We start from the raw sequence: 144,179 nt of genomic DNA, 5'->3' as shown, positions 1-144,179 counted from the left end.
ATGGAGGAGTGTTCCTTTTTCTCCACATCTGCTAGTATCTGCTGTCACCTAAGTTTTTGATCTTAGCTATTCTGACTGGTGTGACGTGGAATTTCAGGATTGTTTTGATTTGCATTTCCATGATGACTAGGGATTTTGAACATCTCTTTAGGTACTTCTTGGCCATTCAAGATTCCTCAGTTGAGAATTCTTTGTTTAGCTCAGTACCCCATTTTTAATAGGGTTATTTGGTTCTCTGGAGTCTAACTTCTTGAGTTCTTTCTATCAGATGCAGGATTGGTAAAAATCTTTGCCCAATCTGTTGGTTGCCGTTTTGTCCTAACCACAGTGTCCTTTGCCTTACAAAAGCTTTTCAATTTTATGACATCCCATTTGTGGATTCTTGATCTTACAGCATAAGCCATTGGTGTTTTGTCCAGGAAATTTTCCCCAGTGCCCATGTGTTTGGGGCTCTTCTCCACTTTGTCTTCTATTAGTTTAAGTGTATCTGGTTCTATGTGAAGATACACTTGGACTTGAGCTTTGTACAGTGTGATAAAAAATGGATTGATTTGCATTCTTCTACGTGATAACCTCCACTTGAACCTGCACCATTTGTTGAAAATGGTAAATGTTAGCTTTTTACCATTGGATGGGTTTATCTCCTTTGTCAAAGATCAAGTGACCATAGGTGTGTGGATTAATTTTTGGGTCTTCAATTCTATTTCACTGATCTATCTGCCTATCTCTGTACCAATACCATAAAGTTTTTTTTCACTATTGCTCTGTAATACAGCTTGAAGTCAGGGATGGTGATTTCCCCAGAAGTTCTTTTATTGCTGAAAACAGTTTTCACTATCCTGCATTTTTTTGTTATTCCAAATGAATTTACAAATTGCTCTTTCTAACTCTATGAAGAATTGAGTTGGAATTTTGATAGGGATTGCATTGAATATATAGTTTGCTTTCAGCATGATGGCAATTTTTGCTATGTTATTCCTGCCAATCCATCAGCGTGGGAGGTCTTTCCAAATTCTGAGATCTTCAATTTCTTTCTTCAGAGACTCGAACTTCTTGTTATACAGATCTTTCACCTGCTTTGTTAGAGTCACACCAAGCTATTTTATATTCTTTATGACTGTTGTGAAGGGTATCATTTCCTTAATTTCTTTTTCAGTCTGTTTATCCTTTGAGTAGAGGAAGGCTAGAGATTTGTTTGAGTTATTTTTATATCCAGCCACTTTGCTGAAGTTGTTTATCAGGCTTAGTAGTTCTCTGGGGGAACTTTAGGGGTCACTTAAGTATACTATCATATCATCTGTAAATGATATTTTGACTTCTTCCTTTCCAATTTGTATCCCTTTGACCTCCTTTTGTTGTCTGATTGCTCTGCCTAGGATTTCGAGTACTATATTGAATAAGTAGGGAGAGAGTGGGCAGCCTTATCTACTTCCTGATTTTAGTGGGATTGATTGAAGTTTCTGTCCATTTACTTAGATGTTGGCTACTGCTTTGCTTATACTATATTTAGGTATGGGCCTTGAATTTCTGATTTTTCCAAGACTCTAAGTATAAAGAGGTGTTGAATTTTGTTAAATGCTTTCTCAGCACCTAATGAAATGATCATGTCTGTTTTTTTTCTTTGAATTTATTTATATAGTAAATTATGTTGATGGAATTCCATATATTGAACCAGCCCTGAATAACTGGGATGAAGCCTACTGGATCATGGTGAATGATCATTTTGATTTCTTCTTGGATTTGGTTTGTGAGAATTTTTTTTTGAGTATTTCTGCATTCATAGGGGAAATTAGTCTGAAGTTCTTTTTGTTTTTTTCTGGGGGGGTGTGTTAGGTATCCGTATAACTGTGACTTCATGGAACAAATTAGGTACTGTTTCTTCTGTTTCTATTTTGTGCAATAGTTTGAAGACTATTGGTATTAGGTCTTCTATGGAAATCTGATAGACTTCTGCACTAAACTCATCTGGGATTTGGGGATTTTTTTTTCTTGGTTGGGAGAATTTTTTCTTTTAAGACTTCCTTTATTTTATTTACATGAGTACACTGAAGCCGTCTTCAGATACATCAGAAATTGGCATCAGATCCCATTACAGACGTTTGTGAACCACCACATGGTTGCTGGGAATTGAAATCAGGAACTGTGGAAGAGCAGTCAGTGCTCTTCACCACTGAGCCTTCTCTCCAGCCCTGGTTGGGAGACTTTTTTTTTTTTATTAACTTGAGTATTTCTTATTTACATTTCGAGTGTTAATCCCTTTCCCGGTTTACAGGCCAACATCCCGCTAGCCCCTCCCCCTCCCCTTTTTATGGGTGTTCCCCTCCCCATTGCCACCCTCCCCACAACAATCACGTTCACTGGGGGTTCAGTCTTAGCAGGACCCAGGGCTTCCCCTTACACTGGTGATCTTACAAGGATATTCAGTGCTACCTATGAGGTCAGAGTCCAGGGTCAGTCCATGTATAGTCTTTAGGTAGTGGCTTAGCCCCTGGAAGCTCTGGTTGCTAGGCATTGTTGTTCATATGGGGTCTCGAGCCCCTTCAAGCTTTCCACTTCTTTCTCTGATTCCTTCAACGGGGGTCCTGTTCTCAATTCAGTGCTTTGCTGCTGGCATTCGCCTCTGTATTTTCTGTATTCTGGCTGTGTCTCTCAGGAGAGATCTACATCCGGCTCCTGTCTGCCTGCACTTCTTTGCTTCATCCATCTTGTCTAATTGGGTGGCTCTATATGTATGGGCCACATGTGGGGCAGGCTCTAAATGGGTGTTCCTTCTGTGTCTGTTTTAATCTTTGCCTCTCTATTCCCTGCCAAGGGTATTCTTGTTCCCCTTTTAAAGAAGGAGTGAAACATTCACATTTTGATCATCCGTCTTGAGTTTCATTTGTTCTAGGCATCTAGGGTAATTCAAGCATTTGGGCTAATAGCCACTTATCAATCAGTGCATACCATGTGTGTTTTTCTGTGATTGGGTTACCTCACTCAGGATGATATTTTCCAGTTCCAAACATTTGCCTATGAATTTCATAAAGTCATTGTTTTTGATAGCTGAGTAATATTCCATTCTGTAGATGTACCACATTTTCTGTATCCACTCCTCTGTTGAAGGGCATCTGAGTTCTTTCTAGCTTCTGGCTATTATAAATAAGGCTGCGATGAACATAGTGGAGCATGTGTCTTTTTTATATGTTGGGGCATCTTTTGGGTATATGCCCAAGAGAGGTATAGCTGGATCCTCAGGCAGTTCAATGTCCAATTTTCTGAGGAACCTCCAGACTGATTTCCAGAATGGTTGTACCAGTCTGCAATCCCACCAGCAATGGACAAATGTTCCTCTTTCTCCACATCCTCGCCAGCATTTGCTGTCACCTGAGTTTTTGATCTTAGCTATTCTCACTGGTGTGAGGTGAAATCTCAGGGTTGTTTTGATTTGCATTTCCCTTATGACTAAAGATGTTGAACATTTCTTTAGGTGTTTCTCAGCCATTCGGCATTCCTCAGCTGTGAATTCTTTGTTTAGCTCTGAACCCCATTTTTAATAGGGTTATTTGTCTCCCTGCAGTCTAACTTCTTGAGTTCTTTGTATATTTTGGATATAAGGTCTCTATCTGCTGTAGGATTGGTAAAGATCTTTTCCCAATCTGTTGGTTGCCGTTTTGTCCTAACCACAGTGTCATTTGCCTTAAAGAAGCTTTACAGTTTTATGAGATCCCATTTGTCGATTCTTGATCTTAGAGCATTAGCCATTGTTGTTTTGTTCAGGAAATTTTTTCCAGTGCCCATGTGTTCCAGATGCTTCCCTAGTTTTTCTTCTATTAGTTTGAGTGTATCTGGTTTGATGTGGAAGTCCTTGATCCACTTGGACTTAAGCTTTGTACAGGGTGATAAGCATGGATCGATCTGCATTCTTCTACATGTTGACCTCCAGTTAAACCAGCACCATTTGCCGAAAATGCTATCTTTTTTCCATTTGATGGTTTTGGCTCCTTTGTCAAAAATCAAGTGACCATAGGTGTGTGGGTTCATTTCTGGGTCTTCAATTCTGTTCCATTGGTCTATCTGTCTGTCTCTGTACCAATACCATGCAGTTTTTATCACTATTGCTCTGTAATACTGCTTGAGTTCAGGGATAGTGATTCCCCCTGAAGTCCTTTTAGGGTGGAGGATAGTTTTAGCTATCCTGGGTTTTTTGTTATTCCAGATGAATTTGCAAATTGTTCTGTCTAACTCGCTGAAGAAATGGATTGGTATTTTGATGGGGATTGCATTGAATCTGTAGATCGCTTTTGGTAAAATGGCCATTTTTACTATATTAATCCTGCCAATCCATGAGCATGGGAGATCTTTCCATCTTCTGAGGTCTTCTTCAATTTCTTTCTTCAGAGTCTTGAAGTTCTTATTATACAGATCTTTTACTTGCTTGGTTAAAGTCACACCGAGGTACTTTATATTATTTGGGTCTATTATGAAGGGTGTCGTTTCCCTAATTTCTTTCTCGGCTTGTTTCTCTTTTGTATAGAGGAAGGCTACTGATTTATTTGAGTTAATTTTATACCCAGCCACTTTGCTGAAGTTGTTTATCAGCTTTAGTAGTTCTCTGGTGGAACTTTTGGGATCACTTAAATATACTATCATATCATCTGCAAATAGTGATATTTTGACTTCTTCTTTTCCGATCTGTATCCCCTTGACCTCCTTTTGTTGTCTGATTGCTCTGGCTAGAACTTCAAGAACTATATTGAATAAGTAGGGAGAGAGTGGGCAGCCTTGTCTAGTCCCTGATTTTAGTGGGATTGCTTCAAGTTTCTCTCCATTTAGTTTAATGTTAGCAACTGGTTTGCTGTATATGGCCTTTACTATGTTTAGGTATGGGCCTTGAATTCCTATTCTTTCCAGGACTTTTATCATGAAGGGGTGATGAATTTTGTCAAATGCTTTCTCAGCATCTAATGAAATGATCATGTGGTTTTGTTCTTTCAGTTTGTTTATATAATGCATGACATTGATGGTTTTCTGTATATTAAACCATCCCTGCATGCCTTGGATGAAGCCTACTTGATCATGATGGAAGATTGTTTTGATGTGCTCTTGGATTCGGTTTGCCAGATTTTTATTGAGTATTTTTGTGTCAATATTCATAAGGGAAATTGGTCTGAAGTTCTCTTTCTTTGTTGGGTCTTTGTGTGGTTTAGGTATAAGAGTAATTGTGGCTTCATAGAAGGAATTCGGTAGTGCTCCATCTGTTTCAATTTTGTGGAATAGTTTGGATAATATTGGTATGAGGTCTTCTATGAAGGTCTGATAGAATTCTGCACTACACCCGTCTAGACCTGGGCTCTTTTTGGTTGGGAGTCCTTTAATGACTGCTTCTATTTCCTTAGGAGTTATGGGGTTGTTTAACTGGTTTATCTGTTCCTGATTTAACTTCAGTACCTGGTATCTGTCTATGAAATTGGCCATTTCCTGTAGATTTTTCAAGTTTTGTTGAATATAGGCTTTTATAGTAAGATCTGATGATTTTTTGAATTTCCTCTGAATCTGTAGTTATGTCTCCCTTTTCATTTCTGATTTTGTTAATTTGGACACACTCTCTGTGTCCTCTCGTCAGTCTGGCTAAGGGTTTTCTTGTTGATTTTCTCAAAGAACCAACTTTTGATTCTGTTGATTCTTTCTATGGTCCTTTTTGTTTCTACTTGGTTGATTTCAGCTCTGAGTTTAATTATTTCCTGCCTTCTACTCCTCCTGGGAGTGTTTGCTTCTTTTTGTTCTAGAGCTTTTAGGTATGCTGTCAAGCTGGTGACATATGCTTTCTCCTGTTTCTTTCTGCAGGCACTCAGAGCTATGAATTTTCCTCTTAGCACAGTTTTCATTGTGTCCCATAAGTTTGGGTATGTTGTACTTTCATTTCATTAAATTCTAAAAAGTCTTAATTTCTTTATTTCTTCCTTGACCAGGTTATCATTGAGTAGAGCATTGTTCAATTTCCACGTGTATGTGGCCATTCTTCCCTTATTGTTATTGAAGACCAGCTTTAGGCCGTGGTGGTCTGATAGCACTCATGGGATTATTTCTATCTTTCTGTACCTATTGAGGCCCATTTTTTGACCAATTATATGATCAATTTTGGAGAAAGTGCCATGAGGAGCTGACAAGAAGGAATATCCTTTTGCTTTAGGATAGAATGTTCTATAAATATCTGTTAAGTCCATTTGGTTCAACTTCTCTTAGTCTGTCTACGTCTCTGTTTAATTTCTGTTTCCATGATCTGTCCATTGATGAGAGTGGGGTGTTAATATCTCCTACTATTATTGTGTGAGGTGCAATGTGTGTTTTGAGCTTTAGTAAGGTTTCTTTTACGTATGTTGGTGCCCTTGTATTTGGGGCATAGATATTTAGGATTGAGAGTTCATCTTGGTGGATTTTTCCTTTGATGAATATGAAGTGTCCTTCCTTATCTTTTTTGATGACTTTTAGTTGGAAATTGATTTTATTTGATATTAGAATGGCTACTCCAGCTTGGTTCTTCCGACCATTTGCTTGGAAAGTTGTTTTCCAGCCTTTCACTCTGAGGTAGTGTCTGTCTTTGTCTCTGAGGTGTGTTTCCTGTAGGCAGCAGAATGCAGGGTCCTCGTTGAGTATCCAGTTTGTTAATCTATGTCTTTTTATTGGGGAGTTGAGGCCATTGATATTGAGAGATATTAAGGAATAGTGATTATTGCTTCCTGTTATGTTCATATTTGGATATGAGGTTATGTTTGTGTGCTTTTCTTCTTTGTTTTGTTGCCAAGACGATGAGTTTCTTACTTTTTCTAGGGTGTAGCTTGCCTCCTTATGTTGGGCTTTACCATTTATTATCCTTTGTAGTGCTGGATTTGTAGAAATATATTGTGTAAATTTGGTTTTGTCATGGAATATCTTGGTTTCTCCATCAATGTTAATTGAGAGTTTTGCAGGATACAGTAACCTGGGCTGGCATTTGTGTTCTCTTATGATCTGTATGACATCAGTCCAGGATATTCTGGCTTTCATAGTCTCTGGCAAAAAGTCTGGTGTGATTCTGATAGGTCTGCCTTTATATGTTACTTGACCTTTTTCCCTTACTGCTTTTAATATTATTTCTTTATTTTGTGCATTTGGTGTTTTGACTATTATGTGATGGGAGGAGTTTCTTTTCTGGTCCAATCTATTTGGAGTTCTGTAGGCTTCTTGTATGCTTATGGGTATCTCTTTCTTTAGGTTAGGGAAGTTTTCTTCTATGATTTTGTTGAAGATATTTACTGGTCCTTTGAGCTGGGAGTCTTCACTCTCTTCTATACCTATTATCCTTAGGTTTGATCTTCTCATTGAGTCCTGGAATTCCTGTATGTTTTGGGCCAGTAGCTTTTTCCGCTTTACATTATCTTTGACAGTTGAGTTGATGATTTCTATGGAATCTTCTGCTCCTGACATTCTCTCTTCTATCTCTTGTATTCTGTTGGTAAAGCTTGTATCTACGGCTCCTTGTCTCTTCCTTTGGTTTTCTATATCCAGGGTTGTTTCCAAGTGTTCTTTCTTGATTGCTTCTATTTCCATTTTTAATTCCTTCAACTGTTTGATTGTGTTTTCCTGGAATTCTTTCAGGGATTTTTGTGATTCCTCTCTGTAGGCTTCTACTTGTTTATTTATGTTTTCCTGTGTTTCTCTAAGGGAGTTCTTCACGTCTTTCTTGAAGTCCTCCAGCATCATGATCAAATGTGATTTTGAAACTAGATCTTGCTTTTCTGGTGTGTTTGGATATTCCGTGTTTGCTTTGGTGGGAGAATTGGGCTCCGATGATGCCATGTAGTCTTGGTTTCTGTTGCTTGGGTTTCTGTGCTTGCCTCTCGCCATCAGATTATCTCTAGTGTTACTTTGTTCTTCTATTTCTGACAGTGGCTAGACTGTCCTATAAGCCTGTGTGTCAGGGGTGCTGTAGACCTGTTTTCCTGTTTTCTTTCAGCCAGTTATGGGAACAGAGTATTCTGCTTTCGTGTGTGTAGTTTTTCCTATCTACAGGTCTTCAGCTGTTCCTGTGGGCCTGTGTCCTGAGTTCACTAGGCAGGTCGCTTGGAGTAGGAAGATTTGTCTTACCTGTGGTCCCGAGGCTCAAGTTTGCTTGTGGGATGTTGCTTACGAGCTCTCCGTGGGGGCAGCAACCAGGAAGATCTGTGCTGCCCTTTCCGGGAGCTTCCGTGCACCAGGGTTCCAGATAGCATTTGGTATTTTCCTCTGGAATCAGAGATGTGGGCAGAGTGCAGTCTCTTCTGGTTTCCCAGGCGTGTCTGCCTCTCTGAAGGTTTAGTTCTCCCTCCCATGGGATTTGGGTGCTGAGAACTGTTTATCTGGTCGGTCCCTTCAGGTTCCGGCGGTGTCTCAGATGCAGGGGATCTGCTGCTGCTGTGCCCTTATCCAAGGGAACCCAGAGGCCGTATACAGTTTCCTCTTGGGCCAGGGATGTGGTCAGGGGTGGGCAGTGTTGGTGGTCTCTTCCGCTCTGCGGTCTCATGAGTGCCCACCTGTCCAGGCGGTGAGGTCTCTCTCCCACGGGGTTTGGGAGCAGTGAGCTGCTGTGGGCAGGGATCCGCGGGCAGGAGACTTTTAATAACTGCTACTATTTCTTCAGGGTTTATGGGGCTGCTTAAGAGGTTTATCTGATCCTGATCTAACTTTGGTATGGAGTATCTGCCTAGAAAATTGTCCATTTCATCCAGTTTTCCAGTTTTGTTGAGTATAGGTTTTTATAGTAGGATCTGATGATTTTTCTTTAATTTATTGGGTTTCTGTTGTTATCTCTCTCTTTTGCTTCCTGTTTTTGTCAATTTGGATACTTTCTCTGTGCCCTTTGGTTGATCTAAGGATTTATCTATTCTGTTGATATTTTCAAAGAACCAGCTCCTGGTTTTGTTGATTCTTTGTATACTTTTTTTTTCTACTTGGTTGATTTTAGTCCTAAATTTGATTATTTCCTGCTGTCTACTCCTTTTGAGTGTATTTGCCTCTTTTTCTTCTAGAGCTTTCAGGTGTGCTGTCAAGCTCCTCATGTATGCTTTCTCCTGTTTCTTTCTGGAGGCACTCAGAGCTATGAGTCTCCCTCTTAGCACTGCTTTCATTGTGTTCCATAGGTTTGGGTATGTTGTGCCTTCATTTTCATTAAATTCTAAAAAGTCTTTAATTTCTTTATTTCTTCCCTGACTAAGTTATCACTGAGTTGTTCATCTTCCATGTATATCATCCTTCCATTGACTTTCTGTTGTTTTTGAATACTAGCCTTTTGTTTTCTTTTTACTTAATTGGGTATTCATTTACATTTCAAATGTTATTCTCTTTTTTCAGTTTCCTGTCCATAAGCCCCGTAACTCCTCCCCCTCCCCTTCTATAAGGGTATTCTCCTCCCTATCCACCCCCTTCACTGCCCCCTCCCGACAATTTCCTAAACTGGGTGTCCAACCTTGGCAGGACCAAGAGCTTCTCCTTCCATTGGAGCCTGGGAAGGCCGTTCTTTGCTATATATGCAGTTGGAGCCATGGGCCAGTCCTTCTTAAAGTCCTCTAATATCTTCATGAGTTGTGAATTTTAAACCAATTCTTGCCTTTCTGGTATATTGGGGTGTCCAGGCTTGCTCTGATGGGAGAACTGGGTTGTAAAGATGCCACATGGGTTTGGTTTCTGTTGCTTAGGTTCTTGCCCTTACCTCTCACCATCTGCTTATCTCTGGTGTTACCTGGTCTTGCTGTCTCTGACAGTGGCTTAACCCTCCTGTAAGCCAGTGTGTCAGCACTTCTGGGAGACCAGCTCTCTCCACACAACATTGGGGTACAGAGTACTGTGGCACAGGGTCAGCTCAGGGCACAGTTGGAAACCTGAAGGATCCTGTCCCAGACTGTTCCTCAGGTCCTGTGTCCTGAAGGCTCCAGACAGGTCCCTTGGAGCAAAAGTGCTTGTCTTACCCATGCTCTCATGTGTGTCAGCATTCCTGGGAGACCAACTTTCTCCCAGCAGGATCTGGGTATAGAGAGCTGTGGCACAGGGTCAGCTCCGGGCACCTGCATTAAAATCTTAAGTACCATAAGGCAAATATTTGATTTTTTATTGGATATCATTTTATTTACATTTTGAATGTTATTATTCCCTTTCCCAGTTTCCTGTCCATAGGCCACCATCCCCTCCCACTCCCCTTCTTCTATAAGGGTGTTCCCCTCCCATCCACCACCCCTTCCTGGCCCCCCAGCATAACATTCTCTTAACTGAAGGTCCAACCTTGGCAGGACCAAGGGCTTGTCCTTCATGTGGTCCCAACAAGGCCTACCTATGCTACATATGCAGACAGAGCACTGAGTCAGTCCATGTACAGTCTTTGGGTAGTGGTTTAGTCCCTGGGAGCTCTGGTTGTTTGGCCTTGTTGTTCTTATGGGGTTGCAATTCCCTTCAGCTCTTTCAATCCTTTCTCTAATTCCTCCAACAGGAGTCCCATTCTTAGTTCAACAGTTTGATGCTAGCATTCGCCTCTGTATTTGACATACTCTGGCTGTGTCTCTCAGGAGAGATCTATATCCAGTTCCTGTCAGTTTGCACTTATTAACTTCATCAATCTTAACTAGTTTTGGTGGCTGTATACACACATATATGGGAAATATATGGAGCAGTCCCTGAATGGCTGCTCCTTCAGTCTCTGCTCAAAACTTTGCATCCATATCCACCCTATGAATATTTTTGTTTCCCCTTTTAAGAAGGAGTGAAGCATCTGCACTTTGGTCATCCTTCTTCTTGAACTTAATGTAGTCTGTGGATTGTATCTTGGGTAATCCAAGCTCTTGGACTAATATCCACTTATCAGTGAGTGCATACCATGTGTGTTTTTCTGTGATTGGTTACCTCACTCAGGATATTTTCTAGTTCAATCCATTTGCCTATGAATTTCATGAAGTCATTGTTTTTAATAGCTGAGTAGTTCTCCATTGTGTAGATGTACTAACTTTCTATATCCCTTCCTTTGTTCAAGGGCACATGGGTTCTTTCCAGCTTCTGGCTATTATAAATAAGGTTGCTAGGAACATAGTTGAACATGTGTCTTTACTGTATGTTGGAACATCTTTTAAGTATATTCCCAGGAGTGGTATAGATGGGTCCTCAGGTACTAGTATGTCTAATTTTCTGAGGAACCTCCGGACTAATTTCCAGAATGGTTGTACCAGTCTGCAATCCCACCAATAATGGAGGAGTGTTCCACTTTCTCCACATCCTCGCCAGTATCTGATGTCACCTGAGATTTTCACTTAGCCATTCTGACTGGTGTGAGGTAGAATCTCAGAGTTGTTATGATTTGCATTTCCCTGATGATTAAGGATGTTGAGCGTTTCTTTAGGTACTTCTCAGTCATTCAATATGACTCAGCTGAGAATTCTTTGTTTAGCACCTTACCCCACTTTTTAATAGGGTTATTAGGCTCTCTGAAGTCTAACTTCTAGAGTTCTTGGTATATTTTGGATATTACCCCTCTATCAAATGTAGGATTGGTAAACATCTTTTCCCAACCTGTTGATTGGCATTTTGTTCTAATGACAGTGTCCTTTGCCTTGCAGAAGATTTGAAGTTTTATGAGTTTCCATTTGTATATTCTTTTTTGTTTTTCTCCATCTTTATTAACTTGGGTATTTCTTCTTTACATTTCATTTGTTATTCCCTTTCCCGGTTTCCAGGCCCACATCCCCCTAACCCCTCCATCTCCCCTTCTACAGGGCTGTTCCCCTCCCCATTCTCCCCCCATTACTGCCCTCCCCCCCCCAATCACCTTCACTGAGGGTTCAGTCTTGGCAGGACCAAGGGCTTCCCCTTCCACTGGTGTTCTTACCAGTATATTCATTCCTACCTATGCACTGAAGCCCACGATCAGGCCAAGAACAGTATTTGGGTAGTGGATTAGTCCCTGGAAGTTCTGGTTGGTTGGCATTTTTGTTTTATGGGGTTTCAAGCCTCTCCAAGCTCTTGCAGTCCTTTCTCTGATTCCTTCAACGAGGGTATCGTTCTCAGTTTACTGGTTTAATGATGGCATTCCCCTATGTATTTGCTGTATTCTGGCTGTGTCTCTCAGGAGAGATCTACATCCGGTTCCTGTCGGCCTGCACTTCTTGGCTTCATCCATCTTATCCAGTTTGGTGGCTGTACATGGATGGGCCACATGTGGGGGAGGTTCTGAATGGGTGTTCCTTCTGCCTCTGTTCTAATCTTTGCCTCCCTATTCCCTCCAAAGAGTATTCCTGTTTCCCTTTTAAAGAAGGAGAGAAGCATTCGCATTTTAGTCGTCCTTCTTGAGTTTAATGTGTTCTGTGCATCTAGGGTAATTCGAGCATTTGGGCTAATAGCCACTCCTCAATGAGTACATACCATGTGTGTTTTGCTGTGATTGGGTAACCTCACTCAGGATGATATTTTCCTGTTCCATCCATTTGCCTATGAATTTCATAAAGGCATTGTTTTTGACAGCTGAGTAATATTCCATTGTGTAGATGTACCACATTTTCTGTATCCATTCCTCTGTTGAAGGGCATCTGGGTTCTTTCCAGCTTCTGGCTATTATAAATAAGACTGCTATGAACATAGTGAAGCATGTGTCTTTGTTATATGTTGGGGCATCTTTTGGGTATATGCCCAAGAGAGGTATAGCTGGGTCCTCAGGTAGTTCAATGTCTGATTTTCAGAGGAACCTCCAGACTGATTTCCAGAATGGTTGTACCAGTCTCCAATCCCACCAACGATGGAGGAGTGTTCCTCTTTCTCCACATCCTCGCCAGCATCTGCTCTCACCTGTGTTTTTGTTCTTAGCCATTCTCACTGGTGTGAGGTGGAATCTCAGGGTTGTTTTGATTTGCATTTCCCTTATGACTAAAGATGTTGAACATTTCTTTAGGTGTTTCTCAGCCATTCCACATTCTTCAGCTGTGAATACTTTATCTCTGAACCCCATTTTGAATAGGGTTATTTGTCTCCCTGCAGTCTAACTTTTGTGTTCTTTGTATATTTTGGATATAAGCCCTCTATCAGTTGTAGGATTGGTAAAGATCTTTTCCCAATTTGTTGGTTGCCGTTTTGTCCTAACCACAGTGTCCTTTGTCTTACAGAAGCTTTACAGTTTTATGAGATCCCATTTGTCGATTCTTGATCTTAGAGCATAAGTCATTGCTGTTTTGTTCAGGAAATTTTCTCCAGTGTCCATGTGTTCCAGATGCATCCCCACTTTGTCTTCTATTAGTTTGGGTGTGTCTGGTTTAATATGGAGGTCCTTGATCCACTTGGACTTAAGTTTTGTACAGGGTGGAAAGCATGGATCGTTCTGCATTCTTCTACTTGCTGACCTCCAGTTGAACCAGCACCATTTGCTGAAAATGCTATCTTTTTTCCATTTGATGGTTTTGACTCCTTTGTCAAAAATCAAGTGCCCATAGGTATGTGGGTTCATTTCTGGGTCTTAAATTCTGTTCCACTGGTCTATCTGTCTGTCTCTGTACCAATACCATGCAGTTTTTATCACTATTGCTCTGTAATCCTCCTTGAGTTCAGGGATAGTGATTCTTCCTGAAGAACTTTTATTGTTGAGGATAGTTTTAACTATCCTGGGTTTTTTGTTATTCCAGATGAATTTGCAAATTGTTCTGTCTAACTCTTTGAAGAATTGGATTGGGATTTTGATGGGGATTGCATTGAATCTGTAGATTGCTTTTGGTAAAATGGCCATTTTTACTATATTAATCCTGCCAATCCATGAGCATGGGAGATCTTTCCATTTTCTGAGATCGTCTTCAATTTCTTTCTTCACAGGCTTGAAGTTCTTATCGTGCAGATCTTTCACTTGCTTGGTTACAGTCACAACGAGGTGTTTTGTATTATTTGGGTCTATTATGAAGGGTGTTGTTTCCATAATTTCTTTCTAGGCTTGTTTCTCTTTTGTGTAGAGGAAGGCTACTGATTTATTTGAGTTAATTTTATACTCAGCCACTTTGCTGAAGTTATCAGCTTTGGTAGTTCTCTGTTGGAACTTTTGGGATCGCTTAAATATACTATCATATCATCTGCAAATAGTGATATTTTGACTTCTTCTTTCCGATCTGTATCCCCTTGATCTCCTTTTGTTGTCTGATTGGCTGGCAAGAACTTCAAGAACTATATTGAATAAGTAGGGAGAGAGTGGGCAGCCTTGTCTAGTCCCTGATTTTAGTGGGATTGCTTCAAGTTTCTCTCCATTTAGTTTAATGTTAGCTACTGTTTGCTGTATATGGCTTTTACTATGTTTAGGTATGGGCCTTGAATTCCTATTCTTTCCAGGACTTTTATCATGAAGGGGTGTTGAATTTTGTCAAATGCTTTCTCAGCAAATGATCATGTGGTTTTGTTCTTTCAGTTTGTTTCTATAATGGATGACATTGATGGTTTTTCCGTATATTAAACCATCCCTGCATGCCTTGGATGATGCCTACTTGATCATGGTGGATGATTGTTTTGATGTGCTCTTGGATTGGATTTGCCAGAATTCTATTGAGTATTTTTGTGTCGATATTCATAAGGGAAATTGGTCTGAAGTTCTCTTTCTTTGTTGTGTCTTTGTGTGGTTTAGGTATAAGAGTAATTGTGGCTTCATAGAAGGAATTCAGTAGTGCTCCATCTGTTTCAATTTTGTGGAATAGTTTGGGTAGTATTGGTATGAGGTCTTCTATGAAGGTCTGATAGAATTCTGCACTAAACCCGTCTGGACCTGGGCTCTTTTTGGTTGGGAGTCCTTTAATGACTGCTTCTATTTCCTTAAGAGCTATGGGGTTGTTTAAATGGTTTATCTGTTCCTGATTTTACTTCAGTACCTGGTATCTGTCTAGGAAATTGTCCATTTCCTCCAGATTTTCAAGTTTTCTTGAATATAGGCTTTTGTACTAGGATCTGATGATGTTTTGAATTTCCTCTGAAACTGAAGTTATGTCTCCTTTCCATTTCTGATTTTGTTAATTTGGACACATTCTCTGTATGTGTCCTCTCGTTAGTCTGGCTAAGGGTTTATCTATCTTGTTGACTTTCTCAAAGAACCGACTTTTGGTTCTGTTGATTCTTCGTATAGTCTTTTTGTTTCTACTTGGTTGATTTCAGCTCTGAGTTTGATTATTTCCTGCCTTCTACTCTTCATGGGAGTATTTGCTTCTTTTTGTTCTACAGCTTTTAGGTGTGCTGTCAATCTGCTGATGTATGCTATCTCTTGTTTCTTTCTGCAGGCACTCAGAGCTATTAATTTTTCTCTTAACATGGCTTTCATTGTGTCCCATAAGTTTGGGTATGTTGTACCTTCATTTTCATTGGATTCTACGATGTCTTTAATTTCTTTCTTTCTTTCTTCTTTGTCCAGGTTATCATTGAGTAGAGCATTGTTCAATTTCCATGTACATGTGGGCGTTCTTCCCTTATTGTTATTGAAGACCAGCTTTAGCCCGTGGTGCTCTGACAGGACACATGGGGTTATTTCTATCTTTCTGCATCTATTGAGGCCTGTTTTATGACCAATTATATGATCAATTTTGGAAAAAGTACCATGAGGGTGTGAGAAGAAGGAATATCCTTTTGTTTTATGATAGAATGTTCTTTAAATATCTGTTAAGTCCATTTGGTTCATGACTTCTCTTAGTCTGTCTATGTCTCTGTTTAATTTCTGTTTCCATGATCTGTGCATTGATGAGAGTGGGGTGTTGAAATCTCCTACTAGTATTGTGTGAAGTGCAATGTGTGCTTTGAGCTTTAGTAAGATTTCTTTTACATATGTAGGGGCCCTTGTATTTGGAGCACAGGTATTTAGGACTGAGAGTTCATCTTGGTGGATTTTTCCTTTGATGAATATGAAGTGTCCTTCCTTATCTTTTTTGATGACTTTTGGTTGAAAATTGATTTTATTCAATATTAGAATGGCTACTCCAGCTGGCTTCTTCAGACCATTTGCTTGGAAAATTATTTTCCAGACGTTCACTCTGAGGTATGTTTCCTGTAGACAGCAGAATGCAGGGTCCTCATTGCATATCCAGTTTGTTAATCTATGTCTTTTTATTGGGGAGATGAGTCCATTGCTGTTGAGAGATATTAAGGAGTAGTGATTGTTGCTTCCTGTTATATATTTATTTGGATGTGAGATTGTTTGTGTGCTTTTCTTCTCTTTGTTTTGTAGCCAAGATGATTAGTTTCTTGCTTTTTCTAGGGTGTAGCTTGTCTCCTTATGTTGGGCTTTACCATTTATCATCCTTTGTAGGACTGGATTTGTAGAAAGATATTGTGTAAATTTGGTTTTGTCATGGAATATCTTGGTTTCTCCATCTATGTTAATTGAGAGTTTTGCAGGATACAGTAACCTGAGCTGGCATTTGTGTTCTCTTATGGTCTGTATGACATCTGTCCAGGATCTTCTGGCTTTCATAGTCTCTGGTGAGAAGTCCGGTGTGATTCTGATAGGTCTGCCTTTATATGTTACTTGACCTTTTTCCCTTGCTGCTTTTAATATTCTTTCTTTGTTTTGTGCATTTGTGGTTTTGACTATTATGTGACAGGAGGACTTTCTTTTCTGTTCCAATCTATTTGGAGTTCTGAATGCTGCTTGTATGTTTATGGGCATCTCTTTGTTTAGCTTAGGGAAGTTTCTTCTATGATTTTGTTGAAGATATTTACTGGCACTTTCAGCTGGGAGTCTTCACTCTCTTCTATACCTATTATCCTTAGGTTTGATCTTCTCAATGGGTCCTGGATTTCCTGTATGTTTTGGACCAGTAGCTTTTTCCATTTCACATTATCTTTGACAGTTGTGTCGATGATATCTATGGAAACTTCTGCTCCTGAGAGTCTCTCTTCTATCTCTTGTATTCTGTTGGTGAAGCTTGTATCTACGGCTCCTTCTCTCTTCCTTTGGTTTTCTATATCCAGGGTTGTCTCCCTTTGTACTTTCTTTATTGCTTCTATTTCCATTTTTAATTCCTTCACCTGTTTGATTGTGTTTTCCTGGAATTCTTTCAGGGATTTTTGTGATTCTTCTCTATAGGCTTCTACTTGTTTATTTACGTTTTCCTGCTTTTTCTAAGGGAGTTCCTCGTGTCTTTCTTGAAGTCTTCCATCATCATGATCAAATGTGATTTTAAATCTAGATCTTGCTTTTCTGGTGTGTATGGATATTCAGTGTTTGCTTTGGTGGGAGATTTGGGCTCCGGTGATGCCATGCAGGCTTGGTTTCTGTTGCTTGGGTTCCTGCGCTTGTCTCTCGCCATCAAGTTGTCTCTGGTGTTACCTTGTTCTGCTATTTCTGACAGTGGCTAGATCGTCCTATAGGCCTGTATGTCAGGAGTGCTGTAGACTTGTTTTCCTATTTTCTTTCAGCCAGTTATGGGAACAGAGTGTTCTGCTTTCAGGCGTGTAGTCTTTCCTGTCTACTGGTCTTCTGTTGTTCCTGTGGGCCTGTGTCCTGAGTCCACCTGGCAGGTGGCTTGGATCAGAAAAGTTGGTCTTACCTGTGGTCCAATGGCTGAAGTGGCTCCTGGGCGACTGCTTTTGAGCTCTCCGTGAGGGCGGTAACCAGGAGGGACTGCACCGCTTTTTCCCGGGGCCCCCATGCACCGGGGTCCCAGATGGTGTTACGTGTTTTCCTCTGGAGTCAGAAATGTGGACAGAGTGTAGTCTCTTCTGGCTTCCCAGGCATGTCTGCCCCTCTGAAGGTTTATCTCTCCCTCCCCCCATTTGTCGAGTCTTGATCTTAGAGCATAAGCCATTAGTGTTTTGTTCAGGGAATTTTCTCCAGTGCCCATGTGTTCAAGATTCTTCCCCACTTTGTCTTCTATTAGTTTGAATGTATCTGGCTTGATGTGGAGGTCCTTGATCCACTTGGACTTAAGCTTTGGACAGGGTAATAAGAATGGATCGATTTGCATTCTTCTACATGCTGACCTCCAGTTGAACCAGCACCATTTGCTGAAAGTGCTATCTTTTTTCCATTGGATGGTTTTGGCTCCTTTGTCAAAAATCAAGTGACCATACATGTGTGGGTTCATTTCAGGGTCAATTGTATTCTGTCTACTGGTCTATCTGTCTGTCTCTGTAACAATACCATGCAGTATTTATCACTATTGCTCTGTAATACTGCTTGAGTTCAGGCATAGTGACTCCCCCCCGGGAATTCTTTTTATTGTTAAGGATAATTTTAGTTATCCTGGGTTTTTTGTTATTCCAGATGAATTTGCAAGTTGTTCTGTCTAACTCTCTGAAGAAATGGATTGGTATTTTGATGGGGATTGCATTGTATCTGTAGATCGCTTTTGGTAAAATGGCCATTTTTACTATATTAATCCTGCCAATCCATGAGCATGGGAGATCTTTCCATCTTCTGAGATCTTCAATTTCTTTCTTCAGAGGCTTGAAGTTCTTATCATACAGATCTTTCACTTGCTTGGTTAGAGTCACACCGAGGTATTTTATATTGTTTCGGTCTATTATGAAGGGTGACGTTTCCCTAATTTCTTGCTAGGCTTGTTCTCTTTTGTGTAGAGGAAGGCTACTGATCTATGTCAGTTAATTTCATATCCAGGCACTTTGCTGAAGGTGTTTATCAGGCTTAGTTCTCTGGTGGAACTTTTGGGATCACTTAAATATACTATCATATCATCTGCAAATAGTGATATTTTGACTTCCTCCTTTCCAATCTTGTATGTTTATGGGCATCTCTTTCTTTAGCTTAGGGAAGTTTTCTTCTATGATTTTGTTGAAGATATTTACTGGCCCTTTGAGCTGGGAGTCTTCACTCTCTTATATACCTATTATCCTTAGGTTTGATCTTCTCATTGAGTCCTGGATTTCCTGTGTTTTGGACCAGTAGCTTTTTCTGTTTTACATTATCTTTGACAGTTGTGTCGATGATATCTATGGGATCTTCTGCTCCTGAGATTCTCTCTTCTCTCTTGTATTCTGTTGGTGATGCTTGCATCTATAGCTCCTTGTCTCTTCCTTTGTTTTTCTATATCCAGGGTTGTCTCCCTTTGTGCTTTCTTTATTGCTTCTATTTCCATTTTTAATTCCTTCACCTGTTTGTGTTTTCCTGGAATTCTTTCATGATTTTTGTGATTCCTCTCTATAGGCTTCACTTATTTATATTTTTCTGCTTTTCTCTAAGGGAGTTCTCTATGTCTTTCTTGAAGTCCTCCATCATCATGATCAAATGTGATTTAAAATCTAGATCTTGCTTTTCTGGTCTGTTTAAATATTCAGTGTTTGCTTTGGTGGGAGAATTGGGCTCTGATGATGCCATGTAGTCTTGGTTTCTGTTGCTTGGGTTCCTGTGTTTGCCTCTCACCATCAGGTTTTCTCTGGTGTTACCTTGTTCTGCTATTTCTGACAATGGCTAGATGGTCCTATACGCCTGTATGTCAGGAGTGCTGTAGACCTGTTTTCCTGTTTTCTTTCAGTCAGTTATGGGAACAGAGTGCTCTGCTTTCAGGCATGTAGTCTTTCCTGTCTACTGGTCTTCAGCTGTTCATGTGGACGTGTGTCCTGGGTCCACCTGGCAGGTCACTTGTATTAGAAACGTTTGTCTTACCTCTGTTCTAAGGCCTGAAGTCGCTCCTCGGGGTCTGAGTTTCAGCTCTCTGTGAGGGCAGCAACCAGAAGCCTTCCCCGTCTTTTCTGGGGTCTCTGTGCACAGGGGGTCCATATGGCGCTAGGTGTTTTCCTCTAGAGTCAGAAATGTGGGCAGAGTGTAGTCTCTTCTGGTTTCTTAGGCATGTCTGCCCCTCTGAAGTTTTCACTCTCCCTCCCACAGGATTTGGGTGCAGGGAGCTTTTGACTGGGTCCCTTCAGATCCAGACGCTGTCTGGACCTCAGGGGACCTGCCTCTTGAGTGCCCCTATCTTCCTGTTCCCAGAGGCCCTATACAGTTTCCTCTTGGGTCAGGGATGTGGGCAAGGTTGGGCAGTATTGGTGGTCTCTCCTGCCCTGCAGTCTCAGGAGTGCCCACCTGTCTGGGCGGTGAGCTCTCTTTCCCATTGGGTTTGGGAGCAGGGAGCTGTGGGCCAGAATCAGGGAGGTTTGGGCTCCAGCTAAAAACTGGAAGTGTCTGGTCCCAGAGGAATTTTGCCTCTGTGTGTCCTGAGTCCACCTGGCAGGTCAGTTGAGCAGAAATGTTGGTCTTACCTCTGGTCCCGGGCCTGAAGTTGCTCCTGGGGGCTGCGTTTCAGCTCTCCATGAGGGCGGCAACCAGAAGGGCCTGCCCCACCTTTTCTCGGTCCCCTGTGCACAGGGGTCCCAGATGGTGTTAGGTGTTTTCCTCTAGAGTCAGAAATGTGGACAGAGTGTAGTCTCTTCTGGCTTCCCAGGCGTGTCTGTCCCTCTGAAGGTTTAGCTCTCCCTCCCACAGGATTTGGGTGCAGGGAGCTGTTGACTGGATCCCTTCAGATCTGGGTGGTGTCTGGACCTCAGGAGACCTGCCGCTTGAGTGCCCCTTCCTTTGGTTTTCTATATCCAGGGTTGTCTCCCTTTGTGCTTTCTTTATTGCTTCTATTTCCATTTTTAATTCCTTCATCTTTTTTATTGTGTTTTCCTGTAATTCTCTCAGGGATTTTTGCATTTCTTCTCTACAGGCTTCTGCTTGTTTATTTGTGTTTTCCTGCATTTCTCTAAGGGAGTTCTTTATGTCTTTCTTGAAGTCCTCCATCATCATGATCAAATGTGATTTTAAATCTAGATCTTGCTTCTCTGGTGTGTTTGGATATTGTTTGGTGTATTTGCTTTAATGGGAGAATTGGTCTCCGATGATGCCATGTATTCTTGGTTTCTGTTGCTTGGGTTCCTGTACTTGCCTCTTGCCATCATGTTGTCTCTGGTGTTACCTTGTTCTGCTATTTCTGACAGTGGTTAGACTGTCCTATAGGCCTGTGTGTCAGGAGTGCTGTATACCAGTTTTCCTGTTCTCTTTCAGCCAGTTATGGGCACAAAGTGTTCTGCTTTCAGGCGTGTAGTCGTTCCTGTCTACTGTTCTTCAGGTGTTCCTGTGGGCGTGTGTCCTGAGTCCACCAGGCAGGTCACTTGGAGCAGCAAAGTTGGTCTTACCTCTGGTCTCAGGCCTGGAGTCACTTCCAGAGGCGGGGTTTCAGCTCTCTGTGAGGGCAGCAACCAGAAGGACCTACCCCGCCTTCGCTCGGAACTCTGTGCACTGGGGTCCAGATGGTGCTAGGTGTTTTCCTCTAGAGTCAGAAATGTGGGCAGAGAGTAGTCTCCTCTGGCTTCCCAAGCGTGTCTCCATTTGTCAGTTCTTGATTTTAGAGCATAAGCCATTGGTGTTTTTCCCAGGAAATTTTCTGTAGTGTCCATCTGTTCGAGACTCTTCTCCACTTTTTCTTCTATTAGTTTGAGTGTATCTGGTTTGATGTGGAGATCCTTGATCCACTTGGACTTAAGTGTTATACAGGGCAATAAGCATGGATCAATCTGCATTTTTCTATATGCTGACCTCCACTTGAACAACTTGTTGAAAAATTGGTTTTAGCTCCTTTGGCAAAGATCAAGTGACAATAGGTGTGTGGATTCATTTCTGTGTCTTCCATTCTATTCCACTGATTTACTTGTCTGTCTCTGTACCAATACTATACAGTTTTTAGCACTATTGCTCTGTAATACTGTTTGAGGTCAGGGATGGTTATTCATCCTGAAGTTCTTTTATTGTTGAGGATATTTTTTGCTCTTCTGATATTTTGTTATTCCAAATGAATTTTGCAAATTGCACTTTCTGTTTTTGTGTTTTGTTTTGGTTTGGTTTGGTTTGGTTTTTTTCGGAGCTGGGGACCGAACCCAGGGCCTTGCACTTGCTAGGCAAGCACTCTACCACTGAGCTAAATCCCCAACCCCCAAATTGCTCTTTCTAACTCTATGAAGAATTGAGTTGGAATTTTGATGGAGTTTGAATTGAATCTATAGATTGCTTTTGGCAAAATGGCCACTTTGTTTTGTGATAGCTTTTTTTTATTAATTTTTTATTAACTTAAGTATTTCTTATTTACATTTCGAGTGTTATTCCCTTTCCCGGTTTCTGGGCCAACAACCCCCTAACCCCTCCCCCTCCCCTTCTTTATGGGTGTTCCCCTCCCCATCCTCCCCCCATTGCCGCCCTCCCCCCAACAATCACGTTCACTGGGGATTCAGTCTTAGCAGGACCAAGGGCTTCCCCTTACACTGGTGATCTTACTAGGATATTCATTGCTACCTATGAGGTCAGAGTCCAAGGTCAGTCCATGTATAGTCTTTAGGTAGTGGCTTAGTCCCTGGAAACACTGGTTGCTTGGCATTGTTGTTCATATGGGGTCTCGAGCCCCTTCAAGCTCTTTCAGTTCTTTCTCTGATTCCTTCAACGGGGGTCCTATTCTCAGTTTAGTGGTTTGCTGCTGGCATTCGCCTCTGTATTTTCTGTATTCTGGCTGTGTGTCTCAGGAGAGATCTACATCCGGCTCCTGTCTGCCTGCACTTCTTTGCTTCATCCATCTTATCTAATTGGGTGGCTGTATATGTATGGGCCACATGTGGGGCAGGCTCTGAATGGGTGTTCCTTCTGTGTCTGTTTTAATCTTTGCCTCTCTATTCCCTGCCAAGGGTATTCTTGTTCCCCTTTTAAAGAAGGAGTGAAGCATTCACATTTTGATCATCCGTCTTGAGTTTCATGTGTTCTAGGCATCTAGGGTAATTCAAGCATTTGGGCTAATAGCCACTTATCAATCAGTGCATACCATGTGTGTTTTTCTGTGATTGGGTTACCTCACTCAGGATGATATTTTCCAGTTCCAACCCAAAATGGCCATTTTTAATATGCTGCCAATCCATGAACATGGGAGACCTTTCCACCTTCTGAGATCTTCAATTCTTCAGAGACTTGAAGTCCTTGTCATACAGATCTTTCACTTGCTTGCTGAGAGTAACACAGAGATACTTATTATTTGGGACTATTGTTAAGGATGTCATTTCCCTAATTTCCTTCTCAGCCTGTTTCTCCTTTGAACAGAGGAAGGCTACTCATTTGTTTGAGTTAATTTTATATCTAGCCACTTTGCTGAAGTTGTTTTTCAGGCTTAGTAGTTCTCTGGTGGAACTTTGGGGGTCACTTAAGTATACTATCATATCTGCAAATAGTGATATTTTGATTTCTTCCTTTCCAATTTGTATCCCTTTGGCCTCCTTTTGTCTTCTGATTGATCTGGCTAGGACTTCAAGTTCTATGTTGAATAAGTAAGGAGAGAGTAGACAGTCTCATCTAGTCCCTGATTTTAGTGGGATTGTTTCAAGTTTCTCTCCATTTAGTTTAATGTTAGCTACTGCTTACTGTATATTGCTTTTATTATGTTTAGGTATGGACCTTGAATTCCTGATCTTTCCAGGACTTTTATCATGAAGTGGTGTTGAATTTTTGTCAAATTCTTTCTCGGCATCAAATGAAATGATCATGTGCAGTTTTTTTGTTTGTTTGTTTTATATAGTGGGTTCCATTGATGGATTTTCATATATTGAAGCACCTGTGCATACCTGGGATGAAGACTATTTGATCATGATGGATGATCATTTTGATGTGTTCTTGGCTTCACTTTGAATTTTATTGAGTATTTTTGCAGTGATATTCTGAAGGAAATTGGCCTGAGATTCTCTTTCTTTGTTGGGTCTTTGTGTGGTTTATGTATAACCATAAGTTTGTCTTAATAGAAGGAATTTGATAGTGCTCTGTCTATTTTGTGGAATGTTTGGAAAGTATTGGTATAAGGTCTTCTATAAAAGTCTGGTAGAATTCTGCACTAAACCCATCTGGTCGTGGGCTCTTTTTGGTTAGGACACTTTTAATAACTGCTTCTATTTCTTTAGGAGTTATAGGGTTGTTTAGATGGTTTACTGTTCCTGATCTAACTTTGGTATCTGGTATTTGTCTAGAAAATTGTCTAATTCCTCCAGATTTTACAGTCTTATCGAATATAGGTTTTTGTAGTAGCATGCGATTATTTCTATCTTCCTCTATTTGTTGAGGCCTGGTTTGTGGCCGATTTTATGGTCAGTATTGGAGAAGGTACCATGAGGTGCTGAGAAGAAAGTATATCCTTTTGTTTTAGGATAAAATATTCTATAAATATCTGTTAAGTTCATTTGGTTCATAGCTTCTGTTAGTTTCTCTATGTCTCTGTTTAATTTCTGTTTCCATGATCTGCCCATTGATGAGTGGGGAGTTGAAATCTATTATTGTGTGAGGTACAATGTATGCTTTGAGCTTTAGTAAGGTTTCTTTTATGAATGTAGGTGCCCTTATGTTTGGAGCATAGATATTAAAATTGAGTTCATCTTGGTGGATTTTTCCTTTGATGAGTACAAAGGGTCCTTCCTTATCTTTTTTTATAACTTTTTGTTGAAAGTCAATTTTATTCGATATTAGAATGGCTACTTCAGCATGTTTCTTCAGACCATTTGCTTGGAAAGTTGTTTTCCAACCTTTTACTCTGAGATAGTGTCTGTCTTTTTCTCGGAGGTGGGTTTACTGTATGGAGGAAATTGATGGGTCCTTTTTACATATGCAATCTGTTAGTCTATGTCTCTTAATTGAGGAATTGAGTCCATTGATGTTACGAGATATTAAGGTATACTGACTGTTGCTTCCTCTTATTTTTGTTGTGAGATGTGGAATTATGTTTGTCTCTCCTCTTTTGGTGTTGTTGCAAAGAGATTACTTTCTTGCTTTTTCTAGGCTGTAGTTTCCCTCCTTGTGTTGGAGTTTTCCATCTATTATCCTTTGTAGGGCTGGATTTGTAGAAAGATATTGTGTAAATTTGGTTTTTGTCATGGAATATCTTGTTTTTTCGATCTATGTTAATTTAGAGTTTTGCTGGATATAGTAGCCTTGGGTGACATTTGTGTTCTCTTAGGGTTTGTATGACATCTGCCCAGGATCTTCTGCCTTTCATAGTCTCTGGTGAGAAGTCTGGTGTAAGTCTTAAGAGGTCTGCCTTTATATGTCATTTGACCTTTTCCCCTTACTGCGTTTAAAATTCTTTGTTTTGTACATTTGGTGTTTTGATTATTATGTGATGGGAGGAATTTCTTTTCTGGTCCAATCTATTTGGAGTTCTATAGGCTTCTTGTATGTGTATGGGCACCTCTTTCTTTAAGTTAGGGAAGTTTTCTTCTATAATTTTGTTGAAGATATTTACTGGCCCTTTTAATTGGGAGTCTTCACTATCTTCTATACCTATTTTTCTTAAGTTTGATCCTCTCATTCTGTTCTGTACTTCCTAGATGTTTTGGGCTAGGAGCTTTTTGCCTTTTACATTGTCTTTGACAGTTGTGTCGTTTTCTATGCTATCTTCTGCCCCTGTGATTCTCTCTTCCATCACTTGTATTCTGTTGGTGATGCTTGTTCTATGACACCTCATCTGTTTCCTAGGTTTTCTATTTCCAGGACTGTCTCCCTTTGTGCTTTCTTAATTGTTTCTATTTCCATATTTAAATTCTGGATGAGTTTGTTCAATTCCTTCACCTATTTGGTTGTGTTTTCCTGTAATTCTTAAGTAATTTTTGTGTTTCCTCCTTAAGGGTTTCTATTTGTTCACTTGTGTTGCCCTGTATTTCTCTAAGGGAGTTATTTATGTCCTTCTTAACATCCTCCATCATCATCATCATAAAATGTGATTTTAAATCCAAATCTTGCTTTTATGGTGTGTATGGATATTCAGTATTTGCTTTGGTGGGAGAACTGGGCTCTGATGATGCCAACTAGTCTTGGTTTCTGCTGCTTAGGTTCCTGGCTTGCCTCTTGCCATCAGGTTGTCTCTGATGTTAGCTTGTCTTGCTGACTCTGAATGTGGCTTGGCCCTCTTATAGACCTGTGTGTCAGGACTCCAATAGACCTGTTTTCTTTCAGCAGAATCTGGGAACAGAGAACTCTCCTCTTAGGTGTGTATACACTCCTGGTGAATGGCTTTCAACTCTAGGAGCAGGCAAAAACTGGAAGGGTCCTGCCTCTTGCTGCTCCTAGGTCCCTGTGCTCAAAGGGCACATATGGCACTAAGTGATTTCTTCTTGGGTCAGAAATGTGGATCACTTCAGTTCAGTTCAGGCACAGCTAGAAACTGGGAGTATCTTGTGCCAGAGAACTTCTGTCTTTTTGTGTCCTGGGGCCACCAGGCAGGTAGCTTGGAGCAGAAAAGTTGGTCTTACCTCTGCTCTCAGGTGTTATAGGCACTCCTGGTGACTGGCTTTCAGCTCTTGGTGTGGGCAGAAACCCGGAACATCCCTGCCCCTGGCTGCTCCTCGGTCCCTCTACCCAGGGGGCACAGATGGCACTAGGCAATTTCCTCTTGGGTCAGGAATGTGGGCAGAAAGTATTTGTCTTGAATATTTGAGTTCTTAAATTCAGCATTTGCCAAAAACAAAGGCATCACTACACTAAAAAGCAGCCTCTTGCAATTTTTTTGCATTATCATTTTTCTCATTTCTGCTTCTGCAAATCTTCTGATGTGTGCTTATTTGAATCTGATGCACAGGTCCAGTGACCCTCTCACATCAGTGACTCTCCCACCTCACATCATTTCAGGGTTAGTGAGCCACTGGGACCATCAAAGCCAGCCTGATTCAAGTTGATTCCAATCAACTATTATATCACCTCATGCCTTTCTAAACTCTTCCTTCACAACATCATTTGGATTTAAGGATTAATTTTTTCTTTACAAAGAACATTCAATGAATGATAACATAGCATAGTGGGAAACAGATTAGAACAGGACTAGACATACATGAACATTTACATCACCTGCCTCATAAGAGTTGCAGAGGAAAGGATAAGGAGGTGAAACCTGTGCTTGAATTCCAGATCACTAACACATGTGATATTGCTGTGTCTACACATAGTTGAACTGCCTCCATAACCTTAACATCATAGAACTTTTCTAAGAACTGATATCTATGCATGCAAAATGTCAGATATCTAGCACATACTAAATGTTATCTCTGATCAGATATTCATAACCATATGAATAGATGTGATATAAAAAAATTAAGATAGATAAGCTGTTTCCTCTGACTACTCCTTCAGCAAGGTTGCATCAACTTATGTTACAAAGGTATGATCTCATTTCTCAGCTTCTGTGCAAATACTAGGTAAAACAGGTGTAAATTTTGTGATAATGACAATTCTGTTTATTGAGTAGTTGTATTAGGTCAACTGCTTCTCTTGACATGTGCCTATTTTATAAGGAAGTTCTTGTAATGTGTAATATCAAATGAAAGGAATAGTTTGCCCTTTTATACATTACCCTATGCCTCACTCATTAACTGATGCATAGTCCAGAATATTCCCTGCTGTCTTCTTCACAGTATCTTTACCATCCATAGCCTTTCAACTTAGAATACATGAAGAAATGGGATTTCTCCCAAGAATGTCTAGACCACTGCCTCATTCTGTTCTCCATGTGCCTTACCTAAGAGTTCATGCACCTGGTTTAAAAAGAGACAAGATCGAGATGTGGTGGCTAATATCTATAATCCTAGCACTCAATAAGTTTAAGCAGGATTGTCCACAGGTTCCAGGCCAGCCTGAAATATATGGTGAGATAGTTCTAAGAAAGCATGGGTCATATAGTAGTTCTAGGCATGACTGAACTACAAAATATTTTTTAAACTAAAAATTGAAATTAAAAAGATTTAAAAATACAAGTGTTTTAGAATGTAACTGATCAGGACATATGTATTTACACTATAAATAAAAACAAAATTATTATTCATGATAAAATAAAGATTTCATTTTTACAGCAAATTCTTACCAGTTTTAAAATACTGTAGTATCTCTTGATAAAAATTTTAACCCTGTGGCATTAATGAGTTGCTCCTTGTATCTGTCTTTAGCAAAAATTATCTGTAAATTACATAAGTAACTATAGGGATATAGAAATACTTAAGATTCTCTCCTAAGTTTTCCTAACACTTACTATCTCAAAAGAGAAGGCAAGTTCCTTTTTAAAACACTATGCATCTTGCAAACAATCATGAGATGCTGGTATAATCAAATAGGAAACACACCATGATTGCGTCTGATTGTGTTTATAAAATGCTACAAAATCAGTTTCATAATTAAACCATGACACTAAAATGCCATTTGTACTCATCTTGTGGCTAATAAATTAAACTCTAGGTTTAAAAAAAAACTATGTAAAAAGAGGTTAACATGTTCTCAAAACTAACTATGGAAATTGCACTATAATTTAAAATAAGATTACTTAAAATTTTCATTAAAACAGATTTAATCTTGACAACTGAGCTGTTTTTGGTCCATGTGCCTCACTGAATTCCAGTTGCAACCAGTTTGCCAGGAATGGGATAGATAACATTTAGGTTTGTGAGACCACATTGGCTGAACCACCAGCCAGTATCTTTATGCAAGTGACTATAGCTCTTCACTGACAGACTATTAAGCAGGCAAACAAGGCAGCACCCACCCATCATTATCAACATCTGAGGTGCTGAAAGGCATCAAGTTCTGATTATCATCATCTCTGAAGCCCCAGAATGCATCACTTGCATAAAATGGATTATTTTCAAATAATGAATTCAGAGAATTGTTTATGATTTTAATCAACCTTTATCATACAGTTATACAGAAATACTGTTTCTAGGAAAAGATTTCAATTATTTCTCTACTATTTATCCTGTTAAAAATCTCTGACAAAATGTGTTTAACCTTGTGAATATTGGTATCTTTACATGAACAGAACCACCAATATGGAAGTTCGGCTACACATACGAAATCAGATTACAGTACATGTGCCTGTCATACTTGAAGGTGGTCTGCATGGTAACTGATAATTTTTTTAAAAAGAAAATAACTTACATACCATATGTTCATTTTGTTACACAGTGGGTTTTTAATGTTTTTTTAATTTTATGTGTGTAGTTATTTAGCCTGCATGTATGTCTGTGTACCACATACACAAAGTGCTTGTAGAGGCTACAGTGTGTGCTGGATCCCCTGAAACTAGAGTAATAGACATTTAAGAACCCCCATGTGAGTTCTGAGCATTGAACCTAGTCTCCTGGAAGAGTGATATATACTCTTCACCACTGAGCCATCTCTTTACACCCACAACAGGCTTTCAATTTAGAAAAATAATTATAGATGAAAATTAAGCATTTACCCTTAAGAATATTAGATCTGTAGTTGCAACATGGTCCACTTTTCTTTAGAGGGTAGAGTGTTCCTGTGGCATGCCTTATGTGCATGTGACAAATTCTGATGTACTACTGAGCTGTACTTTATCATCATGGTTCTTCACATTCTGTACAGACTTCATTTTCAAAGAGCTTCATTTAACAACTGTATGAATAGCATACCTTATGTTCACCAGATCCCTTCAAGAACTAAGTTTCCTGGTCAAGACAGCCCAGCTAATAATTAAACTACAGGCTCAGGAATAATATTTTATTTTATACAGCTCCATGAAAAGAGAATTTTAGTGGACTCATACCTATATTCCACCTACATGAGGTCTTTGAAACATCAGGTAAAAGAGAAGTTATGTGAAGTATCTAGGAAGCCAAGACCTGCATTTTGTTGTGTACTTCTGAATGTTTAAGATCTCTTTATATTAGTATTTTGGGGAGCCTGAAGAATTCCATGTGTGATCTAGCTGAAACAAAGCTCGACTGCTTAGTGAAGTCTCTGACTTTGCACATTATGGCACACAAAGACACACTGAAAGATGCATTTGGAAAAGGCAATGTAATTTTCAGCATCCATGTGTGCAATACCTTTCAAAAGTTCACCCAAGAGGCTGGAGAAATGCCTCAATGAACAAAGGCACTTGCTACCAAGCCTGTTGACCTGAATTCAATCTCCAGAACTAACATAAAGGAAGAAGAAAAGCAAGTCCCCAAGTTGTCCTCTGAGCTAATTGCATGCACTGTGGCAAGCATGTGTCTGCACACATATACATGCATAAAATAAGTAATAAAATGCATTTTTAAAATCTGTAACTTATCGAGGAAGCAATGCTAAATTCTATGACCACGAATAGTCCCCATTGCCAATGTCAACATCAGGAGAGTCTACACCAGATGACTTCTCAATGGATTGTTTAATCACTCTTTTTAGACACACACACACTCTTCCTGGAAAAACAGTCATCAGAACTTACCCACCATATTTACTATGATCATGGCTCGCAGAACTTAATACTGTGACTGACCAATTGCCTTCATAATCTTTAGATAGATGATTAATGAAACACACTTTTGTGAATACCTGGGATGGCATTTCTGGAAAGTCATAGCCTGAGGGCTCTGACCTCAGGAGTAGGTGGTTTCCTTGGTGAGGCCATCACACAGAGACATTACTGAGAGACAATGAAATGATAACAAGGAGTCACAGGTGGAAGTAGGTCACTAGCACATGACCTTAGAGTTGTATCTTGCCTTTGCTCCATCTTTCATTCCCCTTCTTTATTTAGCCATCAAAATGTAAACTGCTCTCCTCCATCACAACCTTTGTACCATGAGGGACTCATAGCTCTAAGGCTGTCAGCCAAAATAAGTCCCTGCTTCTGCAAGTTGTTTCTGTACATATTTTAGTCATGCCAATGACAAAGTTACAATACCACTTTCTCTGAGAACTCACAGAAATTTCCATCAAGCTTTACTATCAGGAATATTTATACTGTGTGCATGCGTGCAAATGCATGTACACAAGGTCTCTTTCCTTATGCTGTCCATCTTTACTTTTTGACATGTTAGGCTAAGCCAGTTGGAACAAGGCTGTCCCCCATGTTCCAAGGCTGGGCTTACAGGCATGTGCTGTGATACCCAATTTTCCCCCATAGGCTCTAGGAAGCTGAACTCAGGTTCTTATGTAGTGGATACTTTGATGACTGAGCAATCTCCCTAGACCTTTCCTATTATGAAACAATGGTCTTGCTCAAATGTTGAAGTTCATATTTATATTTTCCCCAAGCTCAATGTCAAATTTGTGTCTGATCATATTTTATCTGCATATCTACCTTGCACTGTACCTTTTCCTTTCCTTAGCTGTATCTTATGATCAACAATTGAGAGCTAATTGATGACCAGGGGACATTTAAGAGCTCTATAATAAAAATAAAGCATTCTCTAACAAGCATAGTCATCTTTTAGAGAACTTCACAGAAGCTTCCTGATATGGCACACTCTATACTGAGACAATTCTTTGCACTTTGGGAGATAAAACACAAAAAACCTTAATGTAACCCTTTAAACTTTTGTATATCTATCAATAATTGAATTTTAATTTTCCCCTAGTGTTTCAAGGCCAACCTCCCTAGTGTGCTATGAACTCCAGCCATACCACGCAGCCCCTGCCTGCCAGCTCCTCTTCTCTGCTGACACAAGCTGCCCCATTTGTCAATATTCACTTGCCAAAAACCCATTCTTTCTTCCAAGACCAAATCTATAGTTCTCAGGATGCCAGAGTGTCCACCTGGTTTGAAGTGACTGAGTGAGATTCTGAAGAAAAGTCCATTTCCAAGAATCTTTACCATTAGCCTCATTTTGAAACCTGCCCTTCCTCCCATTGCAACCAAATCTCCTGGTTGCAATCACTCTTGCATTCTCTTTAAACCTAAAGATTTAAACCCACAGATTTGAACATAGGCAAGAGGCAGCAGCAGTTGGGGAAAAAAAGGTTTAAACCTAAAGTCTTCTGTGCTTTCAATGTCATTTCTGCTTCCCTCTGTACCATGACCAGTTGACAATCAAAGGATATATAGCATTCATTATGAATTTCTAGCACTAATATAGATAACCAATAAGGAGCAACAGATACAATCTCAGGAACAACAGGAGGATAAACTCAAATGTCTTTAAAAGTTCATCAGCAAAACACAAATTTATCACCAAGTATTGTGAAGTTCTAGTGAGTTAAAGTTGTGGACATGCATGAATGCATCAAGGGGGATTGAAATGAACTCGTGTGAGTGTTGCTGTGGACTAGGGTTGAGTGGAAGAGCTGTGATCCACTGGAGGTCTCAGGACAGACACTTCACTGACAAAGTTACAAGGCTCAATGATGAGCTCTAACTATCTGAGCTTAAACTAGGAATGTTGCTCACCCAGCCTACCCCAGGGTCTCCATCCACATGGCCACTGGGGTAGCAGTCAACCTCTTTAAAGGACATAAGACACTTCAAAGTCATTAAGCAAAGTGTCCACAACTGACTTTCAGACTTCTACATTATTTTCTAATCTACTGTCATCAGCTATATGTAATCCATGTATGTCTTACACAATTTCTAGCTTTATGTAATACTTGGATTTTCTGTCATTTTAGGAATTAAAAACTTACCCATATTTTCTGAATATTGTCCTAAGTGTATTTTAAAAAAAATTTTGTTTTATCCTCTAGCCAAAAATTATCATATGAAGCATAACCAAGAGTGCCATCTTCAGATTTCAGGGCCACATGAAGCAAAAAACTAGAATCTTTCTGGTTTACTATGTAAAAAAAAATCGTTTTCAATCCTAACCAAAACTCTCCTGTAAGACAAATACTTTGTTTTAAAACATTTAGCTCAGATGGGAACAATCTCGTATTAGTACATGTTGACACTCCTCAGTGTTTCCATAACTGAAGAAACTCATCAGTAACTGTGGCATGGGTGACTTGGCTCAACTCATCTACCAGCTGGTATTTAACTTTATTTTGCTAATAACTGCTAGTCAGTTCACTATACTGAACAGAACCAGACTGATTCTTTTTTATTTCTCAAATTCAACTTAAAGGTGTATTTAAAGACTAAAGAAAAAAGTCCAATTTTACCATTAGGGCAGGTCAACAGAAAACTTGTTGAAATTTTATGGCAACTAACAAACAATGTGACCCCAAATCAGCTGCTCCTAAAGAAACATTTCCCAAAAGCACTCAGCTAAAGTTGCTTTGTCTACCTTGGGGAATACTTATAAATAAATATGTCTTTGTCTAAAAGCTGCCTGCCATCTTACCTGTGAGTGGAAACAAAATGTGGCCATGCTGAGACCCCCCCCCCCAGATTGAAATCAGTATTTCTAAGACAACTGTAGCTTTAAGGTGTATTATATTCATAAAATTCAGATCATGTTTCTTGCATGCACATTATAACCAATGGCTTTCTATCTCCCCATACCCACCAATGGATTAAAGCAAATGTAGACATTCCTGAAATACAATTTACTTAAATTATGAAATTGCAGGTTATAAAATTTCAGAGGGCTAGAACATGAGGAACCAGACAGTATTGAAACTCAGGAAACTATGACTGAGATATTAAGTTCTTTTCCATGGATATTTTAGCTACCACTCTATTAGAACTGAATGAATAAGTATAGGAAGAAGTGGCCACACTGCAGGCTGGGCTCCTACAGGACCTTTTAGGTTTATGGTCTTTACATGTTTTAAGCGTCTTTCAGCTTCACCCCAACCTCACGTTTAAGAGTTAACAGCACATTCTATTAAATCCCTAATATAGTTTAATTGTGCTAAGTATCTAATAGTCTCAATTTGAAAAAAAAGTATCTGCCTGTAGATCTTCTTAGTCAAAACCCTTACCATCTCCCCATAGAAATAATCAGGAGATAAAGTGACATATGTAATGTTCTTTGAGTCAAGAGCATGCACTCAAAGGGAAACCAGAGATTATGCTGACACAAAGCAAATACTTAACTGCCTGTAGCTCAGTGGTTATGTCACAATTGACCAAATGTCTTCTGAAATCACTGGTATGCCTAGAACCACAACTGACCAAATCCTTGGATGGCATTATGGAACCATTAGGTATTTAAAATAATAAAAACTATAGTTAAAATAGCATGAAGAATATAAAAACACAACTTTAGATATTTCAACTAATGCAAAGTCTGAAGTGTTCTGACATGTCGGCACTCTTGTTTGCTATCAGAAGTAATGCTGCTACAGTGCCATGATGTAATATAATTTTCAATTCACCTGGGGTTTATAATGTTCAAATTTAAAGAACAATAGTATACTATTACTATCTTATATTGATAGTTTTATAAATCAAACCATTTGAACTGAATGTAATTTTATAAAACTACCACTAGAATCAAGGTCATATGCTTTGATTCTACTTATTGTATTATATCTTTTCTTTTTCATTCTATGAACAATTGGGAAGTACCTGCCAGAAAAAGTGAGTACAGACAATAAATATTCGACTGAGGGGCTTCACTCAAATAAGATTTCAAGGAATCTCTAGAAATATTTTCATTATTTTTTAAAATGTGTGTTTATAGGTATTTTCATAAATGTGTATATGTGTACCTTATATGTGCCTGGTGCTCTTGAAAGCCAGAACAGAGTTTTGGATCCCTTGGAACAGGAGAGTAACAGATAGTTGTGAGCACTGGGAAATGAACCCAGATCATCTGGAAGAACAGCCAGTACTCTTATTTGCTAGGTCATGTCTCTAGCCCAGATTATTTTTTAATGATTTGGCATAAGAAAATAGAATTTAAATCATATTTTTAAATTCATATAGGCTTACCACTCTCATATTCATATAGATTTACCAATGCTGGTACAATTTAAATATAACACATCAGAAAGGAAAAGGTAAAAAAGAAATAGATAAAATTTGACCTAAAAGTCTCCAAATCCATCCAGGTAATCACACTACAGCTTTCGGAAGTCAGTTGTTCCATCTAGACTTCTCTGAAGCACTGTCCATCTTCCTCCTCTGAAACCCATGTCACACAGTACCTACAATGGGCCAGGAAAATGCCAAAAGAACACACCTTGCTCTCATTATTGACATTATATAACTCATTCATAATCTATAAACAAATATAAGAAAGTTTTCAATACCATGAATACTTATTTTTAATTCTCTAGAGATATTATAACTTAGACAAACTCTAATAACATAACTGCAGCCCTGTGTGAAATATTTTTCTAAAAAACATAACTAGAAAGCCAGTTGCCAGGAGCATCTACACACCTAAGAGCAGAGGTAAAACCAACTTTTCTGCTCCAAGTGACCTGCCTGGTGGACTCAGGACACACAGAGGCAGAAGCCTTCTGGGACAGGACACTTCCAGTTTCTGGCTGTACCCAGAACTAAACTAAACCTATACGACAAATCCCTGCACCCAAATCCCAAGGGGGAGAGACCTGAACTCCCAGAAGTGCGAACAATCCTGAGATCGCAGGACAGACCGCCACTTCTGTCCACTTCTGCCCACATACTTGGCCCAATAGGAAACTGAATAATACCTCTGGATACAGGACTTTAGAAGCAGTCAGCTGCAGGAAACTGCTGGTTTCTGCCTGCTCCCTGAACTGAACTGAACCAGTCACACCCTGCACCCAAATTCTATGGGGGGGGGGGAGAGAGCCAGGCCCTCAGAAGTGTGGACATTCCTAAAAACTCAGAGGACACAACTACTTTCTGCCCACACTCCTGACCCAAGGGGAAATCACTTGGCTTCCCTGGGCATAGGGACCTAGGAGCAATAAGGGGCAGGACCCTTTGGGTTTCTGTCTGCAGGGAGAACTGAAAGCCAGTCACTAGGGGGGCATACACACCTGAGAATACAGCTCTCCTTTCCCAGATACAGCTGAAAGAAAACAGCTCTACAGGAGTGCTGACACACAGGCCTACAGGAGGGTCAAGCCACATTCAAAGTCAGCAAGACAAGCTACCAACAGAGAAAACCTGATAGCAAGAGGCAAATGCAGGAAACTAAGCAACAGAAACCAAGACTACTTTGCATCATCAGAGCCCAGTTCTGAACAAGAACTGCACCTAACAAGAAGAGCAAGATTTAGACTTAAAATCACATTTTATGATGATGATGATGGAAGAGTTTAAGAAGAGCATAAATAACTCCCTTAAAGAAATACAGGACAGGGGTTGGGCATTTAGCTCAGTGGTAGAGCGCTTGCCTAGCAAACACAAGGCCCTGGGTTCGGTTCTCAGCTCCGAGAAAAAAAAAAAAAAAGAAATACAGGACAACAGAAGTAAACAAGTAGAAGCCCTTAAAGAGGAAATGCAAAAATCCCTTAAAGAATTACAGGAAAGCATAAACAGGTGAAGAAATCGAACAAAACCATATGGGATTTAAAAATGGAAATAGAAACAATAAAAAAAGCACAAAGAAAGACAACCCAGGAGATAGAAAACCTAGAGAAGAGATCAAGAGCCATACATGCAAACATCACGAACAGAATACAAGAGATAGAATGTCAGGGGCAGAAGATATTATAGAAAACATCAACAATTAAAAAAAGATAATATAAAATGCAAAGAGCTCCTAATCAAAAACAGCCAGGAAATCCAGGACACAATGAGAAGATCAAACTTAAGGATAATAGGAATAGAAGAGAGTGAAGACTCACAGCTCAAAGGACCAGTAAATATCTTCAACAAAATTATAGAAGAAAACTTCCGTAACCTAAAGCAAGAGATGCCCATAAACATACAAGAAGCCTACAGAACTCCAAATAGATTGGACCAGAAAAGAAGTTCATCCCGTCACATAATAGTCAAAACACCAAAGGCACAAAACAAAGAAAATATTAAAAGCAGTAAGGGGAAAAGGTCAAGTAACATACAAAGGCAGACCTCTCAGAATTACACAAGACTTCTCATCAGAGACTATCAAAGCCAGAAGATCCTGGACTGATGTCATACAGACCCTAAGAGAACACAAATGCCAGCCCAGGTTGCTGTATCCAGCAAAACTATCAATTAACACAAATGGAGAAACCAAGATATTCCATGACAAAACCAAATTTACACAATATTTTTCTACAAATCCAGTCCTACAAAGGATAATAAATGGTAAAGCCCAACACAAGGAGGCAAGCTACACCCTAGAAAAAGAAAGAAACTAATCATTTTGCAAGAAAACAAAGAGAAGGCAAGCACACAAACATAATCTGACCTCCAAATACTAAGAAAACAGGAAGCAAAAATCACTATTCCTTAATACCTCTCAACATCAAAAGACTCAATTCTCCAATAAAAGACACAGATTAACAAACTGGATACGTAATGAGGACCCACCATTTTGCTGACTACAGGAAATACACCTCAGAGACAAATACAGACACTACCTCAGAGGAAATGGCTGGAAAACAACTTTCCACACAAATGGTCTGAAGAAGCAAGCTGGAGTAGCCATTCTAATATCGAATAAAATCGGATTTTCAACCAAAAGTCATCAAAAAAGATAAAGAAGGACACTTCATATTCTTCAAAGGAAAAATCCACCAAGATGAACTCTCAATCCTAAATATTTATGCCCCAAATACAAGGGCACCTACATACATAAAAGAAACCTTACTAAAGCTGAAAACACACATTGCACCTCACACAATAATAGTAGGAGATTTCAACACCCCACTCTCATCAATGGACAGATCATGGAAACAGAAATTAAACAGAGACGTAGACAGACTAAGAGAAGTCATGAGCCAAATGGACTTAACAGATATTTATAGAACATGCTATCCTAAAGCAAAAAGATATACCTTCTTCTCAGCTCCTCATGGTACTTTCTCCAAAATTGACCATATAATTGGTCAAAAAACGGGCCTCAACAGGTACAGAAAGATAGAAATAATCCCATGCGTGCTATCAGACCACCACAGCCTAAAACTGGTCTTCAATAACAATAAGGGAAGAATGCCCACATATACGTGGAAATTGAACAATGCTCTACTCAATGATAACCTGGTCAAGGAAGAAATAAAGAAAGAAATTAAAGACTTTTTAGAATTTAATGAAAATGAAGGTACAACATACCCAAACTTATGGGACACAAGGAAAGCTGTGCTAAGAGGAAAACTCATAGCCCTGAGTGCCTGCAGAAAGAAACAGGAAAGAGCATATGTCAGCAGCTTCACAGCACACCTAAAAGCTCTAGAACAAAAAGAAGCAAATACACCCAGGAGGAGTAGAAGGCAGGAAATAATCAAACTCAGAGCTGAAATCAACCAAGTAGAAACAAAAAGGAACATAGAAAGAATCAACAGAACCAAAAGTTGGTTTTTTGAGAAAATCAACAAGATAGATAAACCCTTAGCCAGACTGACGAGAGGACACAGAGAGTGTGTCCAAATTAACAAAATCAGGAATGAAAAGGGAGACATAACTACAGATTCAGAGGAAATTCAAAAAATCATCAGATCTTACTATAAAAGCCTATATTCAACACAACTTGAAAATCTGCAGGAAATGGACAATTTCCTAGACAGATACCAGGTACCGAAGTTAAATCAGGAACAGATAAACCAGTTAAACAACCCCATAACTCCTAAGGAAATAGAAGCAGTCATTAAAGGTCTCCCAACCAAAAAGAGCCCAGGTCCAGACGGGTTTAGTGCAGAATTCTATCAAACCTTCATAGAAGACCTCATACCCATATTATCCAAACTATTCCACAAAATTGAAACAGATGGAGCACTACCGAATTCCTTCTATGAAGCCACAATTACTCTTATACCTAAACCACACAAAGACACAACAAAGAAAGAGAACTTCAGACCAATTTCCCTTATGAATATCGATACAAAAATACTCAATAAAATTCTGGCAAACCGAATCCAAGAACACATCAAAACAATCATCCACCATGATCAAGTAGGCTTCATCCCAGGCATGCAGGGATGGTTTAATATACGGAAAACCATCAACATGATCCATTATATAAACAAACTGAAAGAACAAAACCACATGATCATTTCATTAGATGCTGCGAAAGCATTTGACAAAATTCAACACCCCTTCATGATAAAAGTCCTGGAAAGAAGAGGAATTCAAGGCCCATACCTAAGCATAGTAAAAGCCATATACAGCAAACCAGTTGCTAACATTAAACTAAATGGAGAGAAACTTGAAGCAATCCCACTAAAATCAGGGACTAGACAAGGCTGCCCACTCTCTCCCTACTTATTCAATATAGTTCTTGAAGTTCTAGCCAGAGCAATCAGACAACAAAAGGAGGTCAAGGGGATACAGATCGGAAAAGAAGAAGTCAAAATATCACTATTTGCAGATGATATGATAGTATATTTAAGTGATCCCAAAAGTTCCACCAGAGAACTACTAAAGCTGATAAACACCTTCAGCAAAGTGGCTGGGTATAAAATTAACTCAAATAAATCAGTTGCCTTCCTCTACACAAAAGAGAAACAAGCCGAGAAAGAAATTAGGGAAATGACACCCTTCATAATAGACCCAAATAATATAAAGTACCTCGGTGTGACTTTAACCAAGCAAGTAAAAGATTTGTACAATAAGAACTTCAAGACTCTGAAGAAAGAAATTGAAGAAGACCTCAGAAGATGGAAAGATCTCCCATGCTCATGGATTGGCAGGATTAATATAGTAAAAATGGCCATTTTACCAAAAGCGATCTACAGATTCAATGCAATCCCCATCAAAATACCAATCCAATTCTTCAAAGAGTTAGACAGAACAATTTGCAAATTCATCTGGAATAACAAAAAAACCCAGGATAGCTAAAACTATCCTCAACAATAAAAGGACTTCAGGGGGAATCACTATCCCTGAACTCAAGCAGTATTACAGAGCAATAGTGATAAAAACTGCATGGTATTGGTACAGAGACAGACAGATAGACCAATGGAACAGAATTAAAGACCCAGAAATGAACCCACACATCTATGGGCACTTGATTTTTGACAAAGGAGCCAAAACCATCAAATGGAAAAAAGATAGCATTTTCAGCAAATGGTGCTGGTTCAACTGGAGGTCAACATGTAGAAGAATGCAGACCAATCCATGCTTATCACCCTGTACAAAGCTTAAGTCCAAGTGGATCAAGGACTTCCACATCAAACCAGATACACTCAAACTAATAGAAGAAAAACTAGGGAAGCATCTGGAACACATGGGCACTGGAAAAAATTTCCTGAACAAAACACCAATGGCTTATGCTCTAAGATCAAGAATCGACAAATGGGATCTCATAAAACTGCAAAGCTTTTGTAAGGCAAAGGACACTGTGGTTAGGACAAAACGGCAACCAACAGATTGGGAAAAGATCTTTACCAATCCTACAACAGATAGTGGCCTTATATCCAAAATATACAAAGAACTCAAGAAGTTAGACCGCAGGGAGACAAATAACCCTATTAAAAAATGGGGTTCAGAGCTAAACAAAGAATTCACAGCTGAGGAATGCCGAATGGCTGAGAAACACCTAAAGAAATGTTCAACATCTTTAGTCATAAGGGAAATGCAAATCAAAACAACCCTGAGACACCACCTCACTCCAGTCAGAATAGTTAAGATCAAAAACTCAGGTGACAGCAGATGCTGGCGAGGATGTGGAGAAAGAGGAACACTCCTCCATTGTTAGTGGGATTGCAGACTGGTACAACCATTCTGGAAATCAGTCTGGAGGTTCCTCAGAAAATTGGACATTGAACTGCCTGAGTATCCAGCTATACCTCTCTTGGGCATATACCCAAACGATGCCCCAACATATAAAAAAGACACGTGCTCCACTATGTTCATCACAGCCTTATTTATAATAACCAGAAGCTGGAAAGAACCCAGATGCCCTTCAACAGAGGAATGGATACAGAAAATGTGGTACATTTACACAATGGAGTATTACTCAGCTATCAAAAACAACGACTTTATGAATTCGTAGGCAAATGGTTGGAACTGGAAAATATCATCCTGAGTGAGGTAACCCAATCACAGAAAAACACACATGGTATGCACTCATTGATAAGTGGCTATTAGCCCAAATGCTTGAATTACCCTAGATGCCTAGAACAAATGAAACTCAAGACGGATGATCAAAATGGGAATGCTTCACTCCTTCTCTAAAAGGGGGAATAAGAATACACTTGGCAGGGAATAGAGAGGCAAAGATTAAAACAGAGACTGAAGGAACACCCATTCATGTATGCCCCACATGTGGCCCATACGTACATAGCCACCAAACTAGATAAGATGGATGAAGGAAAGAAGTGCAGGCCGACAGGAGCCGGATGTAGATCGCTCCTGAGAGACACAGCCAGAATACAGCAAACACAGAGGCGAATGCCAGCAGCAAACCACTGAACTGAGAATAGGAACTCCATTGAAGGAATCAGAGAAAGAACTGGAAGAGCTTGAAGGGGCTCGAGACCCCATATGTACAACAATGCCAAGCAACCAGAGCTTCCAGGGACTAAGCCACTACCTAAAGACTATACATGGACTGACCCTGGACTCTGACCTCATAGGTAGCAATGAATATCCTAGTAAGAGCACCAGTGGAAGGGGAAGCCCTGGGTCCTGCTAAGACTGAACCCCCAGTGAACTAGACTGTTGGGGGGAGGGCGGCAATGGGAGGAGGATGGGGAGGGGAACACTCATGAAGAAGGGAAGGGGGAGGGACTAGGGGGATGTTTGCCCGGAAACCGGGAAAGGGAATAACACTCGAAATGTATACAAGAAATACTCAAGTTAATAAAAAAAAAAATGTTGTTCCCATTCTCTTTGTTTCCAGGAGACATGGTTTTGTTGCTTGCATTCCAGATTGTGAAAAGACAATGGAGCCATGAGCAAAGGGCTGGAAGAAGCCCACAGTGAAGGATGGATGGACAGCAGAGCGTGTGCATTCTCATCACTCCGTAAGTGTGAGCAGGCTACTTGGGTTTGGGGATTTGTATGTCATGTTCTCCACCTGATGCTGATACTATGAGGCAAGTCTCTATGTTGTGCTTGCTTTGCATCACGCCAACTTTCTGAACTTTTTGTGATTTATTCATTCATCCTTCATAGGAACTCTGTAAGATTGCAAAGGTTAACTAGCATTCATGGGAGCTTGTCTGGTTTTAGAATTACATGAATTCAACACTTAGGGATATGTACATAAGATAATCTCCAGAAGGTTTCTGAGGAAGAAAGATGCAACTTGAAGTTGGATGACACCATGTTCATGGACTGGGATCCCAGACTGAATAAAAGGAAAAGGCAAGCTGAGCCCCAGCACTCCTCTCTCTGCTTCCTGACTACAGATGTAGTGTGATCAGTTGCCTCACTCTTCTGCTGCAAGCCTCTACACCACCAGACCGTGGATGCTCCAACTGTGAGTCCTATTATAAACCTTCCCTTCTTTGAGTTGCCTTCTGTCTGGTATTGGTGACTTCAGTGAGAAAAGACATCAACTTACTGATGAGGAAACTAAGAGCAACAACTCAGCTGCATGGAGACTCAGGGGCAGACTGACATGGGAGTTCATGCTCTGCTACGCTTTGCCACCACTGAGGAGAGGTGACAGGGCAAGTCATTGTAAAGAAACATATGACCATGCCTGTCCTTATAACAGGGACAAGCAAAGGCTCAATCCTACCTGTCCCTTCCCTCTTCTAGAAAAAACCTAGGAACATATTATTTGAGTCCTATTAATAGTTATTTGCTTGGAATTTTTACATGAATTCATATTTTTAAGCCTCACAAAACATTTCTTAGAAGCACAGCATGTAAGAATAAATAAGTTAACATTTTAGTATAAAAAAGTTAACTTTATATTTATTTCTGTATTAAATATCTTTCTCCTTTTAATTGCTATATCCCAGTTTGAAACATGTGGGGGAAAAATTTCATAGGTGGGAAGAGCTCTGAAGCTTCTCTTCTGAGTGAAAAATACTTATTAATAAAAGGTTAGGGTGGGACACTCAGGATCAAGCACCTACAGTTCCTTGATGGTCAACAGATGCGGAATATTACTTTACAGCTATGGCTTCCGACAGTGGAAAGGTCCCTCAGCCTAGGAAAGGCTGATGACTGACTGGGTTGATGACAGATGCTAGTCCTCCAGGCTGTTAGGAAACAGTGTGAGTGGTGTGTTCAAAAGCTTTTCAATGCACCAAGCTGTCCAGAAATTGTTGAGTATTAAAACAGAAATGCGAAGGCTGAAATACCAGTACTCTTACCACGTGACTGAACAGCCCTGGGAGGAAAAGGATCCAGCTGTTTTCTAAAAATTTCTGTAGTCAAAAGAACTCAATTCATGAGCTCATTAACCTAAACACAGACATACAAGGCAAGGTTATACTTAGCTAAATTATATAAATGCTGTCTCTACATCTCTCTAAGCCAGCAGAGGGATGCCCTCTCTTAGTGTTTTAACACAACAAAGACATAAATAGCAATTGTTCACTCAGTAGTATCCCTGTCCCTGTGGCTCTGTTCTTGCTGTGCCTAAAGCATTGCTCGGTTTCTTACTGCTCCCTTTGCTCTTCTGGACTCATCCTCCACACCAGCCATTATGGCATGATGCTGTTTCCTTGCTCGTACACTCAATGGCCCATGGTGTAGCAAGATTATGTCCTCATTCTTTCAGTCAGAATTCTTTACACATTCCCAACTTCACCAGCCCTCCCACCCCTGTACCAACTCATAAGTACCCGTGAAGAGAAAGGAATGTTGTCCCCTCCTTGCCCAGCCTTGTAATATTTAAAGCGTTTACTCATCTCTCACTGCTCAGCTCACAGGCTCTCTCTTGTGAGAGGTTTCCTATGTCATTCTGACAGAATTCAGATTATCTCCACTTTTCCATATTTGTTTTCTCATTAGCCCTTGAAGGAAGGATGCTGCTTCATTGCAATGTGTTACACTGCTTCTCATATCATAACTGCTGAGCATTAATATATAAAATGAAATGACTTACTTCCAGCCAGCTATTTCAGTGTGCACAGGCAATGCAGTGAAACACCAAAAGAATTCTATAGTTGGCTAGATAAGTAATGCAAAGATGCTTGTTGCTCATCCATTACATTTCTTAGTAGCTTTTTCGGTACTTCTTGTAGAAGAAACAATAGAATTTTGAAGGTTTCCATAATGAGAAAAAAATGACTGCTAAACGTCACGTTGTTATATTAAACAATTACAGGGAAAATAATGAATTTCATTGATGTGGGATAAATAAAGAATAGTTTCTCAATTGATCTAAGTGAATAATTATATATTTTAGTTAGTATATATTTGTCTAAAATAGGATCGGCTAAAAAACAATTGTTTCAACATTCTTACTGAAATTATGCTTCCTGACAATATAGATTTCCTCAAATAATCTATTTAATTAAGAAACAGCATTCTTAATGCCCACTCTCACTTTTAGGATAAGAAGTCTAGAGGCAGGAGATATAGGGGTCAATTTATTTTGGGGAGTGGAAGACGGGATCTCATGGATCCCAGACTCACTTTGGACTCCTTCAGCACCCTCATGCCTCCATCTCTCAAACTCTCAAATGCTGGGATTACTACACAGGCGCACTGTGTCAACCTGCTAGCCATTAATTACTATTATACAAGAAAGTGAAATGCAATTGCAATTGTTAAAATACATCAACAACAACAAAACTACAATGACCAGAAAAAAACATCAACTATAACTGTTTCCCAGACTGAGACAGTCTCACCTGTGAAATCAATGGTAATGATGTCCTCTTTACCAAAAGGACCCATATTTCACAGACACTATTAAGTACATAATTATTACACAAAGCATCTGGCCTTGGCTGACAAATATATAAAATAACCTCATAAAACTAAGGCATATTTTTCTCTGTCAAGTTTGATCTCATTATACCTGAGGCAATTTTTAATACTTACTGCACATAAAATGTCTTTCTTCTCGAGTCATTTTGGTCTCAGCATCACAAGACTCTTTACAATCCTCCTTGCACACAGTATCATTACTTTGACTTTTCTCTTTGAGTTTAGCTTTATCTTCCACGTTGTTACCTACTAGAGAATCCTTCAGGTTATAAAATAGAAATGAGAGAAATGCATGAAACTATGCCATTGGACCTTCTACACAGTATGAAGACTGTAAAAAATCATTAGAACTTAGAATATACAATGAAGATGCTCACTTAAAATAGAAGCAGAACTAATTGGTTTAAATTCCCACAAATAAACCTTACATGTACAATCTGTTTTGGGTCAGTCCTTACATTGTCTAACTCCAAACAGCTTAAGGTTTGCTTCCACTATGACTTGGCAGTTTTGACCGTCACTTTCAACACACTTGAATGTGACAGGACATAAAACTCCTTGGAAAAGGGCTAAGGAAATCCCTCATGTATCTCTCCAGTACTTCTAACCAAATGAACTTCCTGCGACTGTTTAACACCATAGAGAAATGTGTAGGAAGATTTGCTTTCACTTGAATAGATAAAGAGTTGAAAGAATAACATAGATTTTAATGTTATCATTGATAAAATTAAAATATGTAATTTTGCTTTGCAAAACTAGGTGACATATCATTAAAAGGATGATAACACCTAACATTAAAAAAATATTTCTGCTTGCGTGCAATTAGTCTCATCAATATTAAGACATACTGTGATTAAATTCTATCTTTTTAATAGCATATTGAAAACTGTAACAAGTTTGTCCTGTTTTTAGGTACGGAGAACTGGTATATAACTACCTATATTACAAAGATATTTGCCCTTGTAAAGAACTTAGTTTGCTACACAGACTACTCTAAATGTCTTGCTCTTTCTCTACACCTCTATAATAATTGACAGAATTGATATTTTTAAATGTATTATAAATATTCTTTTTATTAAGGCTCTTAAATTTTAGTGTACTAAAGAATTAAATATTAGTATCTATGCAGCTGCCTTAGAATTTTTTCTAGTTTCAGCCGGAGACTCTTGGAATTTATTTGGTTGTGATATAATGGTAAACACATTCTAACATTAAAAAATGTAAGCCAACACTTAAATACAGGAGCATTCAAATCCTCAGTTATTCATACCACTGCATACCCTATATAAGCTGCCACTCTGATTTTGTTTTAGATAAGATATTCTTATATCCTGTTTACCTACCTATAGGGCCTCCTTTGAAATGTCAAGGTTTACAGATTACCTTTCTTTGTAGAAAGTGATTTTTATTACTCATGAACTGTTTCACTATCAAACATAATAGGGAAGCTGTGTATTAAAATACCTTTAAACAATTGTTCAAGAGCTTTTTTAAAAGTTGATCTTAAATTTAGTTTCTTATCTTGAAAGAATGTAACATTTAAGAAGTCAACTTTCAAAACAAAATTTTAATTGTTCCATAAAGTATATTTGTTGTAAAATTTGTATTTTCAAAGTTCTATTATATCTCAAAACCTAAAAAAGACTAAGCTAAAATAATACTGCTAAAATTCTTACCGTAGAATGATGAACACAGCTACCGCGTACAGCTTCTCCACAAATGAAAATACATACATTTGAGAGCAAGAGCGGGGTTTGCCGAGTGCCTGCCACAGTGGGTGGTGAATCCCTTACCTCGCAGGAGCTAGAAGAATTATGGGTTTGATAAAATGGAGATTCAGGACAATGGTGAGGGCATCGAGGCTGTAGATGTCCCTGTGACGGCACTGAAGTACACCTTGAAGATCAACAGTCATGAAGACCTTAAAAATCTGACAACCTGTGGTTTTCCTGGTGAAGCCTTGGGGTCGATATGCAATGCTGCAGAAGTGGTAGTTACAGCAAGTGCAGCTGCTGGTGACTTTAGCACCCAGTATGTTTTAGATGGCACTGGCCACATACTTTCTCAGAACCCTTCACATCTTGGTCAAGGTACAACTGTAACTGCTCTAAAGAATCTACTTGTAAGAAAACAATTTTATTCAACAGCAAAAAAGTGTAAAGATGAGCTAAAAGAAATGGACAGGATCTTCTCATAAGCTACAGCTGAAACCTGACATAAGGATTATTTTGTACATACTAAGGCAGTTATTTGGCAGAAAAGTAGAGTTCCAGACCACAGGATGGCTCTAATGTGGTTCTGGGATCTGCTGTAACAGGCAATGGAACCTGTCGAGCAGACTGTGAATAAGCTCAGGTATGAGGAAAAGGTTGAAAGACTTGGAACAATATAATAAGCAAATGAAGAAAGCTATTGGACAGGAAACACAAGTATCATTAAATGACAGTAGGAAAAAGATAAAAGTCACTGGTGTGTGGGGCTGGACATGGAGACATAAAGTGACTCATCTAACCAGCTGAAACTTGACGAGCTCTTTCAGTCCCAGAATGAAAATATGAGTGAACATATTAAAATAACAGAGATCCCCTTGTCTATGGAAAACTTAAAAGTGAACTTTAAGAACAAAAAGAAGTTGATTTAGAGGAGAAGGATGAGATTTGCCTGATCCACATTCTCAAGTTTCCTGATGCATGGCTGGTCACATCCAGAGCAAATGCCATGCTACTGAACCCGTACAGAGTGGAGGAAGCCCTGCTATTTAAAAGACTTCTTGAGAATCATAAATTCCTTGCAGAACCACTGGAAAAGCCTTTTTAATGGACATCATTATTTAGAGGTTTTACATAAAATGTCAAAAGTTTAGGAAAGACGCAATGGATCAGCTTACCTGTGTGACCCTCGTCTTCCGGAAAATGGCTTCAAGATCAGGTTGACACCAGGAGTTTCCAGTACTGAGAACTCCTTGGAAATAGAAGGCATAGCTAAGTGTCTCCCATTCTATGGAATAATGGACTTAAAGGAAATTCTTTCTGGAGCTGGGGACCGAACCCAGGGCCGTGTGCTTGCTAGGCAAGTGCTCTACCACTGAGCTAAATCCCCAACCAAGGAAATTCTTAATGCTATAGTAAACAAAGTGCAAAGGAGATTTATGAATGTAGGCCTTGAAAAGTGATAAATTATCTGGAGGGAGAAGCTGTCCATCTATCCAGACAGCTACCCACATACTTACCACAAGAGGATGTCCAAGATCTTATCTATAGGATGAAGCACCAGTTCAGAAAAGAAATTAAAGGGTGTGTTCATGGTGGTCCATTTTTTTAATCATTCCATCCATCTTCTAGGAACTTCATGATTAAGTTTATGACCATTAGTTACTATGGAAATTGATGTGGTTCTTAAGCCACTTTTGTACTATCATGTATCAAAGTGATTATTTTTATACTGGAAAAGATTTTTTAAGGTTGTAAAATATAAATAATGTGGACTATAAAAAAAGCAAGAGTGACACTTGGGATGTATACATCATATTTTTCTTGGATTAATAAAAACACTTCTTCAAATATCAACTCTCTGTGGAAAGAACAGTGCATAGAGTCATCACTTAAAAAGTTCTGGAAGTTGTACAGCACAAACACGCGTGATATTTACTAGCTTCCATGCCCTTTCTGGAGACTGTGCAGCACAAATACATGCCAATGCTTACTACCTTCTAAGCCCTCATCTGAAACATCACCCCCTCAGTAAAAAAAGAAGGCAGCTCACATATGAACTGACATAAATCCTTCCCACTGTTTCGTAACCATAGCACAAACCCATGTGTCTTATAAAGCCTTCTAATTCCTTTATTTATTTATCTTTTGATTTATTTATTTATTTATTTATGTATTTACTTTACATCTTGATCACGGATTCTCCTCCCTCCTCTCCTCCCAGTCCCTCCCTCTCATTTCCCCTCCCCCATACCACCCTTCCTTTCTCCTCAGAGAAGGGGAGATCTCCCATGAAGATCAACCAGCCTTGGTATATCAAGTTATAATAAAATTAGGCACATCTTCTCCTATTGAGGCCACATAAGGCAGCCCCATAGGAGAAAAGGGGTTCAGAGACAGGCATCAGAGTCAGAGACAGCCCCCTGCTCCAGTTGTTAAGGATCCCACATGAAGACCAAGATGCACATCTATTACATATAGGTAAGGAGGCCAATGTCTATCCCATGCATGTTCTTGGATTGGTGATTCAGTTTCTGTGAGCCCCTGTGGACCCAGGTTAGTTGATTCTGTAGGTTTTCCTAAAGTGTCCTTGGGCCTTCTGGGAAATTAGAGAAGGGGACTAGTGAAGTTGAAGGTTTAAGTTGGGGGTACAGCAGAATGAAGGTTGGGTAGTGCATTAACCAAATCTATGGATGTATAAAACAGTCTTTAGAGACCCAGTAGTTTGTAGGCCAATTTTTAAAAACATTTAAAATGGGAGTTTGAACAAAGCTATCATCAGTGGGTGGATAAAGGTTTCACCCAGCAGACATAGGCTAATAAATGAAAATCTCAATGCCAAGCACGGGATACTTCCTATGAGTTATTGATCATGGTATCCCCAGCCAACAAAACAACATATTGCTATTCTTGGTTTCCTACCAAAACTAGATAATAAAACCATATTGATGAAAATATTTGGTAATAAGGCATGGAAAAATCAAGTTGGAACTGACCTGGAAATGTCTCTCCTGTTGGCTAGATTTCATAGTACTAGAAGATGCTACGTGTTCCTCTACAGGGCAGCAAAGTCTTCAGTGGACCTACCCAGTATATACTCTGCATGCTACAACCTTGACCTGCCAGGCAAGATGTATCCACAGGTAGAATAGTGGCATGGCATTACAGAGGTACCCAACCACTTTGGATTTGAGCCCTGTCCACAGAAAATTCATACTTGGTACTATAAACCCCATCAAAACTCCATATCTGGAGGGGTCTCTGGGGCAAGGGATCTCCTAAGACCCCAAGTGCTAAGTGAACATGCCAAACTGCCTTTAAAAATATTGATGTGTATAACCATACATTAGTGCTGGTATCTCCACTTTGGTCACAGAAGCTTCTTTTGCAGTAGCGGTCAATGGAGAGGCTTATAACTGGCTAAAGTCCTGAGACTGTTACATGCTCATCTCTAAATGATACATCTATGTTTTACAGAGGGGCTGGGCTTCTCATCTGTGATGTTAGCTTCTCCACCTCCTTTTGGAATCAAAGCAGCTCCCTTTGACAGTAGTGTGCAATAGGTACACAAACATTTACTTAATAAAGAGATACCTTAAACTAATCACCTCTTTGCTGGCTTTACTTCCTCACTACCAACTGTGTAAACCCCAACATGCTTATCTTTATTTACTGAAATTACTTTCTTCATAGCAGTGTCATGTTTTTATTCTCAGTCTCTACACACAGCTCCAACACTATTGACAATATGACTAGACTCCACATTAGTAGATGACCTTTAATTTTAAGCCTCTACTTAAATTACTATGAAATTGAATAAAGAAGAGATGATCTTTAGTATTTTAAATCAGATAGAACTTAAATACTGTGCTCTTTCTAAACTTTCCCAGATATGAACTCAGGAAAGTCTCATTTGTGCAAGAAAATACTTCTGCAGAAAACAAAAAAAAATATTTTCAGGCAAGATTAAAGTGAAAGCACAAAACCTTGTCCATCATAGGCTGCCACATGACTTGCAAGTTGGCAACAGCTGGCAGATTAAATAAGCAGGAGTCACTGGGAAGGCTGACTCATACTTTGAGAATTCTTCTATTTACTATACCATACCCTACCCTCTGTTAGTTTGACCTCAACTCTACTTCAGTCAATAGCAGATATCCAACAAATTAACCATGAGCAATATAACAAATGCCTAGCTAGTACTGGAGAGATGGCTCAGCAGTTAAAAGCACTTGTTGCTCTTATAGAGGACCCAGGTTTGGTTCCCAGAACCCAAGCGTTGGCTCACAACCAACCATCCATGACACTGTGATCCAATGCTCTCCTCTGGCCTCCATAGATACTATTGAACACATGGTGTGGTGCACATACGTGCAAGCAAAACATTTATACACATAAAAGAAATCTTTCATTTCTAACTAGTTTTAAAAATGCCTAGATGTGCCAGGAAGGTTTCTCTGTTTTGTTTCTGGGGGAGTGTATAAAAGCCTGTGACTGCATTGCTGCCTAAAGCTCTCTGAACTGCTCCTCATTCTGAGGGGTTACCCTATTAAATTTAATTTGTCTAAAGTTTTCCTATCAATTAGAACAGCATTCCACTGAGATAGCTTTATAACAATAAAATAGCTTTTGGGTCCTTTTGTAAGTAGAACATTATTAATAGTTAGGAGGTAGTGTTGATGAAGTTAAAGCTTTTACTACTCTCTCTAACCCTTGTGTCCCTTCATAGCAGCTGGGACAGCTGACACAGAATTGGTGGGCTCAGCATTCCAGCAGAGATGGCGGTGATAAGGCCCCACCTACTCCTCCTCTTCTTCCCACATTACAGTCTCAATGCTTGTTATTCCAAATCTGAAGGTCATATTTTAATTTGTGTGTGTGTGTGTGTGTGTGTGTGTGTGTGTGTGTGTGTGTGTGTGTGTGTGTGTGTGTGCGCGCGCCCAAACAATGCAACATGCCCTTGCATTCCTATGGAAGCCAAAAGACAACTTTAAGGACTTGGTTCTCTGCTGGTATCATGTGGATTCCATTCAGGTCATGGGGAGTGGCAGCAAGTGACTTTCCCCACTAAACCATTACTCATGCCCTGAATCTCACATGTGTTACTCTCCTCACACTTGCTACAACTATCTATCAACACAACTCACTGGCTAAAGCTTCAAACTTTCAAACCCTTCCTGTCACCTCTCTACCACTGCAATCATAATCCAAGTCTTTTGTCCACCAACACCCTAGGCTCAGGCTATTCCTCTTTGTTTCTAGTCCTGTCTTCTCTACTATAGCAACCACAGGGATCCTTTCTTAAAAAGATAGCTGATAGTAACTCAAAACTCCCAAATGACCTTTCCTCCACAGAAGTCCGCCCTCCTTTAGGCCCTGGTAAGACCCCACCAAATCTGGGTTATGTGTTTCTTTATGTTCCTCATCTGAGTCAAAATTGCCTTCCTTTATTCAAACCTAATTTTCCAGCTTTCAGAGGCCATTCTTGAGCAGCCTACCTTACATAGATTCATTCTCCTCCCTCTCTCTCTCTCTCTCTCTCTCTCTCTCTCTCTCTCTCTCTCTCTCTCTCTCTCTCCCCACAACTACATTTTTAATAAACTAGTTTTGGGTGCCTAATATATTCTACTGGAGAAAATTCAATAAAAACTTCAGACCCATAGCATTCTCAAGGTTGGTTTTTTGTTTGTTTGTTTGTTTTGTTTTGACTTCTTTAATTATATGGATTCTGAGGCATTTCTCAAGGCCTGTTTTGAAGTTTTATTCACCTTTAAGTCCCCAGTATCTATAAAGTACTTGGCATATAGGAGATGAGATGTGAGACACATAGGTACATACAAACATACACAGCCCTAATATGTGATTTGTATTACTAGGAAATATAAAAAAGAATTAAGCCCTATTTTTAATGCATGTCTTTCATGACAAAATACTGGTGTTTTAGTTTTGTTCCTTATGTGTGGGTTTGGTGTGTGTGTTTTTGCATAAGCACAGGTGAACAGAAATGTTTGCAGAAGCCAGAGGTTAATGTCAGGTGTCTTCCAGCACTCTCTACCTTTCTAATTGAACCCAGAGCTTGTGAATTCAGCAACATTGGTTGGTGAGCAAGCCCCAAGCATCAACCTGTCTCCACTTCCCCAATCCCAGCACTTCCCCAGTGCCAGAACCATAGCATATCACACCTGGCTTTTCCTGTGGGTGCTGAGGATCTGAACATAACTCCTCAGTTTACCAGCATTTCCTATCTAAACCCTCCACAGGCCCATTTTATTCTTTATTACTTAAATCCCAATCACCTTTCCTGGCAAAATATAAACATCCTAAATATAATATAAAAATATAAAATCCTAAAATTATCAATTATCTAAGTATTTCATCTTTAAGATATTGCTTCCCAACTCCACAGTTTTTAGAATCTAGGATTAAATCTGTTAAATAGAATGTAGAAAACCAGCTTAATATTTTGAAGATTTCAAAAAGAATTAAAAGTCAACAAACCTGAAACTTTTAAAAATAGATAATAACCTTAAGTTAAATTTTTCTTTTATTTTTAGTTAGCTTTGTAAAGCATAACTTAAATGAAAAATAATTATATGAGCAAGCATTTGTAATCATGCTTCTTTTTTCTTTGTGAGTTTTTTTTTTTTACATAGGTTCACAGACCAGTGTCAAATTTACTATGTAGCTGAAGATGATCTTGAATTACTGATCCTCCTGGCCCCATCTCCTAAGTGCTGGGATTACAGGGATAACACCATTTTGATGTGAAATCACTGCTTTTAATATTAATTAATATATCATGCAAATACAATAATATGGCTAGAGTTTTCTACTTACTAAATAATCTAAGCAAAACTCTGAGAAAGGCTAAAATGCACATACTACACATAACAATCGTGAACTTCTTAGTTTTCTTTGCCTTTTGCAGTGCCCTACTTTGCTAAGATTCAAACTAATCCTGTTGAAACTGAGTTCTAACGATAGCATTGGGAATAAAATCAAGGCCAATGCTCATGGCTAGGGTATTCAAAAAGGTACCAACATAGCTAATTGTCCAAGCATACATACTTGTCCTTTCTTCAACAGGATTGTTTTATTTTGTCTTCATGCCATGATATTGAATAACCACTTTATACAGTACAAGACACTTTACATTTAAAATCAGAACTGGACTTGTAGCCCCATAAAGAGTTCAGTCCCCTGGTCACGCTCCATTTCACTCATTGTACCCCCACGTTTCAGATAGCCCGTGCTAATAGTTTCAATTGGAAAAGTTTACTATTTGAATTGCTACAAGTTCACAAAGTTGAATGGTGGGTATCTTTCTTTCTTTCTTTTTTTTTTTTCTTCTTTTTCTTTTTTCTTTTTTTCGGAGCTGGGGACCGAACCCAGGGCCTTATGCTTGCTAGGCAAGCGCTCTACCACTGAGCCAAATCCCCAACCCCGGTGGGTATCTTTCTTTGATCTACATTCTGCTAGCAATTTGGAAATTTTTATACACAAAAAAAAATAATAATTAAAATGTAAACCTAAGATCCAGTCAAAATTTTTTTTACACTGGGCCCCAACAAAAAGGCCCAACTTTGTTCCAGATTTTCATTTATATAGCCATTAACCCAGTGGCTCAAAACTGCTTAATTTTCCATGCAGAAACCATTTCAATACACAGATCTCTTTGGCATATCGTCCCAGGAGATTATTAAGCTAAATCTGGACTTCTTTTCAGGCCACTTTTGCTGTGATGGTCCATTTGCAGACTCTGGCAGCCAAGCAAGGACCATAAGGATCATTTGATGTGAAGTAGGACAGCAGAGAGAGAACGGTCCAAGTATCAAGGAATAAATGAGAGCAAGTAGGGAAGGAAATTTTCCACTTTGCAAAGCTTTTTTATCTTTCTTCTTTCCTCCTCCTCCTCCTCCTCCTCCTCCTCCTCCTCCTCCTCCTCCTCCTCCTCCTCCTCCTCCTCCTCTTCCTCCTCTTCCTTCTCCTCCCGCCTTCTTCTTCTTTCCCCCCTCCCCCTCCCCCTCCTTTTCAAGGGACGGTGGTTTTGAAGAGAGTGATAATGGGAAAGGTCTCACCATTTCGAAGTTCACCACAGGATTCCATACCTAACAATTGTGCCCCAAATAATCATTTCCAGACTGTCTGTAATATTTGCCCGTATCTAGGAATTTTCCATTCACTGTCTTTCATCTGTTAATACAAAAAAAAAAAAAAAACCTCATAAAAGGGTAGAACCGAATCAAGCTCTAAAGTATATTCAGCTGGGCTCTCTCCCAACTGCGAGTCATCTGCCCAACTCAACTTGCCTTAGTTTACTTCAGTTCTACCTCAGCTTGCTTCAGTACATCTCAGTTTAACATCCTTACCTGAGTTTACCTTAGTTAAGTCAGTATAACTCAGTTTACCTCATTTTATCTTGGTAAATGGTAACTCGCTTTAACCTCATCTTTCCTCAGTGTACCTCTGCTTGTGTCCGTTTGTCTCTGCTTAATTAGGTATAATCTCGGTTTGCCTCAGTTTGACTGCGTAATTCAGGTAAACCTCAGCTCGCCTCAGTTTACCTTAGCCTGCCTCTGCTTAATTAGGTTTGATCTCAGTTTGCCTCAGTTTACCTCATCTCATTTCAGTACACCTGTTTAATTCCGCTTGCCTCCGTTTATTTCAACTTTCTTTCGTTTACTTCAGTTTACCTCAGCTTTCTTTATCTCACCTCAGTGTGCTTCAGGCTACTTCCTCTTACCTTAGCTTGCCTCAACTTGACTCGGTTTAACCCCGGCTCGCCTCAGTTTACCTCAGCTTGCCTCCGCCGGGCTTTGAACCAGCCGGCACCTCATTGGCCGCTTCCTCCTCCCAGCCCCGCCCCGCGTTCCGCCTGGTTTCCGTCGCGAAGGACGCGGCGTCGGTTGGTTGTCAAGATGGCTGCGGCGGGGTCGCGGCCGCTACCTCCGCCGTCGCCCCGCGAGGTCGCCTCCCTCGCCGCTGCCATCGCCACAGTCGCCGGGGCCGCTGCGAAGCTAGGACTGCTGCAGCCGAGCCTGCGACGCCCGTGACGCGGGGCCTTGGAGACGCGCGGCCCGGAGCGCCGAGGAGAGGACCAGGAAGGCCGAGCGGCCATGCGGGCGGCACTTAGGTGAAGGATGCTGGCGGGCAGGCCCGGAGCCCAGAGCGCAGGCGCGGGCCTGGGCGCCGGACCCCGGGACGCGCTTGGCGCCCGGGACAGCGGCGGGCGACCGCGACCCGGCGCCTACCTGTATCCTTTCCACGCCCTTCCCCCTCCCCGCTCCGGGAGCACGCACGCAGGGGCATGAAAACTGGCAAGTCATTTTCAGTGCGGATATTTGCTTTAGCAGCTGTCACCCACCCTACCCTACTCCACCCCCGACCTGAAGTTACACTTGGTCGACTTTTGTTTGTGACCTCTTTCCCCGGCTTCGCACACCCTTACTTGGACTTGGCTGTCAGATTTTTGTAGATTTTAAAATACACCGGTCCTGTATTGGATGAGCGAAGATTCGCGTTTTAGAATTACAGCGTTTTTACCCTTTACTTACAGAGACGTAAGTCTTATTCAGGCTCCTTAGAAAGAAAAATTGCCCAGAGGCTAAAATCTTGGGCTGTTCCGTTTTAGTTGTTAGCCGCACACCCCTCCTAGGGCTGCAGAACCCTAGCGTGTTGTGATCATTTTGTCTTCAATTCTGCCCACTCTTGTCAAACAGAGGAAGGGAAGAAAGCAGGGGACCTGAACCTTGATAATCTGGATTATTTCTGATTTTTTCCCTAAGAAATCGTTGAACTCCCATTTGATGTTACTGTTGGTAACATTGTGAAAATGACAATAAGCTTTTTTTTTTTAAGTACATAAAGCAGTTTTTTTTTCTTCCAGAGAACATTATTATATTAGAATTTACCCTTGGTATTCTCAGAAGACTGGCTGGTGGTGAGGATGATGTTTGCTCAACTGTTTTTCTCAGGAAATGGAGTCCCTTCTCTTTCCTCAAACGTGGGTCCCTTCCACCACTACCACCCTCCCTCCACTTCCTTAGCCCCTTAGTCCCACCTCTGCTAGGATATGCTCTTACAGTTTTAACAGCAAATCATCAGTTTTCACCGAGGGTCTCCTCTCCCGCTGACCTTCCTCTGGGTTCTAAGGATGCAGGTATGTTAGGGTTCCATTAATGCCAAAACACTCTGTCCCCAGGGACTCATCCCCAAGCTTCTATCCCTGGGTCTTTCTTCATTCTTCCGGACAGTAGCCTGCAGTAGCAGCTGCTAGCTCTTGTCTTCTTGTCTTGCCTTTTCCTCTTGCTGCTGCCACAAACTGTCTTCTCAGAGTGTGCTCTAGAGTGAATGCTACTGTCTTTTGAATTCAACTCTTCATTTTTGACGTTGTTTTGGTTGGTTAGTTGGTTTGGTTTGAGGGGTGTGTGTGTGTATCCCTGGCTGTCCCAGAACTTGATCTGTAGACCAGGCTGGACTTGAATTCATAGAGATGCTTGCCTCTACTTCTGGAGTGCTGGGATTAAAGGCACTGTATCTTCTTATACACTGAATGAACTCTTACTACCTTGTCCTAATTTGTCTCTAAATCAGGATACAAGGAAATGGCTCGTTGACAAAGCATTGATCTTCTATTATTTTCATTAATGATACCATTTTTAATTTATGTGATAAGAACATTGAACAGAGCAAGTAGGAGTAAGGAGACAAAATTTATAAGTACCGCTGTAGTTAAGTTCTAAGAGACTGAGAGAGTTTTTAAGTGGAGGCAGTAGGAAGAGGTTTGACTAGATCTGGCAAGGAGAATACATTGTATGATAGTTACTTGTGTTGATAACCTAATTGGAGAAAGACTAAATGAGGACATAAATGACCATAGTATTCTTTATTTTGTAATGTTAGCTATATAAAAATTATATTTCTTTACAGTAGATGTTAGGGTGAGTTGTTTTGATAATACATACAAAAATATTAAGCATCTATGTAAAAACTTAACTTCAATACCATTCGTCAGATGCTGGGCAGAAACATTCTTTATGTGTAATAAGCAAGATCATAATATAGTACTATATATGCTATATAGTATATATGCTAATACAGGAACTAGAGTTTATATGTAGTAGGGTTGTCTAGATAATTTAGAAATATATACATGTCAGGACATTACACTTGTAATCTTTCTGTATGTTCTTGGGATAAAATTTAAACATATTGAAGAAAATAGTTCTCATGTGATGCATTGTCCCCTGTCCTTGTCATTTGATCCAAAGTAACTTAAGCTTGTCTTTCCTACAGTGTTCTCCTGAAAGGAGAAAGCTGTATTTTTCTCTACTGATGACTTGTGACTTTGAAAAGCTAACCATCTTCTTGAAGTCTGACCCTAATAAAGCTTTCAACTAGAGAAGAAAAAGATATAGCTAAACTTGGTTCTATACTGTTCAAAACCATATTTCCTCCCCTTTTAACATGTTTACAAATCCTTCAGAAAACACCTTTAAAAACATGTGTGTCTTTGAGTTCATATTGATGTGGTACTGAATTCTAGTTGAAATGAAGGCAAAATGAACTCTAGCCTGTGGAGGAAGAAACTTTATAAAAATGACAAAACTGTTAAAAAACAAGCTCCCTTGGTAAGGCTCAGATAAGAGTTCATATACATTTGATTATTCTGAAATAGATAATAGTTTCTTTATAATATTGACACAAAAATACTATAAGCCCTTGAAATTAACACATTTTGACAAATGTGTTAATCATAATCATAATACCCTAACATTACTGTAAGTATTTGTTTTAAGTCTACATTATCCAAACCAACTTTGACTGTCAGCTCGTGAGGAAAACTTTAACCAGCAGTTTCCTATAAAATAGACAAGTATTTGTGCTCTATAATTTGTAGCTTTGCTGTACTCTCACTCATACCTGGATCTCAGGTGCAGTGACAGTTAAGTCAGTGGCTCTCAGCCTATGAGTTGTCCTTCCTTTGGGGGCCAAATGACCCTTTCACAGAGGTTGCAAATCAGACATCCTGCATATCAGATATTTATAATTCACAACAGTAGAAAAATTACAGTTATGGAGTAGAACAAAAATAATTTTATTATTGGAGGGGTTACCGTAAATAAGGAGCTATATTAAAGAATTGTAGCGTTGTGAGATTAAGTAGTAATTGATCCTTTATTAAATTTCAAAATCATGAAAAATATAAAAATATTGTGATAAATTTGAAAACAGTCAAAACACAAATTGGGAAAGCCAATTAATCTTGTCAGTACAGATTAAGGAATGGCTAGTTATACGTAAACTTCAAATTATTAGGATCACCAAAATACTCAAGTTCCTCCAGAAAATTTTTATAAACACATAATAATATCTGGCTGTCCTTGTGTCTTTTCATAAGCCATCAACAGGGATCTTTGGAAAGAAAGACTATGTTGACAAACATTATAATTTATTGCTTATATTTTCATATAAATGTCATACTGTAGACTAAAGGGTCCATTGAAACATTTAATTCATCTACTCATTTTGTGTTATTAAAATCTTTCATTTCCTTACATATAAACCTAAAAAGGACACCTTACTAGTAGCTATCCAAATATCTGTATAATGAACAAAAATATGTGTTTTCACTATCTAAGTTTGTGATTTATAAAAATAATTTATTTTCTCCTCATGGAAAGTTAAGATACCATAAATCCATATACCAAGTCTAAATATGTGTGTGTGTGTGCATGTGTGTGTTTGTAGATCTCACATTTGTACTAACTATTGTGTACACGGATTAGTTGTCCCACAAGAGCATTTTGATGTTATTAATATGAGGCTCTAATTATACAGTCTTGTCATGCAGTAAATATGTAAACTGCTGTTCTTAACTAAATGGCATCACTAGAGATACGAAAATCCATCTCGAGAAAAATTTAGAAGAAGAACGCCAGATACTACTACAGCAACAAAAACTATGCCGGAATCGAGCACGTAAATATTTCATGGAGTCAAACCGGAGAAGAAAGTAAGTAATTGTATTTTATTCAGAAATGTAGAAACTCTATGTCACTCTAAGTTAGTAGTTTCTCTACTTTGAGGTAGTTCATACTTGAGCCGTGGCCATGTTTATTGCTAGAACGAATGATCAATGTTCTCATAACTTTGTTAATTTATTTCCAGTTTATGGATTGTGGCCGTCACAGTGTTTTCTTGGTACAGAATAAGAAGTTTAACTACAAACAGACTATAATTTGACTTTAACTTACCATTCATCTTATATAATTTTTATCTGCTACCCTCTTGCATTCAATTATAAAAAGAGGGGAGAGATGAATACGGATATAAATCATTACCAAGAAAAGCTGTCTGTGGAGACTATAAACTAAAATGAAGTAAAATGAAAAGTATCCAACCTTCTTAATCAGTTACAGGATTTTAGTTAGAGACTTTTACAGATAGTGGTTTTGTATTTAGTGTGTATGAGTGTTTGTCTGGACCCACGTAAGCGTGCCTGGCCCTCACAGAGAGCAGAAAGAGCGTCCCTGAAACTGAAGTTAGAGAGTTGTGAGCCACCGTGTCTCCAGTCTTCAGCGAGTGTTCTTCACCGCTGGGTGATGTCTAGCACCTGATAAAAGGATTTTACTCAACCTTTTTAGGCAGAGTGGTTACCCGTTATTTAAAATGTGTTGTTACAGCCTTCTCCATGCTCTGTCATCTCCGGTAGTAGAAGATCCCTGGAGCTTGTTAAACGTCTTCGTTGGGCATGTGCTGCAAATCCCATTTGGGAATACAAAATTGTTTACCTGTAACTTCTTTTTCTGACCTTGTATTTTTGCTGAGCTTAATCCTTTCTTTCTCTAACAATGTTAAAAGTTAATGAAGTTTATTTTGGTTTTGTTTGTATGTTTCTGTTTTTTTCTGTTACATTTTGACTCCTGAAGACCTTACAAGGCACATGACAAGAGTAAGGAAAGATGATTATAGATTTTATCTAGTTATGCTATCTACTCAAGGTAAAGTCAGAGGATTGTAGGGTTTTTTTTTAGTATTTGGTATTTTTCCCTTTGAACAGAGGAAAAATACCTACCATTTTTTCAGTTATCTTGGGAAGTTATCTTGAACTGTTTAACATGCCCTAGATTAAGAATCTCTAAAAAATTCATATTCTAGAAAATTAAAAATAAAAGACATGTAAGGGGATGCTAGAGGGATGAGGTAGAAATGGGTGGGTGGGTGGAAGAGCACCCTCTTAGAGGCAAAGGGGAGGGAGGATGGGATGGGAGAGCTATAGAGGGAAGACAGGGAAGGGGGACATCATTTGAATGTAAATAAATAAAATAGCCAAGTGAATAAAAAAAGAAAAGATGATTTTTACTCTCAAATCATTAATAATGTAATAATGAAAGCTAAGAGTGATTAAAGCTAAGAGTGGTTGAATCTCCTATGAAGTAGGACAGAAGTGCATCTCATGGACTATAGGACAGAAAGGATTCTTGGAAGAATAGTTAGCCTCATGTTAGCCAAGGACCATGAAAGGAACTGTGCTTTATGTAAGCAGAATAGAAGAAAAGTCTAACATAAAATGGGACAGAAGATGCTTGTGGGTGTTATGTGGGAAAATGTGGATGAGTATCAGATGACAGGAGATAGTTTATGAAATAATATGTATACCAATCTAAAGAAAGTAAAGAGAATTTGCCCAAGGTAGATTATAAAGACATATCTTTAGGTTGTAATAAAGAAACAAAATTAGAGATGTTCAAAGATCAAACTTATATCTTCGCTCATTCTACCAAAGAAGCAGCAGATGATGAAAACAAAACAGACAAAAGAAGTGGAGACGATTAGAGCACGGCAGTGAGCGAGCATGGGTGCGGGCTTGAGCAGAGCCATAAAGAAGTGGAGACGATTAGAGCACGGCAGTGAGCGAGCATGGGTACGGGCTTGAGCAGAGCCATAAAGAAGTGGAGACGATTAGAGCACGGCAGTGAGCGAGCATGGGTGCGGGCTTGAGCAGAGCCATAAAGAAGTGGAGACGATTAGAGCACGGCAGTGAGCGAGCATGGGTGCGGGCTTGAGCAGAGCCATAAAGAAGTGGAGACGATTAGACTACGGCAGTGGGCGAGCATGGGTGCGGGCTTGAGAAGAGCAGATAAAGGCAGAAGTCAAGGTCATGTGGAAAGAGAGCTGTCAGAGTTGTTCTAGATTAGGGGAACTTGAATACTTAGTGTAAACCTTTCTAGAATAACTTCACATTTTAAGCCTTTGTACACATTAGTACAGGGAATTTAGCCCTGGACCTTAGATGGACTGGCATGGCTTGAGACCTCCTGCCCTGCTCCATGGCTGTGCCGATTGTACAGGGCTGTTCTACTTTACTGCCTCTTCTTGTCTTCTCTTTTTCCACATCCACTTATTCCCTGGTGTGTGCTCATGCACACATGCAGTGAACAGTAAGTGGCCTCTGACAGGTAACATGGGTGAATTCTTCTATGGAAGATTTTATAACTTCTCCACTATTCACTCTAACTTTTGAAATTTGATTTTTTCTTTAAACTGAAGTAATACAGTTTTAACTTGAGTGATTTAAAATGCTGAAATGGAAAATACAACCGGTCTTTGCTTATGACAATAATGTAAGATACTTAAAGATGTACTCAACACTTTCTTATGAAGTAATTACAAATTTATTAACAAATGTGAGTTTTCCATGTCTTTAACCCAGTTTCTTCCAATGACAGCTTTTTACAAAATTATAGTATGATATCAAAAACAGAATAGTGACATTCACATGGCCAATTCACAAAGGTCACTCATGTCACTTTCATAGCTACAACCCTTCCTACCCCCTGATCTATTGGTCTTCATTCCAGTTTTGTTTTGTTTTGTTTTGTTCTGTCCATTTTTTTATACTGTTAAACAAATAAAATTATAATATGCAACCTTGGGGAGTTATGTTTTTCCCTCTCAGAACAGTTCTGTGGTATTCACTGTTATTGCTGAGTAGTACTCCATAATACATATGTACCAGAAACATGTTGGGTTCAAGTTGTTAAGAGGTGGTTATTGCTGCTGCTGGTGGTAGTGATGGTGGTTAGGAGGAGCTTTGGTTTGTTTGTTTGTTTGTTTGTTTGTTTGTTTGTTTGGGGTGTTTTTAATTTTTTTTTTTGGTTCTTTTTTTTGGAGCTGGGGACCGAACCCAGGGCCTTGCGCTTCCTAGGTAAGCGCTCTACCACTGAGCTAAATCCCCAGCCCCTTATTTTTTATTAGATATATTTCTTTATTTATATTTCAAATGTTATTCCCTTCCCGGTTTTCTGTCCATAAGCCCCCATTTCCTCCCCTACCCCTCCTCCATATGGGTATTTCCCCTATATATCCCCCTTACTACCCCCCCCCATATTCCCCTGCACTGGAGGTTCAATCTTGACAGGACCAAGGGCTTCCCCTTCCCCCGGTGCCCCAACAAGACTATTCTCTGCTACATATGCAGTTGGAGCCCTGGGTCAGTTCATGTATAGTCTTTCGGTAGTGGTTTAGTCCCTGGAAGCTCTGGTTGGTTGGCATTGTTGTTTTTATGGGGTCGCAAGCTCCTTCAACTCTTTCAATAATTCCTCTAATTCCCCCCAAGGGGGTCTTGTTCTCAGTTCGGTGGTTTGCTGCCAGCATTGACCTCTGTATTGGACATGCTCTGGATGTGTCTCTCAGGAGAGATCTATATCCAGTCCCTTTCAGCATGCATTTTTCAGCTTCATCAGTCTTATCTAGTTTTGGTGGCTGTATATATATGGGCCACATGTGGGTCAGGCCATTCCTTGAGTTGCTGCTCTAAACTTTGCTTCCATATCCCCTCCTATGGATATTTTTCCCCCTTTTAAGAGGGAGTGGGAGCATCCGCATTTTGGTCATCCTTCTTCTTGAGCTTCCTGTGGTCTGTGGATTGCATCTTGGGTAATTCGAGCTTTTTGGCTAATATCCACTTATCAGTGAGAACATACCAAGTGTGTTTTTCTGTGGTTGAGTAACCACATCCTAAGTGAGGACTCAGGATGATATTTTCCAGTTCCATCCATTTGCCTATGAATTTCATGAAGTCATTGTTTTTGATAGCTGAGTAGTACTCCATTGTGTAGATGTACCATATTTTTTTTTAATCCATTTCTCTGTTGAAGGCATCTGGGTTCTTTCCAGCTTCTGGCTATTATAAATAAGGCTGCTATGAACATAGTGGAGCATGTGTCTTTGCTGTATGTTGGAGCATGTTTTGGGTGTATGCACAGGGGAGGTATAGCTGGGTTGTTTGGGTTATTGGCAGTAGTTTTGTTTATTGCAATACTTCTACTATTGAGTCTACCATTGAGCCACATCCCCAGCCCTACACTGAGGTTTTTTTAAACTGTTTTTCTTAACAGTGATAGACATCGGAGTCATTTCTGGTGGGGTGGTATGGCTAGAAACTGGAAATTCATGTATAGTTTACATATAAACATAAGCTTTTATTTTTCTGGAATACATGGCAAGGAGTACATTACTGACTCATATGTATGGCCTCTACATACCTATAGCCTTTTTTCCAGAGTGGCTCACTGCCACTGTCTAGTACATAGACTTGTTTGCTAGAATTGAGCCTAAGAATAAATGTAACTAGGATTTAAAGATCTTACTCTTAGGATTAAAAGCTATGACCTTTAGTTAACTGATAGACTCTTATTTTTTGACTGACATCACAGCTTTTAGAAAAATGCAGTACTCATTTTATCTTTGTATTATATACTTAATCTTTCTGATAAATTAGAACGTGTGTGTTCTGTATTTGGATGTTTTCTTCACCAATATCTTTTTGTTTGTTTTTTCAGCCAAGTGAAAGAAATCCCATTGAAAAGATAGGAATTTCAGTATAGATTTAGGGATTTCAAATAAATTTCGATTTTAAGAACAGGACTGGTAATGTGAAACGTGAGCCTTTTCACATGTAGAAAACTCAAGACAGCTTCTTGACTTTCTTTCCTCACCATTTGATATATTTAACCCTTGAAAAATATTTTTTCCAATTTCATTTTTATCCCTAGTTTTTCATTTCTAACACCTCAAAATATGGTTGAGTTTTAAAGTATAGAATTTGAAAGGTGTAACCATCCACATCTGAATAGGGTTTTGTCCAGGAAAAAGAAAAGCATTACAAGGCAGCCTTTCCAATCCATATACTATCTCTTGGGGCCTCAAGTACTCTGACTGCCACTGCTTATTATGTTGCTACAGAAAACTGTCACCATGGCACGCCTTTTGTTCCTAGGAATACTTCCAGCAGGAGTAAATGATACTGCACAGTGGTAGACTCCTGGGAAAGCAGAGCAAACAGCTTTGGCATATGACTGTATTGAATGAGGTCGCTCACTTTGAGCTAAGGTGCTCCATGTATTCTGTGAGACAGAACTGCATATGTTGAGCCTTTCATAGGGTCTCCTATGAAAGTCACCAAGGCACACTGTGTCTTCTGAAAAACGTCCAGCCCAGGGCAGTGGGTAATGATAGCACACTCTTCCGAGTCTAAAGTCTACTGAGGTGGTGAAGCCTTCTCTCTTGCTTTCACCACCGTTATTCCCACTCCATTGGTCTGAACTCCTGGCATATCACCAAATAAAAGAAATCTGCAGCTCCTGGTGGAGCAAGGAGAAAACTGTAGTGAAAGCATTGCTGTACTGACATTTAGACTTCATCATCAGGCCTATCACAGAGCTCAAGAGAACATGCATTGACTTGCTGGCCAGACATATTCTGCCAGTGTTTTAATTTGACACATTTAGTTCAAACTATAGATTCTGTAGTCTTGGATGTGAAATGTTTTTCTGGGCACATTTTAATATAGAAAACAGGACCACTGTTGAACGGTATAAAGTAGTAAAGATGGCATTTTTGCTACTAGAATAACTTTATATTGTAGCAAGGAGCATATCACCTCTTAACTTCGGAATCTACCATTCCTCATTACTAAATTGGCTGTGTTTCTCAGCTTACTTATGCAGGAACTCTGTTTTGTCTCTTTTCCTAACTGAGCATTTGCTTGCTGTTGCTTCTGCTAGAGCACTTCCTTTCTCCATAATTTTCATGACTGTCCCCTCTCTAACTTAAATGTCATGTCTCCAGGGAGAAATGAAATATGGCTTTCCAATTAGTGTTGTTTGTTTTAATCAGAATGTCACCTAGAACTAATGTGTTTTCATTTTTAAGTGTCTAAAGAAATAAATAGGACCAGGTGCAGTGGGCAGATCACTGTGAGTCCTAAGCTAGACAGATCACATAGCAAGTTCCAAGCCAGCCAGGGTACATAATGAGAATTCCTCTCCGAAAGCAAGAACAAATTAAACAAAAGTAATAAATAGAGGTGGAGAGATGGCCCAACGGTTAAGAGCACTGACTGTTCTTCCAGAGGTCCTGAGTTCAATTCCTAGCAACCACATGGTGGCTCACAACCATCTGTAATGAGATCCCATGCCTTCTTCGGGTGTGTCTGAAGACAGTGACAGTATATTCACATATATGAAATAAGTAAATAAATCTTTTTTTTAAAAAAGTAAATAATTTGTATTACATCTTTATTACCAAACCAAATAAGTAACAGCTAAGTGTTAAAAACGATCAGCTTGGACTTACTAATGGCTCATTGGCTACTGTCTAACGAATGCTCTGCCCCCTAAGACTTGCTAACATAAACAGTGTATTCTGGTAGTCCGTGTTGACTGACATAACTGTTAATTCTCCCTTCAAGAATGCTGTTACACTCAGATTTCTTCTGTGGTTCTTGTTTTATCTGTGGTGATCTAAAGGTTCTGTTGAACTTGAAATTCATTATGCTTCTTCAGACACATACATGCTTTGTGCTAGGGCTCGATTAACCAATATTGCTGGAAACTAACCAGAGAACTGCCTTTCGCTATCTCTCTTTAGCTAACCTGGCTGCATCTCAACATGGTGATCTTAAGATCATCAAAAACAATGTTTGCATCCTGGAATTTCCTTAAGTAAATGTTCTCAAGCAGCAGGTTAAATGCTGTAAAACTTCAAATGTAGTTTGAGAAATCACACAGCATTACTGTCATAGCGGTCCATCGGTTATGAGAGTGACAGGACCAGAATCTTTAAAGAGGAGCTACATAATCATAGAAGAGAATGGCTGGAATCTGTAAACAGCAGCACTGGCGTGCGCGCATGCTTTCTTAACATCTTTTTTTGGATTGTTCATTATATAGTAATGTGTATAGAAATGTATTTTTTAAAGATATTTACCTCTTTTTTAAGATTTATTTATGTGTATGAGTGCTTTATTTGCATGTACGCCTGCATGACAGAACCGGGCCTCAGATCCCATTATGGATGACTGGGAGCCATCCCTTGAAAACCTAAAGCTCTGTCCCCCAATGCGGTAGCTCTCTAGATGACAAGGCAGGCCTTTCACAGTGGCCCGAGGTAACCCGAGCAGGAAGATCCTTCAAAGAGTTCATCCAGCTGTTCCCCCAAGTTCCTACACAACAGAGTGGTGCCTTGGAATACTTCCTATCCTGGTCAGGCTGGCAGTGCAGTCCTGCTTCTTATCAAATACTTCTGGAGTAATGCAAACACATTTTGCAAGAACAAAATGTAACTGTTTAAAGTAGTATAACTAAAATAGAGAAAATAAAATAAAGTGCCTAGAGGCAATTATAAATAAAGGGGAAAGTTGGGAAAAGTGAAGACCTGGGGCAGACAAGCTAGCTTAGTAGGTAAAGATGTTTGTCTCACAAGCCTAAAACCTGAGTATGACCTCCTAGAACCCCCACACACATATACACACACAATAATAATACTTTTTAAAACTGGACATTATTGGGCAGATATTTGTAACTTTGTCTGCTAAAGAGTTCTGGGTTCCAGATTTATAAACGAAGCTGAAATCCAACTTTTTAATAAAAATTGTATTTTTAGCACAAGTAAGACTTATATGACAGCCAATTTTAAACTTTTGATGTAAAGTGGGAAAAAGTCATTTCCTTGCCTTCCTCATAATTTGCAAGGCTGCTTCTCTCACTAGTGAATGTGAGAAATAGCGTGGCTCTTACAAAAGGCTTCTTACCACAGCAGGTGGGGGACATTGGCAGGCCTGACAGAAGTCAGAAAGGGCCCCCTGCAGGGCCTTCTCTTAGTTACAAAAGATCTGAATGATGTCCAAAACCCCATTTTGTAAGTACATATAAACTCTTAGCCAATGGCCTGTTAAAAAATCTGGAATGTGCTGTGTGTAAATCAAATGGAAGCAGTGTTACTTCATTAGTGGTGCTCTCAGACCCTCTGGTGTGCTTCATTCAACTGCTTGTCTATTGCTCCTTTAATGTTAAATCTAGAGCTTTTGAGGAGAAACGTCAAAAGCAAGAAGAAAGAGAATATCAAATTAGAGAACAGATCCTGCAGCAGAGGAAGCAAAAGTTTGAAGAAGTTACTGAAAAATTCCAGCGTGCCCATGTTCCTGTTTCCCAGAGAAGGAGAGCAGGTACCTTCATTTTTGGAACAATTCTAAAAGCAAAAATGGAAGTGTAATCAAATTTAAATCGAGGAAACAATGAAACTACACATGAAAAAAGTAGAAATAGCCTGGTGAGTTGTTTGAGTAACAAGCATTTTAACCAAATAAAAACCAGGAATTTTATTTAAATTGAATTTGGAGAATATTGTGTTGACTCCATTAGTAAATTCTCTATTCACTCACAAGTTTCTTGACTCACACTAGTTCACAATGTTTTGTCTTTTTAAAATGGATTTTATAAGTAACTTAACAGAAAATTTAGCAGTTGGGTTCAGGAAATTAGTGGCACAATCATTCTGGCATTTTACTCATGGTTTGGTTCAAATTTTTATTCGAGAGATTGGCAAATAAAAAGTCTACAAAGTAATACCATCTAATAGTCTAAGATCCACAACCAATTTAGAATTTAAATATAATTGGACCGAGGAGATGGCTGTGTGGATAAAGAAAGCATTTGTAAGGCACGTCTGCATACCTAGAACCCTGTGAACTCAGACAGCACTCAGAGTACTTAGGAAGCACAGACAGGGGATCCCTAAAGCAAGCTGCTACGTAGTCTTGGCAAGCTCTGGGTTCAATTGAGAGACCCTGCCTGAATAAACAAAGTGGAGATTAATGGAAGCAGACACCCAATATCAACATCTAGCCTCCACGCATACCCACACACTCCAGCACCCACATACTCACCCACACACACCTGCACCACACACCTACACCCACACACCTGCACCCACACACACCTACACCCACACACCTGCACCCACATACACCTGCACCCACACACACCTACACCCACACACCTGCACTCACATATACCTACACCCACATACACCTACACCCACACACCTGCACCCACACATACCTACACCCACATACACCTACACCCACATACCTACACTACACACCTGCACCCATACACCTACACCCACACACACCTACACCCACATACACCTACCTACACCCACACCTACACCCACATACCTACACTACACACCTGCACCCATACACCTACACCCACACATACCTACACCCACATACACCTACACCCATACACCTGCACCCACATACTACACCACACACCTGCACCCATACACCTGCACCCACATACCTACACCACACACCTGTACTCACACACCTGCACCCACACACCTACACCCACACACCTGCACCCACACACCTACACCCACACACCTGCACCTACATACCTACACCCACATACCTACACCACACACCTGTACCCATACACCTGCATCCACATACCTACACCCACACACCTGCACCCACATACCTACACCACACACCTGCACCCATACACCTGCATCCACATACCTACACCACACACCTGCACTCACACACATACCTACACTCACACACACCTACACCCACATACCCACATACACCTACACCCAAACACCTGCACCCACATACCTACACCCACACATACCTACACCCACACACCTGCACTCAAACATGTGAGCATGCATATTCATGTGCATGTTAAATTAGTATGTTAAATTTATTGATATTAAATATGTATTTAAATAGCTCTTTTTATATATTTTAAAAATAATTTTAAGTGTGAATATGATTGATGCTTTCATTATCACATCCACATTTTTAGGCCTTAAATCGCAAGGCAGAACTAACAATATGTCAAAGCTCACTGAAGAAGGAGAGCTGACAGTGCCCTGTGCCCGGCTAGCATATGCTGGTCTGTGCTACTCTGTCTCCAGCTAGACTGACTGCAGAAATAATGTAACTGTACTCCTAACACTAAAACCCACACCTCTTTTGGATAAGAATTTACACAGTATCATTGGTAGAATAGCAGAATGTGTAACTACTGTGAAAACATAGAAAGAATGCGAAACCTATGTCAAAATGCTAGGTCACTGTTTCTAGAAAAATAATATACATGACTCTTGAATCAGTATCTTACCAGGCAAAGAGAACAGCAAAGGGTAGCCCAGACAGAAGGAACAGCTCATACAAATGAAATGTGTCTTTCAGTGTATCTGAAGCACAAGTTAGGATGGTAAGAAGAGAAAAATATTAACTTGAAACTAAAAAATACCTAAGTTGGAGCCAACTCCTGAAGGACTCTGTATGCCATACTAAAAGGCACATCTTTCTATGAATGCCATTTCCGTGTCAGTAAGGAATCTCTGTATAAACAGGAGCTGCAAAGAACACTGACACAATCAAAAGACACCAAAACATGCTTCTTCTCTGCTAGAGTGAGTCCTGAAGTCCGGCTCGAGAGCCGATTCCATGTTGTAAAGTTTCAGAACACAGACTCTGCTTTCACTCAGCGGCCAAATTCTAGGTGGTTGCTGTCTTTACTCTTGTGCACATGGTAGCTGCTAGATCACTAGCCATGAGATTGGTGTTCTAGACAGAAAAAAAGGAAAATATAAAGTTATGCCAGTGAGTCCCCCTTAACACAGGCCTCCTCGTTCATGTGTTTTTATCTGTTTGGCTCTATTTGTACGGAAAGCTGGGACTTTCTCAGTGTTGGGTATGTTTCTACTCCTAACAATATTTTCATACAAAGAAAGGAAATGGATGTCAGACGGGTCTCTCACGTTAGGATATGCTCATAAGAAGGGTAACTAAAGTGACAACATAGAATGTAGATGGAAACAGAAACATACTGAAGTTAAAAGGCTAGGAGGAGACGTAATGTTGGGAAGAGGTATTCAATTTCTCAGTTGAGCTGTAACTGTATATAGACATAAGAGGGAATGTATTCAGGTATCACAATCAATAGGTTTTTTAAATGTAGGAGAAGAGAAGCTACAAGGAGAACAGTGCCTGGGAAACTTGGCAGAGAGCACTCATATAATATGCATTAATAATAGCAGTATACTGCTAGATACGGAGTGCTGGGTTTCCATGAAGAGTTAGAACAAGAAAATCATCTGCTCTTCCTCTAGGCTTGAAGAACTATAGAATTTAATGAGTGGAATATAATGTCTCCATATGCAAGGGATACAAGAGAGGCAGGACTCTTGAAAGACAGTGAGGGGAACATTAGAAGTAAGAAAAAGAGAATACATTGAGTGTCAAAGTGCATATTTGAAGATGGATGTATACAGGAAACAAGATGGATGAGAGGTTTACCGAGCAGGGTAGGGTAGTGTCTCTATAGCATATGACACTGAGGACATCACTTGCTGCCTTCTTACCTTAGCTTCTCAGCTGTAAAATTCAAATAGCATCTGTGCCAGGCAGGATAAGCACACTGAAAAACTGCTTAAAATAAGCTCTGTAACTGCTCAAATATTGTTGATTTTTAAAATTTTATTCACACGAATATTTTAAAATTTGTCATAAAATTTTGAGTCCATAAAATCAAATATGAAGTTTTTATATATGTTTGTGTATGCCAACACATTTTTCAAAGTTTCATATATTCAAATAAATATTGTCATAGAATTATTGACAAAAATCTCAAAGTAACAATTTCTTTCTTAGGGCTTACATGTCAAATTTAAAATATTAATTCCATTGTAAATATATTATACAAGAGCTTTGAATTATTTAATTGGTCAATAAAATTATATATCAAGAAACCACCGTTGCTAGAATGATTCTTTATTGGTTTTTTTCTTTGTTTGTTTTTTACTATTCTGTTAATTTTTCAAAATCCAGTTCCTCCATTAGAAGAGGCCCTAAAACAAATTCAAGAATCCAACTTAAAACCAGAAGTAAACATTTCTCTTTCCCACAGGCCAGCAACAAACTGGCGGTAAGTAATTTATTATTAACTATGTTAATGTTGTTAGACTGTTACAACGTTTATATAATAACCATATGGCTTTATACTTGCTGAATTTGTCATCTTTTTCATTGGTTACATCTTATCTTTGTTTTAGAATTTGTTTTGTTTTGGTTTTTTACAAATTAAGTATTAAGTCAGAATTGTAATTTAGTATCTTACACTCCAGTAGTACAAATACTGCCAATAGTGAATCATTTTCTATGAAATATCAGCACTTTTAATATACTGATGTTTATTGTCAGTACTAAAGAGATAGACTTGTTTACATTGTAATACAAATTTAAAAAAATAATTTTGTACTTGTATTTTTTCTTCACTCAGAATTTTGTTATTGTTGTTGTCTCAATAAAAACTGCAGTTTTAATTTCTGATTCTCACCAGCATTTCCTAAGTAAAGCCTATAAAAGGAATAGCATGGACTAGGCTTCCTTTAATAAATTTTTTCATCATTTTCCAAATACTCTTATGTTATATGCAGAGAACTAGGATGAAGCATTGTAAATCAGTATGGAGTAGACTGTTGAAAGTGCAATCCCTAGGTGCTGAAGAGACGGCTCAGTGGCTAAGAGCACTAGCTATCCTTCCAGAGGACTGAGGGTCAGCTCCTAGCACTACATGGCAGCTCACCACTGTTTGTACCTCCAGTTCCAGGGTATCTGATGCCCTCTTACCAGATATATGCAGGCAAAACACCAATGCATATGAAATAAAAATAAGTCACTTTTAATTAAAATGCAACATAATCCATAGTATCTAACCTTAGAAGTAAAATGGCGTTGTGGAAAGCACTAGACTGTAGGTGTAGCTCAGTGGAGAGCATTTGCTTCACCTTTCTAAGACCTGGGGAGATCACCAGCGCCACACAAAACATATAGATTTACATCAAATGGGTAGTAATAATCAGAATACTTACTTATAGGAGTTAATAATTCAGGCTGTAAATTTCGTTAATATTTTACCTATATAAAATGTGATTATTTCATTTGTTAGAATTTTTCTGATCAGAAATTCTCTTGATTAGAGCTAAAACATAATTTAACCCTTTCAGTATTCATTAGAAAAGAACTACTCATTATTTTGAAGAATCTCATTTAAAAAAGAATGCTTCAGCCAAGCTTTGAAGAAACTATGACTTAATCAGGACAAATGGTGAATGGCACTGTAGACAGAATGGTGATCACATGTGACAAAGAGATGATATATCCAGGGTAAAGTGTAGTTGAATCCAGATAGCTCAGTGGTAAAATGCTTACTGAGCATGCACCAGACCCGGGCTGACCCTCCTAGGACTAGAAAGAGAGAAACAGAGACAGAGAGACAGAGAGACCCATATTTTGAGATAGGAATAGAGATGCATGTCTTTAATCCTGGAACTCATGATGTAGAGGCAAGAAGATAAGAGGTCAAGGCTATGAGGCCGTGTCAAAAGCAACACAGTAATCATATAAGTGAATCAGAGAATACACATACTAAGAGCTTGCCTAGATATGAGAGTAGAGAAAGAAGTAAATCTTTATGTTAAGAAATATAAACATTGGGGCCATCAAGATGGCTTAGCAGGTAAATGCACTTGCCACCAAGCTTGTCAGCTTGCACTCGATTCCCCAGGACCCACATGGTCAAAGGAGAGAACCACCTTAAGTAGCTGTACTCTGACTTCAACATGCATGCTCTAGTATGTGTGTATGCATACACAAAGAAATACATGTAACTTATTCCTGAAATTTTAAGAAAATTTTAAGCAAATTAGCAAAAATCATTTTTAAACATACTATTTATAATCATTATAGACTATTGTGCATAATAAGGAGAAAGTGGATAATGGAGTGAGGAAGAAAGGGAAGAAAGAAAACAATATTTCATGAAAAGAATACATTGTAAGTTTGGTATGATAGCATAACGAAAATAAAAACAGCCAAGGAAAAGGTGAGAATATGCTGAGTAGAAGTTTGGAGACTTCTCAAAAAAGTAAAAAAATGAACTAACTACCTTATAACCCAGCTATTTCACTCCTGGGCTTATACCCAGACAACTCTGTATACCACCATGGAGATGTTTGCATCCCTTGTTTATTGCTTCTTTATTCACTGAAGCAAAGAATTGGAATCAGATTTGTCATCCAACAGATGAGTAGATAATTTTGATATGTATGTATGTATGTATGTATGTATGTATGTATGTATGTATGTATGTACAAACACTAATACTACTCAACTATAAAGAAAAGCAAAGTTTAAAATGTACCAGAAAATGGATGGACATGTACATTATCAAGTGAGGTCACACAATCTCAGAAAGAAATAAACCACATGTCCTCTCTCATGTGTCTTTCTAGCCAGTAATACATGTATATATGTAAACATATATCGTGGGTACAGTATAGCAAGAAAAAAAGACAGCTAAATATAATAAGGTGATATGAAAAGAGTGAATGTAGGAATGGATATGACTTATGAAAAGGATATCATAAAACTAATTGTTTCTAATGCTAATTTCATCATGAAAGTTTTGGGTTGTGGTGGATATGTGCATAAAGTATTCTGTACAAAAAAATATAAGTTTTAGTGTGAAGCTTCACAATTTCCATTTCAAATGGCAATTCTAACTGGATAGACGTTCATTAAGTTGTATAGACTTTGAGTCTGATGAATTTTGACATTTAATGTTTTTATTTATTTGCAAGGTTTTTACTTCCAATGAACTTCACTAAAAAGGAAAATACGTTAATATTTTAAATTTTTTTACTTAAACTTTTTAAGTCAGAAAATAGTCTAATTATAAATATTAAATTTTTTATCAAAATTGAGGCAAAGAGGACTAGGTAAAGGTATGAAGGTTGTGGCTTTATTGTTACTTAATTTTTTTTTAGTATTTTTGTTTCCAAAACCAGATTATAGTTTTGTTCAGTACACTGAACTAGAGTGCTGTACATGTTAGAAGAATTCCAGAAATAAGGGGGAAATACCATAGATATATGTAAACTCTCTGAGGGCAGAACTTGGCCTGAAGCTATACAATAGAGTAAGATAGTCATCAAAGACAAGCACTTCTTACAGTTTACTTAGTTTAATTTGTCTTATATGTATGTACCGTGAGGTACATAGGTAGGAAAGGAAGCCAAGAATTAAACCAAGAAGGGCTTTGATAAGTAATATGTTCTAGAAATAGTGAAAGAATTAGAGCAAGCTCCCAATATGTTTTAGAAGTTTTGCCAAATTAATACTGGAAAATCAAATAAACTAGTTAATCAAATGACTTCTTCAGAACTGCCAAGGAAAGCAATAGAAGATGGGGAAGAGTCAAGGATGGTTCCAGAGACAGGATTTCATCAGTGAATAGAGGGTGAGATGGTAAAACCATTTATCAAGACTTAGGAATGAGGATAAGGGGGGTAGATCTCAGATTAAGCATTTTGCCACAAAAAGAAGAGTATGGCTATGAAGGAAGAATCAACAGGTTTAGGTAGAGAGTAGTTGAAAGGAAGATAGGTATCTTAGTTATGGTGTCTCGGCTGTGAACAGACACCATGACCAAGGCGACTCTTGTAAGAACATGCATGTGGGGCTGGCCTACAGGTTCAGAGGTTCAATCCATTATCATCAAGGTGAGAGCGTGGCAGCATCCAGGCAGGAATAGTACTGGAGGAGCTGAGAATTCTACTTCTTGTTCCATAGGCAAACAGGAGACTTGTCTTCCAGACAGCCAGGAAAAGGATCTTCAAGCCCATACCCACAATGACACACTTCCTTCTTCAACAAGGCCACACCTTCAAATAGTGCCACTCCCTGAGCCAAGCATATTCAAACTACAAGTTTGAAATGTAGGGTATTCAGGAAATCTAGACCATCAATATAGATGTGACAGCCATCACAGGTAAAACTAAAACTAGTCTGTATTTGTCAGTGGTGGTCTTGAGTTAAGCAATCAATCAGAATGCTTTATGGTAACATGACAGTGTCCTTGGATAGGAACATCCTTCTGGAAAGGCTACAAAGCATTTGAAAGCTAGTCTTTGCTGAGTCCATACCTCCTACAAATGATAGCAGCACTGTAGAACAATGCAATCACAGTGGATGAGCCATTTCCCAAAGAGCCAACTTAGAAAGGTACCCCCAATACTGATCTAGCCCATTGAGAAGGATAAGGATAATATAGACATATGCAAATACAGACAATCACAATCAGTTTACACAAGAGTCCATGAACAGTTCTGGTAGAGTAGGAAGAGGGTCTCCAAATTCAAAACTTCAGAAAGGCTGGCCTCAAGAGTGAGCCTGAAAAGGGACAACACTAAAAAGATGATAACTAGGGGTTGGGGATTTAGCTCAGTGGTAGAGCGCTTGCCTAGCAAGCACAAGTCCCTGGGTTCGGTCCCCAGCTCCGAAAAAAAAAAAAAAAGATGATAACTAGAAAACAAAAGCCACTAAAGAGAATGGTCGCATTTCTATTTTTACTGTAATTGGGCTAAGTAGTTCATCATAAGCAAAGCAGCACATTGAAGTGAAGCAATCTAGAAATGTGTTAAGAACCAAAGTTGGAGACATGAAGGCATTATGACTTTAGAATATTATGGGAAAGCTTGTCTGGACAAAAGATGACACACATTAGCGAAAGCACTTGGGTCATGGGGAGCTTTGACTATAAAACTTTAAACTACTCAGCATTTTTAGACAGAGACCCTTCACCTTCCAGAGTTTCTTTTTTTTTTTCCTGTGTTTAATTAGTATTTTGTGCTAACTAGATATTCTCCATTTTAAAAACATCTCTTTTGTTCAATGAATGAAAGCATGGTGGTTTTTCTTGCACAGCAATGTGCAGTTGTTTACAATCTTAAAAGGATTAAACTGTCAAAATAATTTTAGTTTTTCTGAAGCAGTATGTTATTTATTATTAATTAAAGTTATTAAGCATATTAGCAAATTTATACTAAAATAACTAAGTATTAAGTATTGTCTTTCTAAGAAATAATCTTGATTCTGTATTAAAATACCTAGTTTTCATCTTTTTATAATATTCTTTTGACTCTGACTTTATGATTACCTATGCATATGTATACATATATAGCATAAGTCTTCACTTGGAAAATAAATATATATATAATCTATGAAAGAAAATACTACAGTTAACTAATAAAAAGTTGGGTTGTCCTCCCTAAATAACTGACAGTATTAAATATTGTATATAAGTATTTTATAAACTATAAATGCTATGTATAAGTATGAAATTTTAGACTATTAGTGATCACTTATTGGCTTTTTATAAATAAATTTATTACGAATGTTTTTACAAAGATCAATAAGCTATTTTTATGTTAGAAATACATTTCAGTGGAATATAAACCTAAAATGGGTTCAGAAATAAAGTGATACCAAGAAGCAGTTCCTGCGAAGCATAGTAGAGCAGGGGTCACGGTACTGGGAACTGAGTAGGCCTTTGTGCAAGCTCTACCACTTAGCCCTAGCCTCAGCCCAAGAGGTGGTTCTAACATAGAAAATGATAGCTGTAAATTAAAATATTTTAAGATGCTAATGTTGTCATCTAAAACAAATTTGTTTGGAAAAGTGGAAACTAGTGCTTAGGCCTCAATTTAAATATGAGACTCAGTTTTAGGAACTACTACAGGTAATGAGTTATAAAAATATTAATAAGGTCGGGGTTAGGGATTTAGCTCAGTGGTAGAGTGCTTGCCTAGCAAGCGCAAGGCCCTGGGTTTGGTCCCCAGCTCCGAAAAAAAGAAAAAAAAATATTAATAAGGTACTAACTTTTAAAATATCAGAAATAACCTTCCACCACAACCAATTTCTTATCACAAAGCTAATCTGTTTGGCATTTCTGATGGATAAACTCTCTAGCAAAATGATTCTGTTAGATATCTATCTCCAATATCCATGTATTTGTGATGAATTGGTCCACCTGAACCACCAGGACCCTGAGGTGTCTGCCTTTGCTCCTCACACTCGTGGTTTAAACTAGATGTTACAGCCCATAGCTGTGCATCAGACTTGAAAAGGAGAGGACAGGTGAACTTGAATTATCCATGTACATGTTTTAGTCAGTCAGTGTGAGGAATGTGGCTGACCAATAGACATTCAAGCATGAACCCCAAAGGACAAAATCAATCAAAACCCTGCAGGCAGCCCAGTAATAGTTCTTAAAATCTTAATGAGGTTCTTTCTACTTGCCTGTCCAAATACTTTCCCACCTATACAGATCCATTCCTGCTTGTCCAGCTATCTCCAATCCTGATCCCTACTTCTCTGGCCAGCTGCCTGCCTCACGACCCCCATTGCTGTCCCATCATCCCCAAAGTCTTCCTAGCTACCCAGTTGTTTTTCCCACCCCCAAGACCTGTGTCTTTCCGTCTGTCCCTTCTACTCTTCCAAAGACCTTTTTACAAGCGCCATTACTATCTTATCCTATCAGATATCTGCCTCACCCTCCAACCCCAGTTACTTCTAGTGTTTCTAGCAATTTCCCTAGTTTACCAGACCCTATTCCTTCTGGGCCACCTGTCTTTCGAACTCACCCATCCCAAAGTTCTCCCAACATTCCTGATTCTGACTCCTCACAGAACAAATTATTTTATAAAACTTTCAGACCCCAACAGTTCCTTGCAGCACAGCATTCTACCCAAGCAACTCTAATGCCTGAGCTTATCCGCCGTTCCCTTCCAGCTCGACTAGTAGTTTCCCCAACCCCCTTGGAAACTCTCCCTGTTTTGAAGCCTTCCAGTTTATCCAGGCATCCAACTCAACCAGCCCCACCCCTCTCTTGTATCACTCCTTTGCCTGGACATTCTTCTAGGTTTGATGCTTGTCAGTCAATTCAGAAATCTGTTCCACAAGCCACAACATTGTCCAATCAGTGCCAGGCCTTTGTAGACCATCTGCCTGCCTTGATTCCCTCCCACTCACCTCCCTGCCGTTCTCCATCCTCCTCTTTGCCTTCACTTTCTTCTACTTCCACATCCCCTCCATCCTTGGGAGCAGTCTCTTCCTCTTCATCCAGATGTTCTTCTCCTTCACCTGCTCCTCCCACCTCCCCTCCCTTACCTGTTTCATCTATCCCTCTTTTGTCCTCTCCCTTGCAGTCATCTCCCTCCCCCTGTTTGCCTCCAGCATATCTGGCTTTTCCCTCACCAGTGCCGCCTCCTTCCTCCTCTTTTATGATTTCTTCTCCCTTTCCTCCCCTGCTTCACTCTGTCTCCATCTCTACTTCCCCATCTCCCTTGATTCCTATCCATCACTTCAATCCTCCTCACTGGGGGAAGAAAGTAGAGAAGAGGAGAGAAGAGAGTGGAGTAGAGAAGAAAGGAATAGAGAAGAAAAAGTTGAAAGACGACAACTTTAAAGGTAAATAAATTCAGTTTATTAGACATTTCGTAGATTTAGCTCTTATTTTGTTTGGGAAGGGTGACTAAAGGGGAAAGATGATGTAAAAGTAGGAAAGTATTTTAAAAAACACTTCATGTCATCACTGTTCAAGAACATGTACTAAATACCTTCCCACTAGCCCTGGTCTCCTGGTGATGACAGAGGGATAATTAGGGATGTAGTAATCATTGACCTCAACAATTCTGGTCCGTCTGAGTAAGACATATATGGGTACTGGAGATAGTTATATGTCACATATGGCCATATGCCACCTTCAAAATGTCTGTCCTGATTTAACTGGAAGTAATTGAGTTGTCAATAAATGTCCTTGGGATTCATACAACTGGTCCTAGTGCAGGTGTCACTCTCTGCATCCTTCATCATCACCTTATCTTGGAGGAACTGGGTTTTTCACTTGGTGTATATACTAAAAAGTAACAAATTTAAGTTTCCAGGAAGCACAAAAGAATCTGGTAAAAGAGGTGCCCTGAGTTTCCAGGCAGTACAACATTGTTAAAGAAGGTAATGTCTTGATTGGACACACTAAAAGTAGACCACATTAAAAAATTGTATTTCTGATTATATTCCTGAAACAAACTGAAAACAATGGTTTATGTTCATGGTTGAGGAAGAGCCACACTCCCATATTGGGAGGACATTCATACCTACCCTGATAAAGCAGTATTCACAGTTTCCATCTGCTTGAATCTCAGTCAACTCTTTCAGGGAATAGGAATACCCACCGACCATGATACCAAGAACAAAAACATTAAATATTAAAAACAGTAAATATTAAAATATATATCTAGAGAAAGGAAAACTGTACAAATTCACAGAATTTCTACCCTAGCCCAAGTCATGAATGAATGAGAATCCTTATGTGATATTCTTCTTTACTGGCACTGGTTTCATTGCCTTAAAGTCCCATCATAATATATCTATATATTTCTCCAATATCCTTATATGTAATTATCTGGACATATGCACAGAGTGCAAAATTGTGTTATTCATATACTTATAGAAATAAATTAATTTTGATTAAATGTACTAAATCTTTTCATATCTTGTTCACAGAGCTATAGATTCTGCCTTGCCTTCAGCGTTGTCAAAAAATGATTACAAGCATCAAAAACCTCTCGTACGCAGAATTAACCATAATAAAGAAATGAAGGAAAACAACATAGCAAGCCTGGCTACTAACAGAAATGTGCTCCAGCTTAAACTGGAGGAGACACAGAAGCTCCTCGAGAATCAGCATTTAAGTGATCTGCAAGTATGAACTCTATTTTACTAGTGTTTTAATTTGTAGCAATAATTCTGCCCTACTTCTCAGTGTTCGCCAAAAGGATGCCAGAAATACTGCAGATGAGTCAGCATAACTTCATCACAGATGCTGAAAGAAAATCGGGGCTTTTTCCCTGATCTTTTCCCCTTTTTCTTTCTGCTTCTTCTTTTTACATCTATTTAAAAAATATATATGCTTTGTGAATGCTTTTTTCTGACAATCATAAGAGGTGTTTGAAAGTATAGTGTAATATAAGTGTTATTATTTGAGATTATATTATGAAAAATGACCTAAAATTATAATGCATAAAGATACTAGGGTATTAATTAATCGACCAATTAGATGATGAGCAGCCTCCCCAGGATCACCAGAGTCTCAGCATGGAGGGCGCGGGGAGGATTCATGAAGACACATTCTAGCTGAAGCACTACTGGTCATTGACAGCTGTTGTACAGAACATTTAGGAGTCTCTTTTAAGTCTAGTGAAGGTTGCAGGAAGAATATGTAATTTATAAGCAAGTATTTTTCAGAATTGATTTAGTATTAAGAAGCTTCATGGGGTTGGGGATTTAGCTCAGTGGTAGAGCACTTGCCTAGCAAGCGCAAGGCCCTGGGTTCAGTCCCCAGCTCCGAAAAAAAGGAAAAAGGAAAAAAAAAAAAAAGAAGCTTCATAACCTAAATGGATTAGCAGTTATTTCTAAACCAGCTTGGTGGCCAGAACAATTGAGCAGTTAGTTTGGGAGTTAAATGAAAGAAAGTATTATGAATTTGTTACTTTCTTACTTTTTGCCAGGAGGTGTGCTGCAAAGGTGAAGCTTATATTATACCTATACTGTTTACAGTCACATTATTTTCTGTGTTAAATAATAGTGTGTAATAATAGTGTGAGTCTACAGCACAAAACAGTGTTCTTTTTTCCCCCTCAGAAATTTTGTGATGAAGTTAATCAGATAGCCAATTCTGAAACTCTCTCAAGTACAGACAGTCTTGAGGCTGGAGAGCGTGAAGAAATATACATCACACTTAGTATGGAGCCTTCCACATCAACCCAGCAGAACTCTGTTCCCCTCAAGTCAGCAAATCTACAGTCAGCTCATTTAAACTGCTTTGATGAAGACAAACTGTCATTCTCTAAAACTCAGCATATAAACAATTGGCTTACAAACTTAGATGCTCAAAATACTCAGCCTGTTGTATCTTTTTCAGATATTTTAATTAAATCTAATATTCTGCCTTCATGGGAATGTTTGAATAGTAAAGAACAAAATCCACCTGCTTTGAATAGAGCTGTAGGAAGAGCCACAAGAACTACTAGTGACTCAGTGGTCTTTGTGTGCAGCCCTTCTGTAGTTGCACTAGATAAAAAAGAAAACACTGCTGAAAATAATACTGTGAGGACAAATGATCCTACTAATGGAGCACTCCAAAGGGAGAGGCCGCCACGAACTGAGTCCCCAACATTTCAAGTCAGTCGAGCCTGGACTACTCCAGAATCTCTAACCCAGGAAGCAACTTTGTTTTCCATCCAAGAGAGACCTTCCAAGTTAACTTGGGAAAGCAAAACTACTTCAAGTCCTGCTTCATCTGCACCAGTTTTGTCGCCTGATTCACAGTCAGGTGGGCCGTTAGCAGAGAACAACACACAAATAAAAGAAATTGACCCTGTGCAGTGTTCTGATAAGTTAGATGAATTGAAAGATATCAAACATGAAAGGATAATTCATCCTAACTGTGATAAAGAAAAGTCTTTACTTTCAGACAATTTTCAGACCACCTGTGCACTTCAAATTTCTAATTCAAATGATACAAAACAAAAAGAGAGTGGCCCATCAGCACCATTGTGTGCCTGCCCTCCTGATTGTGACCAGCACAGTGTGAAACACAACATCCATGATCAAAATGGGGTGCAGCTGCTTAAGAGTATATTAAAGAAAGAATCCAGATATGAACATAATTATTTGAGGGCATTAGTTATGAATCAAGGTTTTAAGTTTAGACACCACAAGGCAGGAAGTATTAGAGATAGTATTGAATTAACAAAACAGAAAGGGAAAGGTACAGAAATATCAAAGACTAGTAAAAAACTGCGGTGGTTTGATGAAAGTGCTAACATAGAAAATGGTGTAAATAATAGCCACCCGATGAAGAACAGAGCAGGAATGGCTCCACAGTGCTTCCAGCACTGTCACCCCAACAGTGTCACCTGCAACCTGACCAGTTTTCCTGAATGTCCTGTACATTCTGCTGGTGGAAAGAAAGCCAAGGCTGATTCTGTCTCTGAGAATGTTACTGATTTAGGAGGATATGAAATGGACAGTGTGCCTTTGAACTCTTCTGAATCTTCAGGCTATAGCTTTGCCAAACAAGCCTGGTCACCCTGCAGAAAGGAAGAGAGCAAATCCCCTGTACATGCTAGTGACTCTAAGATCCAAAAGGCTAAGCCTCAGAGGGGAACAAAATTCACGAGAAGAACAGGGTCTGCAAAGGTCCAGAAAAGCCTTGTACATGTAAACAGAAAACCCACTGTTAGCCAGCCACAGTCTTCAGGCAAAGCCAACACACTGGCCCAAACTCAGGGTAAACTAATTATACCTCATCCTCCATCTAAACCACCAACAAACATTAAAGGTGGTAAAAATATGCAAGCGTCTCCATGCCAATCAGCCATACCTGAATATTCTCAAAATGTTGTAACTCAGAGCACAGCATCCGTGCTTCCAACAGAGTACCATTTGAACCAGGGGACTCAAGAAAGTAGTCTCTCATTCCCAGACACTTGTTCTAACCTCCCTGCTGTGAGCCCAGCTCTACCAACTCCTTGCTCTTCTGAGTGCCAATCCTCAGCAAAAGTCAACTCAAATGGCACAGCTTTCCAGAAAGATGGAGCAGTGTATTGTACCCAAAGAAGTCCTGTTTGTGAAGAAAGCTACCAATCTTTGATTCATAGGAATACTGAAGAAGAATCAATTCTCCCATGGAGAAGAAGAATCAATGGACGCCAAAATGAGAGGACCACTGGTAAGGATAAAATTTTAGATTTATGCCTTTTTTGGGCAGGGAGCGGTTTTGAGACAGGGTTTCTCTGGGTAGCCCTGGCTGTCCTGGATCTCACTCTATAGAACAGGCTGGCCTTGAACTCAGAGAGGCCCATCTGCCTCTGCCTCTCAAGCGCTGGAATGAAAGACATGCACCACCACATGGCAAATTTGTATTGTGAGGAGGAATATGGGAAAAATATACAACCTTTAGAGTCATGTGAAGCTTTCTTTATTATATATGTTTATTGTATATTGTATAGTAAGTTATAATCTAGCCTTCTGAGAATAACTTACTTCTCAATACTATAACTTACCCTAATAGCTGGAGTTCTTAAGAGAATTACCTAATCTGTGCTCAATTAAAATTGGAAACTTTTGCTACTTCTGTGTTTTCTATAACTTCTCTTTATGTTTAAAAAGGGAAGAGAATGAATAACATCCTTGTCCCAAGTACTTCTGTCATTGCCATAGTAATTAGATCTTCTGTCATATAACCATGGTAGAAAAACATTGTTTATATAATTTTAAATTTTTATATTAGTTGCAATATGCTAATAATAGATGTAACTAACACTTGGCTGTCACGGTGGAAGCTTTCGGCCAAACCCGACACCCTGCATTCAATCCCTGAAACTTCATGACGGAAGCAAAGACTGGTTCTTTCAAGGTGAGCTCCAACCTCCAGACAGGGGCCCTGGCATGTGCGTGCACATGCACGCACAGGAGCATAAATGGCTGAAGGGGAGGGCCCTCCCCTGCCTCTCCATGACAATGCAGCTCTGCTTCTGGCTGTTGGGGTCTTCTGTTTCTGCCATTTAAACAGTGTGAAGACTGGCTCCTCGGTTGCAGGCCACTGGCCCTGATAGTGAAGCCACTTTCCTTCTTTAAGGGAATGAACTAGAAACCCATAAAACTTCCTGCAGTAGAAATTAAGAGCTAAGATTGTTCTTAGGGGGAGGGGAGCCATAAAGTTATAACAAGTAGCAGTGTGCTTAGAAAGTCATTTTTGGTGTCCTCTTTAATTAGACCATAAGCTTATAAAGAGCATGGATTTTCTGGACATTCATTGTACCCTAGAACCCAACAGGGACTGACCCTTAGCAGACACCCTGATTTTCCTTTTTTTTCTTTGAAGACTTGGGAGAATTTTTTGTTTGGGTGGTTAGCTTGTTTTGGTTTGTGAGACAAGATCTCACACTGGAGCATTGGTTGGCCTAGAACTCAGTATGAAGACCATGTTGATCTTTAACTCACAGAGATCTGCCTGTTTCTACCTCATGAGTGCCAGAATTTAAAGGTGTATAAAACCATGCCTGACTTAATTTTTTAATTAACTTCTTTATTTATCATTTGATTTATGCATTATCTATGCCACATATGTGAGGGTATCTATGAAGGCCAGAAGAGGATGTTAGATCCCCATGCAACTTGAGTTACAGATTCTTCTTAGCCACCTACCATAAGTGCCAGCAAACCTGGGTCCTCTGTAATGGAGACAAGGGCTCTAAACTAATGAGCCATCTCTCCAGTCCCAAAACTTTTCATCAATTAGATGGATACAAACTATATGAGTAGATAGAAAATCGAATGCAAAGACTGCAACCTAAATCTCTTCAGGACTTTTCTACAAAAATTTAGGTTTTAAATTTCTTTCGCTGAAAGTTTCTCTTTGCTTAGTTAATTCATGGTTTGACATTAATTTTGCAATATCTCTAAAAACAATGTATCAAATTAGATAATATAAAATAAATAATGATGGATTTCTTTTTCATGTCTAACTCTCTAACCATCATTGATATTTTAATCCAAATCTCAGAAGCTCTAAATCCTGTTTTGTTTTGTTTTGTTTTTTACTAAAACACTATGATAAACAGTTTTAGGAAAATATAATGAGGGCTGGAGAGATGGCTCAGCAGTTAAGAGCTCTGACTGTGCTCTTCCAAAAGTCCTGAATTCAGTTCCCATCAATCACATGGTGGCTCACAACCATCTGTAATGGGATCTGATGCCCTATTCTGGTGAAGACAGCTACAGTGTACTCATACACATTAAGTAAATAATATTTTTAAAAAAGAAAATATGATAAATTAGACTCTACGGTAATCAAGAAAAATAAGAGTTGTTGTATAAGACATTTGTCTTATATATTAAAGGGTGTTATTTTTGTTTTATGGGAATTTATTCATTTGCTTCTATTCTGCTAAGATCATTTCTGTCTTCAGTACATGGGCCTAAATGTATAGGAGGGAGAGAGGGATGGACGGACGGAGGGAGGGAGATTTAGAAGTGGGTTAGGGCTGCCATGGCTTCTGTTTTGAAATTGAGTGTTAGAAGAGTAAGTATGGAAGCAAGACTGAAGGCTGTCAATAATGGAGACTGAGAAAAGAAAAACGTTGATAAATTAGTGAAGTAAAATGATTGTGGAAGTTATAAAGCCAAGAAGAGCAATATATACTGAAACATTACTTAGGGTCATATTCTAAAGCTCAGACTAATTCCTTACATGAAATAACTATGCCTATCCTCATCGAAACATGAACAAAAATTTATAATGAATAAACCTACATAGGAGGGGCTCAGATAAAGGTAAAACTAAACCTCAGGGGCAAAGAATGGCAACCAAAAAAAAAAAAAAACTTACCAGGAAGGGACAGTGGCAGAGAACACAGCGTTGCCTGCTACTGATAAATATAACCTGCTTTACTTCACAAACAGGACAGAATCCCATAGTCAAAGCATAACTGGGTGAAAATGGCAATTTAAACAAAATTAGAATAATAAAATGTTTTGGGATTTCAAAGGGTCAGACCTAGACATTTTAGTAATGGTATCTCTTAAATAATATTTAAAATAAAAGCCTATGAGAATAGTTGACTATAAAGATTTTAATGACTCCTATAGAACAGACTAAAGATACCATAAAGGAAGTGGAAGAAGGTCTGAGGGCACTATGCAGTTTCCTCTTGGGCCCGGGACATGGTTAGAAATGGGCAGAAATGGCAGTCTCCTCTGCAGCCTCACGATGGTCCACACTTCTGGGTGTTTAGCTCTGTCCTCCATGAGATTTGGGAGCAGGGAGCTGTGGGATGGAATTAGTTCAGTTCTGGGCACAGCCAGAAACCAGAAGTGCCCTGTCCCAGAGCACTTCTGCCTTTGTGTGTCCTGAGTCTACCAGGCAGGTCACTTGAAATGGAAGAGTTGGTCCTCCCTCAGCTCTCAGGTGTGTAGGTGCTCCTGGTGACTGTCTTTCAGCTCTTGGCCCAGGCAGGAACCGGAAGGGTCCTGCCTCTGATTGCTCCTAGGTCCCTGTGCTCAGGGGGGACAGATGGCACTAGGTGATTCCCTCTTGAGTAGAGAACGTGGGCAGAGAGTAGTCTCCTCTGAGCTCTCAGGATTGTCTGCACTTCCGAGGGTCCAGCTCTCTCCCACACGGGATTTGGTGGGATTTGGGTACAGGGAGCTGTTTGACTGGTTCAGTTCAGTTCTGGGCACAGACCTGAACTGCAGGTACCTGCAGCTGACTGCTCCTATATTCCTGTGTCCAGAGTAGTTTCCTCTTGGGCCAGGGATGTGGGCAAGGGTGGACAGAAGTGGCAGTCTATCCTGCGGTCTCAGGTTGGTCTGCACTTCTGGGTGTTCAGCTCTGTCCTCCACAGGATTTGGGAGTAGGGAGCTACATAATTGATTTTTAACAAAGTTGGCAATACATATCAGGGAAAGGGGGTTCATTTTATCATTCAGTTGGGTTACTATATACAATCAGTAAAAGTGAATATTCACTCATAAGAAAAATAAATTCCATATAAATTGTAGATTTAAATTTGAAAAATAAAAAAGCTCTAAATATAATATTTTAGGATAATACCATATTTTTATACTCTTTAAAAACTATTAAGAATTATACTTGTACATTACAATTAGAGATTTTTTTTTCATACAGAATCAACAGATTGAAATGACAAAACACCAAATGGGAGAAGATATTTGTAATACACTGAACTAATCAAGACTCATAGGCAAAATGTATCAAAAACTGCAATACGTATTAAAATATCAGCCAGGTCTAAGCCAGAGAAGCTATACCAAAGAAAGAGGTATAAAGAAGTCCGTTGCAAAGCATTGATTTAAATTAAGATGGCACTCAGGTGGCAAATAGAACATTTGTAAGACAAGTTATAAGGACAGAATAGATGACTGCACAGCTGGCACCAGTAACCGCTGTGGGTGAATCAAAACCCATCATTGTGATCTAGATTGTCTGCCTGAAAGAAACTACATGTACAGATACTGTCACGGCGTTTTTGATAGTGGTCTTTAATTGAACAACTGCAGACTATAGATAGCTCATCAAAAAATTATCACTGGACTAGGAAGATAATGCATCCAGCAAGCAGCTCGACTTGCAAACCTGAGGACCTGAGTTCATTTCCTAGAACCCATGTTAATAAAAAACTCAAGATTGGAGAGATGGCTTGTCAATTAAAAGCACTGGTTATTCTTATAAAGGACCTGGGTTCAATTCCCAGCACCCATATGGTAGCTCACAAACACCTGAACTCAAATTCCTGAGGATCCAGTGCCCTCCTCTGACCTCCATGGGTACCAAGTACACAGGTGGTGCTTACATGCAGGCAAAACCAAAAAATAAAGTAAAGAAATTAATTTTAAAAGTTTAAGGCAGCAAGTGTGATGTCATGTGCTTCCTTATGAAGTTGTCCTCAGACCTACACATATATGCACAAAAATCCACAAACCAAAATACTAGAATAAGCTTTTCATAAATAAAATTCATCAAATGGACAATAAACATTCAAAAGTACACTTAGATTTTTAGATACAGCTGCTAAAATTAGCTAAAATTAAGCACATTACCAATGGTTAGTAAAACTTTATATGAACTAAAAATTCTCATATCTACAAAAATTGGGCCTATGATCCAACAATTCTAGACCAACAAACTGTGTATGTGTATATATCAGTTACATCATAATATATTTTAGATAATTGTAACTATTTTGAATTATAACATGTGTCGCTCTTGTTATTGTGTTCCAATGCATAGTTTTCAACTATCTTATCAATTATGAGGACGTTAGTATAATATCATCACCTCATATCTCATATCAAAGTATACTTGAAGGTAGATTCACTCTTCTACTTTTTTACAATTTCTAAGCCTATGACAAAATCTGAAGTAGACACAGTGACGTTACACTGTCAAGACTGGTGAGGGAACTGTACGAGAATGAGGGTTGTGTCAGCTTTGGGTGACTCTTACTTGTCTGCCCTTAAATTACTTGCATCATCATTGGGGACTGGCATTGTAAGAATGAGGTCTTAGTTAAATAATCATACAAAAAGCACAGGACTACAATGTGAGGTACCCATGTACACACACCTCACCAAATGCTAAGACGTCACAAGTGAGAACCTGTCCAGGTATGCACACCTCACCAAATGCTGAAAAGTTGTTCAGGTACTACCGGAAGTGCACAAATCCACTTCCCCTGGCACACTAGTACTGCTCTAGTAGGAAGAGGGCAGATGAAGGCCAGTGCCATTGACAACCTCTTGCCCTGGGAACTCCTTTCAGGGTAATTGAACTTACTATACATTATACCTCTGCCTTGCTGACAAAGAATGGTGCCATGAGTAAAGTTTCATGATTTTTTGAAAATGTACATTGGAATCCTACATACTAATAACAGGCCTTGTGTATCTTCATGGACCTCCCCATATTCTGCTCCTTAGCAGGAATCGTGTTGAATGCATCCTTGCAAATGTCCCATGTACAGAACTTAGAGAAGCTTAATAAAATCTGCTGGCCACATAGAAGAAATTTCCTGCATGCTTTGACAGTAACTTGAAATTTCGAGTAGATACCTATTACCTGCTCAATTTTCATAATTTCTTATATTAACATTTGTTTAAGATTCTACTGTTACAAGAAGAAAGCAAATTGTTGAAAATAAATGGAAAAAACTGTTAGAGCAGAAAAGGAAAACCTCTGGATCAGTAGGAATAAAGCACACCGAGCAAATAACTGTAAGTATGGTCTTAGCAAACTTCTCTTTTAGGAATGGAAAACTACTTAAAAGACAGCTGCTCTCAGTTTAAACTGGAACTTAGCATAATAACTGTGAGTGTAGACAGGGCATCCATGATGCAGCGTTGGGATCTTACACGAGCAGCTTGTTGTACTGTTTGCTGTATTTGAGTGAGTCCATCTGATCTGTTATTGCTGAAGGCTTTTAACCATCTGTAAGTAGTTACTGCTGGAGCTGGAGAGATGTTAAGAGCGCTGACTATTCTTCCAGAGGACCCAAGGTTCAATTCCCAGCACCCATGTGATGGCTCACAACCATCTCTAACTCCATTCTCAGAAGATCAAAACACCTCTTCTAGCCTATAGGGGCACCTGGCACACAAGCGGTACACAGATGTACATTTGAGCAGAATACCCATATATATAAAATACAGGTTTTTTTCTAAATAAGAAAAGTATAATTTAACTTACTATGTATAACTAATTCTATAGAAAGGCCATTTCAAATAAAACTGCCTAAAGTTATTTAAATATGCCTTAAATGGACAAGACGGTAATATTGTTTGTAGTGTAAATATTTTTTAAAAAGACATTTTTCATCTAGTTACCTTTTGCCTGAATGTTTGTATGCCCACAGGCCAGAAGAGGGCATCAGATCTCATTACAGATGGTGGTTGCTGGGAATTGAACTCAGGACCTCTGGAAGAGCAGTCAGTGCTCTTAACCTCTGAGCCATCTCTCCAGCCCTCATCTAGTTACCTTTTATAAGAGACTTTCAGTTATATATGTTTTTGGTCTCTAAGAACAGTTCAACAAAACCTAGTATAACTTTTGGAACATAGATTGTGAGTAAAAACCAAAATCATTATAAAATTTTGAATATGATATGTGAATTATACTAGGGCTCAATAAGTATAGTCTAATATGACATTTTAGGGGTTTATTAGGGATTGATTTTGGAATATTGAGAACTGTGAGACAAATAAGTAAAAAGCATTTTACTTGGAGCTTCTACTGTGGTACTTCTTTTTGAGAGGTTGATTTTTTTTGTTTTTCTTGAGACAGGGTTGCTCTGTATGGCCTTTGCTGTCCTAGAACTCACTCTGTATAACAGGCTATCCTCAAACTCAGAGATTCCCTCTGCCTCCCTAGTGGTGGGATTTAAGAAGATGCACACTACTGCCGGGCTTCTTGCACTATTATTTTATAGAACTGAAATAGATACCCTGTGCAGAATGTATATTTTGAGGCAGAAGTTGCTGGTCTTACCATTCAGATAGGGAATATTTTACACACATCTTTCCAGTGCTGTGGGTAAAGCTCAGAGCTTCTTACATGCAAGGCAAACATGGAGCCACACCCACAACCTAAGAGATATTAATTTTCATAAACATGAGATGATTAATATAGATAATAACTATGATCTAATCTTGTCAGCAAAGCAAGCCATTTAGTTTATGTTTGGGTAAATTATGGTCTCATTATCAATATTTTTATAGCTTAGTTAATAAATATGAATATACCTTCCAGATTACAAATGTAGTAACAACTAGTAAATCTTTTTTTTTCAAACTTCCATACCATTCTCACTAATCATATCAAAATATATAAAGGGAATATCCTTGTTAAAATTTTTATTAAGCTATATGGGTGGGTTCCAGTCCAGCTACAGAGTGAGATGCTATCTAAAAAAAAACCCAAAAATCTCAAATTTAAAAATAATATATAGTTATTAAAATCACAAAGCAACGAACAAATTTTAAATGCCTGAAGTTAATGCTGTCTGGATTGTTATTGTTCTGGGTGCTTTTATAGTCCATCTCACTTTTTACAACCTACCTTACTGTCTTGCAAGTTTATATTTCTCTTCCATCTCACAAAGCTTTGCTTCCCCTTTCACACGTCTGTCACTGCACACCCATTGCCTTCGTCACGCACACGGTCTAACCACCCTTCCCCTACATGAGTGTTCTGGATCAAATTGTTCTAAAATTGAAAATTGTTATCATTTTCTTTGGTTTTGCTCTTTATTCTAGAGGCAGATTGAATATTCAGTTGCTATGGCAGTGGTCCTTGTCACCATGTCTTATGAAATGTGTTTTAGCATCCAATCTTTTGCCTAACTCTGTGTGCAAAGAGTAAGAAGGATGAAATTGAAACATCACACCATTTACAGAAGGGTTTTCAGTCCTAGTTATCTCAAGCATAAAATGGAGCTCAGGCAGGGAGCCTGTTGCAGCCATCTGTGTCACATAATAGTCAGACAGACAAACAAAGCTAAGTGTAAGTCACAAGTCCCAGGCAGACTCTAATACAGACTGCTTTCCGGGCAGAGGGCTGGGTTTTTAGGTAGTTTTCAGTGGTGCACTTTCTGATGGTGTGCCCAGGTTCTCTGCAGCACAGAAGCAGCTGCTTCTGCTTTCCAGCTGTGGAGACTGTCATCAGCACTTAGAACACCAGCTCAGCCGTACACTGCAGTGTGGTTCTCAACAGCTCTTCCTTTCAGATGCTTGACGGCCACCCAGCACTCTCTACTCTTCTGCTATCCAGAAGAGATCAACAAACCGGAATCCTTTTAGTGACATAGACATTTCAAAATGTTTATTCACTATGAAAACACTTCTTATATGGCAACTTATATGAACAGCGATAACTAAAAATACCAACTATTAAAAGTTATTTAAAGACCATGAAAAAATAAATTTTAAATGTGGAATTATATTTTATTTAAACTATTTTTATAGCATTTTGGACAAAATGTCCCACCAAGTACAAGTGAACCAATACAAGCTACAAGAGGTGTCAAGTCTGAAGAAGGTACGTTTTACTGTAAACTTTTTCTTTTTGTTTCCATTTATTATAAGTAGATTTTTGTCTTGCATAATATTTCCTGATTACAATCCCCTCTCTCTACTTCTCCCAGTTCCTCCCCACTTGCTTTCCCATCTAGACCTACCCACTTTCTGTGTCACATTAGGAAACAAGCAGGCTTCAAAAGGATAATAGTAAAATAAAATGTAACAAAATGCAAAATAATAAGATAAAACAAAAACACACTAGAAGCCAAAATATATACTCAAAGGACTTAGAGGTTAAAAAGAAAACAAAATATATAAATACAATATAAGTAATAATATAAATTTTTGAAAAAAGGAAAAGCCTGCCAGGAGGTGGTGATGTCCATTAATCCCACCACTTGGGAGGCAGAGGCAGGCAGATCTCTGAGTTCAAGGCTAGTCTGGTCTACAGAGCGGGTTCCAGTATAGCTACACTGGAAAAAACACATAGACCATAGGTAGATAGGTACGTACATATATACATAACATACATACATACATACATACATACATACATACATACATACATACATACATACATACATAGGTAGAGAAAAGCCCTGCCACAACATTATAAGACAAGGACTCTCCAATGATGCCATTGAGTTTGTTTCCTATTGGCCATCTATACCTGGCCATGCAGACTACTCTAAAAGAGTAGTTTGTTTACCCAGAGACTCCCCTGAAGGAAAACAAATTTTCATTTGCAAACAATTAACAATTGGAGGTAGCTTCTGGGCTAAGGATCCCATCTGGGGCAAACCTTGTGAATGCTGCCTCTGAGTCTCTGAGTTCATATGTGTGTCAAGCTTGTTGATTTAGAGGGCCTTGACAAGGCAGTCCTCTGCTACATATGTGCCAGGGCCACAGGCCAGCCCATGTATACTCCTTGGTTAGTGGCTTCGTCTCTGCAACCTCTAAGGGGTCCAGGTTAGTTGAGACTGTTGTTCTTCCCATGGAGTTGCCATTCCCTTCAGCTCCTTCAATCCTTCCCCTGACTCTTCCATAGGCATCCCCAACCTTATTCCAATGGTTGTCTGTAAGTATCTATATCTGTCTCAGTCAGCTACTGGTAGAGCCTCTCAGAGGACACCCAATCCAGGCTGCTGTCTGCAAGCACAACATGGCATCAGTAATAGTGTCAGGGTTTGGTGCCCAACAGTAGGGAAATGGACCACCTCCAGTAGATAGAAGACATAGCCCCCAGTGGAGGGACGGGGTCACCAACTGTCATAGTTAGGGTTTTACTGCTGTGAACAGACACCATGACCAAAGCAAGTCTTATAAAAGACAACATTTAATTGGAACTGACTTATAGTTTCAGAGGTTCAGTCCATTGTCATCAAGTCAGGAGCATGGCAACATCCAGGCAGGCATGGTACAGGCGGAGCTGAGAGTTCTACATCTTCACCTGAAAGCTGCTAGCAGAATATTGACTTTCAGGCTTCTAGAGTGAGGGTTTAAGCCCACACCCACAGTGTCACGCCTACTCCAAGGTCACATCTAGTCCAACAGGGCTACACCTTCTACTAGTGCTATTCCCTGGACTGAGCATACAAACCATCACACCAACTCATCTTCCAGATTTTTGACACAGAATTGTTCCTGTCCAAAAGAAATGCAGAGGCGAAAATAGAGCAGAGACTGAAGGAAAGGCCATCCAGTGACTGGCCTAACTTTGGATCCATCCCATGGGCTGCCACCAAACCCTGACACTATTTTCACCACTTGATTGATATTATCCATTTATTTTTAATGTATTTATTATTCAATTTTTATTTTATAATTTAATAAAATTTTATTTTATAATTTATCTACTCATCTGTTGAGGGACATCTAGGTTATTTCCAGTTTCTGGCTCTTAGGAATAGAGCAGCAATGAATCTGGTTAAGCAAGCGTCTCTTGGGTGTTGCCCAAGAGCAGAGTAGCTGGCTGTTAAGGTAGAAAGATTGCCAGCCTCTTGATGAACTGCCACACTGATTTCCACAGTGGCTATACAAGTTCCCACTGCAACCAGCAATGTATGAATGTTTTCCCTCCTTCATATCCTTACCATCATGAGGCTATCACTTGTATAATTGATCTTAACCATTCTGACAGGTTTAAGATGAAACCTTGAAGTGGTTTTGATTTGCATTTCCCTAATGACTAAATATGCTGGGCATTTTTTTAAGCAATTTGAATTTCCTCTTTTGAAAGTTCTGTGTTTAGATCTGTACCCCATTTTTTCATGGGGCTATTTGATTTCTTAATATCTAACTTTCTGAGTTCTTTTTATTTTGGATATTAGTCCTAAACTCCCTTCTGTTCTGTATACTGCCACTTTGTTCAAATGATGGTGTCCTTTGTTGTTCAGAAGCTTCTCATGAAATCCCATTTATTAATTGTTGATCTTGGTGCCTGTGCTAACAGTGGTATACTAAAAACGTCTTTTCCGAGTTCTGGGCTGCTCTCCACTTTCTCTTCTCTCATGTTCAATGTATCTGGCTTTATGCTGAGGTCCTTGATCCATCTGGAGTTGAGTTTTGTGCAGGATGGTAAATATGGATCTATTGCATTCTTCTACATGCAGGCATTCAGTTTGACATGCAGCATTTGTTGAAGACGCTGTCTTTTTTCCAGTGTATATTTCTTGCTTCTTTATCAAAAATCAAGTATGCATGTGTGTGGGTTTGTGTGGGGGTGTTCAATTTGATTCCATTGATTCCATATGTCTATTTTTGTGCCAATTCCATGTAGCTTTTATCACTGTAGTTCTGCAGCACAACTTGAAATCTGGAGTAGTGATATCTCCAGCAATTCTTTTATTGTTCACAAGCTATTCTGGGATTTTTTTTCTTTCTATATGAAGAGGAAAATTGTCCTTTTAAGATCCGTGAAGAACTGTGTTGGAATTTTTATGGAGATTGTATCCAATTTTTTGACAGGATAACTATTTTAACCTTACCAATCCATGAGCATGGGAAATCTTCCCATCTTCTTCAGTTTCTTTCTTCCATGTCATAAAGTTTTTATCCCACAACTCTCACTTAACTTGGCTAGAGTTACTGCAAGATATGTTGTGTTGACTGTGGGCTTGCTCTGAACTGTCTTTATGATGCTGACATATGCCCCTTCTATCCTGACTCTCTCCAGGACTTTCATCATGAAGTGTCGGACATGTGTGAAGTCTTATCCACATCTAATGAGATGATCATGTGATTTCTATCTTTGAGTCTGTTTATACAATGGAGTACATTTACTGATTTTCATATGTTGAACCATTTTTGTATCTCTGGGATGATTCCTACCTGATAATGGTGAATTGATCCTTTTGATGTGACCTTGGATTCTGTTTCCATGTATTTTATTGAGAATTTTGGCATCTTTGTTCATTAGGGAAATAAGTCTGTAATTTTCTTTGTTGAGTCTTTATGTTGGCTATCATCAGAGTAATTGTGGCCTTGTAAAACAAATTGTGCAATGTCCTTTCAGTTTCTATTATGTAGAATAATTTGAGAACTATTGACGTTAACTCTCCTTTTAAAGTCTGTCAGAATGATGCACTAAAACCAGGGCCCTCGGCTTTTGCTAATTACTGACTCTTATTTACTAGGTGATACAAGACATTTTAAATTGCTTATCTGATCCTGATTTAGCATTGTTAAGTGATACGTAGTAAGAAAAATCATCCATTTCTTATAGATTTTCCAATTTGGTGTAATACAGGTTTTTAAAGCATGTCTTTTTGATTCTCTTCATTTCTCCAGTGTCTATTGTTAAGCCCCCCTTTTCACTTCTAGATTTGTTAATTTGTATATTCTCTCTCCGCCTTTTAATTAATTGGATACAGGTGTGTTGATCTTACTGATTTTTCTCAAAGAACTGACTCATTTCACTGATAGTTTGCATTGTTTTGTTTTTCTATTTTATCTATTTCAGCCATGAGTTTCACTATTTCTTGCAATCTACCCTTTTGTGTGTGATGTCTTCTTTTTGTACTAGAGATCTCAGGTGTGCTATTAAGTTACTAGTCTGAGATTTCTACAAATTTTGATGTAGGCACTTAGTGCTTTGTACTTGCCTCTTAGAGCCACCTTCAGTATGTCCCATATTAACAAAAACAGGCCACACAACTTGTTTCTTGGGCCCATTTGCTTGTAAGTTTTTTTCCAACCCTTGATCCTGAGTTGATGTTTTTCTTTAATGTTAATTCAATTCTAGAGAGTTTTTCATTTTTTCCTTGATTTCTGCCATGACTCATTTTTCATTTAATAGTGAGTTATTCAGTTGCCATGAATCGTAAGCTTTCTGTTGTTTCTGTTCTTGATATTCAGTTGTAATCTATGGTGGTCACATAGAATATAACATGTTATTTCAATTTTCTTGTATTTTTTGAGACTTGCTTTGTATCCAAGAGTGTGGTCAATTTTTTAAAAAGTTCTATGATGTTCTACTACTAAGAAGGTATATTCTTTTGTCTTTGGGTGAAATGTTCTATAAATATGTTAGGCCTATTTGGCTTATAACATCTGTTAGCTCTAGCATTTCTCTATTTGGTTTTTGTCTGGATGACCATTGGCAAGAGTGGGGTATTGAAGCCTCCCACTATCAGTGTATGGGGGTCAATATGTGCTATAAGCTATAATAGTCTTTCTTTTATGAACTTGGGCACCCTTGTGCAATATCCTCTTGATGGAATTTTTCTTTGATAAGTATGTTCTTTTTGTATCTCTTCTGATTACTTTTGGTTTGAAGTCTTATTTTGTCAGATATTTAAATGACTACCCAGCTTGTTTCTTAGACACATTTGCTTATAATAGCTTTTTCCAACCCTTTATTCTGAGTTCATGTTTGTCTTTGATGTTAAGGTGTGTTTCTTGGATGCTGTGGAAGGATGGATCCTGTTTTTGGATCCATTTTGTTAGTCTGTGTCTTTTTATTGGAGAATTGAGACCATTAATATTAAGAGATAGCAGTGAGCAGTGTTTGTTGATTCCTGTTATTTTGGTGGTTGTGGTGGTTGTGGTGGTGGCAGTGGCAGCAGCAGTAGCATCTGGAACTTAAAATATAGACCAAGAAGGCCTCAAACTCATAGAGATCTGCCTACCTCTGCCTCCCGAGTGCTGGAATTAAAATGGTGTACCCATATGCTGGACTTAGATATTTTCTAACTTGGGGCGGGAAATACCCAAATATAGACAATCCTGAAAATTAAAATGCACACTGGGCTAGAGAAATGGCTCAGTGATTAGAAATTGTGGCTGCCCTTTCAGAGGATCCAGGTTCAATTCCAGCACCTGTATTAGACTCACTATCAGATGGGACTCCAGTCCCAAAGAATCAACTACCCTCTTCTGGCCTCACCAAGCACTTCATGAACATGGTATACAGATACACATGCAAGCAAGACACTCATACACATAGAAAAATAAATATTATCCCAGCAATATGGCTGCCTTAGACTTGGACAGGGCCACCACCAACAATCAGGCTAACATGGAAGCCTGAACGTCTCACGGCCCAGCCCTAAACAAAGGACAGGCGACTGAGAAGTGCACAGGTGCACAGGGAAAATCAGTCTTCCTCCATGTGAGCGAGCCCATATTTGACTTTCCAACACCAAATGGGCAGCCCTGAAAAGCAACGCTAAATGCGTATATGCATGTGTATGTGTCTGTGTAACTAACAAAAACAGGCCATGAATAGGGGCAGTGCGTGGGAGGGGTAGGAGGAAAGACAGGGAAGGAGGAAAATGATACAATTATATTTTAAATAAAAATAAGTTTTAATCCTAGAAAACCATAATAAATAATTAAATAGCAGTAACAGACTTCTTTTGTGGCATGATATACACATAGACATAATTCCAGTAAGTCAATATTAGGGCTGGTCCCAAAGATAAAAAGGAGTGAAGGCATAACCATTGGTTTCTGTAGTTTCAGATAGTACTTCTGAGGTTTTGGTGGCAGAAAACCTCATGAATTCTTCACTGCCTGAAGATGAAATTCTGACTGGCATAAACAGCAAGCAGTTACAGAAACCAAATCTGTCCCAAACGTCCACTATCTGTGCCCTCTCAGCTGAGGAGCAGAAGATCCTGCAGTCTCTCCATCACCTCGATGAAAGGCTGTACTGTAAGTATGCAAAGGCGGCTCCTAGAGGAGAAGCTGAGATTTGTCTATTATATTTATATTTATATTTTATTATTAAGTCACCTTAAAATGAGAGTGTTGCTAATATTTTACATTATTGCAGATACACCATATCATTTATGATGATATCAATTTCTGTACTTAATTGTCTTTGAGAAGTATATGAATATAACCCAGATGTGATGATAGAAGCCTTTAATCTCAGCACTCAGGAGGCAGAGTCAGGCAGATCTGTGAATTCAAGGCAGCCTTGTCTACAGAGTTAGTTTCAGGATAGCCAGGGCTACACCAAAAAACCTGTCTCTAGGGGGTAGTAGGGTGGGGAAAGACTTAAAAAAAAAAAAGAAAAAAAATATTGAACATATTGCTTGTATTTTCTTGTATTTTAACAGTAGACTAGGTGTCTATACTGACTATCATGAAAATAACTTTATTAAGTAGTTTTTTAAAACCCCCATTTTGGGGACACACACACACACACACACACACACACACACACACAGAATTATTACAGCTAAACGTATGTGGGCATGAAGCAATGCCTGTAATATCAGCTTGTAAGTGATGAAAGCCAGCATGGGTAACCAATCCAGTCCCAGACTAGCTAGGTGATATGATTAGACCCTGTCTCTAGGAAAAAGAAGTATTTCTTAACTAGGGAAATAAGGATAGAGTCACAGGGACTATCGAAAGATCTGTGCACTTCACCACAAAAAGTGGGGAAGCTTTTTAAAACATTTATAGTTTTTAAACTTCCCTGTTGAGCTGCTGAAGGGAGGGTGGGAAGCATTTCTGGTACTCTAGCAATGTGTGTGCCTCACAGTAATTACAGCCCGTGTTCATAATACTGGGGCGGTCTATAAAGCCTGAAACAAAGAACTGAGTTGAAAATTATCTCCAACTTCTAACACCTCCAAATAACTGAGAACAAGTATATTGATGTCTCTTTCGGAGATACGGCCTATATTCCAGTCTTAAAGAATTATCACAAATGAAATCTAAGGCAAATTATTAGATAATAATCATAAAAAACTAATCCATAAAGAAAATAATTCCATTAAAACATCAAAAGAATGCACAATACAACATACTAAATAGAACTAAATAAAAGATTTTATATAACAAAATTATCAGATACAAAAACACTATAAAATAACTATATTTTTTAATAATTTTTTTATTTTTTACTTATTCACTTTACATCACACTCACTGTCCATCCCAGTTACCTTTTCCCACAATCTTTCCCCCTTCTCCCCTTCCCCTTCTTCTCTGAGCAAGCAGAAAGCTCCCCAACCACCCCCCCCACCGGGGTATCCTCCCACCCTGGCACTTCCAAGTCTTTTCAAGGCTAGGTGCTTCCTCTCCCACTGAGGCCAGACAAGGCAGCCCAGCTAGAACATATCCCACATACAAGCAACAGCTTTTGGGATAGCCCACCCCACCTCCACTCCAGTTGTTCAGGACCCACTTAAAAACCAAGCTGCAGGGCTGGAGAGATGGCTCAGTGGTTAAGAGCACTGACTGCTCTTCCAGAGTTTCTGAGTTCAAATCCCAGCAACCACATGGTGGCTCACAACCATCTGTAATGAGGTCTGATGCCCTTTTCTGGTGTGTCTGAAGACAGCTACAGTGTACTTATATATAATAAATGAATAAATCTTTTTTTAAAAGTGAACATATACCATGCATGTTCTTTTGGGTCTGGGTTACCTCACTCAGGATGATATTCTCAAGATCCAGCCATTTGCCTGCAAACTTTATGATGTCTTTGTTTTATATAATAAAATTATCAAATACAAAGAAAACTATAAAATAATTACTTTATATTTTTTTTTTTTGGTTCTTTTTTTCGGAGCTGGGGACCGAACCCAGGGCCTTGCGCTTCCTAGGCAAGCGCTCTACCACTGAGCTAAATCCCCAACCCCACTTTATATGTTTTTTAAATAATTAGAAATATGTTTCAAAATCCAGTAAAGAAATATGCATTATAAAATGACAGCCTTTTTTGGAAAATTACAATGCCTATGAATAGAAAATATAAATAAATTTAAATTCAGCTGATTGCTTTAAAATAACAGATTACAGTCATTGGAAGAGAGAGTTAATAACCTAAAATAAAAATCAGAAAAACTATCCAGAACACAGTACAAAAAGGAGATCAATTGTGCAGTGAAACTTAAATGACAAAGGTATACGACCTGAGGCTCATAGGGTGATCACAGCTGCCGGACTTACAGTCTATGAGTAATACCAGCATAGAGAGGGAAGAGCCCAGCACATTTCAAAGAAATAAAAAGAAATTCTCTTAGTGTGAGAAAGGTCCTGAGTTTAAGTCCCAGTAAGAATGGGCCTCATTGCATAAGACTGGCTGGCTGGCCTGGAACTCCCTACATAGGCCAGGCTATCCCCAAATTAATAGAGAGATCCACCTGTTCCTGCCTTCTCACTATCAGCATAACATACTGTTATTATTTATTAGTATAACATACTTCCGAGATACCAGAGATTCCCTCTTCTCGGCTTCAGCTTTATTTAACTGTTCCTAATCAAAGTGCTCTTATTTTTGGACCATATATATGGACTATTTCTGGGTTCATAAGAAAAAGAATCTATATTCAATTTTCAATATTTTTACACATCAGAATTTCATTACTAATTCTTCAGTGATTCTCCATACATAAATAATTATTTTTGTGTCATGGTATGATTTTTCAGATGTACAAGAAGCAATTCGTAAAAACCCTTCCATCAAAAATACTTTGCAGTTAATACCAATTCTGGTAAGCATTTCCTAAGTTCTTTTGTGGTTGTTAATAGGAATAGAAATCGTGGGAGGCGGCTGGACACATAGCTCAGCAGTCAGGGCGACTTCTTTTTGCACAAGAGTGAAGTTTGACTCCTAGCACCTACATGGTGGTTCACAATCATCAGTAACTTTAGTTCTTGGGGATCAGATGCCCTCTTCTGACCGCACAAGAACATGAGTGCACATACATGTGTCCAGGTAAAACACTCAGTCACATAGAATGCAATAAATAAATCTTTTTCACGTGTAAGATCCATTGGAGGCTTTTTGAGGGAAGGCTAAAATTGAGTGCCCTCGGTTCTGAAATCTTGATAGGAAGGAATAAAGTTGTGCAAAGTCTATATTTCTCTATACGGCCTCATGTGTCCATTGCCCCTGTGCTCGTTCTGAGCCAGGCCTACAATAAGCAGCAGTGAGGAGAGGAGGCTGCCACTGCCTCACTGTGCACCCTAGGCACAGCTCTGGAACAGCCCTGTTGGCAATTGCTTGTTCCGTACTAGCTTGTGTTTTTCCTAAAATTTTGTACCTAATTTGATAATATTTTCAGTGATTTTTTTCCTTCCTAGTAAAAATTTAATGGATCCAAAATTTGAAATTTCTAAGTATCTTTATTTTGGTTGATTTATTATGAGACAGTGTTTAATTCACATTTTAAGTACTTTTTTTTCCTCAAAGGACATCTGGCTCCATGGAAAAATGTCAGTTAATGACCTAAAAAATCAAATCCGTGACACAGATGCTTAAGTTGTTAGTTAGCATTTACCCAAGCCTAGTTGCAGTGACCTATGAACAATGGTTCTATCATGATGGATGGGTTCAATCCACTAACTGGGTAACCATCTGACTACATTAGAACCAAACATTGTTTTAGTAGCTTTTTTTTTTTCTGTTTTTCCAGACAGGGTTACACTGTGTAGACCTAACACTATCTGTAGACCAGGGTGGCCTCGAACTCAGAGCTCTACCTGCCTCTGAATGCTGGAACTAAAGGCATGAGCTACTACCACGTAGCTAATATTTTTTCACTAAAAATAGATGATTTTCTCATACAATACATCCTGACCACAGTTTTCCCCTCCCTCCACTTCTCCCAGCTCCTTCCCTCCCACCTCCTGTCTCCCTTAGATCCATTCCCCCACCGCCTCCCTTCAGAAAAGATGAGGCCTCCAAGAGACAACCACCAAACACGACAAAAGAAGATACAATAAGACAAGGCAAAGGCCCTCACACCAATGCTGGACAAGGCAGCCCAGTAGGAGGAAGCGTCCCAAGAGCAGGCAAAACTGTAATTTTTTTTTAAATGCCAAGAAAGAGTCATTCTGGTCTCTGCAGCTTCCCCCCATTGCTCCCTGGGAACTTGTCTTCTATACTGGAACTCTTTGGGGTTCCCATTGTTCTTGCCACCTTACCTGCCTCTTTCCTGACTATTCTTCAGGACATGACTGCAAGCTTCCACATGGGAAGCCTATTGCAGCCCAAGCTTTCTCCATGTTGGCCCCTCTGCAGTCTGACCAACTCTGGTTCTCCCTGTGCATCTGTCACTCTGATAGGACCACAGCTAGAAAAAAGAAGGTAGCTCCTGAGGCAGCAGGTGAACTGCGCAATATAACGGAGTCACCATGAGACCACCAAGGCCTTATAATTGCTTAGGTGTAAATTATCAAAGCAAACCCCCTACCAATCTTAGAATTTTCATTTTAGAGCATCTTATTTAGTTTTAAAATAAAAAATTTAATGAATTTTTAAGAAGCAAGTTATTTCTTCGGCCTAAAATATATGTTAAACATCCCCAGAATCTTACCTGGCTTCCAAGTATTTCTGTAAAAACCAAACAAGGAAGGAAGGAAGGTTACACTTAGCCATTTACACAATAGCTAGCCAAAAGTTTCTCTGCATTGGATGGTGGTTTTTGAGACGGACATCATAGCTAGCCATGAACACTTGGTCCTCCTGCGTCTCACTCCCAAGAGCTGAGAGTATAGCGGTGCACACCACACCTGGCCTTTGAAAGCTACTCTTAAGGCTCTGGAGAGGTGGCTCAGTGGCCCGGTAGTGAAGTCCTGCTGCACAGCGTAAAGGCCTGAGTTCAGATCCCAGCACCCACATAAAAATGATATGTAGTTTGTGGGTCAGCCCTTAGGCACAGAAACAGTCAGCCAAAATGGTGATCTTCAGGTTCAGTGAGAAAAGACCCTGTCTCAAAACAGTAATAATAGTAAATTAAGTTGGAGAGAGAAAAAAGTGCCTAAAACCAACCTCCGGCCTGCACGTGCACATGGAGACAAGCACATCTGCCCACGCACGACCACGCCACACACGCACTCAAAGGAAATTCCTATAAAGCACATATTACCAATAGTAAAATATGAAAATTGTGCATTACTTTCCATACAATGCCCTATAAAGAGTGGTGTGCAGCATCATTGAAATTTGTGTATGTACTATTTTGATTTGAGTTTTAGTCTTCTTAAAAGCTGTGATCTAAAAGGAGAATGACCTGTGAACATCTGCAGACATGACAGTTAAGAGAACCCTCTGACCTCTCTTACAGAGCAGCCAGCCCAGGGCCAGTCTGTCTCCTGATGTTGGATCCACAGTGCAAAGAAAATATTGATGAGCTGTGATAGTCACTGCTTAGTGGAATCATTATTTTTGAGAATTCCTGTAAATAAGTTCTGTATTTCTGCATTTATTAATGATTTAAAATAGACTTTTATAGTTATAAAAGTAAATCATAATGTACTTAATGGAAATGAACTTACTAGCTTATATTTATGCTACAAATTATACTTTATTATGTATTTTCTTCATACATTTTTAATGAATGAAATATTTCATTGTTTTCAATAAGCATGCTACTGGGTATAAATTTTCCCTATTTAAAAATAAAAGAATATTTTATTATTCAAATTATGTATTAGGTACAATAGTGAATCTTTGTTTTCTGAAGTTCCAATAAATTTTTGTACAAGTATACAAGAAGCTTATTATTAATAACATCCCCATAAATAATAAAGCTATTTGTTTAAGACTTTGCAGGATCTCTGCTTTTTATGTTACCAAGAGGTTAAGTTACTAGCTTGCATGTTCATCTCATTTTACTCAAGGTTTATTGTTCTTCCAAAAAACTGACGTAAAAATTCAAAGTAGGGGCTGGAGAGATGGCTTTTGGCATTGAAGAGTGCTTACTGTTCTTTCAGAGGAGGGGTTCAGTCTCCAGCACCCAGTTTTGGTGACTCACAGCACTCGGTACCAACTCAAGACCCAAGGGAGCGATGCGGTCTTAGCTTCCTCAGGCGCATTCACACACAATCACGGACACGAAAATAATCTATGTTTGTTAATAAAAGGGGTCAGATGGTAAACGTGAAAACTAAAGTATGCTGGCTAATTTTTCTCTCCTCAATACTTTTTCTTTCTGTTAGAAATATCTACTTGTACAACCAGATTTATATTAGAGATTTGTTTCCTCAACTAATGAAACCCCTGGGCATAGTGTTACACACCTTTAATCCCAGCACTTGGGAGGTAGAGGTAAACAGAGCTCCAAGTTCAAGGCCAGCCTGGTCTATAAAGCAAGTTCCAGTACAGCCAAAACTACACAGTGAAGCCCTTTCTTAAAAAACTGATGATAGATCGATAGATAGATAGATAGATAGATAGATAGATAGATAGATAGATAGATAGATAGATAGATAGATAGAATTGAAGCAAAGCCAAAACATATATGATCTTTCAGAAAGGTTTATAAAATTATATATGACAGGACCAGGTGTGGTGCTGCATGCCTTAACCCAGCACTCTGGAGACAGAGGCAGGTGTGTCTGTGTGAATTTGAGGCCAGCCTGGTCTACATAGGAAGTTCTAGGCAAGTCAAAGCTACATAATAAGACCTTGTCTGTCAGGGCCCAAGGGTCAGCCCCACAAACCACACAAACACCGATCTCACTTAAACAGGCACAATTTATTGAATGCACCCCTCCCCCCAGGCAACAACTCAACCCTATGATCTGGACATTTCTCAAGGACAGTTTATAAAGGCTAAAACCTCAAAAACCACAGTGAGCACAGACTCAGGTGTAGTGTTAAGTAATAAAAAATGAGCCTCCCACACTAACTCTGGATTCTCTCTGACCCGGTGTTGCCTCCATGGTCTCCAAGCACCCACGCTATTGCCTCAGGGCACCAGCGGGCCTGGCCTGGTCTCTCCTTGGAAGACTGTAACCCAGTGTTTTTATCTCTCCACCCAACTCACCAAGTTTCCTTGGCATCACTACCACGCCAGCCCCACACATCCAAATTCAGTGGCTGGATGAAATGCACCCCACCCCCGCACACCCCCGCCACCACTGCGTGAAAGAAAACACCACACAGTCAGTTTAGAATCAACAGGTAACACAATTCGCTGGGCGCCAAAACTACCATCTTACTTGTAAGCCATTCTAAGTTACATCCTCCAGTGTCGAATTCTGGCAGATCCGCCATTTAAACCTAGGGCCCTCTATTTCGCTACATATTCCACACACACCCCTGCCCACCCACCCCCACCCCCCCAACCAAAAATCTTATCTTCTGATTTTTTAACAGGTCCTGCAGGTGTTGTGTGACGATCCATTGATGGTCCAAGTTCTGATGTTTCGGGGGTGGAGGGGAATTTACTTCAGATGAGAGTGATGGATCCAGGATTGGGTCCCATCTACTTTCATAGCCATTGGGGTGGATCACAAAGTGAAGTCCTTTTCAGTGTGGGTCTAGGTTTCCTTTTTGGCTTAGCATTTCAACCTGTTACGTGGGACGGTGATGGCTTTAGGATACTGTCCTAGAGGTCCAAGAAGGCTGAAATGCTAGTCAACAGCTAAGCAATGGAGCAGTTCCACAGGTGAGCCCTAGATGGAGTCTGTCAGCCAGGTCTGCTGAGTCAAACATAGACCAGGGACAGAAGATAAAATTGTCTAGTAAATGAAGAAGGTAAGGAATCCTAAGACCAAGGGGAAAATCCCATTTTTAAGAACAGACAGATATGTTTATCTTGAGTCTATTTGATCTGTGGCAGGTGGATCCAAATCCTACAACTTTTTTGACTCCCTGAAGCTTATGTGAATTTTAGCTCTCAGGAGAATGTACAGTAATATTCCCATTGTGTTGAAATCTATATTTTAGTTAACATGTGTCTGTAAAACAACAAGAGTAGACTAATACTTTGAAGACCTAGTAAAAACTATAGGTTTTGGTTAAAAGACAAGACATTCTTTTTTTAGTCCAAAGGGCTAGATATAAAGATTGAACAGAGATCTGAGTGAACTGAGAGAACCAGCCAGCTTAGTGGTAGTCAGAGAATAGAGGAGGTGACATCAAAGGACCAGCCTAGGTCTTTCAGAGCCCTCCATGTATTACAGAAGAGAGAGAGGAGTAAGAACTTGAGCAGTGCCCAGTAAAAGCTCTTTCAAGAATCAGTGAGTTCAGAGTTGAGATCTAGTTAATAAAAGCAGTGGTAATAAGCAGGCAGTAATGAACAAATTTTGAATCGTTCTTTTCTAATAAATTGGTCATAAAGTCACCTGTCACCTGAAGCCATGGTGACATCCTGGCATGAGCTGCCACTGAGAGCCATGTGTGGGACCATGGTCCTATGTCTCACAGCCAGGGACTGTGGTGATGTCCAAGGCCCATGTTACCACCAAAGGCTATGTGGATATCCCTGAGCTGGGATGCTGCCTAAGCACTGTGCTGAGGTGGCCCCACCCATTGATGGCCATAACACTCAGAAGAGCTGGGCTCTCCCTTGACAGGCACACCAGCTCAGCTTCTACCCAGGCCCAGAACCAGGGCTCTGAGTTGTCCCATCCCAATTATGAACTACTGGAGCAGGTGAAGGGGCTGGCCCTGCAGACCCAAAGCTGCAGGCTCCATTACACGGGAAAGAATGGGATGAAGAAATTGGCTTATTACTCAAATAGAGACAAAAGAGCTCGGTGAGGATTCAGTATTGATAGTGTAGCATAACCCAGAGGCTTCGAACTAAAGAGTCATTACAATGAACATTTGCCAGTAAAGCTATTTGGGCAAAGGATGTGACACACTGCAGCCTCCATGACAAGGCAGTTTTTGTTGTTATTTGGGGGCAAAGGGCAGACATGAGGAAATGGGAGATGCATGGGATTGGGGTGCGTGATGTGAAATTCACAAAGAATCAATAGAAAGTCGGGGAGGAGGGAAAGAAGAAGGAAGAAAGTAAAGAAGAAAGTTGTGTGTTTCTCTACTTGCTCCTGTACCCTATACTTCTTTTGCTAAGGAATTATTTTTTCCCCAGGAGATTTTTTTAAATCGCTATTATTTCTGTGTATGAGAGACAGAGATGACAGGGGAAAGGAAGGGAGAGAACGCAATTATGCAAATCTGATGATGAAACTCAAAGTTCAGAGCTGGTGTTCACCTCCTACCTACTGAGACAGGACCGCTCCTCTTGTCCCTGCTACTTCTCAGCAGACTAGCTTACATGCAGGCTTCCAGCTGGTTGTCCCATCTGCCTCCCTGTGGTGGTTTGAATACGCTTGGCCCAACGGGTGGCACTATTTGGAGGTATGGCCTTGTTGAAGTAGGTGTGACCTTGAAGGAATAGTGTCATTGTAGGGGTGGGATTAGAAACCCTCCTCCTAGCCAATGGGAGCCAATCTTCTCCTGACTGCTTTCCAATCAAGAACTCTTGGCTCCTCCCATACCATGACTGCCTAGACACTGCCATGCTTCCTGCCTTGATGATAATGGACTGAAGCTCTGAACCTGTAAGCCAGATCCAATTAAATGTTGTCTTTTATAAGACATGGTACCTCTTCCCAGCAATGGAAACTCAAACTAAGACACTCCCTATAGGAGGGCTGAGATCAAAGATGCATACAACCAGTGCATCTGGATTCTTACCTGCATGCAGGGATTAAACTCGGGTTGCCAGGCAGGCTGAATTCTGCTAATAGCAGTATCTACACTCCCTGCAAAGAGAACCTTGGATTCCACCTCTACATGAGCCTGGAATCCTGGACAGAATTGTTGAATACGCATTGTTTTCATAGTCTTCCCAGGAGATGAAAGAGGTGCCCCAATTGTTCATTTTGAAACAGAGCTGAAGTCTAAGGTCTCTATCCAAGTTCATAAGACAATTTCTTCATCCTTATATAGTTCCAGACTTGCAGAAGTTTTATCATACACTCTAGGATTCTCTTTGTGCACTATTACTGGGACAGAAGTTTAATGAACATCTGAGGTCATTATTTGTTGTGATCCAATAGAAAGACCTCTGAGTCAAGGCCTGAGGGAAGCATGATAACTTTATTCATTTATTTATTTATTTATTTATTTATTTATTTGTCTAGAAAGGGCAATTAGAAGATGGTACATGAAGCAGTTTGGAATAAATTTTTATTACATATTTTCACTTTTATGGTAGTGGCCAGGAAGGCAGGGGGAGAAAGAGAGCTTTCCACAGCGCACACACTGACAGAGGGCAGGTCACAGGAGTCAACTATGCAGGTTCCAGGAATGGAGCACTCAGTTTCCGGCTAGTCCTCAACCCTCATTTAGGCTCACAACAGTCTGTACCTCCAGCTCCATGGCATCTATGCCCTCTCCTGACCTCCACAGATACACACCCAAGCATTGTTTACATCCTTGGCCAGGACAGAAACACTCCCATTTCACAGTCTGCCCAGTTGCTTGTCTGGACCTGCGGTGGAAGAGGTGCTGACTGCACACAAGGAATGATGGAGTCAGGTGACACTGATGATTGATGGTGGCAGTATAGTAATAGTATTTTAAAGCATAAACTAGCTTACCATTCTAAACATTTCTGAAGCTTTTTCATTTAATTCTCTAAAAAAAGACTTTTATAGGTACAAAGACTAAGGTGCTGTCTGGGAGACAGCACTCATCTTTTTGTCCAACAGAGGAAGTACCCACCAGATACTGAGCTTCTCTCTCTCTCTCTCTCTCTCTCTCTCTCTCTCTCTCTCTCTCTCTATCTCTCTCTATCTATCTATCTCTGTCTCCATCTCTGTCTCTCTGTCTCATCTCTCTTTGTCTCTCTATCTCTGTCTCTGTCTCTCTCTTTCCTTTTCTTGCATTCTCTCTGTGTATGTGTGTGTGTGTGTGTGTGTGTGTGTGTGTGTGTGTGTGTGTGTGTCCTACTCTTTCCTTAGCAGTGGTGTAGAGGTCAAAGGACAATCTGTAGAGTTCATCCTCTCCTTCCACCTTTGTGTGAGCTCTAGGCAATGAACTCAGACTTATGTAGCAAACACTTCACCTGCTGAGCCATCTCTCTGGGTCATCAAGGGAGTTTCCTCTGTGGAAATTTCTTCCTCTAGGATGTTCCCACTATAAACTGCTCTATCTCCCCCATGTTGTTCTGTCTCTTTGGTTCATTTTGGCTGAAAATGTGCCCTCAACCCCACATTCATGTTCTAGCTTTGTTTATCTGAGATGGATAACGAAATGCCAAGCAGAGAGACACTAGATTCTCTGGGGTACCGACATCAGTTAACACACTTGATGAATTTGGAAAGGTGCCTGGCGTTGAAAGCAATCATATGTATCTGCAGTCACTTCAAGAACTGCCTGGAACTTATAAACTCCCATTGTATATGAGTGTTCTGTCTTCCTGTATGTCTACACGATAGAAGAAGACATCAGACTCCATTATAGAAGGTTGTGAACCACCGTGTGGTTGCTGGGAATTGAACTCAGACCCTCTGGAAGAATAGCCAGTGCTCTTAACCACTAAGCCATCTCTCTGATCCCTCAACTCTGAATTAGACAATTTATGCAAACAATAAAGTCCAGATTATGACAGGTCTTTGTCATCAGAGATCATTCCCCTTGTTTGGAAATTTGTCATCTTTATTACCTAACTATGGCCTCTTCCTCATCTGTCTATCTACCAAGCAGTCTAGTGTCTCATCCTGCATCTCAGAGCTCACCCAAGCTGTTCTGAGGTCTTAACTGATTTGAAATGATGGAGAAGCAGTGCACACAATGCCTCAGAGAAGGGTCTACCTAAAGACCCACAATAGAACTCAACTGATGTCAGTGATCCAGAACATAAGACAGCCATTTGCCAATGGTCTTTATCTCTGGAGCTTGTCATCTGAGGGAAATGGCATCCCAGTGAGTCAGTGATCCTCAGAAGAAATCCCGAGGTGACGACCTACATTGACACTGTCCTCAGAAGAAACCCAAGATGAGGACCCAAAGTGATATAATCCAGTTAAAGAATAAAAGATGAGAAAAATCTAGAGTACAAGAGGTGGCAGCAGAGAAATCTAGAGCACCAAGACAATGGCAGGCAGAATCAGCATTTGAAGAAAGGTGTTAGAAGTAAGGAACCACATGCTTACAGAAGGCACCCAGAGCAAAAGACCTTCTGAAAAGCTAAGAGAGACTTGAAAGCAGAAAAGTTTCCGGGTTTTGCATTAGTTTCACTTCCTAGTGATGATGCTAATGTCTATTTCTGGACGCTTTAATCTGGGGTTCATACAGCTTCCTGAAGATCAGGTCCTGCTCTTTTGACTTTGGCCTTCCTGTGGTCTGGTGAGCAAACCATCACCTCAGTTTACTGGTGGTGCTGGGCTCAGAGCTTATGCCCGAGAAGCAAACTGCAAGAATGGAATGAGTTAGCCTGGGAGTTTTGAAGTTTAAATTGAAGCTCTTTTATTTAATTTTTCTGTTGCGTTATAAGGAAGATGAAATCTTCAATGTGTTGACTCCTTTAAGAGTCTACTTTGGCACTCTAGGGCTCACCAGGATGAATTACTGTAGCAAGCAATCAACATACAATTTTGTAAAACATGTATGAGTGTTTTGCTTGATGCAATGTCTGTGTACCACATGGATGCCTACTGTTGTAGGTTGTTTTGATATTGCTTGAATTTTGATGCTAATTTTGTTTCCTCAAGGGGGATTGGCTCTGCCAAGCAGCCCCATTGTGTATTCAGATGATCTCATGTGAATCTTCTCTCCCTTTTAATTGGTCAGGAAAAGTTAGAGCCCATGATGGGGCAATAAAGGGGAAAGGTGGAACTGGAGGTTTGAGAGTGGGGGGCAGGTAGAGAGAAGAGAATGAGAGGGGAAGGAGAGAGGACTGAAGAAGAGGAGGAGGATGAAGCTGAAATGGATGAAAACCACATTGCCAGGAGAAACCACAAGTAGCAAGGGGTACTACAGCTGGGGAATAAGTTAGTATAGTGTTAGATCTGCCCAATCTAGGCTTATAGCTTATAATAACTGGGTCGTATATTTTTATATAGGCTTATTGGAGTTGGGAATTCCAACAACAGTACACTATCCCAAAAGCCCCAAAAAGGGGTGTTGGGTCCCTTGGAACTGGAGTAGAAGTTGGTTGTGAGCCACCATGTGGGAGCTGGAAACTGAATCTGGGTCCCGTGCAAGAGCAGCAAGTAGGCAGCCATAGAAACCTCTCTCCAGCCCACATTCATCATTTAAAGGTGTATATTCCTGGCCTGGGTATTGGTTAGTAGAATGCTTACCTAGTAAGCACAAGATCTTATGCTCTATCCCCAGCACCAAGCAAAATTGGATATGATGGCACATGCCTGGAGCCCCAGCACTAAGGAGGAGTAGGGAGGAGGAGGCAGGAGGATCATCAGTTCAAGATCATCTTCAGCCACAAAATGAGCTTGAAGCCAACTTATGCTAAATGAGATCCCTTCTATAAATAATTTTTCAAAGTATTTATTCCTGAACTTCTTAGGGTTCACCATTCCCTGTGTTTGGGGATATGTTACATCTTAGTTTGAAGCCTACTGGGACTCACAGGTGTCAGACCATGACTATAGACACACATTGTATTGTGCCTTTGGTGGCAGGTGAGCAGCACAGCACAGCAGGAACAACACACAACAAAGCAGCACACCTCATGGCCAGGGTGTGAAAGGGAGGAAGAGGGGAGCTAGATCTCACTGTTTTCTTTGAGAATATGCCCCCAATAATTGGAAGGCCTCCCACCATGCACTGCTTCTAAAGGTTCTTTCACTTCCCACTTGCACCAAGCTAGTGAATCAACTTTTAGCATATGGACCCCTGAGGAACATTCTAGATCCAAACAAGAGCAGACTGGGTTCACTGGCCAGCCGGTCCAGCCAATGAGTGAGGCAGGCAGAGGGCTAAGGGTATGTCTTAGTGAGCAAACTGTTGTGCAGGCGTGAGAATTAGAGTTCAGATCCACACAGATCAAGGGGCTGCGATGACCTACCCCTAATCCAAGAACTGAAGAGGCAGATATGGGGTCTGCAGAGCAAGCTGAGTCATTGGACTAGCCTGGTTTGCAAGCTCTAGGTTCAGATGAGAGATCCTGCCTCTAAATATACACAGAAAAGCACAGTTGAGGAAGACACTCAAGATCAACCTCTGGCCTCTACATGAATACTACACATGTGACAAGCACACTTTCTATTGCTTCCGGTTTGGAGCAGTTGGGAAGGAGACTGCCAGCCAAGAACATTCAATATAAATCATTGGATAGTGTCTTCTCAAGGGACAGTGTTAGCTTTTCATTAGCAACCTTTCTTTTTATATGGTTTATGGTTTGGGGCCTTATCTAAGAAATTTTTTGCTAACTCAAAGATTTTCTCCCATTTTTTTTTTTTCGGAGCTGGGGACCGAACCCAGGGCCTTGCGCTTCCTAGGCAAGCGCTCTACCACTGAGCTAAATCCCCAACCCCTTTCTCCCATTTTTTACAGAAGTTTTATAATTTTAGATTTTGCATCTAAGTCTAGTATATTTGAATTTGTTTATATATGACACATTATGACTCAGTTACCTATTATTTAATCAATCTGTTTGAAAAAACATCTTTTTTTTTTTAACTGCCTAGCACTACATTTAAGCCTATGGTCTAGTAAGACATTTCAACCAGAGATTTGACAAGGTCCTTTAACAGAGTCATATAGCTGTGATAAGGAGACTCTGTTGTAATAAACACAAAAATAGAAGAGAAGAGAAACAATCCCAGCACTGAGATTGCTGAGAATTCACGGTGAGCCTGGGCTACAACGGTGGTGGTGGGAGGAGCACTGCTCAGCTGCCGAAGGCACTTGCCACCAAGCCTGACCTGATTCAATCCCTAGAACCCAATCAATAGAACGGAAATCAATTTCCAAAGTTGTCCTCTGACTCTACATGTGAGTACATCACACACACACACACACACACACACACACACACACACACACACACACGTGTGCACGGAAGGAGAAGAAAATCAGCAGCTGACGGCCGGTGGGGGCATCTCTAGGAAATGACAGATACCTGGGATGGGGGAAGCTACCAAGAGTCTATGGGGTGACTTTAGCTGGAACTCCCAGCAGTGGAGATACGGAATCTGAAGTGGCCATTCATGTATCCTGGCAGGAACCCAGTGAAGGGGTAAGGACACCAACCCCTCAAAACCTTTCACCCAAAATCTGTCCTGTCAACAAGAAATGCAGGGACAAAGATGGAGTTGAAGTTGAGACTAAGGGAATAACTAATAACTGGCCCAGCTAGAGACCCATCCCCAGGGCACGCACGCATCAATCCCTGAAGCCTAGCATAACTGTCCCCTAAGGGAACATCCAGTAACTGAAACAGATGCAGAGGCCCTCCACCAAACATTGGATGGAGCTCGGGAAACCTCATGGAAGAGTTGGGGGAAGGATAGAGGGCCCCAGAGGAGACAGGAACTCCACAGGAAGACCGACAGACTCAACTAATCTGGACATTTGGGGACTCTCAGAGACTGAGCCACCAACCAAAGAACATACAAGGGCTATATCTAGCCCCCAAACCCCACATATATATAGCAGATGTGCAGCTGATCTTCATGTGGGTTCCCCAACAACTGGCGTGGAGGCTGTCCCTAAAGCTGTTGCCTGTCTGTGCATCCTGCTCCCTTAACTGAGCGCCCTTGTCTGGCTTTAGTGGGAGCTAATACTGCTAGGCCTGCAGAGACTTGATGTGCCAGCGGGGGGATGGGAGGGGCAGCCTCCATGCCCTCTGAGGAGAAGGGGATGGGGGCACGACTGTGTGACACAGGTGGGGCAGCAATCAGGATGTAAAGCAAATATGTTAATTAATGGAAAAAAGAAAAAACTGAGAACAAAAAACAAGAGAGATAATGCATATTTGTAGTCCAGCTCAGAAATGATGAAAGGTTGGACCAATGATAAACTGAGTGATGATGCAATTTGTTTTAATTGGCATTTCCCTAGTGACTAAAGGTGTTAGCTCTCTATGTGCTGTTTTTCTTCCATTTAGCCTCTGGGCTGAGTGTCTTTTCAAACCACCAAGCCACTGGTCCTCACCTTTTTTCTTGACACTTGGATCTAATATTCACTGGACAATATAAATCAGCAGAGCAACATCTCATGGTGGCTCGGGGCTTAATGTCTAACAATAGTGATCTTGTCAGTGTGGTTATTTCCCAACCATTTTATATCTTCATGGATGCTTCTATTCTAATCGCTCATCCATTCCATGTGCATCAGTGTTTTACCTGCATGAATGTCTGTGAGAGGATATCATATACCCTGGAACTGGAGTTACAGACAGTAGGGAGATGCCGTGGGGGTGCTGGGAATTGAACTCTGGTCCTTTGGAAGAGCAGCCCGTGGAACCATCTCTTCAGCTCATGCTTCTGTTTTCAAATAGTTTAGTTCTATGATCCTTTGCAGAATTTTAAACAGACTGAAAAGATCTTTTAGCAGGTATATGAGGCTCCACTGAGCAGAGAGATGACAATGAAATAAATGGAGAATGAGAGGTCAGTCCTTCACATGGGAAATACCTGAGGCTTGTTTTAGATCAGAGTGGGAGAAGACCAGAGAAGGGAACAGACTGAATATTCTAGAAATAGTTTATTTTATATGCTTACTTATTACTCATTTCTTTAAGTTGCATTTTTTATTTGTGTCCAAGTGTAGACGTGTATGAACACTCGTTTTATGGCACACATCTAGTGATCAGAGCATCAGGAGTCCTTACCTGCTAAGCCACCTCACTGGCCCTACACATATACACATGGAGACAGCTTCTTGCTGCATAGCTCTGGTTGGCCTAGCATTCCCTATGTAGATCATACTAGCCTAAAACGTGTGGCGATCCCCTGCTTCTGTTTCCCCAGTGCTGTAATCACGGGTTTGGGACACCAGCTTTTTGTTGTTGTGTTCTTGTTTTTGAGACAAGCCTTCCTCCATTCAACCCAGGCTGAATATGCAAGTCTCTTACCCCTCTCCTCTGAGCACTGGGATTACACGTGTGAGCCACTATGACTAGCTTTTGGATGTTTGGTTTGGTTTTGAGACATGGTCTTGCAACACAGGTCATGCCCCCACAATTCCTACATTTGGGGCTCAAACTATAAAGCATGTGGTAGACTGGAAAAATGATGGAAAATCAGAAGGGTAATGTTGACCTTGGGAATGTAGGCGCTGGCTAGACACCCATGCCAGATGGTAAGAAAGTAATGGTGACTGAGAGATAGAAGTCCCAGATTTTAAAAATTAGCCTATTGATGGTGTCTTGGTTACTTTTCTATAGGTGTGAAGAGACACCATGATCAAAACAATTTACAGAAGAGTTTTGGGGGGACTCACAGTTCCAGAAGTTGCAGTCCATGATCGTCAGGATGGGGTGCATGGTACCAAGCACGCAGGCATGGCACTGGAGCAGTAGCTAAAATCTTACATCTTGATCCACAGGTACAAGGGAGAGAGATCTGAGTGGGAATGGTATGGGCTTCTGAAACCTCAGTTTCTTATCCCAGGTTCTACTTTACTGGTTCACGGTAGTAGAGGGGCATATGAGGGACAGCTAATTCAAAGGAGGGTATCAGGGAATGCTTCTCTACAAAAGTGGCACAGTCAGGCCAAAGAGAGAAACAGACATCACAGCAGCCAAAGCAGGGCGTGTGTGACTCATGTCAGAGAGCAAGTACCAAGCCTGAATTCATCCTTCAAGTCTGTGCCTTGCCCCCATCCTCTAGGCCAGACATCTTAAGTGGTCGGGCTCCATCACTGAGCAAAAACAGAAAGGAAGTGTCTTTTCCCCAGAGCTCTCAGTCAGGGAAATGAAAGAAGTCAGTGTTGTCAGAGTCAGGAGAACAAGAGAGACAGTGTGGCACTAGTTGGGATGAAGAGGTGGGCAGAGGCCAGAGTGCTAATGTCCTGGCATAATTTCAGGATTCTAATACACCCAGCTGGGTGTGAAAGCTTGTTCCTATAATCCCATCACTCAAAATACTGAGACAGGGAATTGCCATGAGTTCAAAGCCAGTCTGGGGTACATAGCAAGATCCTATCTCAAAAAACCAAACCAACAAATAAGCAACAACACAAAAGAACATGATCCAATGGGTTTGCCCTGCTGTTGCTGCTTGTTTTGAAGGCAGGAGAGTGTTCCCGTGACTTAACCCAGGGTCTTGTGCCTGCTAAACACAAGCTATACTCAGTGAGCCACGCCCAAGCGCACAGGTTATTGTGTATGTGGTGACTCCTACTCTCCTGTGTGCTCCATCTCCTTTCTACCGAATCAGTTTTTAGATGACCACTCTGCAACTAATCACAACCCAGCATGTGTTTCTTCATAAATAATGCAACTCAGTAAACAGTAATGGCTAGCACTTGAGTGCCTACTGAGTGCTGAGACTGGTCTAAGTACACTCCATAAATTACCCTCCATGAACCCTCCAAACACACCATCTCAATTACCTGGCTGAATTAGGGGCAATGGATTTACTTAGATCATAGGAGCCTGGATGTAACCAAGCATCGTAAGAAATCTGTGTGGACAGAAGGGGACAGGGAGGAAGCAAGAGGTGAGGAAAAAAGTAATCAACACCAAGTACAGCTTCTTATGCCTTAGCATCTTTGCCACACAAGGATTTAAAGTAACATTGACTGTGAGTTACAGGCTTAGAAATACGTAGACCTAAAAACTCTATTAATTCTAGAGCCAAAAAGATGGGCAAACACATGTGATCATCTCTAGGGCTCTACATGGGCTTGCTTGACAAAACAAGCTTTCTGAAGAACGTTTTATTTCAAACACAACAATCTCTCAAACATACCAGCAAAAGCCCTTCCCTTTCTAGGAAAAAAATATATATAAATATTTTAAAATGTCAAGAATTTGTTATCTGAGATCTACAGAGACTCGTCTAGTTGGCTTCTCCCAACCTGCCCTGCCGTGGCCTGACCTTGCAACACAGATGGAAAGGCTCACCTGTGGCCTAGAGCAGCTGCACCGCCTAGACTGGAAAACTAGATAAATATCACACATACAGGAGGCCCTGGGGAACAGCCGCCGCATGAGCATCGGCGACGGCGATGTGGTCACAGCTCCAAACGAGAAAACAACACCTGGCGCTTTAAAGAAGAGGGACGACGGGTGAAGAGGCTGTGCCTAGCAGCTTGTCGCTATTACCGAGGTGGGGCTTTAACCAAACTCAGTTTTAGCAACAGCGGGGCCGGTGGAGTAGCCCAGTTGGTGGAGTGCTCAGTGCTATGAACTTGTAATCCCAGTACTCAGGACACGAAGGCAGGAAGAGCAGGAACTTAAGATCATCCTCGGTTATACAACAGATTTAAAGCCAGCCAAGGTTACATGAGACCTTGTCCAAAAACAAAAACAAAACAAAACAAAACAAAACATCCCACTAAACCGAACATCGTGAGCCAGCTTGCCCTTACTGGTCTGGCTTTGATGCCTGCCCTCTACATATTTAAAGGCTCAGTCCCAGGGTTGACACAGAGTTGAGAACCTTCTGGAATTGAGGCTCAATAGGAAATACATAGGCCCTGGGAGGCCTGCCCTAAAAGTGGGTTGTGCTGCTTCGTCTGCTGCTTTTTGCCTCCTAGATGGGGTGGTAACTAGCTCACTCTGTCACTGGCCTTATCGCCAGTCCAAAACCATAGATCTACTTGTTCTCAACTTGCACCCACCAAAACGTGAGCCCAAAACACCCTTTCCTTTTTGTCCATTAGCGGAGGTATTTTTTTTCTTTTTTCCCTTTTATCTAAAATAGATTTTTTTTCCTCACATAATGCATTCTAATCACGATTTCCCCTCCCTTTCTGTCTCTCATTAGAAAACAGACTTCCACGGAAATATGATATGATATGACAAAACTAACACATTGAAATTAGATTAAACAAACAAGCAAAATAAAACAGTCCAATAGAAGGCACAGAAAGAGTTTCACTTATTCCCACACTCAGGAATCCCATAACACCGCCAAACTGGAAGCCAAAAGATATATATGCGAAGGACCTGCAGAGTAAAAAGATATGTACTTTTTAAAAAGAGAGAGGAAAGAAGATAGATTTTTTTTTAACTTCTTGAAAAGGAAGAGTCCAGATGTGACATTATGAGACAAGGAACGCAAAGATTCCATTGAGTTTGTTTTCTGTTGGCATCCACTGCTGGGCAGGCAGCCCGTCCTTAAGAGCGGTGTTTTCCCCAGTGAGACTCCATTGGAGGAAACTAAATTTCCATTTGCAAGTGGTTATCAATCAGAGATAGCTTCTGGGCTGGGAATGGGAGCACAGGTCTACTTCTTTCAGCTCAGGGACCCCATGTGATGCAGGCCGGTGCAGGCCCTGTGCTTGCTACCTCAGCCTCTGCGAGTTCCCATGCGTATTGATGCTGTTGATTCAGAAGGCCTTGTTTTTTTGGTGTCCTCCACCCCCTCTGGCTTCTCAGCTCTTTCCACCTCCTCCTTCACAGGCTTCCCTGAGCTCTGAGGGGAGGGACTTAATGGAGACATCTCGTTAAGAGCTGAATGTTCCAAGGTCTGAAGGTGGAAGCTTCTCTGGCAGTGGCTGAGCAAGGCACTGATCTTTGAGCATTAGCTGAGGTATTGATAGCAGGCAGGTCTCCTTCCTTCTGGGTATTAACCAAGAGTTCCAAGTTAACTGAAGAGTCTACGTTTGTCCATATTGAAAAGCAAATAATCAAGGTTACCTTCTCACTGGGCATGATGACCCACGTCTGTGACCCTAACACTTAAGCAGAGCAGGAAGATCAGGAGTTTAATGACTGCCTCATCTAATTGTGAGTTCAAGGCCAACCTGAGAAACCCCACATACACACACACACACACACACACACACACACACACACACACACACACACACACAAATGTTTAAACAAATTATGTGCTGCTGATGGCATGTGATTTAGTTAGCACTTAGTACCAACTGGTGATCTAACAGGCACAAAGCCCTAGGACCATGTAACCTAGCAAAGGTTTAGCCCCTTATCCACAGGACTCAGGGTATAAATGGAGAATCAGGAATTCAAGCATCCTCAGCTCCATACCTCAGTCAACGGCTAGCCTGTGGAACAAGAGACCTTGCCTCAAAGAAAAGAGGAACGTCACCTGGGCTGGCAAGATGGCTCAGCAGATAATGCACTTGCAGCCTAATGACCTGAGTTTGAGTTACACATGAGGAAAGATGAGGACTGATTCCCAAAGTTATCTTCCTACATTTACTCATGCACATGCTGCGTATCTCCCCCTTCCTCTTTTCCTCCCAACTGTCTCTCTCTCAAATTAAAGCCTTAATTCTACCCACTAATTTCTCTAGGACTAGAACTCCCCACCTGTGTCTTTAACCCTCACCTACATCTGGAGCAGTAGTCCCTTGCCACGTCTTAGCCACACACTCCCTGGCCTAACCCCCTCCAAAGTGCTGGAAATTTATATAAGTAGGATATCGGGCACCTTGCTTTATATCATTGGTAAAATATGTCTAAACAAATGTAAACCAAAAGATGGGATTCTGCAATTAAATCTAACTTTTATAGAAACCAAAGACCACTGTAAGCTGTTATACCCAGCCATTAGGAAGTTGCAAGAGCCACTCTGTTTGACAACCCTGCAGAGCTTGAAACTGATAGGAAAGCCAGCCAGAATCCCTGTCAGGGAGGAGACAGGTTCCAGCAGCCTCTACTTGTTTACATCTTCCTGGGGCCCTAACTCCTCCCAGGAAATTTGTCTTCCAGAAACTGAAAACAGTCAGCCCCAACTTTTATCCACAAATACATTCCACCATGAACAGGCTGGGGCTGCACTAACCAAATCTAATGGGCAATAATGTCAATGCTCAATTCATATTGCAGCAGACACCAAGCTCTGTCAGAAATAATGTGAATGTGCATGCACACACTCTCTCTCTCTCTCTCTCTCTCTCTCTCACACACACACACACACACACACACAAACACACAAACACACATGACACATATATACCACATACACACAACACACACACACACACATAACCACATCATACACACATAAATACACACACATACACATAAGACACATATATGCCACACATGCCACATGACTCATATACACCACACACACACACACATACACACACACACAACCCACACACATACACACATGACACCTACACACCATACACACATCACAAACTCACTCAAGCTCTCATGAGGAAACAGGCTTAGAACCTGTTGGGTCACCATCTCTGAAGTCAGTCAGGTAGGAAGGCAATTAAATCTGCTAAACCCTAAAATTAGCAATTTAACTATGCAGCCTATAAAGTAAATTTATGCTTAATGTATTACTTACAGCATTAATGTGAAAATGTTTAAAGTCGGGGCCAGGATATGGCTCAGAGAGTAAAGATCTGAATACCTGAATTTAATCTCTGAACTGTAAAGGTGGAAGGAGAGAGCTGACACCACAAAGTTTTCCTCTGACTTCCATATGCATTTGGTGGCATACACATACACACACATTACACAAATACTGTGGCTTTTTTTTTTATTTTTAACTATAAGAATATACAATGTAGCTGAGCAAGGTGATGTGCGCTGTTAACTCTAGCACTCCAGAGGGAGAGGCAAGCAGATCTCTGTGAGTTTGAGGTCAGCCTGGTCTATAGGGCAAGCTCTGAGCCAGCCAGATCTATAAACAAGTCTCAATACATACATACATACATACATACATACATACATACATACATAAAATAAAACATAAAACTACAATTTACTAAAGTTAAATGTATTTTATAAGTTAAACATATATAGACTGTTGTTCATTTATTAAAGGTATTCCTTGAAAATCAACTTATTTTATTTTCACTTTTTTTTAAAGGTAAGGTGTCATGTGACCTGGAGCTGGCCTCCAATTCTCTGAGTACCCAAGAAGTTCAACCTTGAACTTCTGATCCCCCTGCCTTCACCTCCCAAGTTCTGGGAATTTCAGGATAGCATCACCTGCCCTTCTAAAAGACAATTCTCTCTGTGAAATGCTATCTGACACCATGCCACACCCAAAAGCCCATATAAAGGCAGAAAAGGAGCCAGGCATTGTGGTTCCCACCTATAATTCCAGGAATCTGAGAGGTCAAGACAAGTGAGGCTAAAGCAAGAGAATTGTCCCAAGTCTGATGATAGCCTGAGCTATATGGTGAATTCAAGACCAGCCTGGGCATGGTGGTGCATGCTATGTACAGCAAGACCAGCAAGACCCTGTTTCAAAACACCCTCTCCCAGAAACAGAAAACCAGGGAAGGAGAAAAGAAAATGTCAATTCATTTCTGAAACTTCTCACCTTTCCGTCCCCAAGCTATGACTAGCCCTCTTTGCGATACAGTCTGCTTTTTAAAAGCCCCCATAAGCCAGAGAGACATTTCTCCTCTTGCTTCCTCTGTAGTTTGTAGCCTGGTGACTTTTATGTCAACTTAAGTGTCTGGGAGGAGGAAACCTCAACTGAGAAAATGCCTCTGGAAGACCTGCAGGGCATTTTCTTAATTAGGGATTGATGGGGAGAGGGCCCAGCCCTCTGGGTGGTGCCATCCCTGGACTGGTGGTCCTCAGTTCTATAAGAAAGCAGACCAAGAAAGCCAGTAAGCAGCACCCTTCCACAGCTTTTGCATCAGCTCCTGCCTCCAGGCTCCTGCTCTGTTTGAGTTCCTGTCCTGACTTCCTTTAATAAAGAATAGTGTTATGGAAATATAAGTAAAATAAATCCTTTCCTCACCAACCTGTGTTTTGGTCATGATGTTTTATTGCAGCTATAGAAAGCCTAACTAAGACAAGTTAGTACCAAAAGTGGGTTTTTGCTGTGATAGAACTGACCATGTTGCTTTGGGAGGAGTATAGAAGGGCTTTGGAACTTTATACAAGAAAAGGATTTGAATGTTCAGTGTTCGGTGAGTTCTTCTGTGGAGGCTTAGAAGATAAAAAATATTGAGAGCAAGACAGACGGTAGAGGCCTTGTTGTGATAAAAAAAAGATATGTGGTGGGGGTACCTTTGGCAGGCCCATGCTGTGCCAAGGTGTATTCCTGAGAAATTTGGCCACACAACAGATCTGGTATCAGGGGTGTATTGGGGGAGGGATGAGGAATGGGGGCCTGGGGGTGGGGAGATAGAGGCAGAGGCATGAGGAGAGAGAGAGAGAGAGAGAGAATGAGAATGCAAAGAGAGAACTGAGGTGGCCTGCACACTTACTGGCCTAGCTTGTGAAGTTTCAGAGGGAAATTTATCTATCACGCCCATTTATTACTTTGAATTAAGATCCTGTGGTTCTGGGTAGCTGGGACTGAAAGAATCAGCTATGATTAACAAGATATCAGAACCACTAAGCAACACCTTAGCTTTCTCAGATGTTGGATACTGGTCAGCTGGAGCTAAACCTTAGCAGTGATTAAGAAGAGACCAGGGCTCCCAGCATCCACAGAATGGCTCACAACTGTCCTAGGGATGTGATGCCCTCCTCTGGCCTCCTAGGGCACCAGGCTCCCATGCGGTGCACAGATATACATACAGGAAAACACAAAAAAAATTTTTAAAAAACCCTATAAACTTATGAATTGGCAAAGAACTGAAAAAAAAAATCCTACATAAGAATGTTCACTACTGCATTCCTAACAGCCTTAAATTGTAGATAAATTATAGAATAATATTCGTGGTACACAAAGCAACGGTGAAAACAGTGGGCCTCTCTCTCCTTTTCCCTTTCCCCTTCTCCCTCTGTCCCTGCCCCCTTCTACTTGACCTCTTGAAGTTAGTAGAAGTTAAAAAAAAAAAAATCCTATACTCAAGTTAATAAAAAAAAAAATCTAAAAAAAAAAAAAAAATCCTGTAACAGCTCAACACTAGAAAACTAAAAGTTGGCGCCTGAATGCGATTTTCACCAGGTAGACATACATCCCACATTGATTAGCATGTTGTGGTGTAGTGCCCGAAGGAACCGGCCTATTTTAGCCCTGAGATGAAACTTCAAAAGGAAAAGAGCCAGAATATTTTCCAAAGCAGTCCCTTTGTCTCTCAAATCAAACCAGACTAGACTTTTGCTTGGTGCAGAGCATATTTCCCCTTGGGAACTATCAGTTTGAAACTGTAGGTTTGATTTTAAGTCACTAGCCGGTGTCTAGCACTAGGAGTCAACACAGATACTGTCAACTTCCCTCCATATCCTAAGAGGAGTCCTCAGTGGCAAGGTTAGGTACCGGGCGAGCCATGGCGCATGCGTGCTGAGCCAGGGGGCCCACCTCTCCTCTTCCCGGCCCCGCCCCCGGAACGTGGTGCGTCTCCTCCAGCTGTGTCGCTATGGAAACGAGTACTACTTTCTTTCCCGTGGCCGTAAGCACGATGGCGACTGGGGAGCCGCGGGATAGAGGCGGCTACTACTTCAGATTCCTACCTCAGAGAACCTTCTCGTCCCTGAGCGCCCGGGAGATCACCAACAGGCTCCGCCAGTGGTGAGGGCCGAGGGGCGGAAGTGGCCGTGCGGCGGGCTTGGGTCGGTGGGCTAGGGCCGTGGCTCCGCGCTCGTGTTTGGGGTTCTTCGTGTTCGTGCTCCGGCACTTGGCACTACGCTCCCTCAACTCCAGCCAGGGCCCACCTATTCTTCCCCCTCTGCCAGGTCCATGTTGGGAAGAATCCAGGCTCAGGCGTTCGGCTTCGACCAGACGTTCCAGCCCTACCAAAAGGATGATTTTGTCACGGTTGGTATGGGGAGGGAGGGGTCTCTCTTGATGTTCTTGGGAACACTCCATGACGCGTTCTTAGAGTTTGGGAGTAATAAAAAGTGCAACTTGGGTTTTGTTTTGTTTTGTTTCTCGGGGTTTTTTGAGACAGTGTCTCATTCTGTAGACCAGACTAGTCTGGCTTTCGCCGGGATCCTTTGCCTCTGCCACCCAAGTGCCATCATGACAACCTTGCCAATATCTTTTACCTACTTACGGGATTCTGCCTTAGATTACTTTACAAATCTGTAATTATTTTAGACAGTATCACTGTGTAATTCATGATGGCCTTGAACCCATATCAGTTATCCTGCCTCAGCGTCCCCAGTGCTGAAATAGAGGCATGTGTTACCGATTTTGACAGAAAATGGCAAGGGCTTTTTTTTTTTTTTTAAAACGAGCACATCCTGTTTTTAAATACTACTACCCAGCTTCACCCCTGACTTTACTAGGCTTAACTCCAAATACCTCCGGCTTCTGAAAATCGAATTCACCCTGAGAAGTGGGCACCAAGCTCCAACAGCAGTGCCCAAACAGGACTTCCTCCCAAAGGTTTTGAGCAATGGCCTGTTTGGAAAAGCCCTTAGCTAGAAGGGAATTCTTTAAAGAAAGCAAGTTTCATTCAAAGGTAGGAGTTTTTGATATGAATCTTAGAACTGAGCCCCATCATTTTTCAGTGTTGCCTCCCGGCCAACAGTAGGTAAAGTGTTCAGGTGTGTGAGGTGACCTTCATTCCTTGCCATTCGCCTTTATAGCTGGCATGCAATCTGTTCATCACGACACTATCTGAATGCCCACTGTGGGCTAGTAATATAGCGTTCTCAATAGCCAGAGATAGAAATCTCCGAAGAATGTCTTGGGCCCTCACCAAAATGCCAGCAAATAATATCAGTCACCTTACCCACTGCCGTTGAGTGAGGAGAGCAGGCAAGCCATCCACAAGAGGAGTGGTCCAGTCAGAAACCTGTAGAGGTGAAGCCTTGCCTACTCCTTGCTGCAGCTGGCCAGCTTCCTGTAGTTCCTTGTCATGACCCTGTCTCCTCTAAAGTCACCTCTCATACTGAATCAGAGGTCTGCCCTACACCAGGATAGCATTAACATCTGCAATGGCCTTCCTTCTGAGCACACTCTGAGGTTGAAGAAAGGACATGAATTTTGAGCTACATTTTCCAATCTGTTTGCCATAACAGAGGGCAAATTGGTCTCAGTCCATTTCCTTTTACCTGTGGTAGAATTTTAATGCCATCTCATTATTATTAGTCATGGTTAGATTTTAACGATTTACCGACACTTTACTCATTTTTAAGATCAGAATTTTGAAATGATACAATATGTTTTCTTTCTTTTTATTTACTTTTGAGGGTAGTTTCACAGTGTGGCCCTGGCTGGCCTCAAACTCACAGAGACCTGCCTGCCCCACTGCTGGGACTAAAGATGTATGCCACCATAGCCAGTTTTTTCTTTGATACTTTTTGTTGTCTCCATATATAACATTTAATATACCTGTTTATTCAGCAAATACTTGTTAAACGCTTTCTTTATCCCACTTGGCAGTTGTTAAGATAAGCTCTGATCCCAGATTATAAGGCACATACAGTTTTAGCAAGTCAGTCTCCACAGCATACTGAAGTAGAATTTTAATAGATCCCATAGAAAACACCCTGGGCACAAAGGGAAGGTGAGCTGATGCAATGTGACAGAAGCTGTCTATATGTTATATCTAAATGTTATATCTATATGTTTCCTTTCCCTTCTGCCTTTCAGTTGCTCAGCAGAGTAGCTTTAATGGGCTCAATAATCATCCATAAAACTCAATAATTACTTTCACAATCCCAAGCATTTCTTTCTAATTTTAAAGTTCTTCTTGGGCTAAGAATGCAGCTGAATTGGTAGAGTACTGGTTTAGCATACATCCCAGCACTACACACACCAGGCATGGTAATCTATACCTAGAATCCCAACACTGGGAGGGATGGAGGCAAGTGGATCTGTTCAAGATCATTTTTGGCCTAGGCTAGCTCAAAACCAAATAAAGTAAGACTCATATCTAAACTACTGGGGAGCCACACATGGCGACACAGTCTATAATCCCAACTCTTTGAGCTATTCTTAAGGTTACTCTAAATATGTGCTTGCTGAAGTCCTCATTTCCCACTAACCCTGAAGTGGCTCAGAGAAGTACTGGGAGGGAGGCTTAAGGACTGCTGAGATGCTAAAAGGAGGGAAAGACAAAGTGCTGGGTGAGTCTCAGGGTTCTGACATAGTTGCCTAGAGTAGCTGACTTTACTAAACACAGAAAAGATGGGAGAGTAAATGACACAAATTAACTTTATTGTTAGGCATGTTCAGCTACACGGTGCATGCAGGTGGCTGTCTTCGAGCTCATTGGTGGCTGTAATATTACTTTAGGATCTCAAGAGAACACCATCAGATCAACATGTAGGACTCAGAGCTTCACCCTGGTGTGCAGATAATGAGTTTTCCGTGTAAACAGTGACAAGCCTTTTATTTTGCAGAACTTTGCCTAGGGTTCTGCACAGGCTCCTCTGTCCATCTCAGGAGCAGAACTTAGGCCCATGGCTGCATCCCATCAACCCTAGCAGACTTGGATGAAGGAATACTGGCTCGAAATCCTCACAGAAGAGAGGGCTGATGGGGACTGATAAGGCAGCAGTCAGTCGGACACTGCACTCAGGACTGTGTGACGTGGTAGCTCAGCCGGTGCAGCACTCACTCACCTGGCAGGCCAGGCCCTGGGTTTGACTCCCATTATGGGGGGGGAGGGGGGGAATAACAGATACCTTTTTCATGTTACCAAACACATTTATTTAATCGTTCTGTGCATTTTGACATCAGTACCTTTGAGTCAGCTGATATTTTCAAAGAATACATCATTTTACTAAAGTTGACATTTAGGAAGTCCCTGCAGATGCTGTGATGTCAATTCTGTAGCAAACCAACAAACTATGTATATGTAGAGACCCCCTCTGTCCTTTCTGTTTTTAAATGTGCTTTTAGGGATATAGTTGTAATTTCAACTTAAAAAGAAACCTTGGTTTAATGTAAGAAGGGGCTTTTATAAGAACATTTCAGGAGGCTGGAAAGAGGATGGCTCAGCAGTAAGAGCACTTACCTTACTTACAACCACCTACCTGTAACTCCAGTTCCAGAGGTTACAATGCTCTCTTCTGGTCCCCACACCTGAGACACATGCATGCTGGCCAGAAACACTAAACAAATGAAAGGAAGTCTTTTTTATAAAATCTATTTAAAAAAATAAAAACATTTTAATTGGCCCTAAGTTAACTGCTGCAAGTCAGTTGCTCTACTTCTGTTTATGACCTCTAATCAGGCTTAAAGGGATCCCCAGGGTTTGAGACAGGCTAGCTCATACCTCCATCCCCCCGCTGAACACACATGTCCTCCTATCTACTTGACTTAATTTCTTTTATTTAAAAAAATTCTAGTATTTTTCTCTCTGCCTCTATCTCTGTCTCTCTCTCTGTTTCTCTCTCTCTCTCTCTCCCTCTCTCTCTCTCTCTCTCTCTCTCTCTCTCTCTCTGTGTGTGTGTGTGTGTGTGTGTGTGTGTGTGTGTGTGTGTGTGTGTGTGTGTATGTGTCCGTGATCTTGACCATAGTACACACGTGGGAGCCAAAAGGCAGTTTTAAGAGTCAGTTCTTTTCTTCCACTACATAGAGCCTGGATTAGACTCAGGTCCTAAGACTTGTGCAGTCTTATCTTCTGAACCATCTCACTGTCTCTTGGTTTCATTTCTTTCTTTAAAAAATAAAATTCAGTAACCTTTTTCTTGATTTAAAGTTCTTCTAGCCAGTGTGATGCTACACATCTTTAGCCCAACACCTAAAAGATAAAAGTAGGAGCCTCCAGAGTGCAAGGTTATCCTTGGCTATATAGCAAGTTACAAGTGTGTACTAGGCTAGCCTGAATACATGACACACACTGTCTTTAAAAAAAAAATCCTTCAAGCTGGGCATAATGGCTCATCCCTGTGCCCCTAACATACAGTGTTGAGGCCAGAGGAGTAAGATTTTGAGGGAAACTTTGGGCTATTTAGCAAATTCAAAGCCAGCCTGAGCTACAGAAGGAGACCCTGTCAAAAAAAAAAAAAAAAAAGGAAAAGGAAAAGAAAGAAAGAGACAAGGGCTGAGGATGTAGCTCAGGGGTAGAGCGTTGTTCAGCATAGACAAGGCCCTGGGTCTGGTGTCTAGTGCCTTTTATTAAATGGCAGTAAGGAAAGCAGAGGTTTTCTTCTTACTTTGAATCAAATGGTCTTTTACTACTTTCGTTCTAACATGCCCCTTCCATTTGTATTGTAGGCTTTTTTCAAAGACCCAAATGTTATCCCACATTTGCAGCTACTCGCAGAATCTTCTGGACAGTGGACTACATTAGGTAAAGATTTTTATATTTTAATTTCCAAGTTACTATTTTAATGAAATTTTGCCTTAGCAATTATTGCTAGTGATTTGTATCACTAAAGTACAAATTGTGACATCGTAATAATATGTGACCAGCTGTGTCAGGCCTTCCCTGCATCTGTCTCTTGCTATTATCCTGACATAGTACATCAGAGCAATTTCCTCTCAGTAGTTTAGAAAAATATGCATCGTGTATTTTATATTTAAATATTCTGCTATGGGCAAGTCACAGTGATAGGAATAAGAGGAAACATGCACTTCTGGAATTCACTGACACATTAAGTGGGGACATGTTACATGATACATGAAGATCTCAGTTCCATCTCCAGCATCACAGAAAGTAGTTGTACACACCCGTAACACCTGTCATCCCAACACTGGGGAGACAGAGCAGCAGGGTCAAGAGTTTAAGGCCATCCTCTGATACATGGCCAACATAAGAAGAATGGAAGGAGAGAAAGATGGTTCACCAGGTAAGTGACATAGTTCCCTTCCAGAGGACCTGAGTTCACTTCCTAGTACCCATATCCAGCATAACACTATGACTCCAGCTCCAGGGGCTCTAGGATCTGTAGCCTCCATGGTACCTGTGTACACTTACACCCCCATGTGGACATATATACACTCCAGATTTTTCCATAGAAATGAGAACATGGTAAGGGAGATGGTCAGATCAACCCAGAGGGGAAGGCTCAGACAGTGTCCACTGATGAGAAGGCCTGGACAGAGCACAGCCGCAGCTCTCATGGGGTTTGACATTAATTGGCTGCCCTGGAACTTTTTAGAATAATAACAAATAACAGAAAAAAGACTTCTTAAAGGGGGACCTTTCTCTAGATGACACTAATAAGACACTAAAACAGTCCTGGGAAATTTTATATGCATGCCCGTGTGTCTGAAGCCATCAGACTCACCTGGCCAGCACTTTTACCAATTGAGCCATCTCCCCTAAAAGAGTTTTGAAAGCCAACATGAACATCACATTTTAAATTCAAGGTTGAGGTCTCAGCCATGCAACAAGTTACACCATTCCACTTAGAAAGAAAATACATAAGACCAATTTGTGCACAGGTAAATGCCAACTGCTTAGAAATTAGATGTTTTGTTTAGGAAGGAACCTTTTGTTAAACTTCCAACCTGTGTCTTCATGGAACTCTAAGAAGCCTTCACACAGTAACTTTTTTAGAGTATTAGTCAAGAACAAAGTTACAAAAGGGGTTCTGTTAGACTCAGCAGGTCAACTTTTATTGCTTTTGGCCAAGGACGCCTGCCAAATTCAGAGCAGAAGGCTGGTGCAGCCTGCTCTGCAGACTACGTACAAAATTAAGCTCAGTTTTTAAACTCCTGTATTTGCCAACTTGGATTTTTCAAGAGCAGATAATCAGAACTAGGTAGCATGGAGGTCTTTAAATGTTCATCGTGACTTCAATCTTTTTTTTTTTTTTTTTTTTTTTTGGTTCTTTTTTTGGAGCTGGGGACCGAACCCAGGGCCTTGCGCTTCCTAGGCCAGCGCTCTAACCACTGAGCTAAATCCCCAACCCCCGACTTCAATCTTTTAAAAAGAAACCAAAGTTCACAGAAGGAAGCACAAGTCGCCCCATCCCAGCATCGGCTCCGCAGAGCGGTGCTCCCTTGCTCCTAAGTTTTTTTATGATTTTATTTTTTAAAAAATGTATTCTATGAGAATTCATACATGTACACAATGAGCTTTGACCATAACTACCCCCACCACGGTCCCCTCCAACTCTTCTGGGTCCCACTCCCCAAACACTTCCCACCTCCACCTTTTCTCCAGTGAACTCTCCAGGCCCAGCAGTGCTGTCCACTTGTGCATAGGTATGGGGCATTCCCCAGAGCATGGATGAATTACAAAAAATCACCGAAAAGTCACCCAAAAGAAGAATGATCCCCCCCAACCCCACTCCTCTAGACTGCCAGCTGCCAGTAACTCCTTGGTCAGGGATGGGTCCTTGTTAGCTCCCCCATCCCATTGGAATTTTAGCCAGCTTGCTCTTCTGCAGGTAGCCGTGGCTGCTGTGGGTTAGTGAGTGGGACAGGCCTGTTATGGCTCAGCAAGGGGCCTCCCCCTCCAGCTCTCAACATTCTTCCCAGCTCCCCACCAAGGTGTTCCCTGAGCCCTGCTGTTGAACTGTAAACTTACTTATATTCATGGTCTGTGTGTGGAGTCAGAACAGTTTGGATCTCCATCTACCGTGCAGGTCCCTGGGTCAAACCCATGCTGACCTCAATAGGTCCGTCTCCCCCTGAGCCGTTTTACCAGACCTTATTCTAAGTGAGGAGTGAAACCCTGCACAAAGACAGCTTCTGAAGTGTCATTATTACCCTCATGGGTAATAATTACAACTCTGAAATTAGAAACACCCCCACTTGGGTCTTTAGGATGTATTTTCTATTTATGTGTGCGTGTGTGGATGTGCACATGCATGCAAGTGCCTACAGAGACCAGAAACGGGTGTTGCATCCCCTGGAGCTATGTTTACAAGCACTGAGCTACCTGGCTGGGTTCTGAGATCTGCAAGAGCAGTCTCTCCAGCCCAGTACTTTTATTTTGAAGAGGGATTTCTTATATGTTCCCAATGCTCTTCATCCATTCCTCTCCTCTCATTTTCTGTTGCTGTTATATTTCTGGTAGATTGGCATCTTCCCCTCAGTTTTCATTTGGAGTCTTTATAAACAACAAGAACAAGAACAACAACAAAAATCAACTTTCTATGTTTCTCTGAGACAGTCTTACTCCACAGGCCAGGCTGTTTGAAAACTGTGTGCAGTCCAGATTTAACTTTGAACTCAAAGCAATCCTCAGCATCTGGAGTGCTGGGATTGCAGGCCTCCACTACCACATCCTTTTTATGCAGTGTTGGAAATTGAACCAGGAGCTTCATGCATGCTAGAAAGTACTCTGCCAATCAAGCTATGTCTCCACCTAGAAGGAGGCATCGTTAAGCAAGAAGGGACTGGAAAACGAAGACTGTGAAGGTTTTAGCCTTGCTAAATTGTGGAAAAAACAAGGAACCTTATTCTGAAGAGAACACCAAGGTTATGGTAGGAAACCATGTAGTGAAGGAAGGGATCAGGGTGTGACTTATGGATGTAATCAGTCATTTCAGCAGAAACCAGAAATAGAAATGCGATAATATCAGCAAAGACACTGCTGGAGCTAAGGCACTCGTAGACGTCTTAGCTCCTCAGCTTTCAACATGAACTGTTTGTTTAAAAAAGAAAAGGAAAGACCCAGAAGGTGGTTCAGAGCTGGAGAGAGGGCTCGGTAACTAAGAGCTTGTACTGCTCTTCCAGAGGACCTGAGTTCAGTTCCCAGCACCCTATTAGGCCATTCACATTCAGGGGCTCCAACACCTCCAGCCTCTGAAGGCACCCGCACACACGTGCACACACTTCACATAATTTTAAAAAACAATCTTTAAAAAATGGAGGTGAATCAGAGGTCATTTTCCCAGACCAGATAGCCTCTAATCTTAGAATCAAAGACAGGGCCACCCATACAGAGCTTGGGGGCAAGTTAACCCCTAGAAACCTTCAGAATTGGTTCTCCTCCAACCAGGGAGCTATGGGAACACTCCCAGTAGGCCCAGAAGGCATAAGATAAAACTAAAATGAGTTCTCTTGAGCCTAAAAGTGCAAGGAATTTGTCTCCTCTCAGGCTTGCTGGGAAACTCATCTAGTTCTAGTCAAGGCCTTTGGTCTTTCAGTCTTCTTTCTGGCTTGGAGTGGAAATGGCTGTCCCATGTTCATCCATCGCTGTATTTTATTTTATCTTGGATTTCTCACTCTGTAGACCAGGCTGGTTTGGAACTCACAGATCCACCTGCCTCTGCCTCTTGAGTGCTTGGATTAAAGGTTTACACCACCGCTGCCTGCCCAACCAGTGTATTTGAGAAGCACACATTTGATGTGACAGGTTTACATACAGAAAGGAATACTGCCTCAGAGTGAACTCTACCTCTATCTTACTTATCTATCTTGCCTTCACGAGGTAAAGGCTGGAATCTTTTGAGGTAGGACAAATAGTATTTGCATGTGAAGAAACTGAATTTAGGAACTAGGGACAAAATCCTATTGCCCTGACTCCCTCTGTTCTCAGTTGCTTTCCAGCAGCCCCTGCTCAGAATGCAGTTACACCGGGCTGGGTCCTGTGAACTGGTAGAACGCACCAGCCCGTGGCAGTTGACCTTTCACACCTTAAGTCTGAATTTAATTTAGTCAGACTTATTAAAATGACATACTAGCCAGGTTGGGGTGCACACCAGTAGGCCCTTCATGGTGGGGGTTGGGGGTGGCAGATACAAGTTGCAGGTTATTGGCAGTTCAGGGCCAGCCTGGTTTACAAAGACTGTCTCAGCACATAGCCTGCACGTCACTACTTCTGTGTGGTGTCCACCAGCCAGTGCCATGGACCTGCCAGGCTCTCCTTGAGGCCCTTTGGTCCTTGAGAAGCTCCCAGAGCTATTCCATCACAGTCTGTAGGCTTTTACTTGATCTGCTCTAAGAGGGTGGGGCCTCATAAACAGCAGCCTTCTCTCTGCAGCACAGCCTTTGAAGTCACTGGAGCACACACAGTTCCTGGCTTCAGGCAGCTTTCCCGGCCCCATGTCTAGGATTATAACCTGCAATGACAGGTTCCAACATGACCTGGTGGATAGCCAAACAATTGCCAAGTGACTTTTAAGACCTGGCATTTCTCAGGCTAGTGATAGAGCAGTAACCCTGTAGGTGGACCTCAGCAGTAGCATGTGGAGGACCCTGGGTTCTGGTCCTGAAGCCTACAGCCCTTAAAAACAACAGAGTGTCCAAAGACAAAAGAACATCATTGTATAGAAGACTCTGTAAGTAGGTCAGAGTGGGGAGGGGTACATTGATAATGAAAATATTTGTCTTCATCTTTATGACTGTATAGCTTAATTTATACTAACAGAAAGATCTCTGTTTTGTTTTGTTTTTTGAGAAGGTTTCTCTGTGTAGCCCTGGCTGCCCTTGAACTCACTCTGTAGACCAGGCTGGCTTCAAACTCATAGAGATCCACCTGCCTCTGCCTCCCTTGTGCTAGGATTAAAGGTGTGTCACCACCATGCTGGTGAAAATTCTATTTCTAAAATATTCAAGGAATAAGTGTAGCCTGGAGACTGGGAGGCAAAAAGGGAGGAGCTGGGGCCACACAGGAAGCAGAACCCAGTGCGGTTATTCCACACTTCCTTCCCTTTGGGCATGCAGTGACTTGGTCAGAACTGCTCTAAGTTCTTGCCTGGAAAACTTTGTGTCATAGACACTGTCAGGAATGTAAAGGAGACTTTGTAATGAAGAGAAAACATTTCAAGGCATCGTCAAAGACTCCACAGATGATAATTAATTAAATTAATGTTTTGGTTTTGATGTTTTGTTTTCTGAAACAAGGTCTCACTGTGCAGCCCAGTTGGAACTTGCCATGTTTATCTATCCTCCCACCTTTGCTGCAAGTGATAGAATTATGGATGGAAGCCACCACAATGCTCAGCTTTTTGTTGTTAACATTCGGTGTGTGTGCACCTAGGATAATTTTCAGGAATTGCTTCTGTTCTTTTATTGTGTGGGTCTAACAGATTGAACTTAGGTCATCAGAATTGGTAACAAACACCTTTATTCACTGACCCATTGTGCTAATCTTTGGTGCTTTGGTTTGGGGGATGTGTGTGTGTGTGTGTGTGTGTGTGTGTGTATTTTAAGATTTATTCTCCACCTCCTTGCTGGAGCAGATGACAGACACCTTTAATCTCACCACGAGAGAAGCAGAAGTTCACTACAGAGTTCAAGGCCAGCCTGGTCCGTAGATATAGAGGGAGTCTAGAACAGCCAGGATTACACAGAGAAGCCCTGTCTCAGAGAGAGAGAGAGAGAGAGAGAGAGAGAGAGAGAGAGAGAGAGAGATTTAATTTTTATTTTCTATCTGTGTGCTGGTGTGGGTACCTACTGACGTCTCCTCGGAGCTAGAGTTACAGGTGGTCGTGAGCCACCTGATGCAGAGTTGGATGTAAGCAGTGGCCTCTGGGAGAGCAGCAAGTGCTCTTAACCACTGACCCTACATTCTATTTCAATTTAAAATGTATTGGTAGAAGTAATAGTGTGTATGTATATCTGTGGCATTTGTCACAAAAAGCACCTTGGAGCTGGGTTTTGTCTTTTTGTGGTAGTTGGGGACTAAACTCATGATTTTGTGCAGCACTTTTGACCACTGAGCTTTTTTTTTTTTTTTTTTTTTTTTGGTTCTTTTTTTCGGAGCTGGGGACCGAACCCAGTGCCTTGAGCTTCCTAGGTAAGCGCTCTACCACTGAGCTAAATCCCCAGCCCCGACCACTGAGCTTTTGACTTATGTGTCACATTGGTTATTTCTTAGAGTCTGTGCATAATGGTTGATTTTAGAAATAACTAAAAATTGGGGCGGAACCAGGCATGGTGGGGGTGGAGTCAGGCATGGAGGCATGGCGCACATCTTTAATCTCAGCTCTCAATGAAAGGCAACTCTCTGTGAGTTTGAGGCGAGCCAGGTCTATATAGTGAGTTCTAGGACAGCCAAGGCTACATACCAGGCTTTGACTCAAAAACAAAACAAAAGGACTGGAATTTGAACCCAAGTCATATGGCTCAAAACTGCTTGTCACTCCAGCTCCAGGGGATCTGATGCTGCCTTCTGACCTCACACATGGCAGACACACAGATACCACACATACACATAAATAAAAATACATCCTTTTTAAAGGGTTAGAGAAGACTAAAATCACTAAATTCACTTTTACAGCTTTGTTCTTTACAAAGTATCTTCTTTTCAGGCACTGAAGTGAAAAGAATTGAAGCTATAAATGTTCCATGCACACAACTTTCAATGTCATTTTTCCAGCGGTTATATGATGAAAATATTGTACGAGAAAGTGGACACATTGTCAAGTGCCTAGATTCTTTCTGTGATCCGTTTCTCATTTCAGATGAACTGAGAAAAGTAAGTAAAGAATTTTAAAATTTCACAGTGGAACTTTATTGAAAGAAATGTAAATATCAAAGCCCAAAGCCTGAGTCAAACTCTTAAGCTACCTCTAGCTAGGCGATGTGACCATGCTAATGTTTCTTCTCCGTGTGTGTGCTTAGCAACTTGTATCTGTCAGGCAGGTGTCACTGACATGCGATAGCAAAGGTCTGCAAACACTAGACGTTTGTAAGACAGCTCCTCTCAGTAGTCATCTGGCTCAGTGTGCCTACAATCCACAGGGAAAGAGACTCTGATGACTTCATGAGTAGCTGTGGTCTTCTGAAGGAGTCTTTAAAGCAAATGAATAGTAAGAATATTTATGGAAGACTGGGTATAGTGGCATATTCATATAATCCTAGCACTTAAGAGATAGAGGCAAGGAATCAGGAGTTCAAGGCCAGCCTCACCTATATAGTTACAGGCTATTCTGGGCTATATAATGAGACTGTCTCAAAAACAAAACCGACAAAACTAAGCTAAAAATGGAGCTTGGGACATAGCACAGTTGCGAGAGTCCTTGATCGGAAGGTAGCATCAGAGTCCCTGAAGCTGAAATAAGCACAACCCGTGTGCTTGGTCCCTATCACTTCATGAATGTGGCATGGTGGCAGTGCTGTTAAACCAGTAGTCTAGGGTAGCCTTGACCTCCCAATCCTGTTCTTACCCTAATACTGAAATGCACCACTACACCATGGCCATGACTGGTTCTCAGATAATCCTAAGGTTGCTCTGGGAGTGTAGTTAAGTGGTGGAGTGTGTGCACTGTCAGAAACATGACTCTGTGTGATCCCCAGTACACAAAAAGTACTAGGTTTAAAATACTCATTTTAAGTATATGTTAAGCTTAAAATCATAACCATAAATTCAATATATTACATTTTATTAAGATGATTGCTTTAATCTTAGGTTTTGCTCATGGAAGACTCAGAAAAATATGAAGTCTTCAGCCCAGTGGAAAGAGAAGAGTTCCTGTTCTGTCTTTTTAAGCATCTCTGCCTCGGAGGGTCCCTTTGTCAGTATGAAGATGTGCTAAAGCCTTATCTGGAGACGGCAAAGCTGATCTATAAGGATCTGGTGAGGTAATGTTCTCACTGTGGAATTTAATTATAAGCAGGTGGAACCACCCAGTGTCTCTCACGTTCATATTGGCAACTGCACGAGCCCTTTTGCAGCTTGCCTCTGGCTTCTGGAACCAAGGGTTTCATGACTATCAAGCTATTTCATGGCTTGTTTTGCTTTTGTGTGTTTGTCTGTGGGATGATTCTTTCCTTTCCATGCTGGTATTTAACTCAGGATGTTGGTCCATAGGCAGCCATTCTGCTATGAGGCAGCAGCCCTGGCTTTAGGGGTCATATCAGTTCTTCTGTGCTTTGCTTTGTCTTGTCCTGTGAGACAGTCTTACACTGCAACTCAAGCTGCCTTAGAACTCATTCTGTAGTCCAGGCAGTCCCCCTGCATCAGCAGCCCAAGTGCTAGTATCACTGCAGTGCCTAGCTCCCCAAACTTAGTTCTCATTCTTGTCCTTTTCTCATTCAGATCTGTCACTCACTCTGTCCAATGCAGTCCTATGCTAGCAACTGCCACATCACATCCCTCTCCCTCCACACAACCTTTCCTTAAATACTGAAGGAACAGGAGAGATCACAAAGGATGGGGGTTGTAAAACCTTCATTCTAAAGAAGTACAAGAATTTTCATTTAGATATAATCTTTACCCTTCCAAGTTAATGCCAAAGGCATGTAGTTAATTTTAGAATTCTACTAGGCACACCCTCCCTGTCTCCCACCCTCCATCCCATTCCTTACTATTGGAAGCTCAGTTCAAGAGTAAACTATAAACCTGAGCCTGGGGTTGGGGATTTAGCTCAGTGGTAGAGCGCTTGCCTAGGAAGCGCAAGGCCCTGGGTTCGCAAGGCCCTGGGTTCGGTCCCCAGCTCCAGAAAAAAAAAAAAAAAGAACCAAAAAAAAAAAAAAAAAAAAAAAAAAAACCTGAGCCTGGAGAGACAGCTCAGCACTTAAGAGAGTGCTCCTTTTCCGAAGGACCCCAGCTTGGTCCCAGAACCCACAGGGCAGCTTACAACCACATGTAACTCTTCTGGTTTCTTTGAGCGCTACATATATGTAGTATACATACATATATAGAAGCAAACATTTATACACATAAAATATAAAGCAATCTTTTTTAAAAGATTTATTTATTATGCATACAGTGTTCTGCCTGCAGGCCAGAAAAGGGCACCAGATCTCATTATAGGTGGTTGTGAGCCACCATGTGGTTGCTGGGAATTGAACTCAGGACCTCTGGAAGAGTGGCTCTCTACCTCTAAGCCATCTCTCTAGCCCTAAAGCAATCTTGTAAAAAACATAATTTCAAGATGATGAATTGGGGTCATATCTCTAATTGCAGCCCTGAGGAAGCAGAGGCACGAGGCTCATTGCAGGTGCTAGGCTAACACTGATTCCAGGACAGGTCAGGGAAACAGAGGCAGCAATATGGCTTGGCAGGTAAAGGTTCTGGCTGCACTAGCCAGACAAACTGAGCTCTGTCCCCGGAAAGCCATAGACAGGAGAGAACAGACTGCCATGATAACCTCTGACCAGTATACTGGTGCTATGGGAAAGAAAGAGAGAGAGAGAGAGAGAGAGAGAGAGAGAGAGAGAGAGAGAGAGAGAGAGAGAACAAAGAAAAGCATGCATGTCCATCAGTAGTCAAGTGGGCAGCACTTGTAGTTTGTGTAAACCCAGGAGACTAACATCTTCCTCTCTGCTGCCCACCATGCATGTGCCTCTGCCACAGTAGCCCGTGGAATGTCTCGCTGCCGTGTGCAGTGAAGAAGGGTTCACTGAGATATTTGAAACAACTAACTCTGGAACTTAAACACTGCAGAAATACTCTTTCTCAAAGGCACCCCTTGTAGTCTATTGTGCAAGTTCCTCCACATTTTAAAAAGGCCCCATTAGCATGTCTTAGTTATACATAATAATGGGTTTCATCAGGCCAACTTAATATAAATGTGTGCAATGTACTTTAGATGTGTTACCCCAATCCCCTCATTTACAGTTTTGTGTATTAAAAAATTTTAAAGGGGTTGGGGATTTAGCTCAGTGGTAGAGCGCTTGCCTAGGAAGCGCAAGGCCTTGGGTTCGGTCCCCAGCTCCGAAAAAAAGAACCAAAAAAAAAAAATTTTAAAGACCTAAAGGATAACAATAATTCATAAAAAGAGCAGGTGAACTGATGACATCTTATTTTTATGATTTATTTGTATGTGCATGCATGCACAAGTCCAGTGAGGGCAGAAGAGGGTGTAGTACCCCTGAGCTAGAGTTACAGGAGACTATGAGCCTCCTGATATGGACTCCAGGAACAGACCCCAGGTCCTCTGCCAGAACGGTGGGTTCTCTGAATGGCTGAGCTCTCTCCAGCCCCCAGGCTTGTTACATGTTACATGTGCCTCTTTTCCCACCTTAGTGTTCGGAAACATCCTCGAACCAAGGAAATACAAATTACCTCTTCTGTCTTTAAAGTGAAAGCCTACGTGAGTATCGAGCTTGTTAACTACTCATTACAAATACAGTTGCCATCCTGGTGGCTTATGCTGTCCACTGTTATGTGTATTTGTTATGACGGTGCTAAGTACTTATGAAAATCAAATGTGACAGGGCTCAGCTTCCTGGGGGTCAGCCCATGAGCCTGCTCTCAGGAAGAGAGAAGCAGAGACTCTGGAGGAATGCTACTTACTGCTTCTCTCTCAGTTCTGTCTTCAAGCTCTGGGAGAATAGCCCACTCCACTTTGAGCACTGAGGGCTTTTCCTAAATATTGTTCCAAACTCTTCCCACAATCCTTCCCAAAATAATAGGTCAGGTCTGTCACAGAAATACCCAGCATCCTGGCACCACCTCCTATACTCATTTGCTCTCTGCTGTTGTGATGAAGCATGGAGGAGACCCACACTTTGCCGTACAGACCCAGTGCACTACTGAGGGAAGCCAAGGCAGGACTGAAGCAGATTCCATGGGAAAGCTCTCCTTACTACCTCGCCTCATGGCTTGTTCAGACTGCTTTCTCATATGACCCAGACCACCTGCCCAGTGTAGGCACTGCCCACAGTGGTCTGGTTCCTCCTACATCCATTATTAAGGAAGATAACGCCCCACAAACTACCCACACACCAGTCCGATGGAAGGAGTCCCTTAAGAGAGATCCTCTCAGGGTTGGGGATTTAGCTCAGTGGTGCAAGCGCAAGGCCCTGGGTTCAGTCCTCAGCTCCGAGAAAGAAAGAAAGAAAGAAAGAAAGAAAGAAAGAGAGAGAGAGAGAGAGAGAGAGAGAGAGAGAGAGAGAGAGAGAGAGAGAGATCCTCTCTTCCCAAAGATAGTCTAGGTTTGGACCAAGTTGACCACAACCAAGTGGCACATGCAGTAGGTACCTGGACTCACCGAGTGGCTCATTGGTCCATAAAGTGCTTCTCTCAAACTGACAGATTCAGAAAAGGTACAAGCTTAGAATCCTAGCACTCAGGGGACTGAGGCAGAAGGCTATCAAGCTCTAGTCTAGCCTGGACTACATGATGGAACACTATCTCAACACCCACACACACCCTAAATAAGAAAAAAAGGAAGCCAGACATGATGGCTCACACCTGTAGTCCAGCACTAAGGCAGTATTGTCATGAGTTTGAGGCCAGCCTGGCACATAAGGTTAAATAAAGCACAACAAACGAGCAAAAACACCATGGGAAGACTACGATTGGACTATACACTCCTAAGGCAAGAGGTACAGTTGTGACATGTGTGTGCAATAGAGCTGTACTATTAATAATACTAGTGGTGGTTTATTGCCAATTATTATCTAAAATTTTTATATATGACTAATGATTTTTCTTTGTTTATTGAGATAGACATCTTGCTGTGTACTCCAGACTGGTCTCAAACTCAGTCCTTCTGCCTTCAGCCTTTAAAAAGCTGGGATTAAAGTTGTGTGCCATTACACCTGGCTATGTTTCCTGATGCTTGGGCAGAAATAAGTATGATAGTCAAAAACTTCAGTGTGGTTGAATATTAAATAATTACACTTTCTCTTTCCAGGACTCTCTGGGTGTGTGCTACCCTTCACCTAAAGAACATGAGCAGACATTCTCATATTTCGTTGTGGACCCCATCAAGCGACACGTGAATGTCCTGTATCATTGCTATGGTGTAGGGGAAATGGCTTAGTGCTGTTTATAAGCCATCTGTTAGCACTGCTCCTTAGTTCATGGTGTCTCTGTGTTAGCCCTAATGGGTAGATAAAAGGGCTCTTTGCAGACCAATCAAAGGCCACTGTAAAGAGCCCATTTTGAGCTGAAGAGAGCAAACACCAAAGTGCCTTTCTCTAAATTTGTCCAACATACTCATGCTAGAATCCCCGATAGATCTGTACCAAGTAGAAAGTCACAGGTTCATGTTCATTCTGTTAAGATGCAGCCACATCCCTAATTTCCTTCTTTAAAAATTGTTTTTAGTTTTTTGAGGTAGTGTCTCATGTACCCTAGGATAGGTGAGCCTTGAATTCAGTATGTAGCTGAGGATAGTCTTGAACTCCTGATTCTCTTGCCTCTACCTCTTGAGTGTTGTAATACAAACATGTACCACCAGGCCTGGCTCTATGTTACTGTTTGGGAAGCTAATTGATTCTGGATTAGAATAGAAACATTAAACATCTCTACCACCAGCCATTAATGTGAATTAATATGATTTTTTTACTTCAGTTCATGTAATTACATTTTTATCATTGCAGAAAGGTATATGTCTTGTTGGCATGACAGTGCACACCTTCAATCTCAATGCTCAGGAGGGAGCAGCATCGTTTCTCTATGAGTTCAAGGCCATTCTGATCTACAGAAACAAGTTCTAGGCTACTCAGGACTACACAGAGAAACCCTGTCTTGAAAAGTAAAAGGGGGAGTTCGGGGTTGGGGTAAAGAGATGGCTCAGCAATCAAGAGCACCGACTGCTCTTCCACAGGTCCTGAGCTCCCAGCAACCACATGGTGGCTCACAACCATCTGTAATGGGGATCTTATGCCTTCTTCTGGTGTGTCTGAAGATAGCTACAGTGTACTCATATGCATAATAAAAATAAATATTTAAAAAAGTAAAAAAGGTTTATATCTCTACAGATAGGAAAAACAGAATTCTTTTGCTTCATTTTTTTTCCACCTAAAATCCTCACTTAAAAATAATTGTAAACTCTTGGAGCTACAGAAATGGTGTGACTAAGAGTACTAACTGTTCTTCCAGATGGTGCATGTTTAAGTTCCCATCACCCACAAGGCAGCTCACAACTGTCTGTAACTCTACGTCCAGGGGACCTGACAAAACACCAATGCATATAAAATAAAAATAAATTTTAAAATAATTGTTAATTCTTATAATATAACAAATTAAACCTCTGGCTGCCACCCAGTTTCCAATTGACATAAAGTAGTGATATATACACTGTGGGGTACACGGCAGGGGTTAACACTGGAACCCAGCATTCGTGCGTGCCAGGCAACTGCTCTACTCACTGTGATACGTCAGCACAAGGCTTCACGCAGGTCAGGCTGGCCTCCAACCTGATGTACCAACCATGACCTTGAACTCTTGATCCTCCTGCCCCTACATCCTAAGTGCTGGGGTTACAGTTATAGGCCACCAAGAACTGTCTAGTCCTTAAATTTTAATTCTATAATTACAATAAATCTTTTTTGAAAAATTCTATGATTGATTGTTCTGTGACCCAAAGGGAACTATGTAACCTTTCTTTCTTTAGTTGCCTTTTCTGTAAACTGGAAGAAATAATAAGATCCTTTCATAAATTACAAAAATCAAAATATATCTCAAGTGTACAATGATGCCAAGTGTATAGTTTAAGGCTACACTTATGCTCAATTAGGGAAATTCAAATTAAAAAAAAAAACAAAAACAAAAAACCCTGAGAAGCAACTTGCCTGCTGGCGTCCTTGGGGTGAGAGTTGCATCTGTCAGATTACTGTTGCTTAGGCCAGCATGTAGACGAAGGCACGATTGCTGCATCCCCCTGGGCCCGGAGGGTGGGAGCTCCCCAGTGAACTGGATGTCAGTCAGTCAGTCAGTGTCACTTTTAACGACGTGCGTAAGCCTGCATTTGTTTCTGAGCACCATGTGCATGCCTGATGTCCAAGGAGGCCAGAAGAGGTGTCATGTCACCCACAAGTAGAGCCACTGCCAGTTTAACCACCACGTGGGTACTGGGAACTGAACCTGGAGCCTCTGCAGGCGCAGTAAGAGCTCTTACCTGCCGAGGCCTCGCTCTAGGCCCTGCCCCTTGTACATTCTAATGCACTAATTTGTTTAATATTTACCTCTCATAAAAACAGGACCTGTGCCTAGTTTTTGTGCTTTGTATTAATTTGTTTGTTTTATATGTGGAGGATTTGTTTGAGGAAGGGTCTCACAGTAGCTTGCAAGTCACTACATAGACCAAGCTGGCCTAAGTAGTCTTCTTGATGCTGCCTTCGGAGCACAGAGCAACAGGTGTGTGGTGCCACGCGGCTGCCTTGTGTGCTTTATATACCCTGGTTGACGCGTCATTTGAGAAGAGAAGCCATTCCTTAAGTTAGGCACATGAAGTGAGGCTGAGGGTTCCTTAGGAGCAGGGGGCACAAAGACAGAGCCCTCTGCAGGGCTCCTCAGCCCTCCAGCCAGCCATTGTCTACATGCCCATCCTAAGCGCTCTGCTCGTCCCCTCCAGTCATCCCTGAAGTACTTGCTGAAGTCTTAACTGTCAGAGCTGTATTTAGTTGTGCAGTGTGGGCTGAGATATGGAGCCTGGGAACATGCCTCAGGTGACACAATGCGGGGAAATTAGCAACAGCTTGCAGAAGCCATTTTTAAAAAATGCAAGCTGAGTCAACTGAGAGTGGAAAGGCTGTCAAGGTTCAGACAGCTGACCATGTCATGTGACAGCAGGCATCATCACTGTCATATGAATGGTATTCTGGGACTTTAAAACACTTTTCAAAAATCCCAGATGCTACTTAAGGAAGAAGGGCTCAGAATTATACCTTGGACATTAGATAGAGACATAGGGAAGGCTGGGAAATGCTAGACGCTGTAGTTCCCATGAGCAAAAATGAAGATACGGGGCTGGGGATTTAGCTCAGTGGTAGAGCGCTTACCTAGGAAGCGCAAGGCCCTGGGTTCGGTCCCCAGCTCCGGAAAAAAAAGAACCAAAAAAAAAAAAAATGAAGATACAAGCACAGGAGGCTTGGGAAGCCCGTGGGCACCTGCCAGCTTGCCGTACACTGGTGCCCTGTTCAGGACTCCATGCACAGGGGAAGGCAGCTTCTAGGGACTTCCTCACTGAAGCCAGAGCCATGGTGCTGAAACTTTCCGGCCATCATAGGCAGTAAGAGCCACTATCAGATAACTGGGTGGCGTGATCACATCACAAAGTAGTACCTTGCAAAGATTACTCATACTGATGAGCTAAAGGAAGTTCAGACACCAGAAAGATACTTGGAGCTGTCAAAGCAGCAGATT

At 40.6% G+C, this 144,179-nt stretch overlaps 3 protein-coding genes and 1 pseudogene across 15 annotated transcripts; all 4 read left to right on the top strand.

The window, feature by feature from the left end:
• The first annotated feature begins 41,648 nt into the window (after positions 1-41,648).
• On the top strand, positions 41,649-51,215 carry LOC108351648 (PMS1 protein homolog 1 pseudogene). The gene is given in 3 exon segments (XM_063266357.1): positions 41,649-41,686; positions 45,471-45,483; positions 46,366-51,215. Coding segments are annotated over 3 exon segments (558 nt in total). The 3' UTR covers positions 46,873-51,215.
• LOC134478898 (PMS1 protein homolog 1-like) lies at positions 46,879-51,853 on the top strand (annotated as a pseudogene).
• Positions 51,854-54,678: 2,825 nt separating this feature from the next.
• On the top strand, positions 54,679-122,179 carry Cep126 (centrosomal protein 126). 10 transcript variants are annotated; one of them, XR_001839243.3, is made up of 11 exons: positions 54,683-55,520; positions 59,163-59,282; positions 67,633-67,778; positions 71,466-71,562; positions 80,043-80,241; positions 81,180-83,271; positions 89,224-89,336; positions 92,082-92,154; positions 98,094-98,291; positions 115,699-117,586; positions 121,289-122,179. XR_001839243.3 is itself a non-coding variant. In XM_006242509.5 (11 exons), the coding sequence occupies exons 1-11, from the start codon at positions 55,408-55,410 to the stop codon at positions 115,702-115,704; spliced, it is 3,222 nt and encodes a 1,073-aa protein (XP_006242571.1). In that variant the 5' UTR covers positions 54,818-55,407; the 3' UTR covers positions 115,705-117,809. The 10 variants fall into 10 exon arrangements, 9 of the variants coding, with proteins under 9 accessions (XP_038938151.1, XP_006242566.1, XP_017451446.1 ...); XM_006242509.5 differs by lacking the exon at positions 121,289-122,179 and adding an exon at positions 101,027-101,091 and having other exon boundaries at positions 54,818-55,520; positions 115,699-117,809; XM_006242505.5 differs by lacking the exons at positions 115,699-117,586; positions 121,289-122,179 and adding exons at positions 101,027-101,091; positions 102,212-104,153 and having other exon boundaries at positions 54,820-55,520.
• A 1,531-nt stretch (positions 122,180-123,710) lies between these two features.
• Cfap300 (cilia and flagella associated protein 300) lies at positions 123,711-142,374 on the top strand. Of its 4 annotated transcripts, none has more exons than XM_039082122.2 (7): positions 123,711-123,901; positions 124,066-124,147; positions 128,507-128,582; positions 135,445-135,611; positions 136,545-136,712; positions 139,107-139,173; positions 140,722-140,803. In XM_039082122.2, exons 1-6 carry the CDS (start codon positions 123,750-123,752, stop codon positions 139,158-139,160), a joined length of 699 nt encoding a protein of 232 aa, XP_038938050.1. In that variant the 5' UTR covers positions 123,711-123,749; the 3' UTR covers positions 139,161-139,173; positions 140,722-140,803. The 4 variants fall into 4 exon arrangements, with proteins under 4 accessions (XP_038938050.1, XP_006242559.1, XP_038938051.1 ...); NM_001039174.1 differs by having other exon boundaries at positions 123,782-123,901; positions 136,545-136,717; positions 140,722-141,354; XM_006242497.5 differs by lacking the exon at positions 139,107-139,173 and having other exon boundaries at positions 136,545-136,717; positions 140,722-142,374.
• The last annotated feature ends 1,805 nt before the right edge of the window (positions 142,375-144,179 follow it).

This window comes from Rattus norvegicus, chromosome 8, assembly GCF_036323735.1.
Source record: "Rattus norvegicus strain BN/NHsdMcwi chromosome 8, GRCr8, whole genome shotgun sequence".
In the NCBI taxonomy this organism is placed as follows: Eukaryota; Metazoa; Chordata; class Mammalia; order Rodentia; family Muridae; genus Rattus; species Rattus norvegicus.
The sequence above is the reverse complement of the archived record's forward strand: the minus strand, read 5'-3'. Positions and strand labels throughout refer to the sequence as shown.

Coding starts and splice junctions, on each gene's coding strand:
- Cfap300 (NM_001039174.1), top strand. CDS start 123,792: ATGGCGACTGGGGAGCCGCGGGATAGAGGCGGCTACTACTTCAGATTC. Junction 128,583..135,444: donor TGGACAGTGGACTACATTAG/GTAAAGATTTTT, acceptor TCTTCTTTTCAG/GCACTGAAGTGAAAAGAATT. Junction 139,174..140,721: donor TCTTTAAAGTGAAAGCCTAC/GTGAGTATCGAG, acceptor TTCTCTTTCCAG/GACTCTCTGGGTGTGTGCTA.
- Cep126 (XM_006242504.5), top strand. CDS start 55,408: ATGCTGGCGGGCAGGCCCGGAGCCCAGAGCGCAGGCGCGGGCCTGGGC. Junction 83,272..89,223: donor CCAAAATGAGAGGACCACTG/GTAAGGATAAAA, acceptor CATTTGTTTAAG/ATTCTACTGTTACAAGAAGA. Junction 98,292..102,211: donor CCTCGATGAAAGGCTGTACT/GTAAGTATGCAA, acceptor CACTTCTCCCAG/CTCCTTCCCTCCCACCTCCT.